Below are 144,179 nucleotides of genomic sequence, written 5' to 3' on the forward strand. Positions count from 1 at the left end.
TAGTTTAACATGTAATTCTCAAAAGGCAGGGGTCTGAATTATTGCTACCCATGTTTTCAATACTCCAGCACTCTCCCCTTGGGAGGATAATGACACTGAAATGTTTTATGAGATTAGAGAACACATTGGGTGGGATCTTAGACCCTTCCTCCATACAGAATCTCTCCATGTCCTTGATTTATTTAGTCTGTCTTATGGACTGCCCTGTTCAATTCAAACCACAGATTTTCAATGGAGTTCAAGTCCGAAGACTGAGTTGGCCATAGAACATTTTTGATTTTGTGCCCAATTTACAGTTTCTTTGTTTTGCTGGAAGATCCCCTTATGGCCAAGTTTCAGCCTCCTAGCAGAGAGGTAACCAGGTTTTGGGCTAAAATATCCTGGTAGTGGTTAAAGTTGATTTATTTTATACATTTTTGCTCATCTTTATCAAGGGTATTAATAACTAGGTGCTTATTTTGATATCTTGTTTTTTGACTGAGTCAAACAGGGACATTGATCTGATTAACACCAGTAAATACAGTGAGTACCATCTAATAAAACAGGGACATTGATCTGATTAACACCAGTAAATACAGTGGAGTAGATGTAGAGTTTGTTTTAAATTCTCATAAAAAACGGAATTAATCAAACAGCACTTGTTGCTTTTTGTACGTGTTGATATAATATTAATATTTAATGGAGAGAAAAAAACGTTTCCCTAAACTGCTTTATAATATTATAATTCAATGAAGAATAAAAATAGTTTTCCCTCCTCAACTGCGTTTCCTCCTCCAGACAGCAGATGGCGATATGTGTCTTTCAGGCGATGTTTCTAGTGTGACGTATAATCTAGTGGACGGAACGCTTCTTCAACAACTGCAGCCACCTCGGTAGCTCGCTAGCCGACAAAGTCGGAACATTCAAGTTCTTTAGACAATTTCGTGGTTTATTTGTCACTTTGCTTTAAACATACTTATGTGGAAACAACTAGCTACCCCATTTAATTTAATATTTACGTTGTAAGTCAACTAGCTGGCTGGTTAAGTTAGCACTAGCCTAGCTAGCTAACATCCCCGACCATGAGTTCACTAAGCTACTCTCCTCCTGCTAAAGAAGAGGTCTGCTGGACGGAGAAAGAAGCTCTCGTGAAAGAGGAGGAGGAAGAGGAGGCTGTTACAATACAAAAACAAGTAGAGGGTGAGGCTGTTACCGTGAAAAAAGAAGAGAAAGACGTTACAGTGAAAGAAGAGGAAGACGCGTTCAGAGTGAAAGAGGAGGAGGATGTTACTGTGAAAGAAAAGGAGGAAGATGCAGTTTTTGGAGTGAAAGATGAAGAGGGGGAGATTACTGTCACATTAGAGGAGGACGAAGAAGAGAAGACTGGAGAACTGATTAACACTAGTAAATACAGTGAGTACTATCTAATAAAACAGGGACATTGATCTGGTTAACACCAGTAAATACAGTGAGTACTATCTAATAAAACAGGGACATTGATCTGATTAACACCAGTAAATACAGTGAGTACTATCTAATAAAACAGGGACATTGATCTGATTAACACCAGTAAATACAGTGAGTACTATCTAATAAAACAGGGACATTGATCTGATTAACACCAGTAAATACAGTGAGTACTATCTAATAAAACAGGGACATTGATCTGATTAACACCAGTAAATACAGTGAGTACTATCTAATAAAACAGGGACATTGATCTGATTAACACCAGTAAATACAGTGAGTACTATCTAATAAAACAGGGACATTGATCTGATTAACACCAGTAAATACAGTGAGTACTATCTAATAAAACAGGGACATTGATCTGATTAACACCAGTAAATACAGTGAGTACTATCTAATAAAACAGGGACATTGATCTGATTAACACCAGTAAATACAGTGAGTACTATCTAATAAAACAGGGACATTGATCTGATTAACACCAGTAAATACAGTGAGTACTATCTTATAAAACAGGGACACAAACTCTGCAGTTGTTGAACTAATGTGTGATTTTTAAAAGGGCATTCTACACTCAAATATGTTTTTGTACTGTATGAATTGTTCATGACGTCCTCCAGGGATTTTTAAACTTTTCCTGTTGAAAAGTGATATATAAATACAGTAAAGTATAAACACACTAATGGGAAACAAATAAATGTTTTGAGTAAAATAGTGTTTTTTTTAACAACTGCAAACTAGAAGGAGTGATGTCATAGTAAGGCCTCCAAGGAGTTGGCTTGATGGGAAGTCGTGATGTCATCCAATAGGAGACTGATCTTCATGTGAATATTCATTATTCTTTTTAAAATCCTTCCTGTTCTGTCAAGTTGGTTGTTGATCATTGCTAGAAAGCCGTTTTCAAGTCTTGCTATAGACTTTCAAGATGATTTAAGTCCAAACTGTAACTAGGCCACTCAGGAACATTCAATGTCATCTTGGTAAGCTCCTCCAGTGTAGATTTGGCCTTGTGGTTTAGGTTATTGTCCTGTTAGGACAGTTTTTTGTATTCAGATCTCTGAAATGCTCTCTACCTACGTAACATTTAGTGTCTCCTTATGTTACGCTGGGGAAACAGTTTTCATGGGCACAGAAATCCTAAATCATTTCAGAGTTTACTAAATCCAATGGTTCTAACCGAGAGTCACCTTAACTTTATTGACAACACCCAAATGGATACGGTCATTAACGCAGTTCTTCAATAATTACACATCATTCTTAATACTGTAGCTGTTTAGTTACAGTCACATGTTCAACTATCATCAGCTGATCCAGGAAATCATTTTCTGAATGACAGTCACATGACAGAAGCCACAACATGCAACAACAACCAAAGTGCTTCTTCATTCATTACTCTGGTAAAGACAGTTATGCCGTTCTCCATGTTGGATCCAACATCCCTAACAAATGGATGTTTATAATGTGTTATTGTCTGGTTGATTTACAGTAGGGTCTCGTTAGTCTGTTTGGACACAGAGATACTTAGCTCATAATGTGTAGAGAACTGTTCCTTGATGGATAGGCTATTGTTCAACACACAGAGCTATTTTCCTATATTTGTTGTTATGGGCCCAACAGTAGGTCTATGTTGTTGTTAGGTGAAGTTATGGGTCCTACAGTAGGTCTATGTTGTTGTTAGGTGAAGTTATGGGTCCTACAGTAGGTCTATGTTGTTGTTAGGTGAAGTTATGGGTCCTACAGTAGGTCTATGTTATTGTTAGGTGAAGTTATGGGTCCTACAGCAGGTCTGTTATTGTTAGGTGAAGTTATGGGTCCTACAGTAGGTCTATGTTGTTGTTAGGTGAAGTTATGGGTCCTACAGTAGGTCTATGTTGTTGTTAGGTGAAGTTATGGGTCCTACAGTAGGTCTATGTTGTTGTTATGGGTCCTACAGTAGGTCTATGTTATTGTTATGGGTCCTAGAGGACACTATGTATGTCATGCAACAACAACCAAAGTGCTTCGTTCATTACACAGGTATGATTGTTGTTAGGTGAAGTTATGGGCCAATTTGGCAAACAGTGTACAACCCCTCATTGTCAGGCTGATGGAAAAGCCAAAGAGCATTTTACTGGTTGAAGTGTTTTTTAAGTACAAAGCGGTTGATTTGCGATGACGACACAAACATTATATTAAGCAGGAAATTCAAACAAGCCTTACAATTATAATCCAAAGTAGTGTGAAATGAACTCATAAGCAACCTGGTAATGGAGGTTACTCCCCTGAGTTTTCCCCCATTCAGAATACATTGTGAAAAACTAAAATCTTTGCTCACCATTTCAGATATACTACATCCATAACTAGTGGTTTCCTCATTACCAGATATACTACATCCATAACTAGTGGTTTCCACATTACCAGATATACTACATCCATAACTAGTGGTTTCCTCATTACCAGATATACTACATCCATAACTAGTGGTTTCCTCATTAGCAGATATACTACATCCATAACTAGTGGTTTCCTCATTACCAGATATACTACATCCATAACTAGTGGTTTCCTCATTAGCAGATATACTACATCCATAACTAGTGGTTTCCTCATTACCAGATATACTACATCCATAACTAGTGGTTTCCTCATTACCAGATATACTACATCCATAACTAGTGGTTTCCTCATTACCAGATATACTACATCCATAACTAGTGGTTTCCTCATTACCAGATATACTACATCCATAACTAGTGGTTTCCTCATTACCAGATATACTACATCCATAACTAGTGGTTTCCTCATTACCAGATATACTACATCCATAACTAGTGATTTCCTCATTACCAGATATACTACATCCATAACTAGTGGTTTCCTCATTACCAGATATACTACATCCATAACTAGTGGTTTCCTCATTACCAGATATACTACATCCATAACTAGTGGTTTCCTCATTACCAGATATTCTACATCCATAACTAGTGGTTTCCTCATTACTAGATATACTACATCCATAACTAGTGGTTTCCTCATTACCAGATATACTACATCCATAACTAGTGATTTCCTCATTACCAGATATACTACATCCATAACTAGTGGTTTCCTCATTACCAGATATACTACATCCATAACTAGTGGTTTCCTCATTACCAGATATACTACATCCATAACTAGTGGTTTCCTCATTACCAGATATTCTACATCCATAACTAGTGGTTTCCTCATTACTAGATATACTACATCCATAACTAGTGGTTTCCTCATTACCAGATATACTACATCCATAACTAGCGGTTTCCTCATTAGCAGGGAGGAGTTTATGCAATCAAATTGTGTGTGCATCGCCCTCGTGCCGCAATTTTAGCAAATACAGAAAGGGGCCTATATTGGAGACCAAAAGTCGTCTGGCACACTGCTTCGAGTTTCAATAACTTTAACTTATTTCTAGCCTACCATCATCGATTTTACTACTAATGTGAAAACAAGACAAAATATGACTATTCTAGCTCATTTTAAGACAATTGTCAAATAATTTTAACATTCATTACAGATGTCAATTGTTGTACAACATCATGGCTGCGCTGTTGGCATCACCTTTTACAGTGGATTACCGCTGTTGTGGGCCTTTAATCATCTGTCTGACTTTGTTGTTCACACAGGGGAGATATGGGACTATTGTGGATCCTCTGGGGAGCCTCAACAACCTCTTGATGCTGAAGAGGCAGAGAAGAGTCTCTCCAGATCAGAACACCTCAATAAACACCTGCAGAGACCCACAGGGAAGAGAACTCACTGCTGCTCTGACTGTGGGAAGAGATTCACCTCCTCATCAGGCATTAAAATTCATCAGAGAATCCACACAGGAGAGAAGCCTTATAGCTGTGGTCAATGTGGGAAGGGTTTTGCAGCATCTAGCTATCTTACTCTACACCAGAGAACACACACAGGAGAGAAATCTTATAGCTGTGGTCAATGTGGGAAGAGTTTTAGTCAATCTGGCCATCTGACAGTGCACCAGAGAATACACACAGGAGAGAAATCTTATAGCTGTAATCAATGTGGGAAGAGTTTTACTACATCTGGCCAGCTGACTTTACACCAGAGAACGCACACAGGAGAGAAACCTTATAGCTGTGATCAATGTGGGAAGAGTTTTACTAGATCTGACCATCTGACTTTACACCAGAGAACGCACACAGGAGAGAAACCGTATAGCTGTGGTCAATGTGGGAAGGGTTTTGCTGCATCTACCTATCTTACTCTACACCAGAGAATACACACAGGAGAGAAATCTTATAGCTGTGGTCAATGTGGGAAGAGTTTTAGTCAATCTGGCCATCTGACAGTGCACCAGAGAACGCACACAGGAGAGAAATCTTATAGCTGTGATCAATGTGGGAAGAGTTTTACTAGATCTGACCATCTGACTTTACATCAGAGAACGCACACAGGAGAGAAACCGTATAGCTGTGGTCAATGTGGGAAGAGTTTTGTTAAATCTAGCCAGCTGACAGTACACCAGAGAACACACACAGGAGAGAAACTCTATAGCTGTGGTCAGTGTGGGAAGAGTTTTACTGAGTCTGGTGGTCTGACTAAACACCAGAGAACACACACAGGAGAGAAACCTCATATCTGTGACCAGAGATAATCTGATAAAAAAAAATCTCTGATCAAATATCAGAAAATACATACATGAAGAAGTTGTTTCATGATATCTATGAATTAATGTCACAATGTAGAAAGTTTTAACATTGTAGTAGGAGTATTTTAATGATGTCACAATGTAGAACCCTAAACGTTTGTCCCCTGTTCTATTGATTTCAACATGATATGGATATTAGCCTCAGGGGGAAAATCCAGGCTCTGAAATGGAAGAGTTACTATTTATGTGATTTAACAAAAAATGACTAACAAAAAAAAGAGTTGTGTTACACTTACCACGTTGGTGACCCACTTGAATCAAAATGCAACACTTCAAAATGTAGCTAGCAGCTTTCTACAAGTTGTCCTCTGACCAGGGATGTACACATTACTCCCAGATTCCATGTGGTTTTTCAGCTGTTCGTTTTAACAGGATGTGCAACCTCATGTCCCTCCTCTTGCATAATTGATTTCAACATGATATCGATGAGTGATGACAAATAAGTTCCTTTGTTTAGCGACCCCTACATTTAAATGTATCACTCCAAAATGTAGCTGACTGTCTTCTGCAGGTTGTCCTCTAACCAGTGAGGTAAAATATATCTCCCATTTCCATGTGTTTTTTAGTTGTGTTAGTTTCAACAGCACGTACAACCTGATTTCCCCCCTAATCGATATCAGTGATTTATTGCTACTTGTCAAAACAACAGCGTTTCTGGTGCAGTTTATAAGGTGCTTGTTTTAAAAAATACAAGTAATATGATTATTGTGGCAGATGTTTGTGTATATAGCACATGTTATGTTTAGGTTTTCAATTCATCCCAAACTGTTTCTGCTTATTGGTTATTGATTTGGACACGTTTAAACTGTGTTTTGACATTGGGGATATCCCACCTAGCAACATGTAATTGAAAAGACGTTGAAAATATGACTATGCCAAGTTTTTTCAGTGACTTGAAAACAACTTAATTTCAACTTTAGTTGCAGGTAGCCTAGTGGTTAGAGCGTTGGGCCGTCATTGTAAATCAGAATTTGTTCATAACTGACTTATTGACAATTATTGCCTACCGGGGAACAGAGGGTTAACTGCCATGTTCAGGTGCAGAACGACAGATTTACCTTGTCAGCTCGCGATTCAATCCAGCAACCTTTCGGTTACTGTTAAATGAAGGTTAAAATAAAGAAATAAATACACATGGACGCAGTATAATCATTTGGTCTGTAATCAATTTTATTAACAATCCTACATCACTCCAGTATTTCTTCACAACATTCAAGCGTTAATTGTCTTTATTCCACTACTGAAGAATCATGTCTCACATCACCTCATATTTCAAACATTCAGCCTGACAAAATATACGTTTTATTATTCCATGCCTCACCATTAAGTTAATTATTGCCAATACATATTAACCAAGGGGTGTACATTTGATCACAATTTATTTGGACTTTTTCCGTATTGGAGATGAGTTTTGTTTGGGCTCGTTCCAAGTGGACCAGAGTTCTAGAAGCTAGTGAGTTTTAGGAAGACGAGAGTTCTAGAAGCTAGTGAGTTTTAGGAAGACGAGAGTTCTAGAAGCTAGTGAGTTTTAGGATTCTATAGAAAGAAGAGAAAAAGGAGAAAAAAATATTTCAATTGTATATTATTATTTAGAAATACGTGTGTTTTTCTTGTTTTTAATTGTTGACAGGAGGTGAAGCATTTTAGTTGATTTTAATATGAAATGGAAGTTGTTTTCTGTTGGTGGTGAGCAAACTTGTCCAACAAAAATATAGGATATATTTGTTGTCTTAAGGTGTTACAGGCTTTGGTTTTTCCATTTATGTTTTGAGGTTGGACTTTAGTACGTCTAGCTCGTTAGCACGTATAGCTCGTTAGCACGTCTAGCCCGTTAGCACGTATGGCCCGTTAGCACGTCTAGCTCGTTAGCACGTCTGGCTCGTTAGCACGTCTAGCTCGTTAGCACGTCTAGCTCCGTCAGCGCGTCTAGCTCGTTAGCGCGTCTAGCTCGTTAGCACGTCTAGCTCGTTAGCGCGTCTAGCTCGTTAGCACGTCTAGCGCGTTAGCACGTCTAGCTCGTTAGCCCGTCTAGCTCGTTAGCACGTAGGACGCACTGATTGGTGTCACCTCGTTAGTCAGTATGTGTTACACCTGTGCTGGCTTGTCCATCTCATTAGTGGGAAGGTGTTTCACCTGAGCTGGTCCAGGTTCTATTTAAGAGTGTCTGGCCCAGTGCTCCAGTTGTCTTGATACATGTGGAGAGTCAACACCTTTAGTTGCTCCACCTTTTTGGTTTGCTTCCTGTCTTTAAGTTTGGTGTGGGTTTTTCTTTTGTTTTCCTCTTCTTGGGCAGATTTAGTGGGTCTCATGGTGGGTGTCTTTTAGATCCCAGTTGTTGTTACTAGTCAACTTTCAGTGGACACCCCCATAGTGTCTTTCAAAACCCCTCCTAAAAAACAAGTTATATTTTGGGTTGGATGTTGCATCCAATTAATATTTTAGTCAATGTCATTTCCTTAGAATGTTCATTAGTCTTTCAGTTGTTAGTCTTCTGTTTGTTGTGTTCTAAATATTTTCATTTTTATTTATTTTTTCCTGTGAAGCCATTGTGTTGCATCCGTGTCTGAAATGTGCTGTATAAATAAAACTTAATTTGATTTCAACAAATGAACCCAATGACTGACCAATCAACAAACTCTTGGTCCCTCTTAGTATGAAAAACAGTATCAATCCCACTTTTCCAGCCTGCTGAAGGCGTGGTGGAGTGGTAAACACCACCCCGGCTCTACCAGGGGCTTGAGGTGGTCTCCCACAGCTCTGCTTATGTCATGTTCTGTGGCCTTGCTGTTCCATTTCTTGACTGCCCCTGCAACACAGAAACACATTTAGTCATATTATATAAAACACAGAGCCGGTTTCACATAGAAGGCTTAAGCTTAGTCCCAGACTAAAATGCTTGTTTGAGCTGTCTTAACTCAAAGCGACTTGCACAGACTTATCTTAAAATAGTCGTAGATTTAGACTGTTCTGGACAAATCAAAGGCGATTGCAAGAGGGAGGATTAGAGCTACTCCAGGACTAAATGGAAGATTAAATGAATCTTTCAAAGAGGCAGGTTTAACTTCTACTTAGTGCTGTTTGTGAGGGAGCCTGGATGATGTGGAATGTCTAAAGGAAGACCAGCATGCACTACAGAGGCCAGACCAGTACTTGTGGATAGGAGGAATCCATTACATTACCTTGAGACCGCTTTCTTATGTACAAAGAAAATGCATTGGAGATTATATCTCTGCTTGAGCCTAGACTTTCCTCTCTGTCTCAAAGAGGAAGGCCTTCACCCAATTCTCTCCAAGTTCTGATCACTGTGAGGTTTTTGGCATCTGGAATCTTTCATTGTGAAACTGGTGATTTGTGTCGGTGCCAGTGAAGCAACTGTGTGTTTAATAGTTCACAAAGTCTGCAGGAGGAGTCTTTACATCTAGTTTCCTGATGCTGCTGGTCAAGCCAACTATAAAGTCTGCAGGAGGAGTCTTTACATCTAGTTTCCTGATGCTGCTGGCCAAGCCAACTATAAAGTCTGCAGGAGGAGTCTTTACATCTAGTTTCCTGATGCTGCTGGTCAAGCCAACTATAAAGTCTGCAGGAGGAGTCTTTACATCTAGTTTCCTGATGCTGCTGGCCAAGCCAACTATAAAGTCTGCAGGAGGAGTCTTTACATCTAGTTTCCTGATGCTGCTGGCCAAGCCAACTATAAAGTCTGCAGGAGGAGTCTTTACATCTAGTTTCCTGATGCTGCTGGTCAAGCCAACTATAAAGTCTGCAGGAGGAGTCTTTACATCTAGTTTCCTGATGCTGCTGGCCAAGCCAACTATAAAGTCTGCAGGAGGAGTCTTTACATCTAGTTTCCTGATGCTGCTGGTCAAGCCAACTATAAAGTCTGCAGGAGGAGTCTTTACATCTAGTTTCCTGATGCTGCTGGTCAAGCCAACTATAAAGTCTGCAGGAGGAGTCTTTACATCTAGTTTCCTGATGCTGCTGGTCAAGCCAACTATAAAGTCTGCAGGAGGAGTCTTTACATCTAGTTTCCTGATGCTGCTGGTCAAGCCAACTATAAAGTCTGCAGGAGGAGTCTTTACATCTAGTTTCCTGATGCTGCTGGCCAAGCCAACTATAAAGTGCAATATGAATATCTGAATGTGGGCAGCTCCCAGGAGTGATTGGCTGGTTAGATGGATGTCATGTTCCCATCAAGTGTCCATCAACTCCTGATGCTGCGGGGTACCGTAACCATAACAACTGGTTTTCCATCAACTCCTGATGCTGAGGGGTACCGTAACCATAACAACTGGTTTACCATCAACTCCTGATGCTGAGGGGTACCGTAACCATAACAACTGGTTTACCATCAACTCCTGATGCTGAGGAGTACCGTAACCATAACAACTGGTTTTCCATCAACTCCTGATGCTGCGGAGTACCGTAACCATAACAACTGGTTTTACATCAACTCCTGATGCTGAGGAGTACCGTAACCATAACAACTGGTTTACCATCAACTCCTGATGCGGAGGAGTACCGTAACCATAACAACTGGTTCTCCATCAACTCCTGATGCTGAGGAGTACCGTAACCATAACAACTGGTCAACCATCAATGTTCAGGGTGGATGCTAATCCTCATTTAGAGTTCTCAAACATTGTTGCCTGTTGGAAAGGTGCAACTCACCATTGAAGGATTTCCCTCAACTCTTCATTGGTCTCAGTTTCAGAGAGGACAACATAGTGGACTACTAGAGTAACTTTTTATTCACTCCAGACATAAATCCCACAACAGCTGAGCAGCAAAGATACAACAGACCTCATATCCACACGAGAGGGATGGTCCAGCGTGTGTTTGGCGTATGGAAAAATAGATTCCAGTGTTTTCGCAATACACTTGGTTTCAAGCCAAGAAGTTGCTGCAAGGTGATCATTGCTACAGCTGTGCTGCACAACTACCTGAAGCAGCATGGCTGTCCTGATCCTCCCATGATCAGCATCAAGCAGATGTACCCATGACTGTCCTGATCCTCCCATGATCAGCATCAAGCAGATGTACCCATGACTGTCCTGATCCTCCCATGATCAGCATCAAGCAGATGTTCCCATGACTGTCCTGATCCTCCCATGATCAGCATCAAGCAGATGTTCCCATGACTGTCCTGATCCTCCCATGATCAGCATCAAGCAGATGTACCCATGACTGTCCTGATCCTCCCATGATCAGCATCAAGCAGATGTTCCCATGACTGAGGCAGATGTGATTGAGGCAGATGTGTCCATGACTGAGGCAGGCAATGACCAACGAGGACTTGCACAGTTGCACAGGGAGATGCTTCACATTGCAGCACTTCAACTAGATGAGATGCATTTAAATATGGAATGTATTCATTATGGATTATTTTTGCTTTGATAATGTTTGTTCTGTACACAATTCAAATAGTGTGGAGCAAAATGAAATGAGTGACTAAACCAAGGCTGGTTTAAAATGTAGTTTGTGGTGATTAAAATACTCTCACTCATGAATATCCAAATGCCAAAACATGTATTGTTTTACATATCATATTGTTCACCATGGCTGGTCATCACTATTGTCTCATTACTGTCTCTTTGTTGGATCATACCTCTCTCTTCCAACTTCATATCCAATTCAACCTGGACAATTCTCATCTCATGTTCTTCCTTCAGATATTTCATTTTATGCTCATGGAATTCTTTGGTTAACGTTTCATGCCTGGTCATCTACTTTGTTCTCTGCTGAAAGGTGGTGGCAGCATCTTCTCTCAGGGATGTTATAGTAGATGTGGAGGGAACCCACTCACTGTGTACTGGCTCTTCCAACCTGTTCACATTACACCCTCACTGTGTGCTGGCTCTTCCAACCTGTTCACATTCCACCCTCACTGTGTACTGGCTCTTCCAACCTGTTCACATTACACCCTCACTGTGTACTGGCTCTTCCAACCTGTTCACATTACACCCTCACTGTGTGCTGGCTCTTCAAACCTGTTCACATTACACCCTCACTGTGTACTGGCTCTTCCAACCTGTTCACATTACACCCTCACTGTGTGCTGGCTCTTCAAACCTGTTGGTCATCATCTGGTATACCATCCAGAGGTTGGTCATCATCTGGTATACCATCCAGAGGTTGGTCATCATCTGATATACCATCCAGAGGTTGCTGCTGCTCTATTTTTCCAGACAGGAAGTCACTCAATGAATTGCATCAGTGTTGTCTTGTTTTGGTGGTCCACCACCAGTAGTAAATCTCTCTCTTCTGATCTCTGCTTTCTCTCTTTTTAAAGTCAGTTTAAGGTTCTTCCACAAAGTCTATAGAAGGCAGATATAATTTTATAATAGAAATCATGTCACAAAAATATGAATATGAGAAATGTGAAATCCAGATAATAATGCAGATATCTCACCTCTAGTTGTTGTTTCTTCCTGTAATCCTGATAATAATGCAGATATCTCACCTCTAGCTGTTGTTTTTTCCTGTAATCCTGATAATAATGCAGATATCTCACCTCTAGTTGTTGTTTCTTCCTGTAATCCTGATAATAATGCAGATATCTCACCTCTAGTTGTTGTTTCTTCCTGTAATCCTGATAATAATGCAGATATCTCACCTCTAGTTGTTGTTTCTTCTTGTAATCCTGATAATAATGCAGATATCTCACCTCTAGTTGTTGTTTCTTCTTGTAATCCTGATAATAATGCAGATATCTCACCTCTAGCTGTTGTTTCTTCCTGTAATCCTGATAATAATGCAGATATCTCACCTCTAGTTGTTGTTTCTTCCTGTAATCCTGATAATAATGCAGATATCTCACCTCTAGTTGTTGTTTCTTCTTGTAATCCTGATAATAATGCAGATATCTCACCTCTAGTTGTTGTTTCTTCCTGTAATCCTGATAATAATGCAGATATCTCACCTCTAGTTGTTGTTTCTTCCTGTAATCCTGATAATAATGCAGATATCTCACCTCTAGTTGTTGTTTCTTCCTGTAATCCTGATAATAATGCAGATATCTCACCTCTAGTTGTTGTTTCTTCCTGTAATCCTGATAATAATGCAGATATCTCACCTCTAGTTGTTGTTTCTTCCTGTAATCCTGATAATAATGCAGATATCTCACCTCTAGTTGTTGTTTCTTCTTGTAATCCTGATAATAATGCAGATATCTCACCTCTAGTTGTTGTTTCTTCCTGTAATCCTGATAATAATGCAGATATCTCACCTCTAGTTGTTGTTTCTTCCTGTAATCCTGATAATAATGCAGATATCTCACCTCTAGTTGTTGTTTCTTCCTGTAATCCTGATAATAATGCAGATATCTCACCTGAAGTTGTTTCTTCCTGTAATCCTGATAATAATGCAGATATCTCACCTCTAGTTGTTGTTTCTTCCTGTAATCCTGATAATAATGCAGATATCTCACCTCTAGCTGTTGTTTCTTCCTGTAATCCTGATAATAATGCAGATATCTCACCTGAAGTTGTTTCTTCCTGTAATCCTGATAATAATGCAGATATCTCACCTCTAGTTGTTGTTTCTTCCTGTAATCCTGATAATAATGCAGATATCTCACCTCTAGTTGTTGTTTCTTCTTGTAATCCTGATAATAATGCAGATATCTCACCTCTAGTTGTTGTTTCTTCCTGTAATCCTGATAATAATGCAGATATCTCACCTGAAGTTGTTTCTTCCTGTAATCCTGATAATAATGCAGATATCTCACCTCTAGTTGTTGTTTCTTCCTGTAATCCTGATAATAATGCAGATATCTCACCTCTAGTTGTTGTTTCTTCTTGTAATCCTGATAATAATGCAGATATCTCACCTCTAGTTGTTGTTTCTTCCTGTAATCCTGATAATAATGCAGATATCTCACCTCTAGTTGTTGTTTCTTCCTGTAATCCTGATAATAATGCAGATATCTCACCTCTAGTTGTTGTTTCTTCTTGTAATCCTGATAATAATGCAGATATCTCACCTCTAGTTGTTGTTTCTTCCTGTAATCCTGATAATAATGCAGATATCTCACCTCTAGTTGTTGTTTCTTCTTGTAATCCTGATAATAATGCAGATATCTCACCTCTAGTTGTTGTACTCTTCTTGTAATCCTGATAATAATGCAGATATCTCACCTCTAGTTGTTGTTTCTTCCAGTAATCCTGATAATAATGCAGATATCTCACCTGAAGTTGTTTCTTCCTGTAATCCTGATAATAATGCAGATATCTCACCTCTAGTTGTTGTTTCTTCCTGTAATCCTGATAATAATGCAGATATCTCACCTCTAGTTGTTGTTTCTTCCTGTAATCCTGATAATAATGCAGATATCTCACCTGAAGTTGTTTCTTCCTGTAATCCTGATAATAATGCAGATATCTCACCTCTAGTTGTTGTTTCTTCTTGTAATCCTGATAATAATGCAGATATCTCACCTCTAGTTGTTTCTTCCTGTAATCCTGATAATAATGCAGATATCTCACCTCTAGTTGTTGTTTCTTCCTGTAATCCTGATAATAATGCAGATATCTCACCTCTAGTTGTTGTTTCTTCCTGTAATCCTGATAATAATGCAGATATCTCACCTCTAGTTGTTGTTTCTTCCTGTAATCCTGATAATAATGCAGATATCTCACCTCTAGTTGTTGTTTCTTCCTGTAATCCTGATAATAATGCAGATATCTCACCTCTAGTTGTTGTTTCTTCCTGTAATCCTGATAATAATGCAGATATCTCACCTCTAGTTGTTGTTTCTTCCTGTAATCCTGATAATAATGCAGATATCTCACCTCTAGTTGTTGTTTCTTCCTGTAATCCTGATAATAATGCAGATATCTCTCCTCTAGCTGTTGTTTCTTCCTGTAATCCTGATAATAATGCAGATATCTCACCTGAAGTTGTTGTACTCTTCTTGTGGTTACATTTCCATTGAATTCACAGCAAATTGCAGCCCAACCCGCTTGTTCTACTGCTCAGTAGCAGCAGTGTGGCTCAGTTGGTAGAGCATGGTGTTTACAACGCCAGCATGGTGTATTATACATACTGGCCTTCCCCGTGGCTCAGTTGGTAGAGCATGGTGTTTGCAACGCCAGGGTTGTGGGTTTGATTCCCACGGGGGGCCAGTACAAAAAATGCATGAAAATGAAATTAAATGTATGCATTCACTACTGTAAGTCGCTCTGGATAAGAGCATCTGCTAAATGACTAAATTTAGCAGACTAAATGTACCTTCAATAACTGGATGGTTTGACAACATTTGTTTTGGAGCGTTTTTTTGAACAAATTATTTTTGCCTCTGCCGTTGTTTCGTCTCCAGATTCACACCAGTATTGGTGTTTTCTATTCCGGGTTTTAATGAGCACCACTAGACCAACAGCATGTGTTCATACTGAACCTAATCAGGATTAACCCAGGTGTTCATACTGAACCTAATCAGGATTAACCCAGGTGTTCATACTGAACCTAATCAGGATTAACCCAGGTGTTCATACTGAACCTAATCAGGATTAACCCAGGTGTTCATACTGAACCTAATCAGGATTAACCCAGGTGTTCATACTGAACCTAATCAGGATTAACCCAGGTGTTCATACTGAACCTAATCAGGATTAACCCAGGTGTTCATACTGAACCTAATCAGGATTAACCCAGGTGTTCATACTGAACCTAATCAGGATTAACCCAGGTGTTCATACTGAACCTAATCAGGATTAACCCAGGTGTTCATGCTGAACGTAATCAGGATTAATCCAGGTGTTCATACTGCACCTAATCAGGCTTAACCCAGGTGTTCATGCTGAACCTAATCAGGATTAACCCAGGTGTTCATACTGAACCTAATCAGGATTAACCCAGGTGTTCATACTGAACCTAATCAGGATTAACCCAGGTGTTCATGCTGAACCTAATCAGGCTTAACCCAGGTGTTCTCATTCAGGCTTAGTTACCTTACAGACTCCATGAGGGTGGTATGAGGGCCCGACGTCCACAGGTGGGGGTTGTGCTTACAGCCCAACACCGTGCAGGACGTTTGGCATTTGCCAGAGAACACCAAGATTGGCAAATTCGCCACTGGCGCCCTGTGCTCTTCACAGATGAAAGCAGGTTCACACTGAGCACGTGACAGACGTGACAGAGTCTGGAGACGCCGTGGAGAACGTTCTGCTGCCTGCAACATCCTCCAGCATAACCGGTTTGGCGGTGGGTCAGTCATGGTGTGGGGTGGCATTTCTTTGGGGGCTGCACAGCACTCCATGTGCTCGCCAGAGGTAGCCTGACTGCCATTAGGTACCGAGATGAGATCCTCAGACCCCTTGTGAGACCATATGCTAGTGCGGTTGGCCCTGGGTTCCTCCTAATGCAAGACAATGCTAGACCTCATGTGGCTGGAGTGTGTCAGCAGTTCCTGCAAGAGGAAAGCATTGATGCTATGGACTGGCCCGCCCGTTCCCCAGACCTGAATCCAATTGAGCACATCTGGGACATCATGTCTCGCTCCATCCACCAACGCCACGTTGCACCACAGACTGTCCAGGAGTTGGCGGATGCTTTAGTCCAGGTCTGGAAGGAGATCCCTCAGGAGACCATCCGCCACCTCATCAGGAGCATGCCCAGGCGTTGTAGGGAGGTCATACAGGCACGTGGAGGCCACACACACTACTGAGCCTCATTTTGACTTGTTTTAAGGACATTACATCAAAGTTGGATCAGCCTGTAGTGTGGTTTTCCACTTTAATTTTGAGTGTGACTCCAAATCCAGACCTCCATGGGTTGATAAATTGCATTTCCATTGATTATTTGTGTGTGATTTTGTTGTCAGCACATTCAACTATGTAAAGAAAAAAGTATTTGATAAGATTATTTCATTCATTCAGATCTAGGACGTGTTATTTTAGTGTTCCCTTTATTTTTTTGAGCAGTATATGTTGTTCTGCCCCTGAACAAGGCAGTTAACCCACTGTTCCCTGGTAGGCAATCATTGTAAATAATAATTTGTTCTGTTGGGGCTAGGGGGCAGTATTGAGAATTTTGAAAAAAATATGCGCCCATTTTTAACTGCCTGCTACACCAACTCAGAAGCTAGGATATGCATATTATTAACATATTTGGATAGAAAACACTCTGAATTTTCTAAAACTGTTTGAATGGTGTCTGTAAGTATAACAAAACTCATATGGCAGGCAAAAACCTGAGAAGAATACAAGCAGGAAATGAGAATTTTGTGGCTGTACTATTTTCGAGTCATTGCTAATAGATCACACAGTGACAAAGGATTCATTTTGCACTTCCTACGGCTTCCACTAGATGTCAACGATCTTTATAAAGTTGTTTGAAGCGTCTATGATGAACAGAGACCGGATGAGAAGGAAGGGAAGTTGACGTCCCTGGGATGTCGTCACTTCATTATTGTGCGCACATGCGCGTTCATGTGAGGCAAGACATTTTTCAAAACGTTTTTCAAGACACAGGAGAGGTCGGGTTGAAACATTACTGATGTTTCACGTTAAAAATGGCCCTAAAGATTGATGCTAAACAACGTTTGACATGTTTGAACGAACGTAAATAGATTTTTTTTTAAACTTTTCGTCGTGACTCCCCCTACATTTTGAGGAGCCTACTGAACGCGCTAACAACATGGAACAACTTGGAGTTATTTGGACATAAATTATGAACTTTGTCGAAAGAAACCACATTTGTTGTGGATCTGGGATTCCTGGAAGTTCCTTCTGATGAAGATAATCAAAGGTAAGGGATTATTTACAATAGTATTATTGATATTAGATGGTTCCAAGATGGTGCTAACCTGTATATCCTAGCCTATTGTTCTTAGCATAGCACCCCGTTTATTGCAAAGTGTGATTTCCCAGTAAAGTTATTTTGAAATCTGGCAATGCGGTAGCATTTATGAGATGTTAATCTATAATTCTTTGAATGACAATATTATAATTTACCAATGTTTTCGAATAGTAATTTTGTAAATTGTAACGCTGCTTCACCGGAAGCATTTGAGGGAAAAAAATTCTGAATTTCACCGCCACTGTAAAATGCTGTTTTTGGATATAAATATGAACTTGATGGAACAAAAAATGCATGTATTGTATAACATAATGTCCTAGGAGTGTCATCTGATGAAGATTGTCAAAGGTTAGTGCATAATTTTAGCTGGTTTTCTGCTTTTGTTGACGCCTGTCTTTGAATTGACAAAACATTACACGCAGCTATTTTCAATGTACTCTCCTAACATAACCTAACTTTATGCTTCGCCGTAAAGCCTCTTTGAAATCGGACAATGTGGTTGGATTTAGGAGATGTTTATCTTTCAAATGGTGAAAAATAGTTGATTGTTTGAGAAATTGAAATTATTAGATTCTTGCAGTTTTGAATTTCCCGCCATGGTATCTTATCAATAAATCCCGTTAGCGGGATCAGAGCGGGAAGGGGTCCTCTAGAGGTTAACCGACTTGCCTAATTAAAGGTTAAATAGGTTAAATAAAATTAAAAAATAATGAAGTCTGTTGATTGTCAATCATTGGGTTCCTTTGTTTTGCAATATGCTCAAATCAAATCAAGCTTTATTTATACAGCACTTTTCAGACATGGATGCCACGCAATGGCTTCACAGGAAAAAACAATGAAAATAAACGGATATTTACTACACAACTGAAAGACTACGGAACATTCCAAGGAAAATCCATTGATTAAAATATTAACAATTGGATGCAATATTCAACCATAACGAGATGGACAAGCCAGCACAGGTGTAACACATTCTGACTAACGAGGTGACACCAATCAGTGCTAACGAGCTAAAGTCCAACCTCAAAACATAAATGGAAAAACCAAAGCCTGTAACACCTTCCCCTTTAAGACAACAAATATATCCTATATTTTTGTTGGACAAGTTTGCTCACCACCAACAGAAAACAACTTCCATTTCACATTATAATCAACTACAATGCTTCACCTTCACCAATATAAACATGATGTCTACTGGCTGTCAACAATTAAAAACAAGAAAAAACACGTATTTCTAAATAATAATATACAATAGTATCTTTTCACCTTTTTCTTTCTATAGAATCCCCCACCTTGGTTCACTTACTATAGAATCCTAAAACTCACTAGCTTCTAGAACTCTCGTCTTCCTAAAACTCACTAGCTTCTAGAACTCTCGTCTTTCTAAATACCACTAGCTTCTAGAACTCTCCTCTTCCTAAAACTCACTAGCTTCTAGAACTCTCTTCTTCCTAAAACTCACTAGATTCTAGAACTCTCGTCCCCTTGGAATGAGCCCAAACAAAACTCATCACCAATACAGAAAAACATGCAGTCAAAATAAATTGTGATCCATGGCAACGCACTGGCTAAACGCAAAACACAAATCTTTTTGAGACAATCAGCAACCAAGTTGTCCTTACCACAGACATGTCTGATTTCAAGAGGAAACTCCTGCAATATCCATAGTAACTTTCCACCTCACTGCAGAGCTTCTCTCTCTTTTCAGGGTTCACTAGATAGGCATGTTGTTGGATCGGGGCCCAGTCCCCAATGTCATGCTCTAGTACATTTGGGTTGGCACATCTGAGAATTAACCCTGATATTATAAAAGCAGGGCAACAATGTCAATATAATTGTACCAAAAATTGTGAGTTGGTTACATAAATAATTATTACTAAATGTTACATGAAATGTAAATATGAAATATTTGGTTGCATAGTCTTATTTTCAAAGTCTTTTCAATTACATGTTGCTAGATGGGATATCCCCAATGTCAAAACACAGTTTTAACGTGTCCAAATCAATAACCAATATGCAAAAACTGTTTGTGATAAATTGAAAACCTAAACATAAAATGTGCTGTATACACAAACATCTGCCACAATAATCATATTACTTGGATTTTTTTTTAAACAAGCACCTTTATAAAACTGCACAAGTAGCAATAAATCACTGATATCGATTAAATCAGGTTGTACGTGCTGTTGAAACTAACACAACTAAAAAACACATGGAAATGGGAGATATATTTCACCTCACTGGTTAGAGGACAACCTGCAGAAGACAGTCAGCTACATTTTGGAGTGATGCATTTAAAGGTAGGGGTCGCTAAACAAAGGAACACAACACTTATTTGTCATCACTCATCGATATCATGTTGAAATCAATTGTGCCGAGAGGAGGGAGATGAGGTTGCACGTCCTGTTAAAACTAACAGCTCAAAAACCACATGGAATCTGGGAATAATGTGTACATCCCTGGTTAGAGGACAATTTGTAGAAAACAGCTAGCTACATTTTGAAGTGTTGCATTGTGATTCCAGTGCGTCACCAACGTGGTGAGTGTAACACAACTCTTTTTTTGTTAGTCACTTTTTGTTAAATCACATAAATAGTAACTCTTCCATTTCAGAGCCTGGATTTCCCCCTGAGGTTAATATCCATATCATGTTGAAATCAATAGAACAGGGGACAAACGTTTAGGGTTCTACATTGTGACATCACTAAAATACTCCTACTACAATGTTAAAACATTCTACATTGTGACATCATTAAAATACTTCTACTACAATGTTTAAACATTCTACATTGTGACATTAATTCATTGATATCATGAAACAACTCCTTAATGTATTTTCTAATATTTGATCAGAGATCTTTTATCAGATTATCTATGGTCACAGCTAAGAGGTTTCTCTCCTCTGTGTATTCTCTGGTGCACTCTCAGATCTGTAGATTGAACAAAACTCTTCCCACATTGACCACAGCTATAAGGTTTTTCTCCTGTGTGTATTCTCTGGTGTAGAGTCAGACTGCTAGATGTAGTAAAACTCTTCCCACATTGACCACAGCTATAAGGTTTCTCTCCTGTGTGTGTTCTCTGGTGTAATGTGAGCTGGCTAGATGTAACAAAACTCTTCCCACATTGAGTACAGCTATAAGGTTTCTCTCCTGTGTGTCTTTTCTGGTGCACTGTCAGATGGCTAGATTGACAAAAACTCTTCCCACATTGATCACAGCTATAAGGTTTCTCTCCTGTGTGTATTCTCTGGTGTTGAGTCAGACTGCTAGATGTAGTAAAACTCTTCCCACATTGATCACAGCTAAAAGGTTTCTCTCCTGTGTGTGTTCTCTGGTGCGTCTTCAAATTCTGTGAAGTTGAGAATCTTTTCCCACAATCTGAACAGTGGAATGGTTTCTCTCCTGTGTGTACTTGCTGTTGTCGAGTCAGACTGCCAGATGCAGCAAAACTCTTTCCACATTGACAACAGCTATAAGATTTCTCTCCTGTGTGTATTCTCTGGTGTCGAGTCAGATGTGCATATTTAACATAACTCTTCCCACATTGACCACAGCTATAAGATTTTTCTCCTGTGTGTATTCTCTGGTGTTTAGTCAGACTGCTAGATTTTTTAAAACTCTTTCCACATTGATCACAGCTATATGGTTTCTCCCCAGTGTGAATTCTTTGATGTATTTTAAGGCCTAGTGAAGAGTTTAATCTTTTCCCACAGTCAGAGCAGCAGTGAGATTTCTCTCCTGTGTGAACTCGCTGGTGTTTCTTGAGGAGTTCTGATCTGGAGAGACTCTTCTCTGCCTCGTCAGCATCATGATGTTGCTGAGGCTCCCCAGAGGATCCACAATAGTCCCGTCTCTCTCCTGTGAGAACAAAGTCAGACAGATGGTTAAAGGCCCACGACAGCAGAAATCCACTGTTTATTTGAGGTAAAAGGTGATGCCCAGAGCATACCCATGAACTTGTACAACAATTGACTTCTGTTAAATGATTTGACCATTAAGACAGTTAACTTAGCAACAATCACATTTTGTCTTGTTTTCACATTAGTAGTAACTAGAAATAAGTTATTAAAGTTGTTGAAATCCTAAGCAGTGCGCCAGATGACTTTTGGTTTCCAATATAGGCCCTGTGTTTGCTAAAATTGCAGCACGAGGGCAATGCGCACACAATTTGATTGCAGAAACACCTCCCTGCTAATGAGGAAACAGCTAGTTATGGATGTAGTATATCTGGTAATGAGGAAACCACTAGTTATGGATGTAGTATATCTGGTAATGAGGAAACCACTAGTTATGGATGTAGTATATCTGCTAATGAGGAAACCACTAGTTATGGATGTAGTATATCTGGTAATGAGGAAACCACTAGTTATGGATGTAGTATATCTGGTAATGAGGAAACCACTAGTTATGGATGTAGTATATATGCCTGGAGCAAAAAATAGTGAGCAAAGATTTTAGTTTTCACAATGTATTCTGAATATTACAGCACAAGATCAGGAGTGCTACTCAAGGAAACTCACATTAAGCTCTGTGTCTATTCACTAATTCACCACCGTGGGGGAAAACTCAGGGGAGTTCTCATAGGCTGACAGCAAATATAGCCTCCATTTACAGGTTGCTTATGAGTGCATTTCACATTAAATATGGATTATAATTGTAAGACTCGCTTGAATCACCTGCTTAATATGTTTGTGTTATTGTCGCATATCAACTGCTTTATACACTTCAACTTCACTTCACTTCAAAACACTTCAACCAGTAAAATGCTCTTTGGCTTTGCCATCAGCCTGACAATGAGGGTTTGTACACTAAGTGTTTAACAAATTGGCCCATAACTTCACCTAACAATAACATAGACCAACTGTAAGACCCATAACTTCACCTAACAATAACATAGACCTAGGACTATAAATCATTTAATATTTCAGGTGAAACATGGAAACTAAAATGTTTTTGTCGTGACATTTCATAACCTGATCACCAGATAATTTTGTGAACAATCCCACTAGGCTACTCTGTAATGTGTTGTCATTCTAAATGTCCTGAACAATAGCCTATCCATCAAGGAACAGTTCTCTACACATTATGAGCTAAGTATCTCTGTGTCCAAACAGACTAACAAGACCCTACTGTAAATCAAGCAGACAATAACACTTTATAAACATACATTTGTTTGGGATGTTGGATCCAACGTGGAGCATGGCATAACTGTCTTTACCAGAGTAATGAATGAAGAAGCACTTTGGTTGTTGTTGCATGTCATGATGTTTGTCATGTGACTGTCATTCAGAAAATGATTTCCTGGATCAGCTGATGATAGTTGAACATGTGACTGTAACTAAACAGCTACAGTATTAAGTATTATGTGTAATTATTGAAGAACGACGTTAATGACAGTATCTATTTGGGTGTTGTCAATAAAGTTAAGGTGACTCTCGGTTAGAACCATTGGATTTAGCAAACTCTGAAATTATTTAGGATTTCTGTGCCCATAAAAACTGTTTTGCCAGCGTAACATAAGGAGACACTAAATGTTACGTAGGTAGAGTGCATTTCAGAGATCTGAATACAGAAAACCGTCCTAACAGGACAATAACCTAAACCACAAGGCCAAATCTACACTGGAGGAGCTTACCAAGATGACATTGAATGTTCCTGAGTGGCCTAGTTACAGTTTGGACTTAAATCATCTTGAAAGTCAATGGCAAGACTTGAAAACGGCTTTCTAGCAATGATCAACAACCAACTTGACAGAACAGGAAGGATTTTTAAAAGAATAATGAATATTCACATGAAGATCAGTCTCCTATTGGATGACATCACGACTTCCCATCAAGCCAACTCCTTGAAGGCCTTACTATGACATCACTCACTCCTTCTAGTTTGCAGTTGTTAAAAAAACACTATTTTGCTCAAAACATGTATTTGTTTCCCATTAGTGTGTTTATACTTTACTGCATTTATATCACTTTTCAACAGGAAAAGTTTAAAAATCCCTGGAGGACTTCATGGACAATTCATACAGTACAAAAACATATTCAAGTGTAGAATGCCCTTTTAAAAATCACACATTAGTTCAACAACTGCAGAGTTTGTGTCCCTGTTTTATTAGATAGTACTCACTGTATTTACTGGTGTTAATCAGATCAATGTCCCTGTTTTATTAGATAGTACTCACTGTATTTACTGGTGTTAATCAGATCAATGTCCCTGTTTTATTAGATAGTACTCACTGTATTTACCGGTGTTAATCAGATCAATCTCCCTGTTTTATAAGATAGTGCTCACTGTATTTACCGGTGTTAATCAGATCAATGTTCCTGTTTTATTAGATAGTACTCACTGTATTTACTGGTGTTAATCAGATTAATGTCCCTGTTTTATTAGATAGTACTCACTGTATTTACTGGTGTTAACCAGATCAATGTCCCTGTTTTATTAGATAGTACTCACTGTATTTACTGGTGTTAATCAGATCAATGTCCCTGTTTTATTAGATAGTACTCACTGTATTTACTGGTGTTAATCAGATCAATGTCCCTGTTTTATTAGATAGTACTCACTGTATTTACTGGTGTTAATCAGATCAATGTCCCTGTTTTATAAGATAGTACTCACTGTATTTACTGGTGTTAACCAGATCAATGTCCCTGTTTTATTAGATAGTACTCACTGTATTTACTGGTGTTAATCAGATCAATGTCCCTGTTTTATTAGATAGTACTCACTGTATTTACTGGTGTTAATCAGATCTCCAGTCTTCTCTTCATCATTGACAGTAATTGACCCCTCTTCAGCCTTAATTCCAAAAACGACTTCATCTTCTTTCACTTCATCCTCCACTCCAAAAACTGCATCTTCCTCCTCTTTCACTCTGAACGCGTCTTTCTCTTCTTTCACTGTAACGTCTTTCTCTTCTTCTTTCACGGTAACAGCCTCACCCTCTACTTGTTTTTGTATTGTAACATCTTTCTCTTCCTCCTCCTCTTTCACCAGAGCTTCTTTCTCCGTCCAGCAGACCTCTTCTTTAACAGGAGGAGAGTAGCTTAGTGAACTCATGGTCGGAGATAATAGCTAGTTAGCATTAGCGACTAGACTAGTGCTAATTTAACCAGCCAGCTAGTTGACTTACAACGTAAATATTAAATTAAATGGGGTAGCTAGTTGTTTCCACATAAGTATGTTTAAATCATAGTAGCAAATAAACCACGAAATTGTGTAAAGAACTTGAATGTTCCGACTTTGTCGGCTAGCGAGCTACCGAGGTGGCTGCAGTTGTTGAAGAAGCGTTCCGTCCACTAGATTATACGTCACACTAGAAACATCGCCTGAAAGACACATATCGCCATCTGCTGTCTGGAGGGAGGAAACGCAGTTGAGGAGGGAAAACTATTTTTATTCTTTCATTGAATTATAATATTATAAAGCAGTTTAGGGAAACGTTTTTTTCCTCTCCATTAAATATGAATATTATATCAACACGTACAAAGAGCAACAAGTGTTGTTTGATTAGTTCAGATTTTTTTATGAGAATTTAAAACAAACTCTACATCTACTCCACATCTGTATTTCTGATTCAGTCAAATAACTACATATCAAAATAAGCACCTAGTTATTGATACCCTTGATAAAGATGAGCTAAAATTATAAATAAATTAATTAACTTTACCCACTACCAGGATATTTTAGCCCAAAACCTGGTTACCTCTCTGCTAGGAGGCTGAGACTTGGCCATAAGAGGATCTTCCAGCAAGACACATCAACATCCACAAAGAAATGGTTAATTGGGCACAAAATCAACATTTTCAATTGCCATCTCAGTCTTCAGACTCATAAAACATTTCAGTGTCATTATCCTCCCAAGGGGAGGGTGCTGGAGTATTGAAAACATGGGTGGCAATAATTCAGACCCCTACCTTTTGAGAATTACATGTTAAATTAAATCTCTTTTTCTGAACAATTGTATTAGTTTAAAATAATATAGGACTAGCTATAGGACTAGGTCTATACTGCTCCTACATGGTGTAACAATACATCATGTAGATGTATATAATGAACAGACTAGGTCTATACTGCTCCTACATGGTGTAACAATACATCATGTAGATGTATATAATGAACAGACTAGGTCTATACTGCTCCTACATGGTGTAACAATACATCATGTAGATGTATATAATGAACAGACTAGGTCTATACTGCTCCTACATGGTGTAACAATACATCATGTAGATGTATATAATGAACAGACTAGGTCTATACTGCTCCTACATGGTGTAACAATACATCATGTAGATATATACTACCGTTCAAAAGTTTGGGGTCACTTAGAAATGTCCTTGTTTTTTAAAGAAAGCACATTTTTCATCCATTAAAATAATAATAACATTTATCAGAAATACAGTGTAGACATTGTTAATGTTGTAAAAAAATTAACAAACAAAAAAATTAAACAATTTCACCTTTATTTAACCAGGTGGCCAGTTGAGAACAAGTTCTCATTTACATCTGCGACCTGGCCAAGATAAAGCAAAGCAGTGCGACACAAACAACAACTTGTTCTTCATCAAAGCTTTTGTAAACAGTGTTGTTGCATAACAATCAGGCAGTAGAACAACAATAATCATCACCCTCTTGACCAATCTACCCTCCCCTTAACATTGGTTTGATTCAGGCCCTGCCAGTGTACCAGGTGGACATTGGGTTGATTCAGACCCTGTCAGTGTACCAGGTGGACGTTGGGTTGATTCAGACCCTGCCAGTGTACCAGGTGGACATTGGGTTTGATTCAGACCCTGTCAGTGTACCAGTGTGACATTGGGTTGATTCAGACCCTGTCAGTGTACCAGGTGGACATTGGGTTTGATTCAGACCCTGTCAGTGTACCAGGTGGACATTGGGTTTGATTCAGACCCTGTCAGTGTACCAGGTGGACATTGGGTTTGATTCAGGCCCTGCCAGTGTACCAGGTGGACATTGGGTTTGATTCAGACCCTGTCAGTGTACCAGGTGGACATTGGGTTTGATTCAGACCCTGTCAGTGTACCAGTGTGACATTGGGTTGATTCAGACCCTGTCAGTGTACCAGGTGGACATTAGGTTTGATTCAGACCCTGTCAGTGTACCAGGTGGACATTGGGTTTGATTCAGGCCCTGCCAGTGTACCAGGTGGACATTGGGTTTGATTCAGACCCTGTCAGTGTACCAGGTGGACATTGGGTTTGATTCAGACCCTGTCAGTGTACCAGATGGACATTGGGTTGATTCAGACCCTGCCAGTGTACCAGGTCGACATTGGGTTTAATTCAGACCCTGTCAGTGTACCAGGTGGACATTGGGTTTGATTCAGACCCTGCCAGTGTACCAGGTGGACATTGGGTTGATTCAGACCCTGCCAGTGTACCAGGTGGACATTGGGTTGATTCAGACCCTGTCAGTGTACCAGGTGGACATTGGGTTTGATTCAGACCCTGCCAGTGTACCAGGTGGACATTGGGTTTGATTCAGACCCTGCCAGTGTACCAGGTGGACATTGGGTTTGATTCAGACCCTGCCAGTGTACCAGGTGGACATTGGGTTTGATTCAGACCCTGCCAGCATGGCCAGAAATGTATTCCAAGGTCAGTAACTTATAACCACAGAACCACCCCAGACCTTTCATGGATGACTAAAAACACCTAAGTATTAGATTTACTGTCATGGTCTAGTATGTCATCGCCTCAGACACCAGTCACAATGCTGGCTGAGGTACGAGTAAAACATGACATTATTTCCTAACCATTCACAATACTGGCTGAGGTACTAGTAAAACATGACATATTATTTCCTAACCATTTTCAATGCTGGCTGAGGTACTAGTAAAACATGACATATTATTTCCTAACCATTCACAATGCTGGCTGAGGTACTAGTAAAACATGACATATTATTTCCTAACCATTCACAATGCTGGCTGAGGTACTAGTAAAACATGACATATTATTTCCTAACCATTCACAATGCTGGCTGAGGTACTAGTAAAACATGACATATTATTTCCTAACCATTCACAATGCTGGCTGAGGTACTAGTAAAACATGACATATTATTTCCTAACCATTCACAATGCTGGCTGAGGTACGAGTAAAACATGACATATTATTTCCTAACCATTCACAATGCTGGCTGAGGTACTAGTAAAACATGACATATTATTTCCTAACCATTCACAATGCTGGCTGAGGTACTAGTAAAACATGACATATTATTTCCTAACCATTCACAATGCTGGCTGAGGTACGAGTAAAACATGACATATTATTTTCTAACCATTCACAATGCTGGCTGAGGTACGAGTAAAACATGACATATTATTTCCTAACCATTCACAATGCTGGCTGAGGTACTAGTAAAACATGACATATTATTTCTTAACCATTCACAATGCTGGCTGAGGTACTAGTAAAACATGACATATTATTTCCTAACCATTCACAATGCTGGCTGAGGTACGAGTAAAACATGACATATTATTTCCTAACCATTCACAATGCTGGCTGAGGTACTAGTAAAACATGACATATTATTTCCTAACCATTCACAATGCTGGCTGAGGTACGAGTAAAACATGACATATTATTTCCTAACCGTTCACAATGCTGGCTGAGGTACTAGTAAAACATGACATATTATTTCTTAACCATTCACAATGCTGGCTGAGGTACGAGTAAAACATGACATTATTTCCTAATTGTCAAAAAATCCCCACTCCTTAATCAACTGGTCTCTCTCTGTTTAACCAGAATAACGTGAGTTGTGACCTTCAGACTGTTAGACTGTTAGTCCATAATCAACTAGTCTCTTACTGAGACAGCTTTGATGGCCCAATAAAAAAACAGTACGTTTCTGCCAGCCAATGTGATAATTCCAGTGCAGTACATGTGTAAAGGGTGTAGAGGGATAATTCCAGTGCAGTACATGTGTAAAGGGTGTAGAGGGATAATTCCAGTGCAGTACATGTGTAAAGGGTGTAGAGGGATAATTCCAGTGCAGTACATGTGTAAAGGGTGTAGAGGGATAATCCCAGTGCAGTACATGTGTAAAGGGTGTAGAGGGATAATCCCAGTGCAGTACATGTGTAAAGGGTGTAGAGGGATAATCCCAGTACAGTACATGTGTAAAGGGTGTTGAGGGATAATTCCAGTGCAGTACATGTGTAAAGGGTGTAGAGGGATAATTCCAGTACAGTACATGTGTAAAGGGATAATTCCAGTGCACTGGTTATTGACTGGAGACTTAAAATGCTGAAAACAGGTCCCTAGTGGAATGACAACAACATGGCTGCTTGTTAAAGAAGAGATGGAGAGAGAGACAGAGATAACCATATACATTGCACATGGACCGTAAGAAATCCTGAATGTATTGAAATGCCTGGGCTCGCAGGGGATGTGTTAATTCAAAACCCATCATTTATACCTGTTCATTCAAAACCCATCATTTATACCTGTTAATTCATAACCCATCATTTATACCTGTTAATTCATAACCCATCATTTATACCTGTTAGTTCATAACCCATCATTTATACCTGTTAATTCATAACCCATCATTTATACCTGTTAATTCATAACCCATCATTTATACCTGTTAGTTCATAACCCATCATTTATACCTGTTAATTCATAACCCATCATTTATACCTGTTAATTCATAACCCATCATTTATACCTGTTAATTCATAACCCATCATTTATACCTGTTAATTCATAACCCATCATTTATACCTGTTAGTTCATAACCCATCATTTATACCTGTTAATTCATAACCCATCATTTATACCTGTTAGTTCATAACCCATCATTTATACCTGTTAATTCATAACCCATCATTTATACCTGTTAATTCATAACCCATCATTTATACCTGTTAGTTCATAACCCATCATTTATACCTGTTAATTTATAACCCATCATTTATACCTGTTTGTTCATAACCCATCATTTATACCTGTTAATTCATGACCCATCATTTATACCTTTTGCTTGAAAGGGGCGGAGCTCCCTGACCTTACTTGGCAGGAACTAATGGGGATTCATAATAAACCCCAGGAAGAGTAGCTGCTAACTTGGCAGGAACACTGGAGCTCTGTCAGAGTGACCATCGGGTTCTTGTTCACCTCCTTGACCAAGGCCCTTCTCCCCAGATTGCTCAGTTTGGCCGGGCGGCCAGCTCTTAGGAAGAGTCTTGGTGGTTCCAAACTTCTTCCATTTAAGAATGATGGAGGCATCTTTGTTCTTGGGGACCTTCAATGCTGAAGACATTTTTTGGTACCTTTCTCCAGATCTGTAGCTCGACACTATCCTGTCTCAGAGCTCTATGGACAATTCCTTTGGACCTCATGGCTTGGTTTTTGCTCTGACATGCACTGTCAACTGTGGGACCTTACATAGACAGATGTGTGCCTTTCAAATCATGTCCAATGAATTGCATTTACCACAACTGGACTCCAATCAAGTTGTAGAAACATCTCAAGGATGATCAATGGAATCAGGATGCATCTGAGCTCAATTTCGAGTCTCATAGCAAAAGGACTGAATACCTAAGTAAATACATTTGCAAAAATGTCTAAAAACCTGTTTTCACTTTGTCATTATGGGGTATTGTGATGACATTATGGGCTATTGTGATGTCATTATGGGGTATTGTGATGTGATTATGGGGTATTGTGTGTAGATTGATGAGGGGGGGAAAAAATATTAAATTTTAGAATAAGGCTGTAACGTAACAAAATGTGGAAAATGTGAAGGGGTCTGAATACTTTACTTTTCTACCGCAGTTTTGTACATGATCAAATCAAATGAAAGTGTATACACTGTCATGTGATATAGAAAAGTCCAATCATAGGAGAGTACATGAAAGGCACTATACTGTGTGTCTGCAGGTGTCTATCTGGTCAAAACCACTGATACAGGAGCCCCTCCACCCTCTGGTGGGATGGATCATATCTACAGAGAAACCTAGATTCAAAACTTAGATTTGTGTGTATTGGGTATATGTTGTGAAATTGTTAGATATTACTGCACTGTCGGAGCTAGAAACACAAGCATTTCGCTACACCAGCAATAACATCTGCTAAACACGTGTATGTGACCAATAAAATGTGATTTTGATTTGAAATAAACGTCCTATTTATCAAAGGTGCTTTTGGCTGGGGTCAAAATGACTCCAAAGGATTTGAATTTGTTAAAAGTCCATATTGATACAGAAACACTAAACCATGATATAGATTTATTAAGAACAAGTTGATTGACAAAGTCATGAAGAATTGAATAAACTACATTTTGGCTATGATACAAGATATGCCTCTGGGGTAAAAATTATCCATGTCAGAAGTATGGTTCAATGCAAATATGTAGTGGGTGTAACGTTTGTTTTAAATTCTCAATCATTAAACACGAATCAATCAACACATGCTTCTCTTTGAACGACTTAATATAATATTAAACTTTTATGAAATAAATGAAAAATAAACGTTTGGTTCCTCAACTGCGTTGCCCAGTCCAGTCAGCAGATGGCGATGTGCGTCTTTTAGGTTCAGGCGATGCTGCCAGTGTGACGTATAATCTAGTGGACGGGACGCTCCTTCAACAACAACAGCTAGTCAGACACCTCGGTAGCTTTCTAGCAAACATAGCTACAACATTCACGCTCTTTACACTGGTTTGGTGTATATTAGTCGCTGTGTATTAAACACACTTCTGTTGTATGTACTTGTTGGCCCATTTAATGATATATTTACGTTGTTTGTCAGCTAGCTGGTTTGCTAAGTTAGCTTAGAACTAGGCTAGTCGCTAATGCTAACTAGCTAACATACCGACCATGAGTTCACTAAGCTACTCTCCTCCTGATAAAGAAGAGGAGGTCTGCTGGACGGAGAAAGAAGCTCTTGTGAAAGAGGAGGAGGAAGAGAAAGATGTTACAATACAAAAACAAGTGGAGGGTGAAGCTGTTACAGTGAAAGAAGAAGAGAAAGACGTTTCAGTGAAAGAAGAGGACGACTCTTTCAGAGTGAAAGAGGAGGAGGATGTTTCAGTAAAAGAAGAGGAGGAAGAGAAAGAGGAGGATGCAGTTTTTGGAGTGAAAGAGGAAGAGGGGGAGATGACTGTTACATTGGAGGAAGAAGTGGAGGTTGGAGATCTGTTTAACACCAGTAAGTACCGTCTCTGCAGTCGTTGAACCAATATGCAGTAAAGGGGTTCTACACTTTAATGTTGTTCTGTAGGAATGGCTGAAGCTTCACTGTAACGTGTAGAACATCAAGAGTGGACCATCAACAAAACGTTAACAATTGATCAAATGCATCCAATGACAATGCCTGAAATACTGTAGTCCTCAATATCTCCTATTAGATTAGCCCAAGATGTTCTCTTAAAGGGGCAATCAGCAGTTGTTACATCCATTTGGGGACTTATACATTAATGATATGTACCCATCTGTTTCTTGAATAAATCACTTATAAATGCCTCATGAGCTTAGTTGAACTGTCGAACCCCCATCAGAACCCAAAATATAAGCTTTTTTTACTCCAATGTTTGTCAGTAAATATAAACAAACACTGTATATCCTCAAAACATGGTTAAAACTAGAATGTTGATATCATGGATGGTTACATTTCTCCAGCCCCATCCCTCAGCTTTTTACTGAAACGGGCAGGGAGTACGCTTTGTTATTGTTTCTACTGCTGATTGCTGCCCCGTTACTCCTCAAGGTCCAAGGACTGTATGTTATTTTCAGAGGTAGACTGGCTCAGGCAGGTAAAATAGTCAAATAATCCATCTAAATGTGAATCGATTCTCAATTGCGATACGTTTCTAGAAACATAAATCGCTGTACTTTCATATCAATTCAGAATAATTTCACACAATACTTAAATATCACATCAAAATTATTTGAAATAATACTTTCATATCACATCAATTATTTCAAATACTTTCACATCAAAATAATTTCAAATAATACTTTCATATCACATCAAAATTATTTAAAATACTTTCACATCAAAATAATTTCACACAATACTTTCATATCACATCAAAATAGGTAACCAGTCGCGATGCCCCAAACATTGAATGCAAGTCAATTTATAACATTTTTGACATGTGTTTTTCTGGATTTTTTTGTTATTCTGTCTCTCACTGTTCAAATAAACCTACCATTAAAATTATAGACTGATCATTTCTTTGTCAGTGGGCAAATGTACAAAATCAGCAGGGGATCAAATACTTTTTTCCCTCACTGTAACTCCCAATCACGGCCAGTTGTGACACAGCCTGGACTCGAACCAGGGTGTCTGTAGTGACGCCTCAAGCACTGAGATACAGTGTTTTAGACCGCTGCACAACTCAGAGGCCCCAAAATCATGTTCTAGTGCTGTCCCCAACATCATGTTCTAGTGCTGTCCCCAACATCATGTTCTAGTGCTGTCCCCACCTAAAATACATCTTGGTCAACCAAGAGTTGTCTGTTCTTTCTACCAATCGATTGGTTGAAATCTTATGTATATTTTTCCATATATAGACACAACCCATGTGTTTTAATAAAATCAACTATATGTACTGAACTGGTCTGATGCTTTAAGCACACTGTTTGACCAAATAATTAAGACACACAAATGACTCGAGGGATGACTCGAACCTTTTCCATTTCGAGTGGCAATTTATCTGACCATTTCTACTGATCTGGTGCCAGTTAGGATTTTCATATGCACATTTTCATGGAAGATTTTAAAATCATTGTCTGTGATTAATCTACATTCTATCTAAATCTAAAAGAAAATTATACAAATCTAAAAGGAATTTTTATTGCCAACTATGTAAAAATAACCTACATAAAGCCAACAAATAAAAACATTGCAGCCTGCAGGTAATAAATATCCTATAAATCACTTTGGCTGCACATGGCCTGTCTACAACGAACTTAAAACATATCAACTATCAACTGGGTCCTCCTAAACTTGTGATAGCAAGCTTGCAACATTGTATAAAATATTCTGGGCCCTCAGAGTTTCCCGGCCAGTGAGTTTGGGACAGACACAGCTGTAGGCTATTTGTTCAAAGGATAAGAAGTAATCAGGTATTTTATGACATTTCCACTGGATCAGAGCATTACATTTGTCCCTTTAATGCTGAGTGGTTATCGAAAGGGTGAGAGCTGGAAATATATTTTTTAAATACTTTGAGGAACTATTCTCATTTGCAATTGATTTTGATTAGACTTTGTTTACTTGCTTTTTGATGTGAAGAAAAAAATTACTGTTATTGTTTGTTAAACACTTAGTGTACAAACCCTCATTGTCAGGCTGATGGAAAAGCTAGCCAAGGAGCATTTTACTGGTTGAAGTGTTTTTTAAGTATAAATTAGTTGATTTGCGACAATAACACAAACATATTAAGCAGGAGATTCAAGCGAGCCTTACAATTATAATCCAAAAGTAATGTGAAATGCACTCATAAGCAACCTGCAAATGGAGGCTATTTTTGCTGTCAGCCTATGAGAACTCCCCTGAGTTTTCCCCCACGGTGGTGAATTAGTAAATAGACACAGAGCTTAATGTGAGTTTCCTTGAGTAGCACTCCTGATCTTGTGCTAAAATCTTTGCTCACCATTTTTGCTCCATGCAGATATACTACATCCATAACTAGTGGTTTCCTCATTACCAGATATACTACATCCATAACTAGTGCTTTCCTCATTACCAGATATACTACATCCGTAACTAGTGGTTTCCTTATTACCAGATATACTACATCCGTAACTAGTGGTTTCCTCATTACCAGATATACTACATCCATAACTAGTGGTTTCCTCATTACCAGATATACTACATCCATAACTAGTGGTTTCCTCATTACCAGATATACTACATCCATAACTAGTGGTTTCCTCATTACCAGATATACTACATCCATAACTAGTGGTTTCCTCATTAGCAGATATACTACATCCATAACTAGTGGTTTCCTCATTAGCAGATATACTACATCCATAACTAGTGGTTTCCTCATTACCAGATATACTACATCCATAACTAGCCGTTTCCTCATTAGCAGGGATGAGTTTCTGCAACCAAATTGTGTGCTTTGCCCTCGTGCCGCAATTTTAGCAAACACAGAAAGGGGCCTATATTGGAGACCAAAGTCGTCTGGCACACTGCTTAGGGTTTCAACAACTTTAATAATTTATTTCTAGCCTACAATCATCGGTTTTAATACTAATGTGAAAACAAGACTAAAGATGACTATTCTTGCTCATTTTAAGACAATTGTTAAATCATTTTAACATTCATTACAGATGTCAGTTGTTGTACATCATGGCTACACTGTTGGCATCACCTTATACAGTGGATTACTGCTGTTGTGGGCCTTTAATCATCTGTCTAACTTTGTTGTTCACACAGGAGAGAGACGGGACTATCGTGGATCCTCTGGGGAGCCTCAACAACATCATGATGCTGACGAGGCAGAGAAGAGTCTCTCCACATCAGAACACCTCAAGAAACACCTGCAGAGATCCACAGGGAAGAGAACTCTCTGCTGCTCTGACTGTGGGAAGAGATTCACCTCCTCAGCAGGCATTAAAATTCATCAGAGAATCCACACAGGAGAGAAACCTTATAGCTGTACTCAATGTGGGAAGAGTTTTGTTTCATCTACTGGTCTGACAGTACACCAGAGAATCCACACAGGAGAGAAACCTTATAGCTGTACTCAATGTGGGAAGAGTTTTGTTTCATCTACTGGTCTGACAGTACACCAGAGAACACACACAGGAGAGAAGTCTTTTAGCTGTGATCAATGTGGGAAGAGTGTTACTACATATAGAAATCTTACTCTACACCAGAGAATCCACACAGGAGAGAAACCGTATAGCTGTACTCAATGTGGGAAGAGTTTTACTCAGCTAAGAAACCTGATATCACACCAGAGAACACACACAGGAGAGAAAGCGTATAGCTGTGATCAATGTGGGAATATTTTTGCTAGATCTAGCAGTCTGATTCGACACCAGAGAATACACACAGGAGAGAAACTTTATAGCTGTACTCAATGTGGGAAGAGTTTAAGTCATTCAAGCAGCCTGATATCACACCAGAGAACACACACAGGAGAGAAACCGTATAGTTGTACTCAATGTGGGAAGAGTTTTAGTCATTCAACCAGCCTGATATCACACCAGAGAACACACACAGGAGAGAAACCATATAGCTGTACTCAATGTGGGAAGAGTTTTAGTCATTCAACCAGCCTGATAGCACACCAGAGAACACACACATGAGAGAACTCATAGCTGTAATCAATGTTGGAAGAGTTTTGTTTCATCTACTGGTCTGACAGTACACCAGAGAACACACACAGGAGAGAAAACGTATAGCTCTAATCGATGTGGGAAGAGTTTTACTAAGTCAAACAGCCTGGTACAACACAGAGAACACACACAGGAGAGAAATCTCAAAGCAGATCTCAGATCAAATATCAGAAAATACATACATGAAGGAGTTGTTTCATGATATCAATGAATTAATGGCACAATGTAGAATGTTAACATTGTTGTAGGAGATTTTAATAATTTCACAATGTAGAAGCATAAATGTTTGCCCCTTTATCAATTGATTTCAACAGGATTTGGATATTAGCCTCAGAGGAAAATCCAGGCTCTGAATTGAACGTTTTTTTTTGTGTGTTTAGTTGTGTTACACTTACCACGTTGGTGACCCACTTGAATCAAAATGCAACACTTCAAAATGTAGCTAGCTGTTTTCTACAAATTCTCCTCTAACCAGGGATGTACACATGTTACGGATACAGGTATCCTGTGTGTGTATCCAGTATGTGTGTTTCTTTTCTTTCCTTCTCCCCTCACAGGTGACAATCATCACTCCCCAATCAGTCATCAATCAGTCCCCAATCAGAAGACACCTGCTCCCCTTTCCTCACCCAATCACAGCCTCTTTCCCTTGGTTTAAAAACCCCAGTCTCTAGCTCATTATCACTCTGTGTTCAATCTCTCTCTGTGAGATCAATCTTTGTGTCATTCTTTCAATCTCTCTTTGTATGCTCTCTCTCTCCCATCTCTTTTGTTTTTCTTTCACCCCACATGTCCCATTTGTCCGGTACCTGTGAGTATTGTTTTGTTTGACTTGTTTGTTTGGTGGGAAAAGGGGGTAAGAAGACCAGTCGCCCAACATTACCCGTAGGAAAACAGTGTCTAAATACACTAGTTAGAACTGGGCGGACCACCCCCTGTATTTTTGGTTAGTTAGCTAGCTGTTGTTGAAATAGGCTAGTCTAGCTTAGGGGTGGTTTTGGATTATTGTTTCTTTGCTTGGGTCCCGCTCAGCCCCTTTTCTCACCCCCCCCCTTACCATGTGTTTAAACAATAAACCTTTTGAGTTTGACGGTAGATTTCAGTTGTCTATGGTTTTTGTTCTCACTGTTACTTTTCACTATTATAATTTGCATGATTTATTTACATTTACGTCATTTAGCAGATGCTCTTATCCAGAGCGACTTACAGTAGTGAATGCATACATTTCATACATTATTTTTATTTATTTTCTCCCCCCGTGCTAACCCCCCGTGGGAATCGAACCCACAACCCTGGTGTTGCAAACACCATGCTCTACCAACTGAGCCACAGGGTCTCAGTTCCATCTCCCCTAGACTGCAGGGCCAAAGGGATTCGTAACAACACATTATTCCTAGATTCCGTGTGGTTTTTGAGCTGTTAGTTTTAACAGGACGTGCAACCTCATCTCCCTTCTGTCACACAAATGATTTTAGCATGATATCGATTGAGTTATGACATAAGTGTTGTGTTCCTTTGTTTACCGACCCCTAAATTTAACTGCATCACTCCAAAATGTAGCTGACTGTCTTCTGCAGGTTGTCCTCTAACCAGTGAGGTAAAATATATCTCCATTTCCATGTGTTTTTTGTTTTGTTGTGTTAGTTTCAAGAGCAGGTTCAACCTGATTTTCCCCCCAAATGGATATAAGATTTGTGTTTTGCGTTTAGCCAGTGCGTTGCTATGGATCTTTATTTATTTTGACTGCACGTTTTTCCGTATTGGAGATGAGTTTTGTTTGGGCTCGTTCCAAGGAGACGAGAGTTCTAGAAGCTAGTGGGATTTAGAAAGAGGAGAGTTCTAGAAGCTAGTGAGTTTTAGGAAGACGAATGTTCTAGAAGCTAGTGGGATTTAGGATTCTATAGAAAGAAAAAGGACAAATAATCCTATTGTATATTATTATTTAGAAATGCGTGTTTTTTTTCTTGTTTTTAATTGTTGACAGCCAGTAGACACCATGATTATATTGTAGAAGGTGAAGCATTGTAGTTGATTATAATGGGAAATGGAAGTTGTTTTCTGTTGGTGGTGAGCAAACTTTTCCAACAAAAATATAGGATATATTTGTTGTCTTAAGGTGTTACAGGCGTTGGTATTTCGATTTATGTTTTGAGGTTGGACTTTAGCACGTCTAGCTCGTTAGCACGTCTAGCTCGTTAGCACGTCTAGCCCGTTAGCACGTAGGACGCACTGATTGGTGTCACCTCGTTAGTCAGTATGTGTTACACCTGTGCTGGCTTGTCCATCTCGTTAGTGGGAAGGTGTTTCACCTGAGCTGGTCCAGGTTCTATTTAAGAGTGTCTGGCCCAGTGCTCCAGTTGTCTTGATACATGTGGAGAGTCAACACCTTTAGTTGCTCCACCTTTTTGGTTTACTTCCTGTCTTTAAGTTTGGTGTGGGTCTTTCTTTTGTTTTCCTCTTCTTGGGCAGATTTAGTGGGTCTCATGGTGGGTGTCTTTTATGTCCCAGTTGTTGTTACTAGTCAACTTCCAGTGGACACCCCCATAGTGTCTTTCAGAGCCCCTCCTAAAACCCACCTGTTTAGTTGTGGTTGTTGTCAGTGGCTCTTTGTTAGTCCCTCTTCTGTTTGAGCAACATTTGAGATTTTTCTTGCTGGGTAACGTAACAACAAACAAAGTAGTAAAACAAGCTGGTATTTTGGGTTGGATGTTGCATCCAATTAATATTTTAATCAATGGCATTTCCTTAGAATGTTCATTAGTCTTTCAGTTGTTAGTCTTCTGTTTGTTGTTTACTAAATATTTCTGTTTATTTTCATTTTAAAAAATTTTTCCTGTGAAGCCATTGTGTTGCATCCATGTCTGAAATGTGCTGTATAAATAAAGCTTGATTTGATTTCAACAAATTAACCCAATGACTGGCCAATCAACAGACTCTTGGTATGAAAAACAGTATCACTTTTCCAGCCTGCTGAAGGCGTGGTGGAGTGGTAAACACCACCCCCGGCTCTACCAGGGGCTTGAGGTGGTCTCCCACAGCTCTGCTTATGTCATGTTCTGTGGCCTTGCTGTTCCATTTATTGACTGTCCCTGCAACACAGAAACACATTTAGTCATATTATATAAAACACTCAAAGTAATGTATTTGGAGCATCTATGGCCTCAGTTATACCTGGCACCTAAATGTGACTTCTGATCACTCCAAGCTGCATTAGGTTCAGATCTACCAGGATGGGCCTTTGACATAGTCTGGATGCAGTCAGGCCACTGAATATGCATAAGCAATGTAAAGAGGTGGGGTGAATGAGGGGAAAAGTACATTTGACACAAATTACCTTCATAATAAATCAAATGTTGTTGGTCACATACAGGTGTTCAGCAGATGTTATTGCAGGTGTAGTGAAATGCTTGTCCTTCTAGTTCCCACAGTGCAGTAATATCTAACAATTTCACAACAAATACCTAATGCACACAAATCTAAGTAAAGGAATGGAATTTGGAATATATAAATATATGGATAAACAATGTCAGAGCAGCATAGACTGAGATACAGTTTATACATATGAGATGAGAAATGGAAGATATGTAAACATTATTAAAGGGCCAATGATTTCATGATGCCTGTTTATCAGTCTGATGGCCTGGAGATAGAAGCTGTTTAACAGTCTGATGGTCTGGAGAGAGAAGCTGTTTAACAGTCTGATGGCCTGGAGAGAGAAGCTGTTTATCAGTCTGATGGTCTGGAGATAGAAGCTGTTTAACAGTCTGATGGTCTGGAGAGAGAAGCTGTTTAACAGTCTGATGGCCTGGAGAGAGAAGCTGTTTAACAGTCTGATGGCCTGGAGAGAGAAGCTGTTTACCAGTCTGATGGCCTGGAGAGAGAAGCTGTTTACCAGTCTGATGGCCTGGAGATAGAAGCTGTTTATCAGTCTGATGGTCTGGAGATAGAAGCTGTTTAACAGTCTGATGGCCTGGAGGTAGAAGCTGTTTAACAGTCTGATGGCCTGGAGATAGAAGCTGTTTAACAGTCTGATGGCCTGGAGATAGAAGCTGTTTAACAGTCTGATGGCCTGGAGATAGAAGCTGTTTATCAGTCTGATGGCCTGGAGATAGAAGCTGTTTAACAGTCTGATGGCCTGGAGATAGAAGCTGTTTAACAGTCTGATGGCCTGGAGATAGAAGCTGTTTAACAGTCTGATGGCCTGGAGATAGAAGCTGTTTAACAGTCTGATGGTCTGGAGATAGAAGCTGTTTAACAGTCTGATGGCCTGGAGATAGAAGCTGTTTAACAGTCTGATGGCCTGGAGATAGAAGCTGTTTATCAGTCTGATGGCCTGGAGATAGAAGCTGTTTACCAGTCTGATGGCCTGGAGGTAGAAGCTGTTTAACAGTCTGATGGCCTGGAGATAGAAGCTGTTTAACAGTCTGATGGCCTGGAGATAGAAGCTGTTTATCAGTCTGATGGCCTGGAGATAGAAGCTGTTTAACAGTCTGATGGCCTGGAGATAGAAGCTGTTTACCAGTCTGATGGCCTGGAGATAGAAGGTGTTTATCAGTCTGATGGCCTGGAGATAGAAGCTGTTTAACAGTCTGATGGCCTGGAGATAGAAGCTGTTTAACAGTCTGATGGTCTGGAGATAGAAGCTGTTTATCAGTCTGATGGCCTGGAGATAGAAGCTGTTTATCAGTCTGATGGTCTGGAGATAGAAGCTGTTTACCATTCTGATGGCCTGGAGATAGAAGCTGTTTAACAGTCTGATGGCCTGGAGATAGAAGCTGTTTATCAGTCTGATGGTCTGGAGATAGAAGCTGTTTATCAGTCTGATGGCCTGGAGATAGAAGCTGTTTATCAGTCTGATGGCCTGGAGATAGAAGCTGTTTATCAGTCTGATGGTCTGGAGATAGAAGCTGTTTAACAGTCTGATGGTCTGGAGATAGAAGCTGTTTAACAGTCTGATGGCCTGGAGATAGAAGCTGTTTAACAGTCTGATGGCCTGGAGATAGAAGCTGTTTATCAGTCTGATGGTCTGGAGATAGAAGCTGTTTATCAGTCTGATGGTCTGGAGATAGAAGCTGTCTGATGGCCTGGAGATAGAAGCTGTTTATCAGTCTGATGGTCTGGAGATAGAAGCTGTTTAACAGTCTGATGGCCTGGAGATAGAAGCTGTTTTTCAGTCTTTCAGTTCCAGCTTTGATGCACCTGTACTGACCTCGCCTTCTGGATGATAGCAGGCTGAACAGGCAGTGGCTCGGGTAATAACAAAGAACAAATGTGTGTGTCTGAGGGGAAATGAACTTTCATACAGCCAAAAGGGGTGAGAAATTACACCAATATCAGTGGACAATTTGCACTAATGTAAATAAACATAGATGATGGAACATATTCCCTTTTGCTGACGTGATGAACCGCTAAGGGGACATAAATATTTACATTCTAAACCATGTGTGACCTCTCACCTCTCTGGCTGTAGAAGTGTTCTGCCTAACCAGTCCCTCAACAGCTCTCTGACTGAGCTCCACCCTCACTGGGTCTTCAGAGGAGAGGAAGGCTGAGGAGGGATGGAAGGATGAATGGTTCAGTCAGTCAATAATGTGTAGAGCTGCTGTCTATGCTGTCTGACTAAATCACTATTTTAGTAGTTCATTAAAGTAAATAAGGCTTTATGACTGCTGAATACCAACTATCAATCACTTAGATCATGTATTTTCAGGTAGAGATACATCCTTGGGACGTCCATAGCCCGTTGAAGTTGACATTTAAAATGGTTAAGGTAGGGGTTAAGGTTAGGGTTTAGGGTAGGGATGTCCCAAGGATCCCAGATAGCATTGACCATTGTGCATTCTTCTGTCTCTTTTACATAGCAGGTGATGGGTTCTGACTTCTGAACTTGAAAATATTAAATATCCTTATTATGTGAAATTGAATGAAACAATAATGTATGTTGATGGTCATATAATGTACAATATTCCATGATGTTTCTATATGATAACAATAGAGTAATATATTTAATATGATGTACAATATTCCATGATGTTTCTATATGATAACAATAGAGTAATATATTTAATATGATGTACAATATTCCATGATGTTTCTATCTGATAACAATAGCGTAAAATATTGAATATACAATTTTTTTAACAGTTTCACAAATTCATTTTAATTAACTTAATCATTATGATTCAACATCAGTTCACCCTCTCACCTCATACTGTATTGGAGCAGCAGCAGCTGACTGCCCAGTTCAACATCAGTTCACCGTCTCACCTCATACTGTATTGGAGCAGCAGCAGCTGACTGCCCGGTTCAACATCAGTTCACCGTCTCACCTCATACTGTATTGGAGCAGCAGCAGCTGACTGCCCAGTTCAACATCAGTTCACCGTCTCACCTCATACTGTATTGGAGCAGCAGCAGCTGACTGCCCGGTTCAACATCAGTTCACCGTCTCACCTCATACTGTATTGGAGCAGCAGCTGCTGACTGCCCGGTTCAACATCAGTTCACCGTCTCACCTCATACTGTATTGGAGCAGCAGCTGCTGACTGCCCGGTTCAACATCAGTTCACCGTCTCACCTCATACTGTATTGGAGCAGCAGCAGCTGACTGCCCAGTTCAACATCAGTTCACCGTCTCACCTCATACTGTATTGGAGCAGCAGCAGCTGACTGCCCGGTTCAACATCAGTTCACCTTCTCACCTCATACTGTATTGGAGCAGCAGCAGCTGACTGCCCGGTTCAACATCAGTTCACCGTCTCACCTCATACTGTATTGGAGCAGCAGCTGCTGACTGCCCGGTTCAACATCAGTTCACCGTCTCACCTCATACTGTATTGGAGCAGCAGCTGCTGACTGCCCGGTTCAACATCAGTTCACCGTCTCACCTCATACTGTATTGGAGCAGCAGCGGCTGACTGCCCGGTTCAACATCAGTTCACCGTCTCACCTCATACTGTATTGGAGCAGCAGCGGCTGACTGCCCGGTTCAACATCAGTTCACCGTCTCACCTCATACTGTATTGGAGCAGCAGCGGCTGACTGCCCGGTTCAACATCAGTTCACCGTCTCACCTCATACTATATTGGAGCAGCAGCAGCTGACTGCCCAGTTCAACATCAGTTCACCGTCTCACCTCATACTGTATTGGAGCAGCAGCAGCTGACTTGATCGTTGATACTAATCATCATGTTTGAATCTGAGAGTAAATAGAGCCGACTACACTCTAAAAATGAAGGGTTCAACTGGAGTCGTTCTCAGATCCCCTAAGAACCGTAGGGTTCTTGGTCAATGAAAAACAGCCCCAAAAGGTTCTTCAAAGAACTTGTTAGAAGGTGGGTTCATCGAGGAACCTCCGTTGTTGCTGGACTTCTTCCGGGAACTTCGCAATTACAACTGGAAACGATGGTGACAAGTTTGGATGCGACAACAGTTAAAAAGGTTACGTTAGGTTGATGTTTGGCTCTGAATATGTCTCGAAATAATGTATTATAATAAAATAACATACTAATAATGAATAACGAAGACAATGATAGTTTTCTGTGAATATCTTCCATAACGTTACTATAGTTAATTAAAGTTAATATTAGAAAGCCGGGTTTGACCGTCGGCGTTGTATGAGCTACAGTACAGTACCGTTAGCTAGCTAGCTAACGTTATGTCCTAACTAGGCACAACTAGGTTTGGATTATTTCCTCAACTATATTCTTTCCCATATATTGTATATCGTTTCCATAAAGACAACATGGCTTTACACTCATTAACGTAAGTTTCCAATCTAGAGCAGTTCTCATTTTTGTGATAATGAACTAGCTAACGTTAGCTTCGTTAACTAACTAACTAAGTAAGGACGGTGACCTGTCCAGACGAGATGTTACAACGAACTGAATCGTCAATGGAGGTCTTCCTCTTTATATAGCCTGCTACAGCATGCAATACTATTAACTCACAAGGGGGCAGAACGTTACATGTACAATACTATCCCATTGTGGAAACGTTACATGTACAATACTATCCCATTTTGGAAACGTTACATGTACAATACAATCCCATTTTGGTAACGTTACATGGACAATACTATCCCATTTTGGAAACGTTACATGTCCGCCCCCTTGTGGAGGGAAATTAATATCTTAGATGGTAGCTGTAGATGGGATTCAAATGCATAATGGTATTAATACAGTGTCTAGACTACCTCTTTTGTATAAATGCCCTTCAGAATCCAAACACAGTATTGCCACGCAGCAAAATGTTGAGTATAATCTTTCAAGTCAGCCTGTCACACAATGCTATTCTCAAACATAACTAATCAATTAGTTGTTTTTCAACAATATTTTAACCTGCAGGAATATTTTCACATTTCTATCTCATGGTTAGTTCCTAGGATAATGCAACTCATACATTTTTCATTACTTGTAAAATGGGGTACAGGTTTAAAATAATTACAGGTTTAGAATAAGTACAGGTTTAAAACAAGTTTCCATAAAGCCAACATGGCTTTACTCTCATTAACGTAAGTTTCCAATCTAGAGCAGTTCTCACTTTTGTGATAATGAACTAGCTAACGTTAACTAACTATTACAGGTTTAAATCAAGTATATGTTTAAAATAATTACAGGTGCACCTTACTAGCTTATACTATATCATAAATGGTCTTAACTAGTAAACACAGATTCCAGTTTTCATTCAGTTCACAGATGGCTGGCTGGGCTTTACACCTCCAAGGCGGCGGCGGCGGGCGGCCCCCACCCCCACCCAGGAATACACACTCAGAGCCTAAAAACTCCACTTTGCGTGCTTCGCTCACATTCTTTTTTTTTTAACTACGTTCGAGATGTGGTATCCACTCGGCTCGCTGCCTCTCAGATCAAAGGTGGGACCATCTGCTCCGTTCCTGAAGTGTGGTCTCCCTGAGATCCCAAGTTAGAGGGATCCCTGGTGCACCATTTACCCAGGTCACCAGGAGCGGTCACCAAGTGAAGATTCACATCCCCAAATGTGGTGATTAATTTCTTTAACATCAAATGAGGAGACAAACTTATCACACAAGTCAGAGTTATACTTAAACTAAATCTTTATTAACTTATTAATAAGGGAGCAGGTCAATACAACACGCAAATATAGGGTGAATCAATTGAGTGCTCTACGATAATGATGGCTGGTCGACGAATCACTCCCAGATGACTCGTTGAGAACCACGATACAAAAGTACAAAGGTATTTTAAAGCCAAGATACACCCCTTTCAACCTACATGACAAACAACCGATGAATAGAATGGGTCACAAGCTTAAGATTTGTATGAAAGATGCTTCTAATTCTCAGCAGACAGTATCTGCTGTAAAAACAGTACTCTTTGTGTAGAGACCAGGGTCTGGCCCTGGGGTCATCTCTCCCTGGTACCATATAGAACAGAAACATTAACTCATGTTCTGGAATGCAGTCTCTTTAGGTTTTATCACCCAAAAGACATTGTAAATCTCCTGTCAGTGTTTTCTCCCAGAGGCCCATCCTCAGTAGAACACAGACATAATAGTTATAAGAACCCTCTATTCTGTTGCATAAAACAACCATTTGATGCAATAAAAGTATTATAACAAAGTTGCAGTTTTGCTCTCTGTGTCCACTGAAAGTTGACTAGTAACAACAACTGGGACCTAAAAGACACCCACCATGAGACCCACTAAATCTGCCCAAGAAGAGGAAAACAAAAGAAAAACCCACACCAAACTTAAAGACAGGAAGCAAACCAAAAAGGTGGAGCAACTAAAGGTGTTGACTCTCCACATGTATCAAGACAACTGGAGCACTGGGCCAGACACTCTTAAATAGAACCTGGACCAGCTCAGGTGAAACACCTTCCCACTAACGAGATGGACAAGCCAGCACAGGTGTAACACATACTGACTAACGAGGTGACACCAATCAGTGCGTCCTACGTGCTAACGAGCTGTACGGGCTAACGAGCTAGACGGGCTAACGAGCTAGACGGGCTAACGAGCTAGACGGGCTAACGAGCTAGACGTGCTAACGAGCTAGACGTGCTAACGAGCTATACATGCTAACGAGCTAGACGGGCTAACGAGCTAGACGTGCTAACGAGCTATACATGCTAACGAGCTAGACGGGCTAACGAGCTATACATGCTAACGAGCTAGACGGGCTAACGAGCTAGACGTGCTAACGAGCTAGACGTGCTAAAGTCCAACCTCAAAACAAAATGGAAAAACCAAAGACTAACACCTTAATAGAATGCTTACCACCAACAGAAAACAACTTCCATTTCTCATTATAATCAACTACAATGCTTCACCTTCTACAATATAAACATGGTGTCTACTGGCTGTCAACAATTAAAAACAACAAGAAAAAAACCCTAAAACGCTTCTGGAACACATTTTTATATTTTTTCCCCACTAGCTTCTAGAACTCTGGTCCCCTTGGAACGAAAAATACGGAAAAGAATAAGAGATAAAACTCATCGCCAAAAACCAGTCAAAATAAATTGTAATCAATGGCACTGGCTAACGCAAAACGTATTAACTGCCCGACAATCAGCAACCAAGTTGTCCTTACCAGGGACATGTCTCATTTCGAGCTTCTCTCTCTTCTCAGGGTTCACTAAATAGGCATGTTGTTGGATCGGGGCCCAGTCCCCAATGTCATGCTCTAGTACATTTGGGTTGGCACATCTGAGAATGAACCCTGATATTCTAATAGCAGGGCAACAATGTCAATATAATTGTACCAAAAATTGTCAGTTGGTTGCATAAATAAATATTTGGTTGCATAGTCCTTTTTTCAAGGTATTTTCAATGACATTTTTCTAGGTGGGATATCCCCAATGTCAAAACACAGTTTTAACGTGTACAAATCAATAACCAATATGCAGAAACAGTTTGTGATAAATTGAAAACCTAAACATAACATGTGCTACATACACAAACATCTGCCACAATAATCATATTACTTTTTAAAAACAAGCTCCTTATAAACTGCACAAGCACCAGAAACACTGTTGTTTTGACAAGTAGCAATAAATCACTGATATCAATTAAGGGTGAAATCAGGTTGTACGTGATGTTGAAACTAGCACAACTAAAAAAACACATGGAAATGGGAGATGTCTTTTACCTCACTGGTTAGAGGACAACCAGCAGAAGACAGTCAGCTACATTTTGGAGTGAAACATTTAAATGTAGGGGTCGCTAAACAAAGGAACACAACATTTATGTCATCACTCATCGATATCATGTTGAAATCAATTGTGCGAGAGGAGGGAGATGAGGTTGCACGTCCTGTTAAACTAACAGCTAAAAATCCACATGGAATATGGGAGTAATGTGTACATCCCTGGTTAGAGGACAATTTGTAGAAAACAGCTAGCTACATTTTGAAGTGTTGCATTTTGATTCCAGTGGGTCACCAACATGGGTCACCAACTCTTTTTTGTTAGTCACTTTTTGTTAAATCACATAAATAGTAACTCTTCCATTTCAGAGCCTGGATTTTCCCCCTGAGGCTAATATCCATATCATGTTGAAATCAATAGAACAGGGGACAAACGTTTAGGGTTCTACATTGTGACATCATTAAAATACTCCTTCTACAATGTTAAAACATTCTACATTGTGACATATCATTGATATCATGAAACAACTCCATGTATTTTCTGATGTTTGATCAGATGTCTTTTATCAGAGTATCTCTTGTTACATTGATCACAGCTATAAGGTTTCTCTCCTGTGTGTGTTCTCTGGTGTAGAGTCAGAGTGCTAGATGTAGTAAAACTCTTCCCACATTGATCACAGCTATAAGGTTTCTCTCCTGTGTGTGTTCTCTGGTGTTGAGTCAGAGTGCTAGATGCAGCAAACCTCTTCCCACATTGACCACAGCTATAAGGTTTTTCTCCCGTGTGTGTTCTTTGGTGTATCTTCAGTTTGCCAGATTGAACAAAACTCTTGCCACATCGAGTACAGCTATAGGGTTTCTCTCCTGTGTGTCTTCTCTGGTGCATCTTCAGTTCTCCAGATTGAACAAAACTCTTCCCACATTGAGTACAGCTATAGGGTTTCTCTCCTGTGTGTCTTCTTTGGTGTATCGTCAGATGGTTAGATTTTTAAAAAAACTTCCCACATCGAGTACAGCTATAGGGTTTCTCTCCTGTGTGTGTTCTCTGGTGAAGAGTCAGATTGCGCAAGCAAGTAAAACTCTTCCCACACTCATCACAGATATAAGGTTTCTCTCCTGTGTGTACTCTCTGGTGTGATATCAGGCTGCTTCGATGAGTAAAACACTTCCCACATTGATCACAGCTAAAAGGTTTCTCTCCTGTGCGTGTTCTCTGGTGTAATTTCAGGCTGGTTGAACGAGTAAAACTCTTCCCACATTCATCACAGCTAGAAAGTTTCTCTCCTGTGTGTATTCTCTGGTGTGATATCAGGCTGCTTCGATGAGTAAAACTCTTCCCACATTGATCACAGCTAAAAGGTTTCTCTCCTGTGTGTTTTCTCTGGTGGAATTTCAGGCTGGTTGATTGAGTAAAACTCTTCCCACATTCATCACAGCTATATGGTTTCTCTCCTGTGTGTGTTCTCTGGTGTGTTATCAGGTTGCCTAGTTGAGTAAAACTCTTCCCACATTGATCACAGCTAAAAGATTTCTCTCCTGTGTGTGTTCTCTGGTGTAATTTCAGGCTGGTTGAACGAGTAAAACTCTTCCCACATTGATCACAGCTAGAAAGTTTCTCTCCTGTGTGTATTCTCTGGTGTGATATCAGGCTGCTTCGATGAGTAAAACTCTTCCCACATTCATCACAGCTATAAGATTTCTCTCCTGTGTGTGTTCTTTGGTGTACAATAAGATGGCTAGATGTATCAAAACTCTTCCCACATTGAGTACAGCAATAAGCTTTCTCTACTGTGTGGCTTCTCCGATGAATTTTAATGCCTGATGAGGTGAATCTCTTCCCACAGTCAGAGAGGTTAATTATCTTCCCTGTGGGTCTCTGCTGGTGTTTCTTGAGGAGTTCTGATCTGGAGAGACTCTTCTCTGCCTCATCAGCATCATGAGGTTGTTGAGGCTCCCCAGAGGATCCACGATAGTCCCGTCTCTCTCCTGTGTGAATGACAAAGTCATACAGATGGTTAAAGGCCCACAACAGCAGAAATCCACTGTAAAAGGTCATGCCAACAGCGTAGCCATGATGTTGAACAACAATTGACATCTGTAATGAATGTAATGATTACTTGACATTTGTCTTAAAATGAGCAACAATAGTCATATTTTGTCTTGTTTTCACATTAGTAGTAACATCTAAGATTGGAGGCCCTTTTCTATGTTTGCTGGTGAGAAAAGATGTTTGCTCAGGGGAGTAACCTCCATTACCAGGTTGCTTATGAGTTCATTTCACACTACTTTGGATTATAATTGTCAGGCTCGCTTGAATCTCCTGCTTAATATAATGTTTGTGTCGTCATCGCAAATCAACCGCTTTGTACTTAAAAAACACTTCAACCAGTAAAATGCTCTTTGGCTTTTCCATCAGCCTGACAATGAGGGTTTGTACACTGTTTGCCAAATTGGCCCATAACTTCACCTAACAACAACATAGACCTACTGTAGGACCCATAACTTCACCTAACAATAACATAGACCTACTGTAGGACCCATAACTTCACCTAACAATAACATAGACCTACTGTAGGACCCATAACTACACCTAACAACAAATATAGGAAAATAGCTCTGTGTGTTGAACAATAGCCTATCCATCAAGGAACAGTTCTCTACACATTATGAGCTAAGTATCTCCGTTTCCAAACGGACTAACGAGACCCTACAGTAAATCAAGCAGACAATAACACATTATAAACATCAATTTGTTAGGGATGTTGGATCCAACGTGGAGCACGGCATAACTGTCTTTACCAGAGTAATGAATGAAGAAGCACTTTGGTTGTTGTTGCATGTCGTGATGTTTGTCATGTGACTGGCATTCAGAAAAGTATTTCCTGGATCTTCTGATAGTTGATCATGTGACTGTAACTAAACATCTACAGTATTAAGTATTATGTGTAATTATTGAAGAACTGCGTTAATGACAGTATCCATTTGAGTGTTGTCAATAAAGCTAAGATTAAAAAAAAAAAATGTATTTCACCTTTATTTAACCAGGTAGGCTAGTTGAGAACAAGTTCTCATTTACAACTGCAACCTGGCCAAGATAAAGCAAAGCAGTGCGACAAAAACAACAGAGTTACACGTTGGATAAACAAACGAACAGTCAATAACACAATAGAAAAATCTATATATAGTGTGTGCAAATGGAGTACGGAGGTAAGGCAATAAATAGGCCATAGTAGTGAAGTAATTACAATTTAACACTGGAGTGATAGATGTTCAAGTAGAAATACTGGTGTGCAAAAGAGCAAAAAAACGTAAATAAAAACATGGGGATGAGGTAGGCAGTTGGATGGGCTATTTACAGATGGGCTGTGTACAGCTGCAGAGATCGGTAAGCTGCTCAGATAGCTGATGCTTAAAGTTAGTGAGGGAGATATATGTCTCCAACTTCAGCGATTTTTGCAATTCGTTGCAGTCATTGGCAGCAGAGAACTGGAAGGAAAGGCGGCCAAAGGAGGTGTTGGCTTTGGGGATGACCAGTGAGATATACCTCCTGGAGCGCGTGCTATGGGTGGGTGTTGCTATGGTGACCAGTGAGCTGAGTGAAGTCGGCCTAGCAAAGACTTATAGATGACCTGGAGCCAGTGGGTTTGGCGACGAATATGTATACCAGGTCGATTAGAAAGGCCTGCTCGCAGAAGTGTTCTAGGGAGCATGTGACAGTGATGAGGGGTGGCCGTTTGACCGCAAACCCATAACGGATGCAGGCGATGAGGCAGTGATCGCTGAGATCCTGATTGAAAACAGCAGAGGTGTATTTGGAGGGCAAGTTGGTCAGGATAATATCTATGAGGGTGCCCATGTTTACAGATTTAGGGGTTGTACCTGGTGGGTTCCTTGATAATTTGTGTGAGATTGAGGGCATCTAGCTTGAATTGTAGGACGGCCGGGGTGTTAACATCACTAGGGTAGGGGGCACTGTTTTCACCTCCGGATGAAAAGCGTGCCAAAGTAAACTTGGTAGATTTGGATAGAAAACACTCTAAAGTTTCCAAAACTGTTAAAATAATGTCTGTGAGTATAACAGAACTGATATGACAGGCGAAAACCTGAGAAAAATACATCCAGGAAGTGGGATTTGTTGTTGTTGTAGTTTTCCATTGACTGCCTATACAGATTCCATTGACTTAGGTCTCAAATTGCACTTCCTATGGCTTCCACTAGATGTCAACAGTCTTTAGAAATAGTTTCAGGCTTGCATCCTGAAAAATGAGAGTGTAAGACCACTCTGAATGAGTGGACCATTCAGTATCTCAGAGATTTTTCATGCGCGAGACCGAGGAGCGCACCTTTCTTGTTTACCTTTTATATTGACGACGTTATTGTCCGGTTGAAATGTTATATATTATTTAGGCTAAAAACAACCTGAGGATTGATTATAAACATCGTTTGACATGTTTCTACGAACTTTACTGATACTTTTAGGATTTTTCGTCTGGCTGTTGTGATTGCCTTTGAGCCTGTGGATTACTGAACAAAACGCATGAACAAAACGGAGGTTTTTGGATATAAAGAGAGACTTTATCGAACAAAACAAACATTTATTGAGTAAATGGGAGTCTTGTGAGTTGCAACGATATGAAGATCATCAAAAGTAAGTGATTCATTTTATCGCTATTTCTGACTTGTGTAACTCCTCTACTTGGCTGGTAACTGTTTGTAATGATTTGTCTGCTGGGCGCTGTTCTCAGATAATCGCATGGTATGCTTTCACGGTAAAGCCTTTTTGAAATCTGACACCGTGGTTTGATTAACAAGAAGTTAATCTTTAAACCGATGTATAACACTTGAATGTTTTATGAATTCTTATAATGAGTATTTCTGTTTTTGAATTTGGTGCTCTGCAATTTCACTGGATGTTGGCCATGTGGGACGGTAGCGTCCCACACCCCCTAGAGAGGTTAAGCATATCCCAGTTTAGGTCACCTAACAGAACAAACTCTGAAGATAGATGGGAGCCAATCAATTCACATATGGTGTCCAAGGCAGCTGGGAGCTGAGGGGGGTCTGTAACAGGCGGCAACAGTGAGAGACTTATTTCTGGAGAGATTCATTTTTTTAATTAGAAGCTCGAACTGTTTGGGCTTAGACCTGGAAAGTATGATAGAACATTGCAGGCCATCTCTGCAGTAGATTGCAACTCCTCTCATTTTGATGGAAAATGTTGTAGTTGGGGATGGAAATTTCAGAATTTTTGGTGACCTTCCAAAGCCAGGATTCAGACACGGCAAGGACATCAAGGTTGGCGGAGTGTGCTAAAGCAGTGAGTAAAACAAACTTAGGGAGGAGGCTTCTGATGTTAACATGCATGAAACCAAGGCTTTTACGGTTACAGAAGTCAACAAATGAGAGCGCCTGGGGACACACAGGGCCTGGGATAACGTCTACATCACCAGAGGAGTAGGATGAGGGTACGGCAAAAGGCTTTCAGAACTGGTCGGCTCCCTCTAGTCAGGTTATAGTGATGACTGGCTCCCTCCCTCTAGTCAGGTTATAGTGATGACTGGCTCCCTCCCTCTAGTCAGATTATAGTGATGACTGGCTCCCTCTAGTCAGGTTATAGTGATGACTGGCTCCCTCCCTCTAGTCAGGTTATAGTGATGACTGGCTCCCTCTAGTCAGGTTATAGTGACGACTGGCTCCCTCCCTCTAGTCAGGTTATAGTGACGACTGGCTCCCTCCAGTCAGGTTATAGTGATGACTGGCTCCCTCCAGTCAGGTTATAGTGATGACTGGCTCCCTCTAGTCAGGTTATAGTGATGACTGGCTCCCTCTAGTCAGGTTATAGTGACGACTGGCTCCCTCCCTCTAGTCAGGTTATAGTGACGACTGGCTCCCTCCCTCTAGTCAGGTTATAGTGACGACTGGCTCCCTCCCTCTAGTCAGGTTATAGTGACGACTGGCTCCCTCCCTCTAGTCAGGTTATAGTGACGACTGGCTCCCTCCCTCTAGTCAGGTTATAGTGACGACTGGCTCCCTCCCTCTAGTCAGGTTATAGTGATGACTGGCTCCCTCCCCTCTAGTCAGGTTATAGTGATGACTGGCTCCCTCCCTCTAGTCAGGTTATAGTGATGACTGGCTCCCTCCCTCTAGTCAGGTTATAGTGATGACTGGCTCCCTCCCTCTAGTCAGGTTATAGTGATGACTGGCTCCCTCCCTCTAGTCAGGTTATAGTGATGACTGGCTCCCTCCCTCTAGTCAGGTTATAGTGATGACTGGCTCCCTCCCTCTAGTCAGGTTATAGTGATGACTGGCTCCCTCCCTCTAGTCAGGTTATAGTGATGACTGGCTCCCTCCCTCTAGTCAGGTTATAGTGATGACTGGCTCCCTCTAGTCAGGTTATAGTGATGACTGGCTCCCTCCCTCTAGTCAGGTTATAGTGATGACTGGCTCCCTCCCTCTAGTCAGGTTATAGTGATGACTGGCTCCCTCCCTCTAGTCAGGTTATAGTGATGACTGGCTCCCTCCCTCTAGTCAGGTTATAGTGATGACTGGCTCCCTCCCTCTAGTCAGGTTATAGTGATGACTGGCTCCCTCCCTCTAGTCAGGTTATAGTGACGACTGGCTCCCTCTAGTCAGGTTATAGTGATGACTGGCTCCCTCCCTCTAGTCAGGTTATAGTGATGACTGGCTCCCTCCCTCTAGTCAGGTTATAGTGGTGACTGGCTCCCTCCCTCTAGTCAGGTTATAGTGATGACTGGCTCCCTCCCTCTAGTCAGGTTATAGTGATGACTGGCTCCCTCCCTCTAGTCAGGTTATAGTGATGACTGGCTCCCTCCCTCTAGTCAGGTTATAGTGATGACTGGCTCCCTCCCTCTAGTCAGGTTATAGTGATGACTGGCTCCCTCCCTCTAGTCAGGTTATAGTGACGACTGGCTCCCTCCCTCTAGTCAGGTTATAGTGATGACTGGCTCCCTCCCTCTAGTCAGGTTATAGTGATGACTGGCTCCCTCTAGTCAGGTTATAGTGACGACTGGCTCCCTCCCTCTAGTCAGGTTATAGTGATGACTGGCTCCCTCTAGTCAGGTTATAGTGATGACTGGCTCCCTCTAGTCAGGTTATGTTGACGACTGGCTCCCTCCCTCTAGTCAGGTTATAGTGATGACTGGCTCCCTCCCTCTAGTCAGGTTATAGTGATGACTGGCTCCCTCCCTCTAGTCAGGTTATAGTGATGACTGGCTCCCTCCCTCTAGTCAGGTTATAGTGATGACTGGCTCCCTCCCTCTAGTCAGGTTATAGTGATGACTGGCTCCCTCTAGTCAGGTTATAGTGATGACTGGCTCCCTCTAGTCAGGTTATAGTGATGACTGGCTCCCTCCCTCCAGTCAGGTTATAGTGATGACTGGCTCCCTCCCTCTAGTCAGGTTATAGTGATGACTGGCTCCCTCTAGTCAGGTTATAGTGATGACTGGCTCGCTCCCTCTAGTCAGGTTATAGTGATGACTGGCTCCCTCCCTCTAGTCAGGTTATAGTGATGACTGGCTCCCTCCCTCTAGTCAGGTTATAGTGATGACTGGCTCCCTCTGGTCAGGTTATAGTGATGACTGGCTCCCTCCCTCTAGTCAGGTTATAGTGATGACTGGCTCCCTCCCTCTAGTCAGGTTATAGTGATGACTGGCTCCCTCCCTCTAGTCAGGTTATAGTGATCACTGGCTCCCTCTAGTCAGGTTATAGTGATGACTGGCTCCCTCCCTCTAGTCAGGTTATAGTGATGACTGGCTCCCTCCCTCTAGTCAGGTTATAGTGATGACTGGCTCCCTCCCTCTAGTCAGGTTATAGTGATGACTGGCTCCCTCCCTCTAGTCAGGTTATAGTGATGACTGGCTCCCTCCCTCTAGTCAGGTTATAGTGATGACTGGCTCCCTCTAGTCAGGTTATAGTGATGACTGGCTCCCTCTAGTCAGGTTATAGTGATGACTGGCTCCCTCCCTCCAGTCAGGTTATAGTGATGACTGGCTCCCTCCCTCTAGTCAGGTTATAGTGATGACTGGCTCCCTCTAGTCAGGTTATAGTGATGACTGGCTCGCTCCCTCTAGTCAGGTTATAGTGATGACTGGCTCCCTCCCTCTAGTCAGGTTATAGTGATGACTGGCTCCCTCCCTCTAGTCAGGTTATAGTGATGACTGGCTCCCTCTGGTCAGGTTATAGTGATGACTGGCTCCCTCCCTCTAGTCAGGTTATAGTGATGACTGGCTCCCTCCCTCTAGTCAGGTTATAGTGATGACTGGCTCCCTCCCTCTAGTCAGGTTATAGTGATCACTGGCTCCCTCTAGTCAGGTTATAGTGATGACTGGCTCCCTCCCTCTAGTCAGGTTATAGTGATGACTGGCTCCCTCCCTCTAGTCAGGTTATAGTGATGACTGGCTCCCTCCCTCTAGTCAGGTTATAGTGATGACTGGCTCCCTCCCTCTAGTCAGGTTATAGTGATGACTGGCTCCCTCCCTCTAGTCAGGTTATAGTGATGACTGGCTCCCTCCCTCTAGTCAGGTTATAGTGAGGACTGGCTCCCTCCAGTCATTTGTGTTTAAATTATTTAATCAAACAGCGTGCTTAAAGCATCAGACAAGTTCAGTACATACAGTTGATTTTATAAAAACACATGGGGCGATTTGTAGAAAGAACAGATGACTCTTGGATGACCAAGATGTATTTTAGTTGGGGACAGCACTAGAACATGATTTTGGGGCTCCCGAGTGGCGCAGCGGACACTGCATCTCAGTGCTTGAGGCTTCACTACAGACACCCTGGTTCAAATCCAGGCTGTATCACTACCGGCCGTGATTTGGAGTCCCATAGGGCGGCGCACAATTGGCCCAGCGGTGTCCGGGGTAGGCAGTCATTGTAAATAAGAATTTGTTCTTAACTGACTTGCCTAGTTAAATAAAGGTTACATTTAAATACATTTAAAAAATAGAGTTTCATGACAATCCATTTTTTACAAATCCGGCAAGGCACCAATTTTGAGAAGGGTTTAAAACAAAGGTTTCAAACCAATTCATGAATGTAATTGAATCTAGGTATGTCTTGCCTTTAATGTGATGGCATGAAAAACAATTGGCTGAATATTATACAATGACTTAACAGCTCTAATAATTTGCCTCCACAGGAAATCTACACTGGCAGTTATAGAATATACTATATATCCTAGAAACCTGGTTAAACTATCATTATGACATCATGGATGAATTCTAGAATATACTATATATCCTAGAAACCTGGTTAAACTATCATTATGACATCATGGATGAATTCTAGAATATACTATATAGCCTAGAAACCTGGTTAAACTATCATTATGACATCATGGATGAATTCTAGAATATACTATATATCCTAGAAACCTGGTTAAACTATCATTATGACATCCTGGATGAATTCTAGAATATACTATATAGCCTAGAAACCTGGTTAAACTATCATTATGACATCATGGATGAATTCTAGAATATACTATATAGCCTAGAAACCTGGTTAAACTATCATTATGACATCATGGATGAATTCTATAATATACTATATATCCTAGAAACCTGGTTAAACTATCATTATGACATCATGGATGAATTCTAGAATATACTATATATCCTAGAAACCTGGTTAAACTATCATTATGACATCATGGATGAATTCTAGAATATACTATATATCCTAGAAACCTGGTTAAACTATCATTATGACATCATGGATGAATTCTAGAATATACTATATAGCCTAGAAACCTGGTTAAACTATCATTATGACACCATGGATGAATTCTAGAATATACTATATATCCTAGAAACCTGGTTAAACTATCATTATGACATCCTGGATGAATAAATTTGAGTGGTTACACTCCTCCTTCCCCCATCCCTCAGCTGTTTACCAAACCAAGCCTCTGGGCAGCCATTTTGTTACTGTTGAAAAAACCCACACAACCCAGCAATCTGCCGTTCATACAACAACAAAGCTGTCATTCCACCAGTTTTGGTAATAAGATGATTAGGGGTTGGAGAAATGTAACTACTTTCAAATTCATAGACAGACCTATGGATGCAAGGACTGACCATCCATGATATCAACATGATAGTTTTAACCATGTTGAGGCTATACAGTGTTGATTTACATTGTTTCTAGACATTGGAGTAAAAAAAGCTTATTTGGGGATCTGATTGGGTAAACTGGTGAACTAAGCTCATGAGGCATGTGTTATATTCTTCAACAATCAATGGCTATAAATTAATAATTTAAAAGTCACAATATGGATGTAGCTATTGCATATTTCCGCTTTAACACCACACATCAGTTCAACAACTGCAGAGTTTGTGCCTCTGTTTTTAAGACAGTACTTACTAGTGTTAATCAGGGAACGGTTTCTCAAAACCATCTTATGGCTAAGTTCACCGTTAGAACCATTGGACGCCTTAAGATGCGTTTGGGAAACCGGGCCCAGATGTCCAGTTTCCTCCTTTATCGATGTAACAGTCATCTCCTCCTCATCTTTCACTCCATAAACTGCATCCTCCTCTTCTTTTACTGTAACATCCTCCTCCTCTTTCACTCTGAACGCGTCTTTTTCTTCTTTCACAGTAACGGCCTCACCCTCTACTTCTTGTTTTACTGTGATATTCTCTTCTTTAGCAGGAGAGTAGCTCAGTGACCGCATGGTCGGAGATGTTAGCTAGCTAGGCTAATGATAACTTAACCAGCCCGCTAGCTGAATAATAACAACAACACCGTAAATATGAAATTAAATCGGATAACTAACTAGACGACAGAAGAGGGTTTAAAACACAGTGGCTAATATACACTAACGCGTCTAAAGAGCTTTATTGTTCGGCTATTTTGTCTAGCAAGCTACCGTGGTGTCCGACTAACTGTTGCTGCTGTTGAAAGAAGAGTTCCGTCCACTACATTATACGTCACACCAACAGCATCGCGTTAAATTCCCAGACCGCCATCTGCTGACTGGAGTGGGTAACGCAGTTGAGTAAAATGTATATTTTGTCAGACAAAAAGTTAAAGGGTAGGAATAAGGGACATCGCTGGTCATAAAATATTCATTACTTTCTTCAGCAATACTAGGAGAGAGGGGTACCCCTACACAGAACTGAACTGGATCAAAGATGGCGGACAGAAATACTAGGAGAGAGGGATACCCCTACACAGAACTGAACTGGATCAAAGATGGAGGACAGAAATACTAGGAGAGAGGCGTAACCCTACACAGAACTGAACTGGATCAAAGATGGAGGACAGAAATACTAGGAGAGAGGCGTAACCCTACACAGAACTGAACTGGATCAAAGATGGCGGACAGAAACACTAGGAGAGAGGGGTACCCCTACACAGAACTGAACTGGATCAAAGATGGAGGACAGAAATACTAGGAGAGAGGGGTACCCCTACACAGAACTGAACTGGATCAAAGATGGCGGACAGAAATACTAGGAGAGAGGGGAACCCCTACACAGAACTGAACTGGATCAAAGATGGCGGACAGAAATACTAGGATGGAAGCAAATGTAAGGGATTATAACGTCATAACGAATCATGCAGAAACATGTACAGTTGACAGAAATGTTAGTTAATGTAGAGACAAACGATTATGCTTTTTCTTATCATAAAGTTTATTTACGAAAATCGCGATTTAGCCAGCTAGCTGAATAGCTAACATTAGCCAGCTAACGGACTAGCTAACATTAAACAGCTAGCTGACTAGCTAACATTAACCAGCTAGCTGACTAGCTAACATTAACCAGCTAGCTGACTAGCTAACATTAGCCAGCTAGCTGACTAGCTAACATTAACCAGCTAGCTGACTAGCTAACAATAACCAGCTAGCTGACTAGCTAACATTAACCAACTAGCTGACTAGCTAACATTAGCCAGCTAGCTGACTAGCATTATGGGTGTTGTGACATGAGTATGTAATTGTCATTCTGGTTGTTTTAGGGACTCCTGAAACAACCAGCAAACCAGGCTGTCGTTTTGTGAAACAGTGAATGTATAGAATCTAGCCAGCTGAAGAATTTACTGAAAATTGAATGTACAATTGTGTTAGCTTGCCTTGCTGATATTTGCCATGCAGATAGATGAAATAACGTAGCTAGCTATGTTCTTGCTTATTGTGCAGTGGATGATTAAAATACCTGTATGCCTATGGATGTGTAGCTAGCTATCTAGCCGATCTGTGTATGGACCCAAACGTTTGGTATACATATTAGTTCAGAACCTATGAACCTCAGCTATCATAGCCAGTTGTATCAACTTCAAAACAGCCTGAATGACATTAATGAAGCCTATGGATTGAGTAGAATATAATATCATGTTGTGCCAAGGATGCAAGTCGTATATACTTGTAGTTATTACCATGCATGAGATCCCCACATTGTAGCCTGTACATTTAATATATTCACTGATCATGTACTCTACCTTGGCAAATAAAGGTGCAGTTTAGGTATGAATGTCTTTGAGATTATTTTTCAGTCATATCCAATACCAGGAGTATCAAATTCCAGTCTTTGAATGACGCTGTGTCTGCATGGATGTATTACAATTATACACTTCAACAGTGTTTACCAATCTTGGTCCTGGGACATCAATGGTTACACATTGTAACTAATAGACTAGAAACAGGATTTAACTAGTTAATTCATATATACAGAAATATAATGTTAAAAAACAGAACACTACACTTCCTATGCATCATGTAAATACTCTAACACTGGTTCATCTCAACATCTAATGCCCTTCATCTGCATTGATCTGATAAACACAGGATAGGTGGAGTATTTCATCAAATTAGACTACATTTTCAACCAGTAGAGAATGTGAAACGCTTTATTGAAAAGCTCATTATCCAAGGGTTATAAATACAAGTTTAATCTGTACTTCAATGCACATCTGTTGTGCATTATAAAAACAGAGGAAGAAAGAGGAGGTGGTGAGAGAGGTGTAAAAGACAGAAAGGGAAAGAGGTAAGCACATAGGAGCAGGGAAGGCAGCACATGATTAATGAATCACAGTGCTACATAAATATTCTCTCAGTTCATCACAATTACATAATAGTGTCTCTCGTCGGCCCAAAGGTTCTTAAAAGCAGGTGAGGTGGTGATGATGGGACTGGGGGTTGGCATCCTCTCACATCAAAACATATCTGCAGACGAGAGACAGATGGAGAGAGAGAGCATGTTTAAACCTTGTGTTTTTATATTTTATTCTAACATTGTTAGTCATCAATCAGGAGGTGAAATAAAAAACTGACCTTGGATCATTAACTCTGGGACTACTGCATCTCCATCTGTATTTCAATGTAAAGCATCTCTTTAATAATACTTCCTGTATAATATAAACTGACCTGGGATCATTAACTCTGGGACTACTGCATCTCTATCTGTATTTCAATGTAAAGCATCTCTTTAATAATACTTCCTGTTGACCTGACCAAGTGACCTCTCACCTCTGTTCATGCTGTGCCCTCTATGTAGCCAGTTCAGATGCAGGAGGGGTTCACCGACACAGCTGATATAACCTAGATGATTTAGGGAGAAGAGGAGAGAGGGATGAAGTGAAGGAGAGAGACTGTTATTGAGAAAATAAGGTAGTTAAAGCGACAGTGTTCACAGGAATCTGTGTGTGGCCTCACCTGGTGTCCACACCACACTAAGTGGCTGCAGAGTACTTTATGCTGAAAAACATGAACGGACACACGAGGACAAACAATACAGCGTAGTTATAGAAATAATGAAGTGTCTTACTATTCTCCATGGTTGGCCCTCTTGCCTATTCTTTGAAGGTGGAAGGAGCCACAGTTATACACCTGAGCCTGTTTACTGCACAACACAATCCATCAGATTGATACATGAGTGTGTAGGTGTGGGTTATAGGGTGTCTAATTGTTCTACATTTTTTCAATATGGGTGATTTAAAATAGTCTGTTTTGTTTTTGCACAGACATCACACCCTTACCTAAACAGCACCCTCACCTGAGAAGTAGAAATCAAAGGGAGAGAAACTGTGAATTGAATAACTGCAGTTGACATAGCTCAGTAAATGGAAGAATACTCTTATTGCAATGTGAATGGCTCTTAAAAGAGCCTTTGGTTGTGCATAGTGTAGTCTATGGTGTTGCCAGGGAACAGCACCCTCTTTGAAGAAGTAGGAGGTGAAGATCTCCTGCACACGGATTGCCTCTCTTGCTGCGTTGTTGGACCCCATCCTTGAAACATCCTGCAGAGCAGCAGACTCCTCCTCTGGCACACGGCGGCGAGCTGCAGATCCCCTCCTGGTCCTCGTGTCCATCCTCATGAAGTTACGCAGGACACAGGTAGCCTTCACACACCTGAATTCCTCCAGGAGGCAGTCCCAGATGACCCTGGTCACCCAACCTTGCAGTGCCCTACACGGTAACTGTAGGCAATCGTTCTGAAGGAATCTCCAGTTACAAGGTATCTGTAGGAATATGGAAGACAATGTAATTACTAGACTGTTACATCACCAGGTCATTGTGGATTACTAAAGTATAATATCCCTGATAACAAATCATGATAACATTGGATTGATAGATGCATGGGCACACATATGTACATGTGTAGCATGTGACAATAACAGAATCATATCAAGGATGGCATCACAAATGAATACATAAATACCACTTGAAGCTTGATGATGAGTTTGAATCATTTGAATCAGCTGTGCAGTGTGAAGGCAAAAACAACAATGTTCCCCTCTTTGAGTCCCCAGGACTGAGAACCACTGCTCTTCATTGGGACCTCTTCATATGTAGACTGGCTTTCATAGAGCTCTTTATCTGAGGACAGAAATCCTCACAAGAAACAGACTTCATTATAGTCAAATTACACCACACTGAATATTATGTTACTATTATCTCCGTCCTCACTTCTAGGGACAGGAACTACACAAAAGTACCTGCCCTATCCAGAATAGCCTCCTCTCTCACTGACAGTTGGGGCTGCTATCCTTTCACCCTCCTCCATGGCTGTTCTACATTTGGAGTTTGTTTTTTACAGTGATAAATAGATAGCTGGTCTGATGTGAAGGAGGAGGTTGATCATCAGGAGTCTGATGTGAAGGAGGAGGTTGATCATCAGGAGTCAGATGTGAAGGAGGAGGTTGATCATCAGGAGTCAGATGTGAAGGAGGAGGTTGATCATCAGGAGTCAGATGTGAAGGAGGAGGTTGATCATAAGGAGTCAGATGTGAAGGAGGAGGTTGATCATCAGGAGTCAGATGTGAAGGAGGAGGTTGATCATCAGGAGTCAGATGTGAAGGAGGAGGTTGATCATCAGGAGTCAGATGTGAAGGAGGAGGTTGATCATCAGGAGTCAGATGTGAAGGAGGAGGTTGATCATCAGGAGTCAGATGTGAAGGAGGAGGTTGATCATCAGGAGTCAGATGTGAAGGAGGAGGTTGATCATCAGTGAACCTCTAGGATTGTGGCTGGGCTGGCGTTTACACTTCCAGCTTGGTCATATATTTTGATACATTGAATGTTGATATTGTGAACCTATGTTATATATTTGTACCTCATGTTTAATGAAGTGATGTCACTAAGTACTTCCCCAATATATACAGTGCAGTCGGAAAGTATTCAGACCCCTTCACCTTTTGTACATTTTGTTACGTTACAGCCTTATTCTAAAATGTATTAAATCATTTTTTTCCCTCATCAATCTACACACAATACCCCATAAGACATCACATTGCCCCATAATGACATCACGTTGCCCCATAATGACATCACAATACCCTATAATGACATCACAATACCCCATAATGACAAAGCAAAAACAGGTAAATAAATGAAACATTTTGATTTTCTTTCAAAAACAAGGACATTTCTAAGTGACCCCAAACTTTTTGTATAGACCTAGGCTGTTCATTATATACATCTACATGATGTATTGTTACACCATGTAGGAGCAGTATAGACCTAGTCTGTTCATTATATTCATCTACATGATGTATTGTTACACCATGTAGGAGCAGTATAGACCTAGGCTGTTCATTATATACATCTACATGATGTATTGTTACACCATGTAGGAGCAGTATAGACCTAGTCTGTTCATTATATACATCTACATGATGTATTGTTACACCATGTAGGAGCAGTATAGACCTAGTCTGTTCATTATATACATCTACATGATGTATTGTTACACCATGTAGGAGCAGTATAGACCTAGGCTGTTCATTATATACATCTACATGATGTATTGTTACACCATGTAGGAGCAGTATAGACCTAGTCTGTTCATTATATACATCTACATGATGTATTGTTACACCATGTAGGAGCAGTATAGACCTAGTCTGTTCATTATATACATCTACATGATGTATTGTTACACCATGTAGGAGCAGTATAGACCTAGTCTGTTCATTATATACATCTACATGATGTATTGTTACACCATGTAGGAGCAGTATAGACCTAGTCTGTTCATTATATACATCTATATGATGTATTGTTACACCATGTAGGAGCAGTATAGACCTAGTCTGTTCATTATATACATCTACATGATGTATTGTTACACCATGTACACCAACAAAAAAAGGGAGATTATATTATTTTATACTAATACAATTGCTCAGAGAAAGAGATTTAGTGTAACATGTAATTCTCAAAAGGTAGGGGTCTGAATTATTGCCTCCCATGTTTTCAATACTCCAGCACCCTCCCCTTGGGAGGATAACGACACTGAAATGTTTTATGAGATTAGAGAACACATTGGGTGGGATCTTAGACCATTCCTCCATACAGAATCTCTCCAGGTCTTTGATTTATTTAGTCTGTCTTATGGACTGCCCTGTTCAATTCAAACCATAAGTTTTCAATGGAGTTCAAGTCCGAAGACTGAGATGGCCATTGAAAATGTTGATTTGTGTGCCCAATTAACCATTTCTTTGTGGATGTTGATGTGTCTTGCTGGAAGATCCACTTATGGCCAAGTCTCAGCCTCCTAGCAGAGAGGTAACCAGGTTTTGGGCTAAAATATCCTGGTAGTGGGTAAAGTTTATTTATTTATTTTATACAGTAATTTTTGCTCATCTTTATCAAGGATATCAATAACTAGGTGCTTATTTTGATATCTAGTTATTTGACCGAATCAGAAATACAGATGTGGAGTAGATGTAGAGTTTGTTTTAAATTCTCAGAAAAAATCTGAACTAATCAAACAATACTTGTTGCTCTTTGTACGTGTTGATATAATATTCATATTTAATAGAGAGAAAAAAACGTTTCCCTAAACTGCTTTATAATATTATAATTCAATGAAGAATAAAAATAGTTTTCCCTCCTCAACTGCGTTTCCTCCCTCCAGACAGCAGATGGCGATATGTGTCTTTCAGGCGATGTTTCTAGTGTGACGTATAATCTAGTGGACGGAACGCTTCTTCAACAACTGCAGCCACCTCGGTAGCTCGCTAGCTGACAAAGTCGGAACATTCAAGCTGTTTGGACAATTTCGTGGTTTAATTGCCACTGTGATTTAAACATACTTATGTGGAAACAACTAGCTTCCGCATTTAATTTAATATTTACGTTGTAAGTCAACTAGCTGGCTGGTTAAGTTAGCACTAGCCTAGTCGCTCATGATAGCTAGCTAGCTAACATCCCCGACCATGAGTTCACTAAGCTACTCTCCTCCTGTTAAAGAAGCGGAGGTCTGCTGGACGGAGAAAGAAGCTCTGGTGAAAGAGGAGGAGGAGGAGGAAGAGGAGGCTGTTACAATACAAAAACAAGTAGAGGGTGAGGCTGTTACCGTGAAAGAAGAAGAAGAGAAAGACGTTTCAGTGAAAGAAGAGGAGGATATTACTGTGAAAGAAGAGGAGGAAGATGCAGTTTTTGGAGTGGAGGATGACGTGAAAGAAGATGAAGACGTTTTTGGATTGAAGGATGAAGAGGGGGAGATTACTGTCACATTAGAGGAGGACGAAGAAGAGAAGACTGGAGAACTGATTAACACCAGTAAATACAGTGAGTACTATCTAATAAAACAGGGACATTGATCTGATTAACACCAGTAAATACAGTGAGTACTATCTTATAAAACAGGGACATTGATCTGATTAACACCAGTAAATACAGTGAGTACTATCTAATAAAACAGGGACATTGATCTGATTAACACCAGTAAATACAGTGAGTACTATCTTATAAAACAGGGACATTGATCTGATTAACACCAGTAAATACAGTGAGTACTATCTTATAAAACAGGGACATTGATCTGATTAACACCAGTAAATACAGTGAGTACTATCTAATAAAACAGGGACATTGATCTGATTAACACCAGTAAATACAGTGAGTACTATCTAATAAAACAGGGACATTGATCTGATTAACACCAGTAAATACAGTGAGTACTATCTAATAAAACAGGAACATTGAACTGATTAACACCAGTAAATACAGTGAGTACTATCTAATAAAACAGGGACATTGATCTGATTAACACCAGTAAATACAGTGAGTACTATATTATATAACAGGGACATTGATCTGATTAACACCAGTAAATACAGTGAGTGCTATCTTATAAAACAGGGACATTGATCTGATTAACACCAGTAAATACAGTGAGTACTATCTTATAAAACAGGGACACAAACTCTGCAGTTGTTGAACTAATGTGTGATTTTTAAAAGGGCATTCTACACTTGAATATGTTTTTGTACTGTCGGAATTGTCCATGACGTCCTCCAGTGATTTAAAAAAAAACTTTCTTGTTGAAAAGTGATATATAAATACAGTAAATTATAAACACACTAAAAGGAAACAAATAAATGTTTTGAGCAAAATAGTGTTTTTTTTAACAACTGCAAACTAGACGGAGTGAGTGATGTCATAGTAAGGTCTCCAAGGAGTTGGCTTGATGGGAAGTCGTGATGTCATCCAATAGGAGACTGATCTTCATGTGAATATTCATTATTCTTTTTAAAATCCTTCCTGTTCTGTCAAGTTGGTTGTTGATCATTGCTAGAAAGCCATTTTCAAGTCTTGCCATAGACTTTCAAGACGATTTAAGTCCGAACTGTAACTAGGCCACTCAGGAACATTCAATGTCATCTTGGTAAGCTCCTCCAGTGTAGATTTGGCCTTGTGGTTTAGGTTATTGTCCTGTTAGGACAGTTTTTTGTATTCAGATCTCTGAAATGCTCTCTACCTACGTAACATTTAGTGTCTCCTTGTGTTACGCTGGGGAAACAGTTTTCATGGGCACAGAAATCCTAAATAATTTCAGAATTTGCTAAATCCAATGGTTCTAACCGAGAGTCACCTTAACTTTATTGACAACACCCAAATGGATACTGTCATTAATGTGGTTCTTCAATAATTACACATAATACTGTAGCTGTTTAGTTACAGTCACATGTTCAACTATCATCAGCTGATCCAGGAAATCATTTTCTGAATGACAGTCACATGACAAACATCAGGACATGCAACAACAACCAAAGTGCTTCTTCATTCATTACTCTGGTAAAGACAGTTATGCCGTGCTCCATGTTGGATCCAACATCCCTAACAAATTGATGTTTATAATGTGTTATTGTCTGCTTGATTTACAGTAGGGTCTCGTTAGTCTGTTTGGACACAGAGATACTTAGCTCATAATGTGTAGAGAACTGTTCCTTGATGGATAGGCTATTGTACAACACACAGAGATATTTTCCTATATTTGTTGTTAGGTGAAGTTATGGGCCCTACAGTAGGTCTATGTTATTGTTAGGTGAAGTTATGGGTCCTACAGTAGGTCTATGTTATTGTTAGGTAAAGTTATGGGTCCTACAGTAGGTCTATGTTGTTGTTAGGTGACGTTATGGGTCCTACAGTAGGTCTATGTTGTTATTAGGTGAAGTTATGGGTCCTACAGTAGGTCTATGTTGTTGTTAGGTGAAGTTATGGTTCCTACAGTAGGTCTATGTTGTTGTTAGGTGAAGTTATGGGTCCTACAGTAGGTCTATGTTGTTGTTAGGTGAAGTTATGGGTCCTACAGTAGGTCTATGTTGTTGTTAGGTGAAGTTATGGGCCAATTTGGCAAACACTTAGTGTACAAACCCTCATTGTCAGGCTGATGGAAAAGCCAAAGAGCATTTTACTGGTTGAAGTGTTTTTTAAGTACAAAGTGGTTTATTTGCGATGATGACACAAACATTATATTAAGCAGGACATTCAAACGAGCCTTACAATTATAATCCAAAGTAGTGTGAAATTAACTCATCATCAACCTGGAAATGGAGGTTTCTCCCCTGAGTTTCCCCCCGTTCACATTCAGAATACATTGTGAAAAACTCAAATCTTTGCTCACCATTTTTGCTCCAGGCAGATATACTACATCCATAACTAGTGGTTTCCTCATTACCAGATATACTACATCCATAACTAGTGGTTTCCTCATTACCAGATATACTACATCCATAACTAGTGGTTTCCTCATTACCAGATATACTACATCCATAACTAGTGGTTTCCTCATTACCAGATATACTACATCCATAACTAGTGGTTTCCTCATTACCAGATATACTACATCCATAACTAGTGGTTTCCTCATTACCAGATATACTACATCCATAACTAGTGGTTTCCTCATTAGCAGATATACTACATCCATAACTAGTGGTTTCCTCATTACCAGATATACTACATCCATAACTAGTGGTTTCCTCATTACCAGATATACTACATCCATAACTAGTGGTTTCCTCATTACCAGATATACTACATCCATAACTAGTGGTTTCCTCATTACCAGATATACTACATCCATAACTAGTGGTTTCCTCATTAGCAGATATACTACATCCATAACTAGTGGTTTCCTCATTAGCAGATATACTACATCCATAACTAGTGGTTTCCTCATTAGCAGATATACTACATCCATAACTAGTGGCTTCCTAATTACCAGATATACTACATCCATAACTAGTGGTTTCCTCATTACCAGATATTCTACATCCATAACTTGCTGTTTCCTCATTAGAAGGGAGGAGTTTCTGCAACCAAATTGTGTGTGCTTTGCCCTCATGCAGCAATTTTAGCAAACACAGAAAGGGGCCTGTATTGGAGACCAAAAGTCGTCTGGCACACTGCTTAGGATTTCAACAACTTTAATAATTGATTTCTAGCCTACAATCATCAGTTTTACTACTAATGTGAAAACAAGACTAAATATGACTATTCTTGCTCATTTTAAGAAATTAAATAATTGTAACATTCATTACAGACGTCAGTTGTTGTACAACATCATGGCTCTGCTGTTGGCATCACCTTTTACAGTGGATTACCGCTGTTGTGGGCCTTTAACCATCTGTCTGACTTTGTTGTTCACGCAGGAGAGATACGGGACTATCATGGATCCTCTGGGGAGCCTCAACAACCTCATGATGCTGAAGAGGCAGAGAAGAGTCTCTCCAGATCAGAACACCTCAAGAAACACCTGCAGAGATCCACAAGGAAGAAAACTCACTGCTGCTCTGACTGTGGGAAGAGATTCACCTCATCAGGCATTAAAATTCATCAGAGAACACACACAGGACAGAAACCTTATAGCTGTGATCAATGTGGGAAGAGTTTTGGTCAATCTGGAAATCTGACTGCACACCAGAGAACACACACAGGAGAGAAACCTTTTAGCTGTAATCAATGTAGGAAGAGATACTTATATAAAAGTTATCTGATCAAACATCAGAAAATACATGAAGGAATTGTTTCATGATAGCAATGAATTAATGTCACAATGTAGAATGTTTTAACATTGTAGTAGGAATATTTTAATAGTGTCACAATGTAGAAACCTAAACGTTTGTCCCCTATTCTATTGATTTCAACATGATATGGATATCAGCCTTATGGAAAAATACAGGCTCTGAATTGAAAGAGTTACTATTTATGAGATTTAACAAAAAAGAGTTGTGTTACACTTACCACGTTGGTGACCCACTTGAATCAAAATGTATCTGGCTGTTTTCTACAAATTGTCCTCTAACCAGGGATGTACACATTATTCCCAGATTCTGTGTGGTTTTTGAGCTGTTAGTTTTAACAGGACGTGCAACCTCATCTCCCTCCTCTCTGCACAAAAGATATCTCCATGTGTTTTTTGTTTTGTTGTGTTAGTTTCAGGAGCAGATTCAACCTGATTTCCCCCCAAATGGATATAAGATTTGTGTTTTGCGTTTAGCTAGTGCGTTGCTATGGATCTTTATTTATTTTGACTGCACGTTTTTCCGTATTGGAGATGAGTTTTGTTTGGGCTCGTTCCAAGGGGACGAGAGTTCTAGAAGCTAGTGGGATTTAGAAAGAGGAGAGTTCTAGAATCTAGTGAGTTTTAGGAAGACGAGAGTTCTAGAAGCTAGTGGGATTTAGGAAGACGAGAGTTCTAGAAGCTAGTGGGATTTAGAAAGAGGAGAGTTCTAGAATCTAGTGAGTTTTAGGAAGACGAGAGTTCTAGAAGCTAGTGAGTTTTAGGTAGACGAGTGTTCTAGAAGCTAGTGGGATTTAGGAAGATGAGTGTTCTAGAAGCTAGTGGGATTTAGGATTCTATAGAAAGAAAAAGGAGAAACAAATAATCCTATTGTATATTATTATTTAGAAATACGTGTTTTTTCTTGTTTTTAATTGTTGACAGCCAGTAGACACCATGTTTATATTGGTGAAGGTGAAGCATTGTAGTTGATTATAATGTGAAATGGAAGTTGTTTTCTGTTGGTGGTGAGCAAACTTGTCCAACATAAATATAGGATATATTTGTTGTCTTAAGGTGTTACAGGCTTTGGTTTTTCCATTTATGTTTTGAGGTTGGACTTTAGCACGTCTAGCTCGTTAGCCCGTATAGCTCGTTAGCCCGTATAGCTCGTTAGCACGTCTGGCTCGTTAGCACGTCTAGCTCGTTAGCAGGTCTAGCTCGTAGCAGGTCTAGCTCGTTAGCACGTCTAGCTCGTTAGCACGTCTAGCTCGTTAGCTCGTCTAGCTCGTTAGCGCGTCTAGCTCGTTAGCACGTCTAGCTCGTTAGCTCGTCTAGCTCGTTAGCTCGTCTAGCTCGTTAGCCCGTCTAGCTCGTTAGCACGTCTAGCTCGTTAGCCCGTCTAGCTCGTTAGCACGTAGGACGCACTGATTGGTGTCACCTCGTTAGTCAGTATGTGTTACACCTGTGCTGGCTTGTCCATCTCGTTAGTGGGAAGGTGTTTCACCTGAGCTGGTCCAGGTTCTATTTAAGAGTGTCTGGCCCAGTGCTCCAGTTGTCTTGATACATGTGGAGAGTCAACACCTTTAGTTGCTCCACCTTTTTGGTTTACTTCCTGTCTTTAAGTTTGGTGTGGGTTTTTCTTCTGTTTGCCTCTTCTTGGGCAGATTTAGTGGGTCTCATGGTGGGTGTCTTTTAGGTCCCAGTTGTTGTTACTAGTCAACTTTTAGTGGACACCCCCATAGTGTCTTTCAGAACCCCTCCTAAAAACAAGCTTATATTTTGGGTTGGATGTTGCATCCAATTAATATTTTAATCAATGGATTTTCCTTAGAATGCTAATTCGTCTTTCAGTTGTTAATCTTATGTTTGTTGTGGTAAATATTTCTGTTTATTTTCATTGTTTTATTTTTTTCCTGTGAAGCATCCATGTCTGAAATGTGCTGTATAAATAAAGCTTGATTTGATTTGAACATATTGCAAAACTAATGAACCCAATGACTGACAATCAACAGACTCTTGTAAATATGTATCTTGGTCCATCTTATTATGAAAACAGTATAAATTCAGTATATCTCCCACTATGTCAAAATAGTGCTGGTATGTACGTTTAGTATCACTTTTCAACCAACCCAGTGCATTTGTTGAAGATAAATGTTTAATTCAACAATATGTCAAAGGATTCAACTACTGCAAACCGAAACAAACAAATGGATCAACCAGATCAATCCCACTTTTCCAGCCTGCTGAAGGCGTGGTGGAGTGGTAAACACCACCCCCGGCTCTACCAGGGGCTTGAGGTGGTCTCCCACAGCTCTGCTTATGTCATGTTCTGTGGCCTTGCTGTTACATTTCTTGACTGTCCCTGCAACACAGAAACACATTTAGTCATATTATATAAAACACTCAAAGTAATGGATATGGAGCATCTATGGCCTCAGTTACACCTGGCACCTAAATGTGACTTCTGATCACTCCAAGCTGCATTAGGTTCAGATCTACCAGGATGGGCCTTTGACGCAGTCAGGCCACTGAATATGCATAAGCTATGTAAAGAGATGGGGTGAATGAGTGGGGAAAAGTACATTTGACACAAATGACCTTCATAATATCAAAGAACAAATGTGTGTCTGAGGGGAAATTAACTTCATACAGCCAAAAGGGGTGAGAAATTATACCAATATCAGTGGACAATTTGCACTAATGTAAATAAACATAGATGATGGAACATATTCCCTTTAGCTGACGTGATGAAACGCTAAGGGGACATAAATATTGACCATCTAAACCATGTGTGACCTCTCACCTCTCTGGCTGTAGAAGTGGTCTTCCTAACCAGTCCCTCAACAGCTCTCTGACTGAGCTCCACCCTCACTGGGTCTTCAGAGGAGAGGAAGGCTGAGGAGGGATGGAAGGATGAATGGATCAGTCAGTCAATAAAGTGTAGAGCTGCTGTCTATGCTGTCTGACAAAATCCCTATTTTAGTAGTTCATTAAAGTAAATAAGGCTTTATGACTGCTGAATACCAACTATCAATCACTTAGATCATGTATTTTCAGGTAGAGATACATCCTTGGGACGTCCCTAGCCTGTTGAAGTTGACATTTAAAATGGTTAAGGTAGGGGTTAAGGTTAGGGTTTAGGGTAGGGATGTACCAAGGATGATGATGTTTCTATATGATAACAATAGAGTAATATATTTAATATGATGTATAATATTCCATGATGTTTCTATATGATAACAATAGAGTAATATATTTAATATGATGTACAATATTCCATGATGTTTCTATATGATAACAATAGAGTAATATATTTAATATGATGTATAATATTCCATGATGTTTCTATATGATAACAATAGAGTAATATATTTAATATGATGTATAATATTCCATGATGTTTCTATATGATAACAATAGAGTAATATATTTAATATGATGTATAATATTCCATGATGTTTCTATATGATAACAATAGAGTAATATATTTAATATGATGTATAATATTCCATCATGTTTCTATATGATAACAATAGAGTAATATATTTAATATGATGTATAATATTCCATCATGTTTCTATATGATAACAATAGAGTAATATATTTAATATGATGTATAATATTCCATGATGTTTCTATATGATAACAATAGCGTAATATATTTAATATGATGTACAATATTCCATCATGTTTCTATATGATAACAATAGAGTAATATATTTAATATGATGTACAATATTCCATGATGTTTCTATATGATAACAATAGAGTAATATATTTAATATGATGTATAATATTCCATGATGTTTCTATATGATAACAATAGAGTAATATATTTAATATGATGTATAATATTCCATCATGTTTCTATATGATAACAATAGAGTAATATATTTAATATGATGTATAATATTCCATGATGTTTCTATATGATAACAATAGAGTAATATATTTAATATGATGTACAATATTCCATGATGTTTCTATATGATAACAATAGAGTAATATATTTAATATGATGTACAATATTCCATCATGTTTCTATATGATAACAATAGAGTAATATATTTAATATGACAAATACTATTTTTTAATAGTTTCACTAATTCATTTTAATTAACTTAATCATTATGATTCAACATCAGTTCACCGTCTCACCTCATACTGTGTTGGAGCAGCAGCAGCTGACTGCCCAGTTCAACATCAGTTCACCGTCTCACCTCATACTGTATTGGAGCAGCAGCAGCTGACTGCCCAGTTCAACATCAGTTCACCGTCTCACCTCATACTGTATTGGAGCAGCAGCAGCTGACTGCCCAGTTCAACATCAGTTCACCGTCTCACCTCGTACTGTATTGGAGCAGCAGCAGCTGACTGCCCAGTTCAACATCAGTTCACCGTCTCACCTCATACTGTATTGGAGCAGCAGCAGCTCACTGCCCAGTTCAACGTCAGTTCACCGTCTCACCTCATACTGTATTGGAGCAGCAGCAGCTGACTGCCCGGTTCAACATCAGTTCACCGTCTCACCTCATACTGTATTGGAGCAGCAGCAGCTGACTGCCCAGTTCAACATCAGTTCACCGTCTCACCTCATACTGTATTGGAGCAGCAGCAGCTGACTGCCCAGTTCAACATCAGTTCACCGTCTCACCTCATACTGTATTGGAGCAGCAGCAGCTGACTTGATCGTTGATGCTAATCATCATGTTTGAATCTGAGAGTAAATAGAACCGACTACACTCTAAAAATGAAGGGTTCAACTGGAGTTGTTCTCAGATCCCCTAAGAACCGTAGGGTTCTTGGTCAATGAAAAACATCCCCAAAAGGTTCTTCAAAGAACTTGTTAGAAGGTGGGTTCATCGAGGAACCTCCGTTGTTGCTGGACTTCTTCCGGGAACTTCGCAATTACAACTGAAAACGATGGTGACAAGTTTGGATGCGACAACAGTTAAAAAGGTTAAGTTGGGTTGATGTTTGGCTCTGAATATGTCTCGAAATCATTTATTATAATAATATAACATACTAATAATGAATAACGAAGACAATGATGGTTTTCTGTGAATATCTTCCATAACGTTACTATAGTTAATGAACGTAAATATTACAAAGCCGGGTTTGACCGTCGGCGTTGTATGAGCTACAGTACAGTACCGTTAGCTAGCTAGCTAACGTTATGTCCTAACTAGGCACAACTAGGTTTGGATTATTCCCTCAACTATATTCTTTCCCATATATTGTATATCGTTTCCATAAAGCCAACATGGCTTTACACTCATTAACGTAAGTTTCCAATCAAGAGCAGTTCTCACTTTTGTGATAATGAACTAGCTAAAGTTAGCTTCGTTAACTAACTAAGGACGGTGACCTGTCCAGACGAGATGTTACAACGAACTGAATCGTCAATGGAGGTCTTCCTCTTTATATAGCCTGCTACAGCATGCAATACTATTAACTCACAAGGGGGCTTAACGTTACATGTACAATACTATCCCATTTTGGAAACGTTACATGTACAGTACTATCCCATTTTGGAAACGTTACATGGACAATACTATCCCATTTTGGAAACGTTACATGTACAATACTGTCCCATTTTGGAAACGTTACATAGACAATACTATGCCATTTTGGAAACGTTACATGTACAATGCTATCCCATTTTGGAAACGTTACATGGACAATACTATCCCATTTTGGAAACGTTACATGTACAATATTATCCCATTTTGGAAACGTTACATGGACAATACTATCCCATTTTGGAAACGTTACATGTACAATACTATCCCACTTTGGAAACGTTACATGTCCGCCCCCTTGTGGAGGGAAATTAATATCTTAGATGGTAGCTGTAGATGGGATTCAAATGCATAATGGTATTAATACAGTGTCTAGACTGCCTCTTTTGTAAATGCCCTTCAGAATCCAAACACAGTATTGCCACGCAGTAAAATGTTGAGTAAAATCTTTCAAGTCAGCCTGTCACACAATGCTATTCTCAAACATAACTAATATTAATAATCAATTAATATTTTAACCTACAGGAATATTTTCATTTTTCACATTTCTATGTTAGTTCCTAGGATTTTGCAACTCATACATTTATATCTTTCAATACTTCTAAAATGGGGTACAGGTGTAAAATAATTACAGGTTTAAAACAATTACAGGTTTAAAATAATTACAGGTGCACCTTACTAGCTTATACTATATCATAAACAGTCTTAAATAGTAAACAAAGATTCTAGTTTTCATCCAGTTCACACAGATAGCTGACTCAGCCCTGTTTACACCTCCAAGGTGCCCCCCACTTAGGAATACACACTCAGAGGCTTTTCTAAAAACTCCACTTTACGTGCTCACCACCAACAGAAAACAACTTCCATCCACTACAATGCTTCACCAATATAAACATGGTGTCCACTGGCTGTCAACAATTAAAAACAATTAAAAAAATAATAATTACCACGAGCTTCTAGAACTCTCGTCCCCTTGGAATGAACCCAAACAAAACTCATATCCAATACGGAAAACTAACTTCTTAATAATTTGTAGAAAACAGCTAGATACATTTTGAAGTGTTACATTTTGATTCCAGTGGGTCACCAACGTGGTAAGTGTAACACAACTCTTTTTTTGTTAGTCACTTTTTGTTAAATCTCATAAATAGTAACTCTTCCATTTCAGAGCCTGGATTTTCCCCCTGAGGCTAATATCCATATCATGTTGAAATCAATAGAACAGGGGACAAACGTTTAGGGTTCTACATTGTGACATCATTAAAATACTCCTTCTACAATGTTAAAACATTCTACATTGTGACATTATTTCATTGATTGAGGTATTTTATCAGATTATCTCTGGTCACACTGATCACAGCTGAGGTTTCTCCTGTATGTGTTATATGGTGTGAAGTCCGCTTGTTAGACATAGTAAAACTCTTCCCACATTGAGCACAGCTATAAGATTTCTCTCCTGTGTGTGTTTTCTCTGGTGTGACATCAGGCTGGTTGACTGAGTAAAACTCTTCCCACATTGATTACAGCTAAAAGGCTTCTCTCCTGTGTGTGTTCTCTGGTGTTTAGTCAGACAGCTTTTCTCATTAAAGCTCTTCCCACATTGAGCACAGCTATAAGGTTTCTCTCCTGTGTGTGTTCTACAGTGTGATTTCAGGTTGGTTGAACGAGTAAAACTCTTCCCACATTGAGCACAGGTATAAGGTTTCTCTCCTGTGTGTGTTCTATGGTGTGATATCAGGCTGGCTGACTGAGTAAAACTCTTCCCACATTGATTACAGCTAAAAGGCTTCTCTCCTGTGTGTGTTCTCTGGTGTTTAGTCAGACAGCTTTTCTCATTAAAGCTCTTCCCACATTGAGCACAGCTATAAGGTTTCTCTCCTGTGTGTGTTCTCCGGTGTTTAGTCAGACAGCTAGATGTAACATAACTCTTCCCACATTCATCACATCTATAAGATTTCTCTCCTGTGTGTGTTCTCTGGTGTTTAGTCAGACTGTTAGATGTAACAAAACTCTTCCCACATTCATCACAGCTATAAGATGTCTCTCCTGTGTGTGTTCTCTGGTGTTTAGTCAGACTGCTAGATTTAACATAACTCTTCCCACATTCATCACATCTATAAGGTTTCTCTCCTGTGTGTGTTCTCTGGTGTTTAGTCAGACAGCTAGATTTAACATAACTCTTCCCACATTCATCACATCTATAAGGTTTCTCTCCTGTGTGTGTTCTCTGGTGTTTAGTCAGACTGTTAGATGTAACAAAACTCTTCCCACATTCATCACAGCTATAAGGTTTCTCTCCTGTGTGTGTTCTCTGGTGTGATATCAGGCCAGTTGACCTAGTAAAACTCTTCCCACATTGAGCACAGTTATAAGGTTTCTCTCCTGTGTGAGTTCTCTGGTGTGATATCAGGCTGGTTGATTGAGTAAAACTCTTCCCACATTGAGTACAGCTAAAAGGTTTCTCTCCTGTGTGGATTCTCTGATGAATTTTAATGCCTGATGGGGAGGTGAATCTCTTCCCACAGTCAGAGCAGCAGTGAGTTCTCTTCCCTGTGGATGTCTGCAGGTGTTTCTTGAGGTGTTCTGATCTGGAGAGACTCTTCTCTGCCTCTTCAGCATCAAGAGGTTGTTGAGGCTCCCCAGAGGATCCACGATAGTCCCGTCTCTCTCCTGTGTGAACAACAAAGTCAGACAGATGATTAAAGGCCCACAAAATGAGCAAGAATAGTCATATTTTGTATTGTTTTCACATTAGTAGTAACATCGATGATTGAGGGCGATGCACACACAATCTGATTGTAGAAACTCCTCCCTGCTAATGAGGAAACCGCTAGTTATGGATGTACTATATCTGGTAATGAGGAAACCACTAGTTATGGATGTAGTATATCTGGTAATGAGGAAACCACTAGTTATGGATGTAGTATATCTGGTAATGAGGAAACCACTAGTTATGGATGTAGTATATCTAGTAATGAGGAAACCACTAGTTATGGATGTAGTATATCTGGTAATGAGGAAACCACTAGTTATGGATGTAGTATATCTGGTAATGAGGAAACCACTAGTTATGGATGTAGTATATCTGGTAATGAGGAAACCAGTAGTTATGGATGTAGTATATCTGGTAAATAACCACTAGTTATGGATGTAGTATATCTGGTCATGAGGAAACCACTAGTTATGGATGTAGTATATCTGGTAATGAGGAAACCACTAGTTATGGATGTAGTATATCTGGTAATGAGGAAACCAGTAGTTATGGATGTAGTATATCTGGTAAATAACCACTAGTTATGGATGTAGTATATCTGGTCATGAGGAAACCACTAGTTATGGATGTAGTATATCTGGTAATGAGGAAACCACTAGTTATGGATGTAGTATATCTGGTAATGAGGAAACCACTAGTTATGGATGTAGTATATCTGCTAATGAGGAAACCACTAGTTATGGATGTACTATATCTGCTAATGAGGAAACCACTAGTTATGGATGTAGTATATCTGCCTGGAGCAAAAATGGTGAGCTAAGATTTTAGTTTTTCACGATGTATTCTGAATATTACAGCGCAAGATCAGGAGTGCTACTCAAGGAAACTCACATTAAGCTCTGTGTCTATTCAGTAATTCACCACCGTGGGGGAAAACTCAGGGGAGTTCTCATAGGCTGACAGCAAAAATAGCCTCCATTTACAGGTTGATTATGAGTGCATTTCACATTACTTTTGGATTATAATTGTAAGGCTCGTTTGAATCTCCTGCTTAATATGTTTGTGTTATTGTCGCAAATCAACTGATTTATAGTTAAACACTTCAACCAGTTAAATGCTCTTTGGCTAGCTTTTCCATCAGCCTGACAATGAGGGTTTGTACACTAAGTGTTTAACAAATTAGCCCATAACATCACCACCAATAACATAGTAGAGGCCCACCCATAACATCACCACCAATAACATAGTAGAGGTCCACCCATAACATCACCACCAATAACATAGTAGAGGTCCATAACATCACCACCAATAACATAGTAGAGGTCCATAACATCACCACCAATAACATAGTAGAGGTCCATAACATCACCACCAATAACATAGTAGAGGTCCACCCATAACATCACCACCAATAACATAGTAGAGGTCCACCCATAACATCACCACCAATAACATAGTAGAGGCCCATAACATCACCACCAATAACATAGTAGAGGTCCACCCATAACATCACCACCAATAACATAGTAGAGGTCCACCCATAACATCACCACCAATAACATAGTAGAGGCCCATAACATCACCACCAATAACATAGTAGAGGTCCACCCATAACATCACCACCAATAACATAGTAGAGGTCCACCCATAACATCACCACCAATAACATAGTAGAGGTCCACCCATAACATCACCACCAATAACATAGTAGAGGTCCACCCATAACATCACCACCAATAACATAGTAGAGGTCCACCCATAACATCACCACCAATAACATAGCAGAGGTCCATAACATCACCAACAATAACATAGTAGAGGCCCATAACATCACCACCAATAACATAGTAGAGGTCCATAACATCACCACCAATAACATAGTAGAGGTCCACCCATAACATCACCACCAATAACATAGTAGAGGTCCACCCATAACATCTCCACCAATAACATAGTAGAGGTCCATAACATCACCACCAATAACATAGTAGAGGTCCACCCATAACATCACCACCAATAACATAGTAGAGATCCACCCATAACATCTCCACCAATAACATAGTAGAGGCCCATAACATCACCAACAATAACATAGTAGAGGCCCATAACATCACCACCAATAACATAGTAGAGGTCCATAACATCACCACCAATAACATAGTAGAGGCCCACCCATAACATCACCACCAATAACATAGTAGAGGCCCACCCATAACATCACCACCAATAACATAGTAGAGGTCCATAACATCACCACCAATAACATAGTAGAGGTCCACCCATAACATCACCACCAATAACATAGTAGAGGTCCACCCATAACATCACCACCAATAACATAGTAGAGGTCCACCCATAACATCACCACCAATAACATAGTAGAGGTCCACCCATAACATCACCACCAATAACATAGTAGTGGTCCACCCATAACATCACCACCAATAACATAGTAGAGGCCCATAACATCACCACCAATAACATAGTAGAGGTCCACCCATAACATCACCACCAATAACATAGTAGAGGTCCACCCATAACATCACCACCAATAACATAGTAGAGGTCCACCCATAACATCACCACCAATAACATAGTAGAGGTCCACCAATAACATAGTAGAGGTCCACCCATAACATCACCAACAATAACATAGTAGAGGTCCACCCATAACATCACCACCAATAACATAGTAGAGGTCCACCCATAACATCACCACCAATAACATAGTAGATGTCCATAACATCACCACCAATAACATAGTAGAGGTCCACCCATAACATCACCACAAATAACATAGTAGAGGTCCACCCATAACATCACCACCAATAACATAGTAGAGATCCACCCATAACATCACCACCAATAACATAGTAGAGGTCCACCCATAACATCACCACCAATAACATAGTAGAGGTCCACCCATAACATCACCACCAATAACATAGTAGAGGTCCATTACATCACCACCAATAACATAGTAGAGGTCCATAACATCACCACCAATAACATAGTAGAGGTCCACCCATAACATCACCACCCATAACATAGTAGAGGTCCATAACATCACCACCAATAACATAGTAGAGGTCCATAACATCACCACCAATAACATAGTAGAGGTCCATAACATCACCACCAATAACATAGTAGAGGTCCATAACATCACCAACAATAACATAGTAGAGGCCCATAACATCACCACCAATAACATAGTAGAGGTCCATAACATCACCACCAATAACATAGTAGAGGTCCACCCATAACATCACCACCAATAACATAGTAGAGATCCACCCATAACATCACCACCAATAACATAGTAGAGGCCCATAACATCACCACCAATAACATAGTAGAGGTCCATAACATCACCAACAATAACATAGTAGAGGCCCATAACATCACCACCAATAACATAGTAGAGGTCCATAACATCACCACCAATAACATAGTAGAGGCCCACCCATAACATCACCACCAATAACATAGTAGAGGCCCACCCATAACATCACCACCAATAACATAGTAGAGGTCCATAACATCACCACCAATAACATAGTAGAGGTCCATAACATCACCACCAATAACATAGTAGAGGTCCATAACATCACCAACAATAACATAGTAGAGGTCCACCCATAACATCACCACCAATAACATAGTAGAGGTCCACCCATAACATCACCACCAATAACATAGTAGAGGTCCACCCATAACATCACCACCAATAACATAGTAGAGGTCCACCCATAACATCACCACCAATAACATAGTAGAGGTCCACCCATAACATCACCACCAATAACATAGTAGAGGTCCATTACATCACCACCAATAACATAGTAGAGATCCACCCATAACATCACCACCAATAACATAGTAGAGGTCCACCCATAACATCACCAACAATAACATAGTAGAGGCCCATAACATCACCACCAATAACATAGTAGAGGTCCATAACATCACCACCAATAACATAGTAGAGGTCCATAACATCACCACCAATAACATAGTAGAGGTCCACCCATAACATCACCACCAATAACATAGTAGAGGTCCATAACATCACCACCAATAACATAGTAGAGGTCCACCCATAACATCACCACCAATAACATAGTAGAGGTCCACCCATAACATCACCACCAATAACATAGTAGAGGTCCATAACATCACCACCAATAACATAGTAGAGGTCCATAACATCACCACCAATAACATAGTAGAGGTCCATAACATCACCACCAATAACATAGTAGAGGTCCATAACATCACCACCAATAACATAGTAGAGGTCCATAACATCACCACCAATAACATAGTAGAGGTCCACCCATAACATCACCACCAATAACATAGTAGAGGTCCACCCATAACATCACCACCAATAACATAGTAGAGATCCACCCATAACATCACCACCAATAACATAGTAGAGGCCCATAACATCACCACCAATAACATAGTAGAGGTCCATAACATCACCACCAATAACATAGTAGAGGTCCACCCATAACATCACCACCAATAACATAGTAGAGGTCCATAACATCACCACCAATAACATAGTAGAGGTCCATAACATCACCACCAATAACATAGTAGAGGTCCATAACATCACCACCAATAACATAGTAGAGGTCCACCCATAACATCACCACCAATAACATAGTAGAGATCCACCCATAACATCACCACCAATAACATAGTAGAGGTCCATAACATCACCACCAATAACATAGTAGAGGTCCACCCATAACATCACCACCAATAACATAGTAGAGGTCCACCCATAACATCACCACCAATAACATAGTAGAGGTCCACCCATAACATCACCACCAATAACATAGTAGAGGTCCACCCATAACATCACCACCAATAACATAGTAGAGGTCCACCCATAACATCACCACCAATAACATAGTAGAGGTCCACCCATAACATCACCACCAATAACATAGTAGAGGTCCACCCATAACATCACCACCAATAACATAGTAGAGGTCCATAACATCACCACCAATAACATAGTAGAGGTCCACCCATAACATCACCACCAATAACATAGTAGAGGTCCACCCATAACATCACCACCAATAACATAGTAGAGGTCCACCCATAACATCACCACCAATAACATAGTAGAGGTCCACCCATAACATCACCACCAATAACATAGTAGAGGTCCACCCATAACATCACCACCAATAACATAGTAGAGGTCCATAACATCACCACCAATAACATAGTAGAGGTCCACCCATAACATCACCACCAATAACATAGTAGAGGTCCATAACATCACCACCAATAACATAGTAGAGGTCCACCCATAACATCACCACCAATAACATAGTAGAGGTCCACCCATAACATCACCACCAATAACATAGTAGAGGTCCACCCATAACATCACCAACAATAACATAGTAGAGGTCCACCCATAACATCACCACCAATAACATAGTAGAGGCCCACCCATAACATCACCACCAATAACATAGTAGAGGTCCATAACATCACCAACAATAACATAGTAGAGGTCCATAACATCACCACCAATAACATAGTAGAGGTCCACCCATAACATCACCACCAATAACATAGTAGAGGTCCATAACATCACCACCAATAACATAGTAGAGGTCCATAACATCACCACCAATAACATAGTAGAGGTCCATAACATCACCAACAATAACATAGTAGAGGTCCACCCATAACATCACCACCAATAACATAGTAGAGGTCCATAACATCACCACCAATAACATAGTAGAGGTCCACCCATAACATCACCACCAATAACATAGTAGAGGTCCATAACATCACCACCAATAACATAGTAGAGGTCCATAACATCACCACCAATAACATAGTAGAGGTCCATAACATCACCACCAATAACATAGTAGAGGTCCATAACATCACCAACAATAACATAGTAGAGGTCCACCCATAACATCACCACCAATAACATAGTAGAGGTCCATAACATCACCACCAATAACATAGTAGAGGTCCATAACATCACCACCAATAACATAGTAGAGGTCCATAACATCACCACCAATAACATAGTAGAGGTCCACCCATAACATCACCACCAATAACATAGTAGAGGTCCACCCATAACATCACCACCAATAACATAGTAGAGGTCCACCCATAACATCACCACCAATAACATAGTAGAGGTCCACCCATAACATCACCACCAATAACATAGTAGAGGTCCATAACATCACCACCAATAACATAGTAGAGGTCCACCCATAACATCACCACCAATAACATAGTAGAGGTCCATAACATCACCACCAATAACATAGTAGAGGCCCATAACATCACCACCAATAACATAGTAGAGGTCCATAACATCACCACCAATAACATAGTAGAGGCCCATAACATCACCACCAATAACATAGTAGAGGTCCATAACATCACCACCAATAACATAGTAGAGGTCCACCCATAACATCACCACCAATAACATAGTAGAGGTCCACCCATAACATCACCACCAATAACATAGTAGAGGTCCACCCATAACATCACCACCAATAACATAGTAGAGGTCCACCCATAACATCACCACCAATAACATAGTAGAGGTCCATAACATCACCACCAATAACATAGTAGAGGTCCACCCATAACATCACCACCAATAACATAGTAGAGGTCCACCCATAACATCACCAACGATAACATAGTAGAGGTCGACCGATTATGATTTTTCAATGCCGATGCCGATTATTGGAAGACCAAAATAAGCCAATACCGATTAATTGGACGATTTTTTATATATATTTGTAATAATGACAACTACAACAATACTGAATGAACACTTATTTTAACTTAATATAATACATCAATAAAATCTATTTAGTCTCAAATAAATAATGAAACATGTTCCATTTGGTTTAAATAGTGCAAAAACACAGTGTTGGAGAAGAAAGTAAAAGTGCAATATGTGCCATGTAAAAAAGCTTTTAACATATAACTATTTCTCTCTATATCATTTGAAATTCATATACATTTTTATTTATTTATTTAATTTATATATTTTCTTACCTTTAGTGGGTTAACTGCCTGTTCAGGGGCAGAACGACAGATTTGTACCTTGTCATCTCGGGGATTTGAACTTGCAACCTTTCAGTTACTAGTCCAACGTTCTAACCACTAGGCTACCCTGCCACCCAGAATGTTCTTATAGGCACTTTAGTATTGCCAGCCTAATCTCAGGAGTTGATAGGCTTGATGTCATAAACAGCGCTGTGCTTCAAGCATTGCTAAGAGCTGCTGGCAAACGCAGGAAAGTGCTGTTTGAATGAATGTTTGAATGAATGCTTACGAGCCTGCTGCTGCCTACCACCACTCAGTCAGACTGCTATATCAAATATCAAATCATAGACTTAATTATAATATAATAACACACAGAAATACGAGCCTTAGGTCATATTCAATTTAATATTGCTCTTCACCGACCCAGGAAGGGGTGGGGCCAAACAGGTGTTGTACCTCGTTTCCCTCCTTCAGGGAACAGTAATTATAGTCATAAAGTTACACTCCCTTTCAGTTGGTCAACTTCGGTACAACATACTATGGGGAAATACAATCATTCCCCAACTGACCCAAACGGATACTAAATGAAACGGCCCCTGGCAGACCACCCAGACCTGACCCCGCAAGATTGTTGTCAATTTATTAATTGTCTTTTGTTTGAAACACTCCTGTCAATGTTGAGTAAGGACGCACACCTGAATACGCATATAGAAGTAGGACTAGTCTACCTGGCCTGTGTGCAAATGTAGGCCTATAAATGTGCCCATTTGGGGATGTCTGATAGTATTTCTGATTGTCTTAACGCACCACCACTAATGAGTTGTGGAGCTTCTCAAAGTATTATTTTCTTCACATCAAAAAGCAAGTAAACAAAGTCTAATCAAAATCAATTGCAAATGAGAATAGTTCCTCAAAGTATTTAAAAAATATATTTCCAGCTCTCACCCTTTCGATAAACACTCAGCATAAAAGGGAAAAATGTAATGCTCTGATCCAGTGGAAATGTCATAAAAGACCTGATTACTTCTTATCCTTTGCACAAATAGCCTACAGCTGTGTCTGTCCAGAACTCACTGGCAGGGAATAAGGCCCAGAATATTTTATACAATGTTGCAGGCTTGCTATCACAAGTTTAGGAGGACCCAGTTGATAGTTGATATGTTTTAAGTTTGTTGTAGACAGGCCATGTGCAGCAAATGTGATTTATAGGATATTTTCTACCTGCAGGCTGCAATGTTTTTATTTGTTGGTTTTATGTAGGCTATTTTTACATAGTTGGCAATGGCAATAAAAGTTACTTTTAGATTTGTATAATTTTCTTTTAGATTTAGATAGAATGTAGATTAATCACAGACAATGATTTTAAAATCTTCCATGAAAATGTGCATATGAAAATCCTAACTGGCACCAGATCAGTAGAAATGGTCAGATAAATTGCCACTCGAAATGGAAAAGGTTCGAGTCATCCCTCGAGTCATTTGTGTGTCTTAATTATTTGGTCAAACAGTGTGCTTAAAGCATCAGACCAGTTCAGTACATATAGTTGATTTTATTAAAACACATGGGTTGTGTCTATATATGGAAAAATATACATAACATTTCAACCAATCGATTGGTAGAAAGAACAGATGACTCTTGGTTGACCAAGATGTATTTTAGTTGGGGACAGCACTAGAACATGATGTTGGGGCCCCTGAGTGGTGCAGCGGTCTAAAACACTGTATCTCAGTGCTTGAGGCGTCACTACAGACACCCTGGTTCGAGTCCAGGCTGTGTCACAACTGGCCGTGATTGGGAGTTACAGTGAGGGAAAAAAGTATTTGATCCCCTGCTGATTTTGTACATTTGCCCACTGACAAAGAAATGATCAGTCTATAATTTTAATGGTAGGTTTATTTGAACAGTGAGAGACAGAATAACAAAAAAATCCAGAAAAACACATGTCAAAAATGTTATAAATTGACTTGCATTCAATGTTTGGGGCATCGCGACTGGTTACCTATTTTGATGTGATATGAAAGTATTGTGTGAAATTATTTTGATGTGAAAGTATTTTAAATAATTTTGATGTGATATGAAAGTATTATTTGAAATAATTTTGATGTGAAAGTATTTGAAATAATTGATGTGATATGAAAGTATTATTTCAAATAATTTTGATGTGATATTTAAGTATTGTGTGAAATTATTCTGAATTGATATGAAAGTACAGCGATTTATGTTTCTAGAAACGTATCGCAATTGAGAATCGATTCACATTTAGATGGATTATTTGACTATTTTAGCTGCCAGAGCCAGTCTACCTCTGAAAATAACATACAGTCCTTGGACCTTGAGGAGTAACGGGGGCAGCAATCAGCAGTAGAAACAATAACAAAGCGTACTCCCTGCCCGTTTCAGTAAAAAGCTGAGGGATGGGGCTGGAGAAATGCAACCATCCATGATATCAACATTCTAGTTTTAACCATGTTTTGAGGATATACAGTGTTTGTTTATATTTACTGACAAACATTGGAGTAAATAAAAGCTTATATTTTGGGTTCTGATGGGGTACGACAGTTGAACTAAGCTCATGAGGCATTTATAAGTGATTTCTTCAAGAAACAGATGGGTACATATCATTAATGTATAAGTCCCTAAATGGATGTAACAACTGCTGATTGCCCCTTTAAGAGAACATCTTGGGCTAATCTAATAGGAGATATTGAGGACTACAGTATTTCAGGCATTGTCATTGGATGCATTTGATCAATTGTTAACGTTTTGTTGATGGTCCACTCTTGATGTTCTACACGTTACAGTGTAGCTTCAGCCATTCCTACAGAACAACATTAAAGTGTAGAACCCCTTTACTGCATATTGGTTCAACGACTGCAGAGACGGTACTTACTGGTGTTAAACAGATCTCCAACCTCCTCTTCTTCCTCCAATGTGACAGTCATCTCCCCCTCCTCCTCTTTCACTCCAAAAACTGCCTCCTCTTTCTCTTCCTCCTCTTCTTTTACTGTAACATCCTCCTCCTCTTTCACTCTGAACGCCTCTTCCTCTTCTTTAACTGAAACGTCTTTCTCTTCTTCTTTCACGCTAACAGCTTCACCCTCTACTTGTTTTTGTATTGTAACATCTTTCTCTTCCTCCTCCTCTTTCACAAGAGCTTCTTTCTCCGTCCAGCAGACCTCCTCTTTAACAGGAGGAGAGTAGCTTAGTGAACTCATGGTCGGGGATGTTAGCTAGTTAGCATTAGCGACTAGCCTAGTTCTAAGCTAACTTAGCAAACCAGCTAGCTGACAAACAACGTAAATATATAATTAAATGGGCCAACAAGTACATACGACAGAAGTGTGTTTAATACACATCGACTAATATACACCAAAACAGTGTAAAGAGCGTGAATGTTGTAGCTATGTTTGCTAGAAAGCTACCGAGGTGTCTGACTAGCTGTTGTTGTTGAAGGAGCGTCCCGTCCACTAGATTATACGTCACACTGGCAGCATCGCCTGAACCTAAAAGACGCACATCGCCATCTGCTGACTGGACTAAGCAACGCAGTTGAGGAACCAAACGTTTATTTTTCATTTATTTCATAAAATATTAATATTACATTAAGTCGTTCAAAGAGAAGCATGTGTTGATTGATTCGTTTTTAATGAGTGAGAATTTAAAACAAACTTTACACCCACTACATATTTGCGTTGAACCATACTTCTGACATGGATCATTTTGACCCCAGAGGTATATTACATTTACATTTACATTTAAGTCATTTAGCAGACGCTCTTATCCAGAGCGACTTACAAATTGGTGCATTCACCTATAATATCCAGTAGAACAACCACTTTACAATAGTGCATCTAAATCTTTTAAGGGGGGGGGTTAGAAGGATTACTTTATCCTATCCTAGGTATTCCTTAAAGAGGTGGGGTTTCAGGTGTCTCCGGAAGGTGGTGATTGACTCCGCTGTCCTGACGTCGTGAGGGAGCTTGTTCCACCATTGGGGTGCCAGAGCAGCGAACAGTTTTGACTGGGCTGAGCGGGAACTGTGCTTCCTCAGAGGTAGGGAGGCGAGCAGGCCAGAGGTGGATGAACGCAGTGCCCTTGTTTGGGTGTAGGGCCTGATCAGAGCCTGAAGGTACGGAGGTGCCGTTCCCCTCACAGCTCCGTAGGCAAGCACCATGGTCTTGTAGCGGATGCGAGCTTCAACTGGAAGCCAGTGGAGAGAGCGGAGGAGCGGGGTGACGTGAGAGAACTTGGGAAGGTTGAACACCAGACGGGCTGCGGCGTTCTGGATGAGTTGTAGGGGTTTAATGGCACAGGCAGGGAGCCCCGCCAACAGCATATCTTTTATCATAGCCAAAATGAGGTTTATTCAATTCTTCCAAATTTTCATGACTTTGTAAGTCAACTTGTTCTTAATAAATCTATATCATGGTTTAGTGTTTCTGTATCAATATGGACTTTTAACAAATTCAAATCCTTTGGAGTCATTTTGACCCCAGACAAAAGCACCTTTGATAAATAGGACGTTTATTTCAAATCAAATCACATTTTATTGGTCACATACACGTGTTTAGCAGATGTTATTGCGGGTGTAGTGAAATGCTTGTGTTTCTAGCTCCGACAGTGCAGTAATATCTAATAAGTAATATCTAACAATTTCACGACATATACCCAATACACACACATCTAAGTATTTGAATCTAGGTTTCTCTGTAGACATGATCCATCCCACCAGAGGGTGGAGGGGCACCTGTAACAGTGGTTTTGACCAGATAGACACCTGCAGACACACAGTATAGTGCCTCCCATGTACTCTCCTATGATTGGACTCTTCTATACCACGTATCACATGACTGTGTACAAAACTGCATTCATTAAGTATTCAGACCCCTTCACTTTTTAAACATTTAGTTACATTACAGCCTTATTCTAAAGTTGAATAATTTTATAATTGAATAATCAATACCCCATAATGAGAAAACAAAATCATTTTTTAAAAACATTTTTCCAAATGTATTTACTTAAGTATTCAGACCCTTTGCTATGAGACTCGAAATTGAGCTCAGATGCATCCTGATTCAATTAAACTTCCTTGATATGTTTATACAACTTGATTGGAGTCCACTTGTGGTAAATTCAATTGATTAGACATGATTAGGAAAGGCACACAACTGTCTATATAAGATCCCACAGTTTACAGTGCATGTCAGAACAAAAACCGAGCCATGAGGTCAAAGGAATTGTCCATAGAGCTCTGAGACAGGATTGTGTCGAGGCACAGATCTGGGGAAAGGTACCAAAAAATGTCTTCAGCATTGAAGGTCCCCAAGAACACAGTGGCCTCATCATTCTTAAATGGAAGAAGTTTGGAACCACCAAGACTCTTCCTAGAGCTGGCCGCCTGGACAAACTGAGAAATCGTGGGAGAAGGGCCTTGGTCAGGGAGGTGAACAAGAACCCGATGTTCACTCTGACAGAGCTCCGGATTTCCTCTGTGGAGACGGGAGAACCTTCCAGAAGGACAACCATCTCTGCAGCACTCCACCAATCAGGCCTTTATGTTGCAATGATTAAAGTGTCAAAATGTATTTCAATGGACAATTCAGTGACCTGTTCTGTGAAAGGTGTTGGCTAGAGATGACATGCAGGAGCTTGCAGGGATTTGTAGTCTTGCATGTCGTCTACTTTGATGCTAATTAGCATTTTAGAATCCAAGAGTAAAGAGACACAAATATATTGATACAAGTATTTGTATTGATTATGGATCCCCATTAGTTCCTGTCAAGGCAGCAGCTACTCTTCCTGGGGTTTATTATGGATCCCCATTAGTTCCTGCCAAGTTAGGTCAGGGAGCGTGCCAGCCTGCCTGAACCGCCCCTGAATTAACAGGTATAAATGATGGATTATGAACTAACAGGTATAAATGATGGGTTATGAATTAACAGGTATAAATGATGGGTTATGAACTAACAGGTATAAATGATGGGTTATGAATGATGGGTTATGAACTAACAGGTATAAATGATGGGTTATGAATTAACAGGTATAAATGATGGGTTATGAACTAACAGGTATAAATGATGGGTTATGAATTAACAGGTATAAATGATGGGTTATGAACTAACAGGTATAAATGATGGGTTATGAATTAACAGGTATAAATGATGGGTTATGAATTAACAGGTATAAATGATGGGTTATAAATGATGGGTTATGAATTAACAGGTATACATGATGGGTTATGAATTAACACATCCCCTGCGAGCCCAGGCATTTCAATACATTCAGGATTTCTTACGGTCCATGTGCAATGTATATGGTTATCTCTGTCTCTTTCTCCATCTCTTCTTTAACAAGCAGCCATGTTGTTGTCATTCCACTAGGGACCTGTTTTCAGCATTTTAAGTCTGCAGTCAATAACCAGTGCACTGGGATTATCCCTTTACACCCTTTACACATGTACTGTACTGGAATAATCCCTCTACACCCTTTACACATGTACTGCACTGGGATTATCCCTCAACACCCTTTACACATGTACTGCACTGGGATTATCCTCTACACCATTTACACATGTACTGCACTGGAATTATCCCTTTACACCCTTTACACATGTACTGCACTGGGATTATCCCTCAACACCCTTTACACATGTACTGCACTGGGATTATCCCTCAACACCCTTTACACATGTACTGCACTGGAATTATCCCTCAACACCCTTTACACATGTACTGCACTGGAATTATCCCTTTACACCCTTTACACATGTACTGTACTGTGATTATCCCTCTACACCCTTTACACATGTACTGCACTGGGATTATCCCTTTACACCCTTTACACATGTACTGCACTGGAATTATCCCTTTACACCCTTTACACATGTACTGCACTGGGATTATCCCTCAACACCCTTTACACATGTACTGCACTGGAATTATCCCTCTACACCCTCTACACATGTACTGTACTGGGATTATCCCTTTACACCCTTTACACATGTACTGTACTGGAAATATCCCTCAACACCCTTTACACATGTACTGCACTGGGATTATCCCTCAACACCCTTTACACATGTACTGCACTGGGATTATCCCTCTACACATGTACTGCACTGGAATTATCCCTCTACACATGTACTGTACTGGAAATATCCCTCAACACCCTTTACACATGTACTGCACTGGAATAATCCCTCAACACCCTTTACACATGTACTGCACTGGGATTATCCCTCTACACCCTTTACACATGTACTGTACTGGGATTATCCCTCTACACCCTTTACACATGTACTGCACTGGAATAATCCCTCAACACCCTTTACACATGTACTGCACTGGAATTATCCCTTTACACCCTTTACACATGTACTGTACTGGAATTATCCTTTTACACATGTACTGTACTGGAATTATCCTTTTACACATGTACTGCACTGGGATTATCCCTCTACACCCTTTACACATGTACTGTACTGGAATTATCCCTTTACAGTTAGGAGCACTCCCTTTAAGAGTGTGCTCCTAATCTCAGCTCGTTACCTGTATAAAAGACACCTGGGAGCCAGAAATCTTTCTGATTGAGAGGGGGTCAAATACTTATTTCCCTCACTAAAATGCAAATCAATTTATAACATTTTTGACATGCATTTTTCTGGATTTTTTGTTGTTGTTATTCTGTCTCTCACTGCTCAAATAAACCTACTATTAAAATTATAGACTGATTATTTCTTTGTAAGTGGGCAAATGTACAAAATCAGCAGGGGATCAAATACTTTTTCCCCCACTGTACATCTACATGATGTATTGTTACACCATGTAGGAGCAGTATAGACCTAGTCTGTTCATTATATATATACATCTACATGATGTATTGTTACACCAAAAAAAAGGGAAATTATATTATTTTATACTAATACAATTGCTCAGAGAAAGAGATTTAGTTTAACATGTAATTCTCAAAAGGCAGGGGTCTGAATTATTGCTACCCATGTTTTCAATACTCCAGCACTCTCCCCTTGGGAGGATAATGACACTGAAATGTTTTATGAGATTAGAGAACACATTGGGTGGGACCTTAGACCCTTCCTCCATACAGAATCTCTCCATGTCCTTGATTTATTTAGTCTGTCTTATGGACTGCCCTGTTCAATTCAAACCACAGGTTTTCAATGGAGTTCAAGTCCGAAGACTGAGTTGGCCATAGAACATTTTTGATTTTGTGCCCAATTTACAGTTTCTTTGTTTTGCTGAAAGATCCCCTTATGGCCAAGTTTCAGCCTCCTAGCAGAGAGGTAACCAGGTTTTGGGCTAAAATATCCTGGTAGTGGGTAAAGTTGATTTATTTTATACATTTTTGCTCATCTTTATCAAGGGTATTAATAACTAGGTGCTTATTTTGATATCTTGTTTTTTGACTGAGTCAAACAGGGACATTGATCTGATTAACACCAGTAAATACAGTGAGTACCATCTCATAAAACAGGGACATTGATCTGATTAACACCAGTAAATACAGTGGAGTAGATGTAGAGTTTGTTTTAAATTCTCATAAAAAACGGAATTAATCAAACAGCACTTGTTGCTTTTTGTACGTGTTGATATAATATTAATATTTAATGGAGAGAAAAAAACGTTTCCCTAAACTGCTTTATAATATTATAATTCAATGAAGAATAAAAATAGTTTTCCCTCCTCAACTGCGTTTCCTCCCTCCAGACAGCAGATGGCGATATGTGTCTTTCAGGCGATGTTTCTAGTGTGACGTATAATCTAGTGGACGGAACGCTTCTTCAACAACTGCAGCCACCTCGGTAGCTCGCTAGCTGACAAAGTCGGAACATTCAAGTTCTTTAGACACTTTCCTGGTTTAATTGTAACTGTGATTTAGACATACTTATGTGTAAACAACTAGCTACCCCATTTAATTTAATATTTACGTTGTAAGTCAACTATCTGGCTGGTTAAGTTAGCACTAGCCTAGCTAGCTAACATCCCCGACCATGCGCTCACTAAGCTACTCTCCTCCTGCTAAAGAAGAGGTCTGTTGGACGGAGAAAGAAGCTCTGGGGCTGAACATTGTCGTGAAAGAGGAGAAGGAAGAGGAGGATGTCACAGTAAAACAAGAAGTAGAGGGTGAGGCTGTTACCGTGAAAGAAGAAGAGAAAGACGTTACAGAGAAAGAAGAGGAAGACGCGTTCAGAGTGAAAGAGGAGGAGGATGTTACAGTAAAAGAAGAGGAGGAAGTGAAAGAAAATGAAGACGTTTTTGGAATGAAGGATGAAGAGGGGGAGATTACTGTCACATTAGAGGAGGACGAAGAAGAGAAGACTGGAGATCTGATTAACATTAGTAAATACAGTGAGTACTATCTAATAAAACAGGGACATTGATCTGGTTAACACCAGTAAATACAGTGAGTACTATCTAATAAAACAGGGACATTGATCTGATTAACACCAGTAAATACAGTGAGTACTATCTAATAAAACAGGGACATTGATCTGATTAACACCAGTAAATACAGTGAGTACTATCTAATAAAACAGGGACATTGATCTGATTTAACACCAGTAAATACAGTGAGTACTATCTAATAAAACAGGGACATTGATCTGATTTAACACCAGTAAATACAGTGAGTACTATCTAATAAAACAGGGACATTGATCTGATTAACACCAGTAAATACAGTGAGTACCATCTTATAAAACAGGGACATTGATCTGATTAACACCAGTAAATACAGTGAGTACTATCTAATAAAACAGGGGCATTGATCTAATTAACACCAGTAAATACAGTGAGTACTATCTAATAAAACAGGGGCATTGATCTGGTTAACACCAGTAAATACAGTGAGTACTATCTAATAAAACAGGGACATTGATCTGGTTAACACCAGTAAATACAGTGAGTACTATCTAATAAAACAGGGACATTGATCTGATTAACACCAGTAAATACAGTGAGTACTATCTAATAAAACAGGGACATTGATCTGGTTAACACCAGTAAATACAGTGAGTACTATCTAATAAAACAGGGACATTGATCTGGTTAACACCAGTAAATACAGTGAGTACTATCTAATAAAACAGGGACATTGATCTGATTAACACCAGTAAATACAGTGAGTACTATCTAATAAAACAGGGACATTGATCTGGTTAACACCAGTAAATACAGTGAGTACTATCTAATAAAACAGGGACATTGATCTGATTAACACCAGTAAATACAGTGAGTACTATCTAATAAAACAGGGACATTGATCTGATTAACACCAGTAAATACAGTGAGTACTATCTAATAAAACAGGGACATTGATCTGGTTAACACCAGTAAATACAGTGAGTACTATCTAATAAAACAGGGACATTGATCTGATTAACACCAGTAAATACAGTGAGTACTATCTAATAAAACAGGAACATTGATCTGATTAACACCAGTAAATACAGTGAGTACTATCTAATAAAACAGGGACATTGATCTGATTAACACCAGTAAATACAGTGAGTACTATCTAATAAAACAGGGACATTGATCTGATTAACACCAGTAAATACAGTGAGTACTATCTAATAAAACAGGAACATTGATCTGATTAACACCAGTAAATACAGTGAGTACTATCTAATAAAACAGGGACATTGATCTGATTAACACCAGTAAATACAGTGAGTACTATCTAATAAAACAGGGACATTGATCTGATTAACACCAGTAAATACAGTGAGTACTATCTAATAAAACAGGGACATTGATCTGATTAACACCAGTAAATACAGTGAGTACTATCTAATAAAACAGGGACATTGATCTGATTAACACTAGTAAATACAGTGAGTACTATCTAATAAAACAGGGACATTGATCTGATTAACACCAGTAAATACAGTGAGTAATATCTGATAAAAGAGGGACACAATCTCTGCAGTTGTTGAACTAATGTGTGATTTTAAAAGGGCATTCTACACTTGAATATGTTTCTGTACTGTCGGAATTGTTCATGACGTCCTACAGTGATTTTTAAAAAACTTTTCCTGTTGAAAAGTGATATAAATACAGTGAAGTATAAACACACTAATGGGAAACAAATAAATGTTTTGAGTAAAATAGTGTTTTTTTAACAACTGCAAACTAGAAGGAGTGAGTGATGTCATAGTAAGGCCTCCAAGGAGTTGGCTTGATGGGAAGTCGTGATGTCATCCAATAGGAGGCTGATCTTCATGTGAATATTCATTATTCTTTTTAAAATCCTTCCTGTTCTGTCAAGTTGGTTGTTGATCATTGCTAGAAAGCCATTTTCAAGTCTTGCCATTGACTTTCAAGATGATTTAAGTCCAAACTGTAACTAGGCCACTCAGGAACATTCAATGTCATCTTGGTAAGCTCCTCCAGTGTAGATTTGGCCTTGTGGTTTAGGTTATTGTCCTGTTAGGACAGTTTTTGTATTCAGATCTCTGAAATGCTCTCTACCTACGTAACATTTAGTGTCTCCTTATGTTACGCTGGCAAAACAGTTTTCATGGGCACAGAAATCCTAAATAATTTCAGAGTTTGCTAAATCCAATGGTTCTAACCGAGAGTCACCTTAACTTTATTTACAACACCCAAATAGATACTGTCATTAACGTCGTTCTTCAATAATTACACATAATACTTAATACTGTAGCTGTTTAGTTACAGTCACATGTTCAACTATCATCAGCTGATCCAGGAAATCATTTTCTGAATGACAGTCGCATGACAAACATCACGACATGCAACAACAACCAAAGTGCTTCTTCATTCATTACTCTGGTAAAGACAGTTATGCCGTGCTCCACGTTGGATCCAACATCCCAAACAAATCGATGTTTATAATGTGTTACTGTCTGGCTGATTTACAGTAGGGTCTCATTACTCTGTTTGTGCACAGAGATACTTAGCTCATAATGTGTAGAGAACTGTTCCTTGATGGATAGGCTATTGTACAACACACAGAGCTATTTTCTTTTATTCAGGACATTTAGAATGACAACACATTACAGAGTAGCCTAGTGGGATTATTCACAAAATTATCTGGTGATCAGGTTATGAAATGTCATGACAAAGACATGTTAGTTTCCATGTTTCACCTGAAATATAAAATTATATATAGTCTTAGGTGAAGTAGGTCTATGTTGTTGTTAGGTGAAGTTATGGGTCCTACAGTAGGTCTATGTTGTTAGGTGAAGTTATGGGTCTTACAGTTGGTCTATGTTATTGTTAGGTGAAGTTATGGGCCAATTTGTTAAACACTTAGTGTACAAACCCTCATTGTCAGGCTGATGTTAAAGCTAGCCAAAGAGCATTTTACTGGTTGAAGTGTTTTTTAAGTATAAATCAGTTGATATGCGACAATAACACAAACATATTAAGTAGGTGATTCAAGCGAGTCTTACAATTATAATCCATATTTAATGTGAAATGCACTCATAAGCAACCTGTAAATGGAGGCTATATTTGCTGTCAGCCTATGAGAACTCCCCTGAGTTTTCCCCCACGGTGGTGAATTAGTGAATAGACACAGAGCTTAATGTGAGTTTCCTTGAGTAGCACTCCTGATCTTGTGCTGTAATATTCAGAATACATTGTGAAAACTAAAATCTTTGCTCACTATTTTTTGCTCCAGGCAGATATACTACATCCATAACTAGTGGTTTCCTCATTACCAGATACACTATATCCATAACTAGTGGTTTCCTCATTACCAGATATACTACATCCATAACTAGTGGTTTCCTCATTAGCAGATATACTACATCCATAACTAGTGGTTTCCTCATTACCAGATATACTACATCCATAACTAGTGGTTTCCTCATTACCAGATATACTACATCCATAACTAGTGGTTTCCTCATTAGCAGGGAAGTGTTTCTGCAATCATTTTTGTGTGCGCATTGACCTCGTGTCGCAATTTTAGCAAACACAGAAAGGGGCCAATATTGGAGACCAAAAGTCATCTGGCACACTGCTTAGGGTTTCAACAACTTTAAAAACTTTTCTAGTTTCTACTAATGTGAAAACAAGACAAAATATGATTGTTGCTAAGTTGACTGTCTTAATTGTCAAATATTTTAACAGACGTCAATTGTTGTACAACTTCATGGGTACGCTCTGGGCATCACCTTTTACCTCAAATAAACAGTGGATTTCTGCTGTTGTGGGCATTTAACCATCTGTCTGACTTTGTTCTCACAGGAGAGAGAAGTGACTATTGTGGATCCTCTGGGGATCCTCAGCAACATCATGATGCTGATGAGGCAGAGAAGAGTCTCTCCAGATCAGAACTCCTCAAGAAACACCAGCGAGTTCACACAGGAGAGAAATCTCACTGCTGCTCTGACTGTGGGAAAATATTCAACTCTTCACTAGGCCTTAAAATACATCAAAGAATTCACACTGGGGAGAAACCTTATGGCTGTGATCAATGTGGGAAGAGTTTTACTGACTCTAGCAGTCTGACTCAACACCAGAGAATACACACAGGAGAGAAACCTTATAGCTGTGATCAATGTGGGAAGAGTTTTTGTCAATCTAGCCATCTGACAGTGCACCAGAAAAGACACACAGGAGAGAAACCTTATAGCTGTACTCAATGTGGGAAGAGTTTTGTTACATCTAGCCAGCTCACATTACACCAGAGAACACACACAGGAGAGAAAACTTATTGCTGTGGTCAATGTGGGAAGAGTTTTACTAACTCTAGCAGTCTGACTCTACACCAGAGAAGACACACGGGAGAAAAACCTTATAGCTGTGGTCAATGTGGGAAGAGTTTTGTTCAATCTAGCCATCTGACTCAACACCAGAGAACACACACACGAGAGAAACCTTATAGCTGTGGTCAATGTGGGAAGAGTTTTACTAAATCTAGCAGTCTGACTAAACACCAGAGAATACACACAGGAGAGAAACCGTATAGCTGTGATCAATGTGGAAAGAGTTTTACTAAATCTAGCAGTCTGACTAAACACCAGAGAATACACACAGGAGAAAAATCTTATAGCTGTGGTCAATGTGGGAAGAGTTATGTTAAATATGCACATCTGACTCGACACCAGAGAACACACACAGGAGAAAAAACCTTATAGCTGTGGTCAATGTGGGAAGAGTTTTGTTCAATCTAGCCATCTGACTCTACACCAGAGAATACACACAGGAGAGAAATCTTATAGCTGTTGTCAATGTGGAAAGAGTTTTGCTGCATCTGGCAGTCTGACTCGACACCAGAGAACACATACAGGAGAGAAATCTTATAGCTGTTGTCAATGTGGAAAGAGTTTTGCTGCATCTGGCAGTCTGACTCGACACCAGCGAGTACACACAGGAGAGAAACCATTCCACTGTTCAGATTGTGGGAAAAGATTCTCAACTTCACAGAATTTGAAGACGCACCAGAGAACACACACAGGAGAGAAACCTTTTAGCTGTGATCAATGTGGGAAGAGTTTTACTACATCTAGCAGTCTGACTAAACACCAGAGAATACACACAGATGATAAACCTTATAGCTGTGATCAATGTGGGAAGAGTTTTGTTAAATCTACACATCTGACAGTGCACCAGAGAACACACACAGGAGAGAAACCTTATAGCTGTACTCAATGTGGAAAGAGTTTTACTAAATCTAGCAGTCTGACTCTACACCAGAGAATACACACAGGAGAAAAACCTTATAGCTGTGGTCAATGTGGGAAGAGTTTTGTTCAATCTACAGATCTGAGAGTGCACCGGAGAATACACAGAGGAGAGAAACCTCTTAGCTGTGACCATAGATAATCTGATAAAAGATCTCTGATCAAATATTAGAAAATACATTAAGGAGTTGTTTCATGATATCAATGAATTAATGTCACAATGTAGAATGTTTTAACATTGTAGAAGGAGTATTTTAATGATGTCACAATGTAGAACCCTAAACGTTTGTCCCCTGTTCTATTGATTTCAACATGATATGGATATTAGCCTCAGGGGGGAAAATCCAGGCTCTGAAATGGAAGAGTTACTATTTATGTGATTTAACAAAAAGTGACTAACAAAAAAAGAGTTGTGTTACACTCACCACGTTGGTGACGCACTGGAATCACAATGCAACACTTCAAAATGTAGATAGCTGTTTTCTACAAATTGTCCTCTAACCAGGGATGTACACATTATTCCCAGATTCCGTGTGGTTTTGGAGCTGTTAGTTTTAACAGGACTTGCAACCTCATCTCCCTTCTGTCACACAAATGATTTTAGCGATGAGTTATGACAAATAAGTGTTGTGTTCCTTTGTTTAGGGACCCCTAAATTTAAATGTTTCACTCCAAAATGTAGCTGACTGTCTTCGGCAGGTTGTCCTCTAACCAGTGAGGTAAAATATATCTCCCATTTCCATGTGTTTTTTAGTTGTGTTAGTTTCAACAGCACGTACAACCTGATTTCCCCCCTAATCGATATCAGTGATTTATTGCTACTTGTCAAAACAACAGTGTTTCTGGTGCTTGTGCAGTTTATAAGGTGCTTGTTTTTAAAAAGTAATATGATTATTGTGGCAGATGTTTGTGTATATAGCACATGTTATGTTTAGGTTTTCAATTTATCACAAACTGTTTCTGCATATTGGTTATTGATTTGTACATGTTAAAACTGTGTTTTGACATTGGGGATATCCCACCTAGAAAAATGTAATTGAAAATACTTTGAAAAAATGACTATGCAACCAAATATTTATTTATGCAACCAACTGACAATTTTTGGTACAATTATATTGACATTGTTGCCCTGCTATTAGAATATCAGGGTTCATTCTCAGATGTGCCAACCCAAATGTACTATAGCATGACATTGGGGACTGGGCCCCGATCCAACAACATGCCTATCTAGTGAACCCTGAGAAGAGAGAGAAGCTCGAAATCAGACATGTCCGTGGTGAGGACAACTTGGTTGCTGATTGTGGGCAGTTAAAAAGTTTTGCGTTAGCCAGTGCGTTGCCATTGATTACAATTTATTTTGACTGGTTTTTTGGCGATGAGTTTTATCTCTTATTCTTTTCTGTATTTTTCATTCCAAGGGGACCAGAGTTCTAGAAGGGGGAAAAAATATAAAAAATCCAGAAGCGTTTTAGGAAGACAAGGTTTTTTTCTTGTTTTTAATTGTTGACATCCAGTAGACACCATGTTTATATTGGTGAAGGTGAAGCATTGTAGTTGATTATAATGTGAAATTGAAGTTGTTTTCTGTTGGTGGTGAGCAAACTTTTAAGGTGTTAGTCTTTGGTTTTTCCATTTTGTTTTGAGGTTTGACTTTAGCACGTCTAGCTCGTTAGCACGTCTAGCTCGTTAGCACGTCTAGCTCGTTAGCACGTCTAGCCCGTTAGCACGTCTAGCCCGTTAGCACGTCTAGCTCGTTAGCACGTCTAGCTCCGTCAGCACGTCTAGCTCGTTAGCACGTAGGACGCACTGATTGGTGTCACCTCGTTAGTCAGTATGTGTTACACCTGTGCTGGCTTGTCCATCTCGTTAGTGGGAAGGTGTTTCACCTGAGCTGGTCCAGGTTCTATTTAAGAGTGTCTGGCCCAGTGCTCCAGTTGTCTTGATACATGTGGAGAGTCAACACCTTTAGTTGCTCCACCTTTTTGGTTTGCTTCCTGTCTTTAAGTTTGGTGTGGGTTTTTCTTTTGTTTGCCTCTTCTTGGGCAGATTTAGTGGGTCTCATGGTGGGTGTCTTTTAGGTCCCAGTTGTTGTTACTCGTCAACTTTCAGTGGACACTGAGAGCAAAATTGCAAGATTATGTTATAATACTTTTATTGCATCAAATGGTTGTTTTATGCAACAGATTAGAGGGTTCTTAGAACTATTGTGTCTGTGTTCTACTGAGGATGGGCCTCTGGGAGAAAACACTGACAGGAGATTTACAATGTCTTTTGGGTGATAAAACCTAAAGAGACTGCATTCCAGAGCATGAGATAATGTTTCTGTTCTATATGGTACCAGGGAGAGATGACCCCAGGGCCAGACCCTGGTCTCTACACAAAGAGTACTGTTTTTACAGCAGATACTGTCTGCTGAGAATTATAAGTATCTTTCATACAAATCTTAACCTTGTGACCCGTTCTATACATCTGTTGTTCGTCATGTAGGTTGAAAGGGCTATAAAAGACCTTTGTACTTTTGTCCCGTGGGTCCACCAGCCATCATTATCGTAGGGCACTCAATTGATTCACTTTATATGTGTGTGTTGTATTGACCTGCTCCCTTATAAGTGAATAAAGATTTCATTTTAGAGTAACTCTGACTTGTGTGATAAGTTTGTCTCCTCATTTGATATTAAAGAAATTAACCACCACATTTGGCGATGGGGATGTGAATCTTGACTTGGTGACCGCTCCTGGTGACCTGGGTAAATGGTGCTCCAGGGATCCCTCTAACTTAGGATCTCAGGGAGACCACACTTCGGGAACAGAACAAATGGACCCACCTTTGATCCGAGAGGCAGCGAGCCGAGTGGATACCACATCTCGAACGTAGTTTTAAAAAAGAGGTGAGTGAAACACGCAAAGTGGAGTTTTTAGAAAATCCTCGTAGGCTCTGAGTGTGTATTCCTGTGTCTAGGTGTAAACAGGGCCCAGTCAGGAGGCTCTGAGTGTGTATTCCTGTGTGGAGGTGTAAACAGGGCCCAGTCAGGAGGCTCTGAGTGTGTATTCCTGTGTGGAGGTGTAAACAGGGCCCAGTCAGAAGGCTCTGAGTGTGTATTCCTGTGTGGAGGTGTAAACAGGGCCCAGTCAGGAGGCTCTGAGTGTGTATTCCTGTGCGGAGGTGTAAACAGGGCCCAGTCAGGAGGCTCTGAGTGTGTATTCCTGTGTGGAGGTGTAAACAGGGCCCAGTCAGGAGGCTCTGAGTGTGTATTCCTGTGTGGAGGTGTAAACAGGGGCCCAGTCAGGAGGCTCTGAGTGTGTATTCCTGTGTGGAGGTGTAAACAGGGCCCAGTCAGGAGGCTCTGAGTGTGTATTCCTGTGTGGAGGTGTAAACAGGGCCCAGTCAGGAGGCTCTGAGTGTGTATTCCTGTGTGGAGGTGTAAACAGGGCCCAGTCAGGAGGCTCTGAGTGTGTATTCCTGTGTGGAGGTGTAAACAGGGCCCAGTCAGGAGGCTCTGAGTGTGTATTGCTGTGTGGAGGTGTAAACAGGGCCCAGTCAGTAGGCTCTGAGTGTGTTTTCCTGTGTAGAGGGGGCACCTTGGAGGTGTAAACAGGGCCCCCTCAGAAGTGGTGAATTCCAATGATTTTAAATGTGCTGCCAGGTATGCCCTGGGTTCGGTCATTTAGAGTTAAATATCTAGAATCTGTGTGAACGAGATGACAACTAGAATCTGTGTGAACGAGATGACAACTAGAATCTGTGTGAACGAGATGACAACTAGAATCTGTGTGAACGAGATGACAACTAGAATCTGTGTGAACGAGATGACAACTAGAATCTGTGTGAACGAGATGACAACTAGAATCTGTGTGAACGAGATGACAACTAGAATCTGTGTGAACGAGATGACAACTAGAATCTGTGTGAACGAGATGACAACTAGAATCTGTGTGAACGAGATGATAACTAGAATCTGTGTGAACGAGATGACAACTAGAATCTGTGTGAACGAGATGACAACTAGAATCTGTGTTTACTAGTTAAGACCATTTATGATATAGTACAAGATAGTAAGGTGCACCTGTAATTATTTTAAACCTGTAATTGTTTTAAACCTGTACCCCATTTTAGATATATTGAAAGATATAAATGTATGAGTTACATTATCCTAGGAACTAACCATGAGATAGAAATGTGGAAATATTCCCGCAGGTTAAAATATTGTTGAAAAACAACTAATTGATTAGGTATGTTTGGGAATAGCATTGTGTGACTGTGATATGAGAGTTGTGTGACTGAGTCATAATCTGATGTTTGGATAGTAACAGAGATCTATAGTTCCTCCTAGAGATCTATAGTTCCTCCTAGAGATCTATAGTTCATCACAGAGATCTATAGTTCCTCCTAGAGGTCTATAGTTCCTCATAGAGGTCTATAGTTCCTCCTAGAGATCTATAGTTCCTCCTAGAGATCTATAGTTCCTCCTAGAGATCTATAGTTCCTCCTAGAGATCTATAGTTCCTCCTAGAGATCTATAGTTCCTCCTAGAGATCTATAGTTCCTCCTAGAGATCTATAGTTCCTCCTAGAGGTTTATAGTTCCTCCTGGAGATCTATAGTTCCTCCTAGAGATCTATAGTTCCTCCTAGAGATCTATAGTTCCTCCTAGAGATCTATAGTTCCTCCTAGAGATCTATAGTTCCTCACAGAGATCTATAGTTCCTCACAGAGATCTATAGTTCCTCCTAGAGATCTATAGTTCCTCCTAGAGATCTATAGTTCCTCCCAGAGATCTATAGTTCCTCCCAGAGATCTGTAGTTCCTCACAGAGATCTATAGTTCCTCACAGAGATCTATAGTTCCTCACAGAGATCTATAGTTCCTCACAGAGATCTATAGTTCCTCCTAGAGATCTATAGTTCCTCCTAGAGATCTATAGTTCCTCACAGAGATCTATAGTTCCTCCTAGAGATCTATAGTTCCTCCTAGAGTTCCTCCTAGAGATCTATAGTTCCTCCCAGAGATCTGTAGTTCCTCACAGAGATCTATAGTTCCTCACAGAGATCTATAGTTCCTCACAGAGATCTATAGTTCCTCCTAGAGATCTATAGTTCCTCCTAGAGGTCTATAGTTCCTCCTAGAGATCTATAGTTCCTCACAGAGATCTATAGTTCCTCCTAGAGATCTATAGTTCCTCCTAGAGATCTATAGTTCCTCATATATAAATATGCTTAATCAGATGATTGACATGTGGATAATAAGCTTTATTATAACGTTATCTTGGGGTTCCGTTCCTTCACTGCCCATCATAGAAGATCACAGGGTGGTATTGAGAGGGGGATGATATTTTAGAAAGCAGCGGAAGATCTATAGTTCCTGGGAGGCTTGATTTTGCCGTGGTCTCTGGGAGGTTAGAGAACCGTTGAGGATCCCATGGTCATTGTCTGGGAAACTAAAGTTTATTTTTGGTTCTGCTGGGAGGATGTTTGGAGAGATGCTTCGTTGCTATGGAGAGTCCCTGAAAAAGCAAATGGAATGGTTGTCGTGACTACCTGAGAATTTCTTACGTTTTATATGGATTCTGTGAATATATGAACATATGATGAATTGTATGTGTGTATAATGATTACTAGAGATTTGATGAAGTAATACTGGGAATATAATTAGATACAATTTAAACAACCCATATGTAGACGAACATAGGCTTTGAGTTGGTATCTTTAATGGATCATTTGATAAAGATGAGGTTTAAGCATTATTAAACACTCTACAAAGTCTGGCCAGTTGTCTCAGAAACTGATGGGAGTGTGTCCACTTTAGGGTAAGTTACCCTAACGATGTAACTATAAAACGCTTATTGGATTTTTCTCCGTCCGGGTACTACATTTCAAATACATGTAAATCTACATTTGAAATGGGGGGGGTTCTTCCTGGTATGAGAGGAGTTGGGGGGGAGTTTAGTTAGTTAATTAACAAAGCTAACATTAGCTAGTTCATTATCACAAAAGTGAGAACTGCTCTAGATTGGAAACTTACGTTAATGAGTGTAAAGCCATGTTGTCTTTATGGAAACGATACACAATATATGGGAAAGAATATAGTTGAGGGAATAATCCAAACCTAGTTGTGCCTAGTTAGGACATAACGTTAGCTAGCTAGCTAACGGTACTGTACTGTAGCTCATACAACGCCGACGGTCAAACCCGGCTTTCTAATATTAACGTTAATTAACTATAGTAACGTTATGGAAGATATTCACAGAAAACTATCATTGTCTTCGTTATTCATTATTAGTATGTTATATTATTATAATACATTATTTCGAGACATATTCAGAGCCAAACATCAACACAACTTAACCTTTTTAACTGTTGTCGCATCCAAACTTGTCACCATCGTTTTCAGTTGTAATTGCGAAGTTCCCGGAAGAAGTCCAGCAACAACGGAGGTTCCTCGATGAACCCACCTTCTAACAAGTTCTTTGAAGAACCTTTTGGGGCTGTTTTTCATTGACCAAGAACCCTACGGTTCTTAGGGGATCTGAGAACAACTCCAGTTGAACCCTTCATTTTTAGAGTGTAGTCGGCTCTATTTACTCTCAGATTCAAACATGATGATTAGCATCAACGATCAAGTCAGCTGCTGCTGCTCCAATACAGTATGAGGTGAGACGGTGAACTGATGTTGAACTGGGCAGTCAGCCGCTGCTGCTCCAATACAGTATGAGGTGAGACGGTGAACTGATGTTGAACCGGGCAGTCAGCTGCTGCTGCTCCAATACAGTATGAGGTGAGACGGTGAACTGATGTTGAACTGGGCAGTCAGCTGCTGCTGCTCCAATACAGTATGAGGTGAGACGGTGAACTGATGTTGAACCGGGCAGTCAGCTGCTGCTGCTCCAATACAGTATGAGGTGAGACGGTGAACTGATGTTGAACCGGGCAGTCAGCTGCTGCTGCTCCAATACAGTATGAGGTGAGACGGTGAACTGATGTTGAACCGGGCAGTCAGCTGCTGCTGCTCCAATACAGTATGAGGTGAGACGGTGAACTGATGTTGAACCGGGCAGTCAGCTGCTGCTGCTCCAATACAGTATGAGGTGAGACGGTGAACTGATGTTGAACCGGGCAGTCAGCTGCTGCTGCTCCAATACAGTATGAGGTGAGACGGTGAACTGATGTTGAACCGGGCAGTCAGCTGCTGCTGCTCCAATACAGTATGAGGTGAGACGGTGAACTGATGTTGAACTGGGCAGTCAGCTGCTGCTGCTCCAATACAGTATGAGGTGAGACGGTGAACTGGGCAGTCAGCTGCTGCTGCTCCAATACAGTATGAGGTGAGACGGTGAACTGATGTTGAATCATAATGATTAAGTTAATTAAAATGAATTTGTGAAACGGTTAAAAAATAGTATTTGTCATATTAAATATATTACTCTATTGTTATCAGATAGAAACATCATGGAATATTGTACATCATATTAAATATATTACTGTATTGTTATCATATAGAAACATCATGGAATATTGTACATCATATTAAATATATTACTCTATTGTTATCATATAGAAACATCATGGAATATTGTACATCATATTAAATATATTACTCTATTGTTATCATATAGAAACATCATGGAATATTGTACATCATATTAAATATATTACTGTATTGTTATCATATAGAAAGATCATGGAATATTGTACATCATATTAGCATCAACATACATTATTGTTTCATTCAATTTCACATAATAAGGATATTTAATATTTTCAAGTTCAGAAGTCAGAACCCATCACCTGCTATGTAAAAGAGACAGAAGAATGCACAATGGTCAATGCTATCTGGGATCCTTGGGACATCCCTATCCTAAACCCTAACCTTAACCCCTACCTTAACCATTTTAAATGTCAACTTCAACGGGCTAGGGACGTCCCAAGGATGTATCTCTACCTGAAAATACATGATCTAAGTGATTGATAGTTGGTATTCAGCAGTCATAAAGCCTTATTTACTTTAATGAACTACTAAAATTGTGATTTTGTCAGACAGCATAGACAGCAGCTCTACACTTTATTGACTGACTGATCCATTCATCCTTCCATCCCTCCTCAGCCTTCCTCTCCTCTGAAGACCCAGTGAGGGTGGAGCTCAGTCAGAGAGCTGTTGAGGGACTGGTTAGGAAGAACACTTCTACAGCCAGAGAGGTGAGAGGTCACACATGGTTTAGATGGTAAATATTTATGTCCCCTTAGCGGGTCATCACGTCAGCAAAAGGGAATATGTTCCATCATCCATGTTTATTTACATTAGTGCAAATTGTCCACTGATATTGGTGTAATTTCTCACCCCTTTTGGCTCTATGAAAGTTAAATTCCTCTCAGGCACAAACATTCGTTCTTTGATATTATGAAGGTAATTTGTGTCAAATGTACTTTTCCCCTCATTCACCCCATCTCTTTACATTGCTTATGCATATTCAGTGGCCTGACTGCATCCAGACTATGTCAAATGCCCATCCTGGTAGATCTGAACCTAATGCAGCTTGGAGTGATCGGATGACAGAAGTCACATTTAGGTGCCAGGTGTAACTGAGGCCATAGATGCTCCATATCCATTACTTTGAGTGTTTTATATAATATGACTAAATGTGTTTCTGTGTTGCAGGGGCAGTCAATAAATGGAACAGCAAGGCCACAGAACATGACATAATCAGAGCTGTGGGAGACCACCTCAAGCCCCTGGTAGAGCCGGGGGTGGTGTTTACCACTCCACCACGCCTTCAGCAGGCTGGAAAAGTGGGATTGATCTGGTTGATCCATTTGTTTGTTTCGGTTTGCAGTAGTTGAATCCTTTGACATATTGTTTAATTAAACATTTATCTTCAACAAATGCACTGGGTTGGTTGAAAAGTGATACTAAACGTACATACCAGCACTATTTTGACATAGTGGGAGATATACTGAATTTATACTTTTTTCATAATAAGATGGACCAAGATACAGATTGGTTTTGCAAGAGTCTGTTGATTGTCAGTCATTGGGTTAATTTCTTTTGCAATATGTTCAAATCAAGCTTTATTTATACAGCACATTTCAGACATGGATGCTTCACAGGAAAAAAATAAAACAATGAAAATAAACTGAAATATTTACCACAACAAACATAACATTAACAACTGAAAGACGAATTAGCATTCTAAGGAAAATCCATTGATTAAAATATTAATTGGATGCAACATCCAACCCAAAATATAAGCTTGTTTTTAGGAGGGGCTCTGAAAGACACTATGGGGGTGTCCACTGGAAGTTGACTAGTAACAACAACTGGGACCTAAAAGACACCCACCATGAGACCCACTAAATCTGCCCAAGAAGAGGAAAACAAAAGAAAATCCCACACCAAACTTAAAGACAGGAAGTAAACCAAAAAGGTGGAGCAACTAAAGGTGTTGACTCTCCACATGTATCAAGACAACTGGAGCACTGGGCCAGACACTCTTAAATAGAACCTGGACCAGCTCAGGTGAAACACCTTCCCACTAACGAGATGGACAAGCCAGCACAGGTGTAACACATACTGACTAACGAGGTGACACCAATCAGTGCGTCCTACGTGCTAACGAGCTAGACGGGCTAACGAGCTAGACGTGCTGACGGAGCTAGACGTGCTAACGAGCTATACCTGCTACGAGCTAGACGTGCTAACGAGCTATACCTGCTACGAGCTATACCTGCTAACGAGCTATAAATGCTAACGAGCTATAAATGCTAACGAGCTATACCTGCTAACGAGCTATACCTGCTAACGAGCTATACCTGCTAACTAACTATAAATGCTAACGAGCTATAAATGCTAACGAGCTATAAATGCTAACGAGCTATACCTGCTAACGAGCTATATCTGCTAACGAGCTATACCTGCTAACGAGCTAGACGTGCTAAAGTCCAACCTCAAAACATAAATGGAAAAACCAAAGCCTGTAACACCTTAAGACAACAAATATATCCTATATTTTTGTTGGAAAAGTTCTCACCACCAACAGAAAACAACTTCCATTTCGCATTATAATCATCTACAATGCTTCACCTCCTACAATATAAACATGGTGTCTACTGGATGTCAACAATTAAAAACAAGAAAAAAACACGTATTTCTAAATAATAATATACAATAGTATCTTATTTGTTTCTCCTTTTTCTTTCTATAGAATCCTAAATCCCACTAGCTTCTATAACACTCGTCTTCCTAAAACTCACTAGCTTCTAGAACTCTCGTCCCCTTGGAACGAGCCCAAACAAAACTCATCTCCAATACGGAAAAACGTGCAGCCAAAATAAATAAAGATCCATAGCAACGTACTAGCTAAACGCAAAACACAAATCTTATATCCATTTGGGGGGAAATCAGGTTGAACCTGCTCTTGAAACTAACACAACAAAACAAAAAACACATGGAAATGGAGATGTATTTTACCTCACTGGTTAGAGGACAACCTGTAGAAGACAGTCCGCTACATTTTGGAGTGATGCATTTAAATTTAGGGGTCCCTAAACAAAGGAACACAACACTTATTTGTCATAACTCATCGATATCATGTTGAAATCAATTGTGCCGAGAGGAGGGAGATGAGGTTGCACGTCCTGTTAAAACTAACAGCTCAAAAACCACACGGAATCTGGGAATAATGTGTACATCCCTGGTTAGAGGACAATTTGTAGAAAACAGCTAGCTACATTTTGAAGTGTTGCATTTTGATTCCAGTGGGTCACCAACGTGGTAAGTGTAACACAACTCTTTTTTTGTTAGTCACTTTTTGTTAAATCACATAAATAGTAACTCTTCCATTTCAGAGCCTGGATTTTCCCCCTGAGGCTAATATCCATATCATGTTGAAATCAATAGAACAGGGGACAAACGTTTAGGTTCTACATTGTGACATCATTAAAATACTCCTTCTACAATGTTAAAACATTCTACATTGTGATATTATATCATTGATATCATGAAACAACTCATTCATGTATTTTCTGATGATTGATCAGATGTCTTTTACCGGAGAAACTCTTCCCACATTGACCACATCTATAAGGTTTCTCTCCTGTGTGTGTTCTCTGGTGTGATATCAGGCTGCATGGCTGAGTAAAACTCCTCCCACATTGACCACAGTTATAAGGTTTCTCTCCTGTGTGGATTCTCTGGTGTGCAGTCAGATTTCCAGATTGACCAAAACTCTTCCCACATTGATTACAGCTATAAGGTCTCTCTCCTGTGTGGATTCTCCGATGAATTTTAATGCCTGATGAGTTGAATCTCTTCCCACAGTCAGAGCAGCAGTGAGTTTTCTTCCTTGTGGGTCTCTGCTGGTGTTTCTTGAGGTGTTCTGATCTGGAGAGACTCTTCTCTGCCTCGTCAGCATCATGATGTTGCTGAGGCTCCCCAGAGGATCCACGATAGTCCCGTATCTCTCCTGTGTGAACAACAAAGTCAGACAGATGATTAAAGGCCCACAACAGCGGTAATCCACTGTAAAAGGTGATGCCAACAGCGGAGCCATGATGTTGGACAACAATTGACGTCTGTAATGAATGTTAAAATTATTTGATATTTGCCTTAAAATGAGCAAGAATAGTCATATTTTGTCTTGTTTTCACATTCGTAGTAACATCAATGATTGTAGGCTAGAAATACGTTATTCATGTTGTTGAAACTCTAAGCAGTGTGCCGGACGACTTTTGGTCTCCAATATAGGCCCCTTTCTGTGTTTGCTAAAATTGCGGCACGAGGGCAATTTGATTGCAGAAACTCCTCCCTGCTAATGAGGAAACCGATAGTTATGGATGTACTATATCTGCCTGGAGCAAAAATGGTGAGCAAAGATGTAAGTTTTTCACAATGTATTCTGAATGTGAATGGGGGAAATTCAGGGGAGTAACCTCCATTTCCAGGTTGATGATGAGTTCATTTCACACTACTTTGGATTATAATTGTAAGGATATTTGAATGTCCTGTTTAATATAATGTTTGCTAAAGCATTAAGAATTATGTGTAATTATTGAAGAACCGCGTTAATGACAGTATCCATTTGGGTGTTGTCAATAAAGTTAAGATTTTATTGATTTATTTAACCAGGTAGGCCAGTTGAGAACAAGTTCTCATTTACAACTGCGACCTGGCCAAGATAAAGCAAAGCAGTGCGACACAAACAACACAGAGTTACAAGTGGGATAAACAAACGTACAGTCAATAACACAACAGAAAAATCTATATACAGTGTGTGCAAATGGATTAACCTGTTGGGGATAGGGGGCAGTATTTGCACGGCCGGATAAAAAACGTACCCGATTTAATCTGGTTACTACTCCTGCCCAGAAACTAGAATATGCCTATAATTGTTTGATTTGGATAGAAAACACCCTAAAGTTTCTAAAACTGTTTGAATGGTGTCTGTGAGTATAACAGAACTCATTTGGCAGGCCAAAACCTGAGAAGATTCCAAACAGGAAGTGCTCTCTCTGACCATTTCATGGCCTTCTTGATCATCTCTAACCAAAACAGGGGATCTCTGGCATGACGTGACATTTTCTAACGCTCTCAGAAGGCGCCAGAAAGGTGAATTGTGGCTTTGCAGGCCATGGCTGAAAAACATTAGCGCATTTTGTAAGTGGTCGATCAGAGAACAATGAGACTGGAGGCACGTGCACGAGCCGACACCATGTTTACTTTCTCTCTCTTTGAACGAAAACAACGACTCCCGGTCGGAATATTATCGCTTTTTTTACGAGAAAAATAGCATAAAAATTGATTTTAAACAGCGGTTGACATGCTTCGAAGTACGGTAATGGAATATTTTGAATTTTTTTGTCACGAAACGCGTCGGGCGCGTCACCCCTCTTTACCCATCGGATAGTGTCTTGAATGCACGAACAAAACGCCACTATTTGGATATAACTATGGATTATTTGGAACCAACCCAACATTTGTTATTGAAGTAGAAGTCCTGGGAGTGCATTCTGACGAAGACAGCAAAGGTAATCAAACTTTTCTAATAGTAAATCTGAGTTTGGTGAGTACCACACTTGGTGGGTGTCAAAATAGCTAGCCTGTGATGGCCGGGCTATCTACTCAGAATATTGCAAAATGTGCTTTCACCGAAAAGCTATTTTAAAATCGGACATAGCGAGTGCATAAAGGAGTTCTGTATCTATAATTCATAAAATAATTGTTATTTTTTTGTGAACGTTTATCGTGAGTAATTTAGTAAATTCACCGGAAGTGTTCGGTGGGAATGCTAGTCACATGCTAGTCACTTGCTAATTTAAAAAGCTGGTTTTTGATATAAATATGAACTTGATTGAACTAAACATGCATGTATTGTATAACAATGTCCTAGGATTGTCATCTGATGAAGATCATCAAAGGTTAGTGCTGCATTTAGGGGTTGCCACAATGGCGGTGGAACATTTTAGAAAGAGAGGGTCCAGATCGTCTAGCCCAGCTGATTTTTACGGGTCCAGGTTTTGCAACTCTTTCAGAACATCAGCTATCTGAATTTGGGTGAAGGAGAAGCAGGGGAGGCTTGGGGAAGTAGCTGCGGGGGGTGGGGAGCTGTTGGCCGGGGTTGGGTTAGCCAGGAGGAAAGCATGGCCAGCCGTAGAGAAATGCTCGATTATTGTGGAGTTATCGGTGGTGACAGTGTTTCCTAGCCTCAGTGCAGTGGGCAGCTGGGATGAGGTGCTCTTATTCTCCATGGACTTTACAGTGTCCCAAAACTTTTTGGAGTTAGAGCTACGGGATGCAAATTTCTGTTTGAAAAAGCTAGCCTTTGCTTTCCTAACTGACTGTGTATTGGTTCCTGACTTCTCTGAAAAGTTGCATATCGCAGAGACTATTCAATGTTTTTGTGCTGGTCGGGGGCAGTCAGGCCTGGAGTGAACCAAGGGCTATATCTGTTCTTAGTTCTACATTTTTTGAACGGGGCTTGCTTATTTAAGGTGGTGAGGAAATTATAATGAAAGAAAAATCAGGCATCCTCTACTGACGGGATGAGGTCAAAATCCTTCCAGGATACCCGGGCCATGTCGATTAGAAAGGCCTGCTTACAGAAGTGTTTTAGGGAGCGTTTGACAGTGATGAGGGTTGGTCGTTTGACCGTGGACCCATAACGGATGCAGTCAACGATCGCTGAGATCCTGATTGAAATCAGCAGAGGTGTATTTGGAGGGCAAGTTGGTCAGGATAATATCTATGAGGGTGCCCATGTTTATGGATTTAGGGTTGTACCTGATGGGTTCCTTGATAATTTGTGTGAGATTGAGGGCATCTAGCTTGGATTGTAGGACGGCCGGGGTGTTAAGCATATCCCAGTTTTAGGTCACCTAATAGAACCAACTCTGAAGATAGATAGGGGGAAATCAATTCACATATGGTGTCCAGGGCACACCTGGGAGCTGAGGGGGGTCTATAACAGGCGGCAACAGTGAGAGACTTATTTCTGGAGAGATTCATTTTTAAAATTAGAAGCTCGAACTGTTTGGGCATGGACCTGGGAAGTATGACAGAACTTTGCAGGCCATCTCTGCAGTAGATTGCAACTCCTCTCTTTTGACAGTTCTATCTTGACTGAAAATGTTGTGGTTGGGGATGGAAATTTCAGAATTGTTGGTTGCCTTCCTAAGCCAGGATTCAGACACGGCCAGGACATCACACAGGGCCTGGGTTAACCTCTACATCACCCGAGGAACAGAGGAGTAGGATGAGGGTACGGCTAAAGGCTATCAGAATTGGTCGAATAGTGCGTTGGGAACAGAGAATAAAAGGAGCAGATTTCTGGGCGTGGTAGGATAGATTCAAGGAATAATGTACAGACAGGGGTATGGTAGGATGCGGGTACAGTGGAGATAAACCTAGGTGTTGAGTGACGATGAGAGAGGTTTCTCCTCTGGAGGCACCAGTTATGCTAGGTGAGGTCACCGCATGTGTGGGAGTTGGGACAAAAGAGCTCTCTGAGCCATGTTGAGTAGGACTAGGGGCTCTGCAGTAAAATAAAACAAGGATAACTACCCTAAACAACAGTATACAAGGCATATTGACATTAGAGAGAGACATAAAGCGAGGCATAAAGCAATCACAGGTGTTGATTGGGATAGCTAGCTAAGACAACAACGGGTAAGACAACAGTTAATCAGCTAAGATAATAACTGGTAAAATGGCGATGAATGGGCAGAGAGGGTCAGTTAACTACATACGGGGCCTGAGTTCGAGGCTGTGGCCGACAGATAAACAAAACAAACAAAATGGAGTACCGTGATTAATGAACAGTCCAGCAGGCATCAGCTATGTAGCCAAGTGATCATAGGGTCCAGTGAACGGGAATATACGAAACAGGGAAGCCGGTAAGTAGTCGTTACTATGCTAGCCGGGAGATGCGCCTGGCTCGAGGCTAACTGGTGCTAACTTCGGGACAAGGGCGTCACCGACGTCCTGCAAAGGCCGGTTGAGGGCACATCGGACGGAATTACGTCGGCAGACCAGTCGTGATGGATCGGTGGAGCTCCGTGTTGACAAAGGGTACAGGCCAAGTGGCAAAATAGCTATTGTAGCTGGAGTAATTTTGTTTGCTAGCCGGGAGATGCACCTGGCTCAAGGCTAACTGGTGCTAGCTTCGGGACAAGGGAATTAGCCACTATAGCCACTCCGGTGCAAAGGTCCAGAGCTTACGGCAGGAATCCGGTGATGTAGTGGCTTCTAGTCGTCTTAGTGAAGAGTCTGGGAGGCATCAGCTGTGTAGCTGAGTGATCATAGGGTCCACTGAGCAGGCCGGGAGATGGGCCTGGCTCAACGCTAGCTTCGAGGCTGGGCCACTCGGTAGCAGCTAGCTAGCTGTGATTATCCAGTGTAATGGTCGGCTTGTCACCAAAAACACTCACAAACTTTTACAGATGCACAATCGAGAGCATCCTGTCGGGCTGTATCAAACGCCTGGTATGGCAGCTGCTCTGCCCATAACCGAAAAAGGCTCTCCAGAGGGTAGTGAGGTCTGCACCACGCATCACCATCACCAGAAACTATAGGAGCATAACATCAGAATTTACGAAGGCAAGCAGCAGCGGGAGGAGTAGGCTAAGGAAGAGGTTTTTTCTGATGGTTAGGCTCTTGTATCTGAGGGGTGTCATCAATAGCCCATAATGACATAATGACAAAGTTAAAACAGGTAAAAAACAGAAATACCTTATTTACTTAAGTATTCAGACCCTTTGCTATGAGACTCAAAATTGCTTTCAGGTGCATCTTGTTTCCATTAATCATCCTTGAGATGTATCTACAACTTGTTCGGAGTCCACCTGTGGTAAATTCAATTGATTGGATATGATTTGGAAAGGCACACACCTGTCTATATAAGGTCCCACAGTTGACAGTGCACGTCAGAGCAAAAACCAAGCCATGAGGTCGAAGGAATTGTCTGTAGAGCTCCGAGACAGGATTGTGTCGAGGCACAGATCTGGGGATGGGTACCAAAAATAATTCTGCAGTATTGAAGGTCCCCAAGAACACAGTGGCCTCCATCATTCATAAATGGAATACTCTTCCTAGAGCTGGTCACCCGGCCAAACTGAGCGATTGGGGGAGAAGGGCCTTGGTCAGGGAAATGACCAAAAACCTGATGGTCACTCTGACAGAGCTCCAGAGTTCCTCTGTGGAGATGGGAGAACCTTCCAGAAGGACAACCATCTCTGCAGCACTCCACCAATCAGACCTTTATGGTAGAGTGGCCAGACAGAAGCCACTCCTCAGTATAAAGCATATGACAGCCCTCTTGGAGTTTGACAAAAGGCACCTTAAGACTCTAAGACCATGAGAAACAAGATTCTCTGACTTGATGAAACCAAGATTGAACTCATTGGCCTGACTGCCAAGAGTCACATCTGGAGGAAACCTGGCACCATCCCTACGGTGAAGCATGGTGGTGGCAGCATCATGCTGTGGGGATGTTTTTCAGCAGCAGGGACTGAGAGACTAGTCCGGAAAGTATTATGTGAAATTATTTTGATGTGATATTTAAATATTGTGTGAAATTACTCTGAATTGATATGAAAGTACAGCAATTTATGCTTCTAGAAACGTATTGCAATTGAGAATCAATTCACATTTAGATGGATTATTTGACTATTTTACCTGAACAGAGCCAGTCTACCTCTGAAAATAACATACAGTCCTTGGACCTTGAGGAGTAACGGGGGCAGCAATCAGCAGTAGAAACAATAACAAAGCGTACTCCCTGCCCGTTTCAGTAAAAAGCTGAGGGATGGGGCTGGAGAAATGCAACCATCCATGATATCAACATTCTAGTTTTAACCATGTTTTGAGGATATACAGTGTTTGTTTATATTTACTGACAAACATTGGAGTAAATAAAAGCTTATATTTTGGGTTCTGATGGGGTTCGACAGTTGAACTAAGCTCATGAGGCATTTATAAGTGAATTCTTCAAGAAACAGATGGGTACATATCATTAATGTATAAGTCCCCAAATGGATGTAACAACTGCTGATTGCCCCTTTAAGAGAACATCTTGGGCTAATCTAATAGGAGATATTGAGGACTACAGTATTTCAGGCATTGTCATTGGATGCATTTGATCAATTGTTAACGTTTTGTTGATGGTCCACTCTTGATGTTCTACACGTTACAGTGTAGCTTCAGCCATTCCTACAGAACAACATTAAAGTGTAGAACCCCTTTACTGCATATTGGTTCAACGACTGCAGAGACGGTACTTACTGGTGTTAAACAGATCTCCAACATCCTCTTCTTCCTCCAATGTGACAGTCATCTCCCCCTCCTCCTCTTTCACTCCAAAAACTGCATCCTCCTCTTCCTCTTCTTTTACTGTAACATCCTCCTCCTCTTTCACTCTGAACGCGTCTTCCTCTTCTTTCACTGAAACGTCTTTCTCTGATTCTTTCACGGTAACAGCCTCACCTTCTACTTGTTTTTGTATTGTAACAGCCTCCTCTTCCTCCTCCTCTTTCACCAGAGCTTCTTTCTCCATCCAGCAGACCTCCTCTTTAACGGGAGGAGAGTAGCTTAGTGAACTCATGGTCGGGGATGTTAGCTAGTTAGCATTAGCGACTAGCCTAGTTCTAAGCTAACTTAGCAAACCAGCTAGCTGACAAACAACGTAAATATATAATAAAATGAGCCAACAAGTACATACGACAGAAGTGTGTTTAATACACAGAGACTAATATACACCAAAACAGTGTAAAGAGCGTGAATGTTGTAGCTATGTTTGCTAGAAAGCTACCGAGGTGTCTGACTAGCTGTTGTTGTTGAAGGAGCGTCCCGTCCACTAGATTATACGTCACACTGGCAGCATCGCCTGAACCTAAAAGACGCACATCACCATCTGCTGACTGGACTGGGCAACGCAGTTGAGGAACCAAACGTTTATTTTTCATTTATTTCATAAAAGTTTAATATTATATTAAGTCGTTCAAAGAGAAGCATGTGTTGATTGATTCGTTTTTAATGAGTTAGAATTTAATACAAACTTTACACCCACTACATATTTTCATTGAACCATACTTCTGACATGGATCATTTTGACCCCAGAGGCATATCTTTTATCATAGCCAAAATGTGGTTCATTCAATTATTCCAATTTTTAATGACTTTGTCAAACAACTTGTTCTTAATAAATTTAAATCATGGTTTAGTGTTTCTGTATCAAAATTGACTTTTAATTCAAATCCTTTGGAGTCATTTTGACCCCAGCCAAAAGCACCTTTGTTAAATAGGACGTTTATTTCAAATCAAATCACATTTTATTGGTCACATACACATGTGTAGCAGATATTATTGTGGGTGTAGCGAAATGCTTGTGTTTCTAGCTGCGACAGTGCAGTAATATCTATCAAGTAATATCTAACTATTTCACAACATAGACCCAATACACACATATCTAAGTATTTTAATCTAGGTTTCTCTGTAGACATGATCCATCCCACCAGAGGGTGGAGGGGCTCCTGTATCAGTGGTTTTGACAGATAGACACCTGCAGACACACTGTATAGTGCGTGTACTCTCCATGTACTCTCCTAAGATTGGACTTTTCTATACCACGTATCACATGACTGTGTACAAAACTGCCAGCGGTAGAAAACACTGCCAGAGGTAGAAAGCCCTGCCAGTGATATACAGAGCATTCGTTAAGTATTCCGACCCCTTCACTTTTTCAACATTTTGTTACGTTACAGCCTTATTCTAAAATTGTATAATTTTCCCCCCTCATCAATCTACACAAAATACCCCATAATGACAAACCAAAAACAGTTTGACATTTTTGCAAATTGATTAACTTAAGTATTCAGACCCTTTGCAATGAGACTCAAAATTGAGCTCAGATGCATCCTGATTCCATTGATCATCCTTGAGATGTTTCTACAACTTGATTGGAGTCGACTTGTGGTAAATTCAATTGATTAGACATGATTTGGAAAGGCACACACCTGTCTATATAAGGTCCCACAGTTTACAGTGCATGTCAGAGCAAAAGCCAAGCCATGAGGTCAAAGGAATTATCCATAGAGCTCTGAGACAGGATAGTGTCGAGGCACAGATCTGGGGAAAGGTAGCAAAAAATGTCTGCAGCATTGAAGGTCCCCAAGAACACAGTGGCCTCCATCATTCTTAAATGGAAGAAGTTTGGAACCACCAAGACTCTTCCTAGAGCTGTCCGCCCGGCCAAACTGAGCAATCGGGGGAGAAGGGCCTTGGTCAAGGAGGTGAACAAGAACCCGATGGTCACTCTGACAGAGCTCCAGTGTTCCTGCCAAGTTAGCAGCTACTCTTCCTGGGGTTTATTATGAATCCCCATTAGTTCCTGCCAAGTAAGGTCAGGGAGCTCCGCCCCTTTCAAGCAAAAGGTATAAATGATGGGTTATGAATTAACAGGTATAAATGATGGGTTATGAACAAACAGGTATAAATGATGGGTTATAAATTAACAGGTATAAATGATGGGTTATGAACTAACAGGTATAAATGATGGGTTATGAATTAACAGGTATAAATGATGGGTTATGAATTAACAGGTATAAATGATGGGTTATGAACTAACAGGTATAAATGATGGGTTATGAATTAACAGGTATAAATGATGGGTTATGAATTAACAGGTATAAATGATGGGTTATGAACTAACAGGTATAAATGATGGGTTATGAATTAACAGGTATAAATGATGGGTTATGAATGAACAGGTATAAATGATGGGTTATGAATTAACAGGTATAAATGATGGGTTATGAATTAACAGGTATAAATGATGGGTTATGAATTAACACATCCCCTGCGAGCCCAGGCATTTCAATACCTTCAGGATTTCTTACGGTCCATGTGCAATGTGTATGGTTACCTCTCTATCTCTTCTTTAACAAGCTCAACACCCTTTACACATGTATTGTACAGGAATTATCACATTGGCTGGCAGAAACATTTATTGGGCCATCAAAGCTGTCTCAGTGAGAGACTAGTTGATTATGGACTAACAGTCTAACAGCTTGAAGGACACAACTCACGTTATTCTGGTTAAACAGAGAGAGACCAGTTGATTAAGGAGTGGGGATTTTTTGACAATTAGGAAATAATATGTCATGTTTTACTCGTACCTCAGCCAGCATTGTGAATGGTTAGGAAATAATATGTCATGTTTTACTCGTACCTCAGCCAGCACTGTGAATGGTTAGGAAATAATATGTCATGTTTTACTCGTACCTCAGCCAGCATTGTGAATGGTTAGGAAATAATATGTCATGTTTTACTCGTACCTCAGCCAGCATTGTGAATGGTTAGGAAATAATATGTCATGTTTTACTCGTACCTCAGCCAGCATTGTGAATGGTTAGGAAATAATATGTCATGTTTTACTCGTACCTCAGCCAGCATTGTGAATGGTTAGGAAATAATATGTCATGTTTTACTAGTACCTCAGCCAGCATTGTGAATGGTTAGGAAATAATATGTCATGTTTTACTCGTACCTCAGCCAGCATTGTGAATGGTTAGGAAATAATATGTCATGTTTTACTCGTACCTCAGCCAGCATTGTGAATGGTTAGGAAATAATATGTCATGTTTTACTCGTACCTCAGCCAGCATTGTGAATGGTTAGGAAATAATATGTCATGTTTTACTCGTACCTCAGCCAGCATTGTGAATGGTTAGGAAATAATATGTCATGTTTTACTCGTACCTCAGCCAGCATTGTGAATGGTTAGGAAATAATATGTCATGTTTTACTCGTACCTCAGCCAGCATTGTGAATGGTTAGGAAATAATATGTCATGTTTTACTAGTACCTCAGCCAGTATTGTGAATGGTTAGGAAATAATATGTCATGTTTTACTCGTACCTCAGCCAGCATTGTGAATGGTTAGGAAATAATATGTCATGTTTTACTAGTACCTCAGCCAGCATTGTGACTGGTGTCTGAGGCGATGACATACTAGACCATGACAGTAAATATAATACTTAGGTGTTTTTAGTCATCCATGAAAGGTCTGGGGTGGTTCTGTGGTTATAAGTTACTGACCTTGGAATACATTTCTGGCCATGCTGGCAGGGTCTGAATCAAACCCAATGTCCACCTGGTACACTGGCAGGGTCTGAATCAAACCCAATGTCCACCTGGTACACTGGCAGGGCCTGAATCAAACCCAATGTCCACCTGGTACACTGACAGGGTCTGAATCAAACCCAATGTCCACCTGGTACACTGGCAGGGTCTGAATCAAACCCAATGTCCACCTGGTACACTGACAGGGTCTGAATCAACCCAATGTCCACCTGGTACACTGACAGGGTCTGAATCAAACCCAATGTCCACCTGGTACACTGACAGGGTTTGAATCAAACCCAATGTCCACCTGGTACACTGGCAGGGTCTGAATCAACCCAATGTCCACCTGGTACACTGGCAGGGTCTGAATCAAACCCAATGTCCACCTGGTACACTGACAGGGTCTGAATATACCCAATGTCCACCTGGTACACTGGCAGGGTCTGAATCAAACCCAATGTCCACCTGGTACACTGACAGGGTCTGAATCAAACCCAATGTCCACCTGGTACACTGACAGGGTCTGAATCAACCCAATGTTAAGGGGAGGGAAGATTGGTCAAGAGGGTGATGATTATTGTTGTTCTACTGCCTGATTGTTATGCAACAACACTGTTTACAAAAGCTTTGTTAAATCAGCACAACAGTTTTCAGCTGTGCTAACATAATTGCAAAAGGGTTTTTCTAATGATCAATTAGCCTTTTAAAATGATAAACTTGGATTAGCTAACACAACGTGCCATTGGAACACAGGAGTCATGGTTGCTGATGATGGGCCTCTGTACGCCTATGTAGATATTCCATTAATAATCATCTGTTTCCAGCTACAATAGTCATTTACAACATTAACAATGTCTACACTGTATTTCAGATCAATTTGATGTTATTTTAATGGACAAAAAAAGTGTTTTTCTTTCAAAAACAAGAACATTTCTAAGTGACTCCAACCTTTTGAACGGTAGTGTTAATCATTTTAGAATAAGGCTGTAATGTAACAAAATGTGGAAAAAGTGAAGGGGTCTGAATACTTTCCGAATGCACTGTATTGTTACACCATGTAGGAGCAGTATAGACCTAGTCTGTTCATTATATACATCTACATGATGTATTGTTACACCATGTAGGAGCAGTATAGACCTAGTCTGTTCATTATATACATCTGCATGATGTATTGTTACACCATGTAGCAGCAGTATGGAGGTACAGTGGGGGACAAAATTGTTGACACCCTTGATAAAGATGAGTAAAAACAACTCTATAAAATAAAGAATTCAAATACTTCTATGTAAAAAAAGGGTGAATTATATTATTGTATGCTGAAACAATTGCTCAGAGAAAGAGATTTAGTTGAACATGTTATTCTCAAAAGGTAAGGGTCTGAATTACTGCCACCCATGTTTTCAATACTCCAGCACCCTCCCCTTGGGAGGAAAACGACACTGAAATGTTTTATGAGATTAGAGTACACATTGGGTGGGATCTTAGACCCTTCCTCCATACAGAATCTCTCCATGTCCTTGATTTATTTTGTCTGCGCTTGTGGACTGCCCTGTTCAATTCAAACCACAGGTTTTCAATGGAGTTCAAGTCCAAAGACTGAGATGGCCATTAAAAATGTTGATTTTTGTGCCCAAATAACCATTTCTTTGTGGATGTTGATGTGTCTTGCTGGAAGATCCACTTATGGCCAAGTTTCAGCCTCCTAGCAGAGAGGTAACCAGGTTTTGGGCTAAAATATCCTGGTAGTGGGTAAAGTTAATTTATTTATTTATACAGTAATTTTAGCTCATCTTTATCAAGGGTATCAATAACTAGGTGCTTATTTTGATATGTAGTTATTTGACTGAATCAGAAATACAGATGTGGAGTAGATGTAGAGTTTGTTTTAAATTCTCATAAAAAAATCTGAACTAATCAAACAACACTTGTTGCTCTTTGTACGTGTTGATATAATATTCATATTTAATGGAGAGGAAAAAAACGTTTCCCTAAACTGCTTTATAATATTATAATTCAATGAAAGAATAAAAATAGTTTTCCCTCCTCAACTGCGTTTCCTCCCTCCAGACAGCAGATGGCGATATGTGTCTTTCAGGCGATGTTTCTAGTGTGACGTATAATCTAGTGGACGGAACGCTTCTTCAGCAACTGCAGCCACTTCGGTAGCTCGCTAGCCGACAAAGTCTGAACATTCAAGTTCTTTAGACACTTTCCTGGTTTAATTGTAACTGTGATTTAAACATACTTATGTGTAAACAACTAGCTACCCCATTTAATTTAATATTTACGTTGTAAGTCAACTATCTGGCTGGTTAAATTAGCATTAGCCTAGCTAGCTAACATCTCCGACCATACGCTCACTAAGCTACTCTCCTCCTGCTAAAGAAGAGGTCTGTTGGACGGAGAAAGAAGCTCTGGGGCTGAACATTGTCGTGAAAGAGGAGAAGGAAGAGGAGGATGTCACAGTAAAACAAGAAGTAGAGGGTGAGGCTGTTACCGTGAAAGAAGAAGAGAAAGACGTTACAGAGAAAGAAGAGGAAGACGCGTTCAGAGTGAAAGAGGAGGAGGATGTTATTGTGAAAGAAGAGGAGGAAGTGAAAGAAAATGAAGACGTTTTTGGAATGAAGGATGAAGAGGGGGATATTACTGTCACATTAGAGGAGGACGAAGAAGAGAAGACTGGAGATCTGATTAACACCAGTAAATACAGTGAGTACTATCTAATAAAACAGGGACATTGATCTGATTTACACCAGTAAATACAGTGAGTACTATCTAATAAAACAGGGACATTGATCTGATTAACACCAGTAAATACAGTGAGTACTATCTAATAAAACAGGGGCATTGATCTAATTAACACCAGTAAATACAGTGAGTACTATCTAATAAAACGGGGGCATTGATCTGGTTAACACCAGTAAATACAGTGAGTACTATCTAATAAAACAGGGACATTGATCTGATTAACACCAGTAAATACAGTGAGTACTATCTTATAAAACAGGGACATTGATCTGATTAACACCAGTAAATACAGTGAGTACTATCTAATAAAACAGGGACATTGATCTGATTAACACCAGTAAATACAGTGAGTACTATCTAATAAAACAGGGACATTGATCTGATTAACACCAGTAAATACAGTGAGTACTATCTAATAAAACAGGGACATTGATCTGATTAACACCAGTAAATACAGTGAGTACTATCTAATAAAACAGGGACATTGATCTGATTAACACCAGTAAATACAGTGAGTACTATCTTATAAAACAGGGGCATTGATCTGATTAACACCAGTAAATACAGTGAGTACTATCTAATAAAACAGGGACATTGATCTGATTAACACCAGTAAATACAGTGAGTACTATCTAATAAAACAGGGACATTGATCTGATTAACACCAGTAAATACAGTGAGTACTATCTAATAAAACAGGGACATTGATCTGATTAACACCAGTAAATACAGTGAGTACTATCTAATAAAACAGGGACATTGATCTGATTAACACCAGTAAATACAGTGAGTACTATCTAATAAAACAGGGACATTGATCTGATTAACACCAGTAAATACAGTGAGTACTATCTTATAAAACAGGGACATTGATCTGATTAACACCAGTAAATACAGTGAGTACTATCTAATAAAACAGGGGCATTGATCTAATTAACACCAGTAAATACAGTGAGTACTATCTAATAAAACGGGGGCATTGATCTGATTAACACCAGTAAATACAGTGAGTACTATCTAATAAAACGGGGACATTGATCTGATTAACACCAGTAAATACAGTGAGTACTATCTTATAAAACAGGGACATTGATCTGATTAACACCAGTAAATACAGTGAGTACTATCTAATAAAACAGGGACATTGATCTGATTAACACCAGTAAATACAGTGCGTACTATCTAATAAAACAGGGACATTGATCTGATTAACACCAGTAAATACAGTGAGTACTATCTTATAAAACAGGGACATTGATCTGATTAACACCAGTAAATACAGTGAGTACTATCTAATAAAACAGGGACATTGATCTGGTTAACACCAGTAAATACAGTGAGTACTATCTAATAAAACAGGTACATTGATCTGATTAACACCAGTAAATACAGTGAGTACTATCTTATAAAACAGGGACATTGATCTGATTAACACCAGTAAATACAGTGAGTACTATCTAATAAAACAGGGACATTGATCTGATTAACACCAGTAAATACAGTGCGTACTATCTAATAAAACAGGGACATTGATCTGATTAACACCAGTAAATACAGTGAGTACTATCTAATAAAACAGGGACATTGATCTGATTAACACCAGTAAATACAGTGAGTACTATCTAATAAAACAGGGACATTGATCTGATTAACACCAGTAAATACAGTGAGTACTATCTTATAAAACAGGGACATTGATCTGATTAACACCAGTAAATACAGTGAGTACTATCTAATAAAACAGGGACATTGATCTGATTAACACCAGTAAATACAGTGAGTACTATCTAATAAAACAGGGACATTGATCTGATTAACACCAGTAAATACAGTGAGTACTATCTAATAAAACAGGGACATTGATCTGATTAACACCAGTAAATACAGTGAGTACTATCTAATAAAACAGGGACATTGATCTGATTAACACCAGTAAATACAGTGAGTACTATCTTATAAAACAGGGGCATTGATCTGATTAACACCAGTAAATACAGTGAGTACTATCTAATAAAACAGGGACATTGATCTGATTAACACCAGTAAATACAGTGAGTACTATCTAATAAAACAGGGACATTGATCTGATTAACACCAGTAAATACAGTGAGTACTATCTAATAAAACAGGGACATTGATCTGATTAACACCAGTAAATACAGTGAGTACTATCTAATAAAACAGGGACATTGATCTGATTAACACCAGTAAATACAGTGAGTACTATCTTATAAAACAGGGACATTGATCTGATTAACACCAGTAAATACAGTGAGTACTATCTAATAAAACAGGGACATTGATCTGATTAACACCAGTAAATACAGTGAGTACTATCTAATAAAACAGGGACATTGATCTGATTAACACCAGTAAATACAGTGAGTACTATCTAATAAAACAGGGACACAAACCATTTTGAGAACTTGTTCTCAACTGGCCTACCTGGTTAAATAAAGGTAATATATATATATAGTAACTTTATTGACAACACCCAAATGGATACGGTCATTAATGTGGTTCTTCAATAATTACACATAATTCATAATACTGTAGCTGTTTAGTTACAGTCACATGTTCAACTATCATCAGCTGATCCAGGAAATCATTTTCTGAATGACAGTCACATGACAAACATCAGGACATGCAACAACAACCAAAGTGCTTCTTCATTCATTACTCTGGTAAAGACAGTTATGCCGTGCTCCACGTTGGATCCAACATCCCTAACAAATTGATGTTTATAATGTGTTATTGTCTGCTTGATTTACAGTAGGGTCTCGTTAGTCTGTTTGGAAACAGAGATACTTACCTCATAATGTGTAGAGAACTGTTCCTTGATGGATAGGCTATTGTACAACACACAGAGATATTTTCCTATATTTGTTGTTATGGGTCCTACAGTAGGTCTATGTTGTTGTTAGGTGAAGTTATGGGTCTTACAGTAGGTCTATGTTATTGTTAGGTGAAGTTATGGGTCCTACAGTAGGTCTATGTTGTTGTTAGGTGAAGTTATGGGTCCTACAGTAGGTCTATGTTATTGTTAGGTGAAGTTATGGGTCCTACAGTAGGTCTATGTTATTGTTAGGTAAAGTTATGGGTCCTACAGTAGGTCTGTTATTGTTAGGTGAAGTTATGGGTCCTACAGTAGGTCTATGTTATTGTTAGGTGAAGTTATGGGTCCTACAGTAGGTCTATGTTATTGTTAGGTGAAGTTATGGGTCCTACAGTAGGTCTATGTTGTTGTTAGGTGAAGTTATGGGTCCTACAGTAGGTCTATGTTGTTGTTAGGTGAAGTTATGGGTCCTACAGTAGGTCTATGTTATTGTTAGGTGAAGTTATGGGTCCTACAGTAGGTCTATGTTATTGTTAGGTGAAGTTATGGGTCCTACAGTAGTCTATGTTGTTGTTATGGGTCCTACAGTAGGTCTATGTTATTGTTATGGGTCCTAGAGGACACTATGTATGTCATGCAACAACAACCAAAGTGCTTCGTTCATTACATAGGTATGTTTGTTGTTAGGTGAAGTTATGGGCCAATTTGGCAAACAGTGTACAAACCGTCATTGTCAGGCTGATGGAAAAGCCAAAGAGCATTTTACTGGTTGAAGTGTTTTTTACGTACAAAGTGGTTGATTTGCGATGACGACACAAACATTATATTAAGCAGGACATTCAAACGAGCCTTACAATTATAATCCAAAGTAGTGTGAAATGTACTCATTAGCAACCTGGAAATGGAGGTTACTCCCCTGAGTTTCCCCCGTTCACATTCAGAATACATTGTGAAAAACTAAAATCTTTGCTCACCATTTTTGCTCCAGGCAGATATACTACATCCATAACTAGTGGTTTCCTCATTACCAGATATACTACATCCATAACTAGTGGTTTCCTCATTACCAGATATACTACATCCATAACTAGTGGTTTCCTCATTACCAGATATACTACATCCATAACTAGTGGTTTGCTCATTACCAGATATACTACATCCATAACTAGTGGTTTCCTCATTACCAGATATACTACATCCATAACTAGTGGTTTCCTCATTACCAGATATACTACACCCATAACTAGTGGTTTCCTCATTAGCAGATATACTACACCCATAACTAGTGGTTTCCTCATTACCAGATATACTACATCCATAACTAGTGGTTTCCTCATTACCAGATATACTACATCCATAACTAGTGGTTTCCTCATTACCAGATATACTACATCCATAACTAGTGGTTTCCTCATTACCAGATATACTACATCCATAACTAGTGGTTTCCTCATTACCAGATATACTACATCCATAACTAGTGCTTTCTTCATTACCAGATATAGTACATCCATAACTAGTGGTTTCCTCATTAGCAGGGAGGTGTTACTGCAATCAAATTGTGTGCGCATTGCCCTCGTGTTGCAATTTTATTAAACACAGAAAGGGGCCTATATTGGAGACCAAAAGTCGTCTGGCACACTGCTTAGAGTTTCAACAACTTTAATAACTTATTTCTAGCCTACAATCATCGATGTTACTACTAATGTGAAAACAAGACAAAATATAACTTTTCTTGCTCATTTTAAGGCAAATATCAAATAATTTTAACATTCATTACAGACGTCAATTGTTGTCCAACATCATGGCTACGCTGTTGGCATCACCTTTTACAGTGGATTACTGCTGTTGTGGGCCTTTAATAATCTGTCTGTCTTTGTTGTTCACACAGGAGAGAGACGTGACTATCGTGGATCCTCTGGGGAGTCTCAACAACCTCATGATGCTGAAGAGGCAGAGAAGAGTCTCTCCAGATCACAACACCTCAAGAAACACCTGCAGAGATCCACAGGGAAGAAATCTAACTGCTACTCTGAGTGTGGGAAGAGATTCACCTCCTCAGCAGGCATTAAAATTCATCAGAGAATCCATACAGGAGAGAAACCTTTTACCTGTACTCAATGTGGGAAGGGTTATAGCTCATCTAGCAGTCTGACAGTACACAAGAGAATACACACAGGAGAGAAATCTTATAGCTGTGGTCAATGTGGGAAGAGTTTTGGTCAATCTCGCCATCTGGTATCACACCAGAGAACACACACAGGAGAGAAACCTTATAGCTGTGGTCAATGTGGGAAGAGTTTTGGTAAATCTGGACAGCTGACAGTGCACCAGAGAATACACACAGGAGAGAAATCTTATAGCTGTGATCAATGTGGGAAGAGTTTTACTACATCTAGCACTCTGACTCTACACCAGAGAACACACACAGGAGAGAAACCTTATAGCTGTGGTCAATGTGGGAAGAGGTTTGCTGCATCTATCACTCTGACTCAACACCAGAGAATACACACAGGAGAGAACCCTTATAGCTGTGATCAATGTGGGAAGAGTTTTGGTCAATCTGGACATCTGACAGTGCACCAGAGAAGACACACAGGAGAGAAACCTTGTAGCTGTGATCAATGTGGGAAGAGTTTTACTACATCTTGCGATCTGACTTCACACCAGAGAACGCACACAGGAGAGAAATCGTATAGCTGTAATCAATGTGGGAAGAGTTTTACCACATCTGGCTCTCTGACTTCACACCAGAGAACGCACACAGGAGAGAAACCTTATATCTGTGGTCAATGTGGGAAGAGTTTTAGTCAATCTAGCTATCTGACAATGCACCAGAGAACGCACACAGGAGAGAAACCTTGTATCTGTGGTCAATGTGGGAAGAGTTTTAGTCAATCTAGCCGTCTGACAGTACACAAGAGAATACACACAGGAGAGAAATCTTATAGCTGTGACCAGAGATAATCTGATAAAAGACTTCTGATCAAACATCAGAAAATACATGAAGGAGTTGTTTCATGATATCAATGAATTAATGTCTCAATGTAGAATGTTTTAACATTGTAGTAGGAGTATTTTAATGATGTCCCAATGTAGAACCCTAAACGTTTGTCCCCTGTTCTATTGATTTCAACATGATATGGATATTAGCCTCAGGGGGAAAATCCAGGCTCTGAAATGGAAGAGTACTATTTATGTGATTTAACAAAAAGTGAGTAACAAAAAAAGAGCTGTGTTACATTTACCATGTTGGTGACCCACTGGAATCAAAATGCACCACTTCAAAATGTAGCTAGCTGTTTTCTACAAGTTGTCCTTTAACCAGTGATGTACACATTATTCCCAGATTCTGTGTGCTTTTTGAGCTGTTAGTTTTAACAGGACGTGCAACCTCATCTCCCTCCTCTCGCACAATTGATTTCAACATGATATCTATGAGTTATGACAAATAAGTGTTGTGTTCCTTTGTTTAGGGACCCCTACATTTAAATGCATCACTCCAAAATGTAGCTGACTGTCTTCTGCAGGTTGTCCTCTAACCAGTGAGGTAAAATATATCTCCCATTTCCATGTGTTTTTTTAGTTGTGTTAGTTTCAACAGCACGAACAACCTGATTTCCCCCCTAATGGATATCAGTGATTTATTGCTACTTGTGCAGTTTTATAAAGGTGCTTGTTTAAAAAAAATCCAAGTAATATGATTATTATGGCTGATGTTTGTGTATATAGCACATTTTATGTTTAGGTTTTCAATATCACAAACTCTTTCTGCATATTGGTTATTGATTTGGACCCATTAAAACTGTGTTTTGACATTGGGGATATCCCACCTAGCAACATGTCATTGAAAAGCTGTTGAAAGTAGACTATGCAACCAAATATTTCATATTTACATTTCATGTAACATTTAGTAATGATTATTTTTAATGCAACCAACTGACATTTTTGGTACAATTATATTGACATTGTTGCCCTGCTTTTAGAATATCAGGGTTCATTCTCAGATGTGCCAACCCAAATGTACTAGAGCATGACATTTTGGACTGGGCCTGATCCAACAACATGCCTATCTAGTGAACCCTGAAAAGAGAGAGAAGCTCTGCAGTGAGGTGTGGAAAGTTACTATGGATATTGCAGTCCATGGTGAGTGTCCATGGTGAGGACATCTTGGTTTCTGATTTTCTCAAGGTGGGCTGTTTTGCGTTTAGCCTGTGAGTTGTCATGGATCTTATCTTGACTGCACGTTTTTCCGTTTTGGAGATATGTGTTGTTTGGGCTCGTTCGAGAGTTCTAGAAGCTAGTGGGGGGAAAAAAAAAAATTGTTTCTTGTTTTTAATTGTTGACAGCCAGTAGACACCATGTTTATATTGGTGAAGGTGAAGCATTGTAGTTGATTATAATGTGAAATGGAAGTTGTTTTCTGTTGGTGGTGAGCATTCTCGTAAGGTGTTACAGTCTTTGGTTTTTCCATTTATGTTTTGAGGTTTGGATTTTAGCTCGTTAGCACGACTAGCTCGTTAGCACGTAGGACGCACTGATTGGTGTCACCTCGTTAGTCAGTATGTGTTACACCTGTGCTGGCTTGTCCATCTCGTTAGTGGGAAGGTGTTTCACCTGAGCTGGTCCAGGTTCTATTTAAGAGTGTCTGGCCCAGTGCTCCAGTTGTCTTGATACATGTGGAGAGTCAACACCTTTAGTTGCTCCACCTTTTTGGTTTGCTTCCTGTCTTTAAGTTTGGTGTGGGTTTTTCTTCTGTTTGCCTCTTCTTGGGCAGATTTAGTGGGTCTCATGGTGGGTGTCTTTTATGTCCCAGTTGTTGTTACTAGTCAACTTTCAGTGGACACTGAGAGCAAAACTGCAACATTATGTAATAATACTTTTATTGCATCAAATGGTTGTTTGATGCAACAGAATAGAGGGTTCTTAGAACTATTGTGTCTGTGTTCTACTGAGGATGGGCCTCTGGGAGAAAACACTGTCAGGAGATTTACAATGTCTTTTGGGTGATAAAACCTAAAGAGACAGCATTCCAGAGCATGAGTTAATGTTTCTGTTCTATATGGTACCAGGGAGAGATGACCCCAGGGCCAGACCCTGGTCTCTACACAAAGAGTACTGTTTTTACAGCAGATACTGTCTGCTGAGAATTATAAGTATCTTTCATACAAATCTTAACCTTGTGACCCGTTCTATACATCTGTTGTTCATCATGTAGGTTGAAAGGGCTATAAAAGACCTTTGTACTTTTGTCCCGTGGGTCCACCAGCCATCATTATTGTAGGGCACTCAATTGATTCACTTTATATGTGTACGTTATATTGACCTGCTCCCTTATAAGTGAATAAATATTTAGTTTAAGAATAACTCTGACTTGTGTGATAAGTTTGTCTCCTCAATTGATATTAAAGAAATGAACCACCACATTTGGCAATGGGGATGTGAATCTTCACTTGGCTCCTGACGACCTGGGTCAATGACCTGGCTCCTGACGACCTGGGTAAATGACCTGGCTCCTGACGACCTGGGTAAATGACCTGACTCCTGACAACCTGGGTCAATGACCTGGCTCCTGATGACCTGGGTAAATGACCTGGCTCCTGATGACCTGGGTCAATGACCTGACTCCTGACGACCTGGGTAAATGACCTGGCTCCTGATGACCTGGGTAAATGACCTGACTCCTGATGACCTGGGTAAATGACCTGACTCCTGACGACCTGGGTAAATGACCTGGCTCCTGGTGACCTGGGTAAATGACCTGATGACCTGGGTAAATGACCTGATGACCTGGGTAAATGACCTGGCTCCTGATGACCTGGGTAAATGACCTGACGACCTGGGTAAATGACCTGATGACCTGGGTAAATGACCTGGCTCCTGATGACCTGGGTAAATGACCTGGGTAAATGACCTGATGACCTGGGTAAATGACCTGGCTCCTGATGACCTGGGTAAATGACCTGGCTCCTGATGACCTGGGTAAATGACCTGACGACCTGGGTAAATGACCTGGCTCCTGATGACCTGGGTAAATGACCTGGCTCCTGACGACCTGGGTAAATGACCTGGCTCCTGACGACCTGGGTAAATGACCTGACTCCTGATGACCTGGGTAAATGACCTGGCTCCTGATGACCTGGGTAAATGACCTGGCTCCTGACGACCTGGGTAAATGACCTGGCTCCTGACGACCTGGGTAAATGACCTGGCTCCTGACGACCTGGGTAAATGACCTGGCTCCTGACGACCTGGGTAAATGACCTAATGACCTGGCTCCTGATGACCTGGGTAAATGACCTGGCTCCTGATGACCTGGGTAAATGACCTGACTCCTGATGACCTGGGTAAATTACCTGACTCCTGATGACCTGGGTAAATGACCTGGCTCCTGATGACCTGGGTAAATGACCTGGCTCCTGATGACCTGGGTAAATGACCTGGCTCCTGATGACCTGGGTAAATGACCTGGCTCCTGATGACCTGGGTAAATGACCTGGCTCCTGACGACTTGGGTAAATGACCTGGCTCCTGATGACCTGGGTAAATGACCTGGCTCCTGACGACCTGGGTAAATGACCTGACGACCTGGGTAAATGACCTGGCTCCTGATGACCTGGGTAAATGACCTGGCTCCTGATGACCTGGGGAAATGACCTGGCTCCTGATGACCTGGGTAAATGACCTGGCTCCTGACGACCTGGGTAAATGACCTGGCTCCTGACAACCTGGGTAAATGACCTGGCTCCTGACGACCTGGGTAAATGACCTGACGACCTGGGTAAATGACCTGGCTCCTGATGACCTGGGTAAATGACCTGACGACCTGGGTAAATGACCTGGCTCCTGATGACCTGGGTAAATGACCTGGCTCCTGACGACCTGGGTAAATGACCTGGCTCCTGATGACCTGGGTAAATGACCTGGCTCCTGATGACCTGGGTAAATGACCTGGCTCCTGACGACCTGGGTAAAACCTGGCTCCTGATGACCTGGGTAAATGACCTGGCTCCTGGCGACCTGGGTAAATGACCTGGCTCCTGATGACCTGGGTAAATGACCTGGCTCCTGACAACCTGGGTAAATGACCTGGCTCCTGATGACCTGGGTAAATGACCTGACGACCTGGGTAAATGACCTGGCTCCTGACGACCTGGGTAAATGACCTGACGACCTGGGTAAATGACCTGGTTCCTGACGACCTGGGTAAATGACCTGGGTCCTGACGACCTGGGTAAATGACCTGGCTCCTGGAGACCTGGGTAAATGACCTGGCTCCTGACGACCTGGGTAAATGACCTGGCTCCTGACGACCTGGGTAAATGACCTGGCTCCTGACGACCTGGGTAAATGACCTGACGACCTGGGTAAATGACCTGACTCCTGACGACCTGGGTAAATGACCTGGCTCCTGACGACCTGGGTAAATGACCTGGCTCCTGACGACCTGGGTAAATGACCTGACTCCTGACGACCTGGGTAAATGACCTGGCTCCTGACGACCTGGGTAAATGACCTGACTCCTGACGACCTGGGTAAATGACCTGGCTCCTGACGACCTGGGTAAATGACCTGACTCCTGATGACCTGGGTAAATGACCTGACTCCTGGTGACCTGGGTAAATGACCTGGCTCCTGACGACCTGGGTAAATGACCTGACTCCTGGTGACCTGGGTAAATGACCTGACTCCTGGTGACCTGGGTAAATGACCTGACTCCTGGTGACCTGGGTAAATGACCTGGCTCCTGACGACCTGGGTAAATGACCTGGGTCCTGACGACCTGGGTAAATGACCTGGGTCCTGACGACCTGGGTAAATGACCTGGCTCCTGGTGACCTGGGTAAATGACCTGGCTCCTGATGACCTGGGTAAATGATGCACGAGGGATCCCTCTAACTTGGGATCTGAGGGAGACCACACTTGGGGAACAGAGCAGATGAACCCACCTTTAATCTGAGTGGATACCACAACTCAAACCTAGTTTTTTTTTAAGAATGAGGTGAGCAAAACATGCAAGTGCAGGCTCAGAGTGTGTATTCCTGTGTGTGATATATTTAGGCTGAATATCGATATAAGATTATATCCTGATATTTTTTCTGCAAAGTGAGAGCAAATGTTCAGTCAAAGTCAAAGCCAGATATGACATGTCTCAAGTAGTTTTATTGAAAGCGGCTATTTCAGTGAACAGTTGAAAAATCAAATGAATAAACAATAAACAGGGCTCTTCACCTGGTTCAGATTAAATGCTCAGCTGTTCAAATAACAACAACATGTAAACATAAACACTGTAGAACAACAGGACGACCTTTTTGGAAATCAAAGCTCCATAAGGTGAACATTTAAATAAATAAAAATATCTTAAACAAAAATAGCCTATAAAATAAAATAGGCCTATCTTTTTCTGAAATAAATATTATATATATTTATGAGAAAAGTACACTTTTTTTTTAGTTTGACAACTTTAAATGGCTTATTAAAATCAAATTACAGATTTCTTCTCCTTTCTAACAAATCCACAGATGCAAATAACGAACATTACAAAATAATAAACTATGACAAACCCTAGTAAGGGCAGCAATTATATATAAATAAAGAACAAAATAAAGTGCTCAGTTTGAGAAAATGTTTTTTAAACATCAGCCTGAGATTACCATTTGCTTTTTGTTAACTCAATTTCTTATCTGAACAGCCTCAACCAGTTGCACAACAAACAGACTATCAACTCAATAAACATTTTCCCCCTCTTTTTTTACTTTGATAAACAGTAATGCTGTCTTGAGGTAGACATTAGAAGACAAGCGTGTCCTCCTTCGTTTAAAGATTTTGTGCGAGAAACACCAGCCTGTCAACGGCATCCGGCTTCAGAGATGCTCTGTGGCAGGTCACGATATTGCCACTGCAGCTGAAAACCCTTTCGGAGGGTGAACTGGTAGCTGGTACCAAGAGATACTTTTTTTGCCAGGTGGCTCAGAGCTGGAAAGACAACTTCACGATCCTTCCACCACTTGAGGGGATCAGTGTCACTCTCCAGACTTGCTGACTGCAAGTAACTTGACAGTTCATTTTCAATAGCCTCCCTCTTGGTTGGTGGCGCAGTGGTGGTGGCTGTGCGCTGCTTGAAGAAGCTTGCCAGTGTCTTAGCTTTTGGTGCCACTGCTGCTTCTCCATCTGCAGGCTCAGGCACAGTTGGCACACGTAGGTAAGGCGGTTGACAGCTGCTCTGATCAGCCAGTAGCGTCTCCACCTCCAAGACAGCTCTGTGCTTCAATGCATCAACTTTTTCACTTGGGATATAGGTGGCCCTGAAGCGTGGATCCACAAATGAAGCCATCTCCAATAGGTCAGTAGTGGCTGGGTCAGAATACTTGCGGTTGAGGTACTCAACAATGCCGGTCTTGATCGATTTGCAAAGCTCGCTATCACCCTCTTCACATGCCAGGAGACTTTCGTTAAAAAGGTGCAGCACAGGTTTTACATATGATAGAGTGACGTACTCCTCACCTGACAAAGCATCGGTAAAGTCCTGGAGAGGTTTCAGGACCTTTTGGACTGCTTCTAGGACCTCTAAGTCCTGCCAGGTAGGGACAAGGTGCCTGGTCTTTTTGTCATTAGACAGGACTTTGGCCAGTGCTCCTTCCTGCTCCAGGACTCTCTCTATCATCTGCTGCCTTGATCCCCAGCGTGTGGCAGACTCGGTTATGAGTTGGTGACTTGGCAGACCCAGCTGAATCTGGACTTCAGCAAGATGTCTCCTTTTCTTCCAGCTGTACCAAAAACAGCTTACAATTCTCTTGCACAGAGAAATGGCCCGGGTGACGCGCTTGTCATACATGCCATGTCCTGTCAGAATCATAAAAAAACTATTAAACAAATGTGCTTATGCGAGAAATTTGACTCTGTTTTCACTTTAACACACTCATACAACTAAGTGCTTTCCAAAATCAAGCTTTAGAAATATTCTACATTAATATTTTCTTGTTTCATAGTTTACTTTTTTTAATCAACGCCAGTCCTAATCATAAATATCAAATATTATATTCATTTATTTTGTGAATTTGAATCCTGTAAGTGATTTGTATGTATTATTATTTGTATATAATTTATAAATGATGACTATACTGTATGTACATTTACTGATGTTTCGTTCTTGTTGTTGTTCTTAGTATTTATGCTTAGTATTTAATGCTACTTCATATTTCTACTCCACTAAAAACTCCACAATGTTTAGGCCTACCTACGTGTCAACATTAGTTTCTAGTTACTTTGCAGTTGGCTCTTCAATCCAGAGAAAAAACTATAGTCTATCATAATAACTAAATATGTTACCTTGATGATATCAACAGGCTAACCAGCATTTTAAAGTCATAATTACCTCACCTTTACCAGCTGTAACATTAAAGTGGTAAACACATCAATGCATCACTAATTCTTATCCAATAACCTAATAAATATGGTTCTGAAATCTACCATCCTGTATTGTAAGTGATTTTACTTTTAGCACTTTATGTTTTGTGTTTTATTAATCAATTTTTGGCCAAGACAGCAGCATAAAACAAAACAAGTTGCAGACAGACACAAAGGAAAATAATAAAAAACTAATATTTTAATATGTTTTTTTCTTTAAAGTAAAATATGTGAATAGTCCTTAATAAAACACTGCACTCCCCAATAGCCAAGTGTAGTCTGACCGAAGCACTGCATCCTCATCGTTCAGCTCCACCGCTCTGACCACGTCGCTCCCGTTGGCGGTTGTTATAGCAACCGGATGCTTTTCTTGGAGTTTCCCAGCTTGCGTCCTGCGAGGCCTCAGCTATATGCTCACCGGTGTGATCCTGGGGGGAAATAACTTGTTTTGGAGACACGACGCTGTTTTCATCTCTCCCAGTCGTTGAATGAAGTGAACATGTCACGCTTCATGTAAAGGCTCACATTGTCCTGCTCGACCCACATATCGCTGGTCAACGCCAAAATGGGTCCCGTTAGCGAGCCGGTCAGCAAGGCTCTGCCTGACTTCAGTGGACATTTGTGGCAGTGCTTCTCGTGTAAAGTAGTTGGGAAGCTCATATCTCGGGTCCATAGTTTTCAGTAGCTTTTTTGAATCCGACTTGTTCCACAGTTGCAACAGGGACCATATCTTTAGCAATGTGATAGGACACCGCTGTAGTTATAGTACACCACTTGCCAATTTTCTTTTCATAAAGGCACACTGCGGGAAAATGAAGTTTGCAGTGAGCTTTGTTTCGGGGCTTTTTCGGGTTGTCGACGGCTTGCGGCTGGGGCTTCTGCAGCGCGCAGTTTCACACACTCTTCGTATTGCAGTTTGTGCCACTGTTTTAGGTGGTGAAAAAGATTTGTAGTGCTTCCACCCCTGGCTCTAAGTTATTTTTATGGCACTGCCTACATATAACGTGATTTTGTTGCTCATCTGATACTTTGAATCCGAACCATCTCCAAATTACTGAGCCAATGCTTTTTCTTTTACTAACCAATTCCTCGTCAAAACGCTCCGCAGACGCTGTTGCTTCCTCCATGTTTGTTGAAGTGTCTGTTCCTGCCCCTCCGCCCTCTGTGCATGAAAGAGGAGGCGCGGGGAGCAGCGCAGAGAGCTCCGGGTCTGCAGCTTGCTTGGAGCAAGGATCAAAGCGCAAATTTCAACTATATCGATATATGCGAAATGGTCTAATTTCATATCACATTTAAAATATATATCGATATATTTTTTTATATCGATATATCGCCCAGCCCTAGTCAGGCTGATAAGAACAATTCTTATTTTGTATAACGGGTCACTTAGGATGGCAGTAGCATTGTTGACGAAATGCAGGCATCGCAGCAGAATTAGGAAGCGGTCTTGGGAAAAGATGGTGGCAAAGAAGGGAGTTGCAAACATAGGATCTGTGCTCCAGTATTCTCTTAGGGAGTTCTTCTTTACTATCCCCATGGGGAGGACTGTCACCAGGAAGGTATACATTTCACTAATTGTGGTTGTCACCCATTTAGCGAGTTTCCCCCTCACTCCTGGCTCTCTCTTCTCCTGTAGCTCCAAGGCATAGCGATTGGTCTCCTGTACTATGGTTTCCCACCAGCTCCTCTGTCAGAAACAACTTGAAGCACTCTGCCTCAGATGGAAATGGACTCCAGGGGCCTGTTGCACAAAACTAGGATAAGGGATTAAGCCAGGATATCTTGGTGATCCTGGCTCAATTGATCCGTAATCCGGTTGCACTAAAGATGGATAGGGGGCAGGAGGATATGTTATGGTATAAATTACCATGGAGATTTATTCTGTGGAGCTAGCCTGCTCCAGACCAGGCTAAATTCCAGGATCTATTTAATCTCATCCCTAATGTCAGTCAGCAGTCACCACAAATGGAAACCAATAGTTATTTCACTGCTCACTATACATTGTTATCACATAACTAGACCCACTGTCATTATTTAAACGTTTGTGATCATTAATTTCAATGATTTTGGATAAAAAATAATTTTTAGATTATGTTGCTATCATTAGATAATTTACAGTTTCCCATAGACTATAAGGCTATATATAAAATGATAGAATATTAGGGCCACAGAGGGAAAAAAACACAAGTAATAATATTGTAACCGGTTGTTTTAAAGGAGGACAGTTGTTAAAATGACAGATGTGGGGCATTTCGTGAAATTGTACTTCAGTATGGTTTCATAAACAAAGACATGCTGATGTGCCAGAATATTAAGTATCACATTGTCATAAGTATCAAAACTGTAAAAACAATATGTAGCTTTTCTGCAGAAAGAACCAGCCTCATAAATTTATGACTTTATCCTTTTTCTTCAGTGTGGCCCTAGTACTCTGTCATATAAACAAATACACATTCCATATGAATATAAAAACACAATGTGTAACATTATGTTCCTTTATTGAATAAGGACAAAACAAAGCAGGTAAACCATCAGCTCCTTTCGAAACTGAAGTCACAGTGACTACAAGATGGAAAGCACAGAATCCAAGCATATTATACAAAATGATACATACACATTCAAAGGTCTGTATATAACACACCCTGCATGTCTGCACACTAAAATAAATGCAGGACAAATCCATACACATCAACTGAACAGACAAATGAATGGATGCAGTAGCCTCCCTGCAGCCTTGTATTACACACAGTATACCGCACAAACATCATAAGAGGCCAAATTCGTAAAAAACGAACCCAAAAAAACCCAATTCCTCTGCCACCGCAGGACATATTTAACCAAAATTGAAAGCACACATACTAACTAAAATAATTCAACACATATTGGTCCCTCAGCAGCCGACCACTGTCGTCATCAGGGAAGATTGCCGGATTGTCCCAGTCCATGGCTGGTGGCACTCTGGGGGCCCTCTCCTTCCTCAGGCAGGCCACATTGTGGAGGACAGCACAAGCCACAGTAATATCACATGCCCTAACAGGGCTGACCCTTAATTTGTGAAGGCAGTGAAAGCGTGCCTTCAGGAGGCCAAAGGTCATTTCAACTCTGGCCCTGGTCCTGGCATGGGCATGGTTGTAGGCCTGCTGTGCTTCCTGGGGGTCTGTGAAAGGTGTCAGGAGAAAAGGCTGGCAGCCATACCCCCTGTCTCCCAGCAGCACACCAGAGAATTCACCTGTCAACACAAAATCTCATCATTACTACCTCATAAACACAGTGATATTCTTGACACAGCCATGATGGTTATAAATAGGGGTTGTGTGGCTTACCTTGTGATAGGCACTGATAGATTTCAGAGGCCCGAAAGATTCTGGAGTCATGGACTGAGCCAGGCCATTTTGCCACAACATTGCTGATCACACAGTCAGCATTGCAGACCATCTGAAATCATAAGATGAGGAATATTACACCAATCAATGCACATCACTGGCAATGCAGAGTGTTCGTCAATGGACAATATCAAAAAGTTATGTTCACCTGAACATTAATGCTGTGAAAGGATTTCCTATTCACAAAATCGGCCTCATGGGCACCTGAGGGGGCTTTTATCCTTATGTGTGTGCAGTCCACTGCACCAATGACATTGGGGAAACCTGTCACACAAAGTAATGAGTATCCTACTATGTGTTAACAGTTGTCCTGTAATTTGTAGATCCTCTTACCTGCAATCCTATAGAACTCCTCTTTGATGTCACAGAGTCTTCTGTGGCCAGGGAAGGAGATGAAGACATCTGCTAATGCTTTGATAGCCAGACACACACTCCTTATTGTGCGGCAAATTGTGGCCTTGTTCAGCTGTTCTGCATCCCCCACTGAGTACAGGAAGGCTCCACTAGAAAAAAAGCGCAAGGCCACACAAACCATTTGCTCCACACTCAGTGCATGGCTCCGTGCAGTGCGGTGCTTAATCCTGGGACCCAGTAGTCTGCATAGATACCTGATGCCATCTGCAGAAAACCTGTATCTTTCATATAGATGGTCATCAGGGAAGGCCAGTGGGTCCAACCGGTCCCTGAAGACCCTTTCTCGCCTGAAGGCTCTCCTCAGCACAAGTGCTTCTTCATCCACCACATCTCGCACGAATGGGCATGCCATTGTCAGAGCAGAAAGGAACACACAATTTTGGGCCTTCATATAGGCTAGTGGCCACACCTGGTGCTGGGGGGTGGGCAAAAGAGGGCGATGCCTTATAACGATGACTTGGTTGTACTGATTGCTGGGAAAATAAAAAAAACCTTAGAAAGATGCCACCGTCCTGTGTGCTCACAATAAGAGCTCATATGTCATGGCTCACTTGACTTTACGAGAATATACCTAATTTTTATTTTGAGCTGTGTCATCTTCTTGGAGCTGGGGGAGGAAAGAAAAATAATGATTAATACATTTGTGTTACAGTTAGCATACAGTGTACATTGAAGGCATATCTCACCTCCCTCTCAAGTTTTTTTATTTCAAGGTCCAGTTTCCTAATTGTCCTCTTTTTTATTTCGGACTCCAGTGCAAGATTTTCCATCTTTTTCTTCTTGTACTGAATGTCTATGTCTGCCAGTTCTATTTGGCGCCGGAGGTGGTTGCCATACAACTTTCTGATAGCTTGTGAGCTCTGTGAACACAATACAATTAGCGCAGCTGGAATTTGGCAGGATGTGGTGTCCTTTTATTAATACGCACTATGTTGCCAGGCTGGTTTTCCCACTGTATAGCATCTGGGTCCTGTAAAAGAAATTAGATTTTTTGATTTTGATGAGGACTCCTCACCATTGTAGAGTAAATAGTACTTTCACAGTCTTAACATGATACCTCATGCCTTCTGGAATCCAGAGAGATGGTCTCCTCCTCATCATCGTCTCCATCATGTGCTGTTGCTGCTGCACTGGGGCCTTCACCCTATCACATTTAATCGGATTCATATTGAAGCTAGTAGACAAGACATGCCAGGCCTACAGTATGCCTTTGATGGAGTACTCACTGGATCAGCATCGTCTGGTGCTTGTGCTGGTGGCTCTAACAGGAACACAGTGCTGCCAGACACTGCAAGGCAATAGGTAAACCAAAGTCAGACAGTCCAAATTGATTCAATATGAATGTGGTTGTATCCCATGTAGAGATGGAAGGACATACCTTGAATGAAGCGGGTGGCATCTTGGGAGGAACCTATGCTCGTCTCTTTCCCCCCAGGGATCCCCTCTAAGACGGGCCTGCCTTTATTTAGCTCCAAGGCCATGTCCTCTGCTGGGGTAAGGTCAGCCTTTGGTGACCCACCACCCGTGCCTTGTCTGTGGGTATTCTTTTTCACTGCTAAAACAGTACAGACAATGTGTGAGCAGGCACCTTCTGGGTACAATATATGCTTGTGCTTTGTTAAATATTAGTCAGGGACCATACCATTCTGCAGAATGTTCTTGTATTTGATTTTGACCTGCTGCCATGTCCGTTTTGGCCCGTTCATGTTTAATCTACACACACACACACACACACACACACACACACACACATTTAATGGAGTCACACTGCAAAAAATGACTTGGTATTTTTGTCTTGTTTTCAGTAAAAATATCAAAAAATCTATCATAGCTTTATACAGTGTGATGGAGTTACTTTACACAATTTCACTCATATCTGCAGTGCATTTCAATTAAAAATTTAACCGTTTCATAATTACAGTACAACTGCATTTTTGGAGATGTGAATTAAATATTTGAATTGTAATTGTGATGTTTCAGCGGAGCGGTGACTGTGTAATTGTGCACTACTTACGCATTCAGGCGGTCTGCAATACTTTGCCACGCTTTTTCTCTTTGCTTTATCACTGTGGCGGTGTTGCCTTTCTTCTTAATTATATATTTTACCTCCTCGTATGCCTCCATGAGGATTTGTGCTTCCGACGGGGAAAAGTACGCGGCTCTAGTTGCCATGGTAAATCAGTTAATCTGTGATCTGTGGCGGGGTCTATTTGAGTGAGCCGTGAGCGCGCACCTATCCAGGATTGGTTTCACCTGGCTTAATGAATCCGTGTCTGCTGATCCTGGCTTGGTCTTTGTGCAACCAATTAAGCCTGGACGCACATGTTTTGGCTTCATTGAGCTCAGCTGAGTCATTTATCCCGGATGTCTTAATTCTACTTTTGTGCAACAGGCCCCTGCTCGTGTGTTTACATTACATTCAGTGATAAAGGTATGGGATTCTGGGTAATCCACAGCAGATTTATGGAGAATTTGAAAATTGGGTGGTCCTGGGATAGAAATGTATAAAGTTGACATTACATCATAAAATCCACCTTTTACATCATAAATTAGCAATTTATGTTTTAGTAACTTCTGTTGTTGGTTTGGCCTCTCTTTATATGTTATTTGCCGAATCTCAGTTTTACATGTGGGTTTTATGCTAAAGTTCCCTCTATCAAGTTGGTAGCAAACTGGAAAATGCATCTTCTTTAGGAGTGCTATTTATATCCTGATCATTCATCCACACTGCATCTTCTTTAGGAGTGCTATTTATATCCTGTCACTACTGATCATTCATCCACACTGCATCTTCTTTAGGAGTGCTATTTATATCCTGATCATTCATCCACACTGCATCTTCTTTAGGAGTGCTATTTATATCCTGATCATTCATCCACACTGCATCTTCTTTAGGAGTGCTATTTATATCCTGATCATTCATCCTCACTGCATCTTCTTTAGGAGTGCTATTTATATCCTGATCATTCATCCACACTGTGTGTCTCATCAATGCAGGTAATTTATGACATGTATAAAGTATATGTTTTATAAACTCATGAACACCAGCCAGTTTATCAGCCCGGTTCTGTTAGTTTAGGTGGATTATACTTCTTCACCACCAGAGGGGGACATCGAGTAATATTTCAGGTTAATTTGATATATTTTTATACTAAAATGGATGACAGTTTATTCTGTTGTGAATATGAGATTACACATGGAAACTATGTATTTATTTTATTATAGTAAATTAGGAATTATTAGGAACTGTTAAATCCACTATATGATCATAATAACTTTGACAGACATCTTGATAGTTTTTTGTTAGTATATTATAGGGCAGATTTATGGAGAATTGCTGTGGGAGTGCTATTTATATCCCGTCACTACTGATCATTCATCCATACTGTGTGTGTCCCATCATTGCAGCTTTGGAAATAAATGAACTATCCATTCATTGCTCCTTCCTGTGTTGACTCACTGACTTGAGGGACGGGAACAGGAAGGTCGATATCTAGCTCAAGCTTCACCTCATACCTTTCATGAACTGTGTGGTTGTGTTATCTAGAGGGAACCCGTTAGCACGGTAGGCTCTGGTGCCTTCTTGCTGTGGGCTCAAATCGACAGAGGAAATCAACCTGCTTG

This window comes from Salmo salar, chromosome ssa03 (assembly GCF_905237065.1).
Source record: "Salmo salar chromosome ssa03, Ssal_v3.1, whole genome shotgun sequence".
NCBI lineage: Eukaryota > Metazoa > Chordata > Actinopteri > Salmoniformes > Salmonidae > Salmo > Salmo salar.